Raw genomic sequence first — 144179 nt, 5'->3', positions numbered from 1 at the left:
ACTTTGAAAATAATTCTTTTCAAAAAGTTTAAAGGTATTTTTAGTTTTATCGTATTTGTTTTTTTCTACTTGTTACGGCAGGTCCCCATGTATTGTCTGAGGAAACAGGCGTAAACTCTTTCAGTTTCGGTTTTATCTGTAGTTTGACTCACCTAATATTTTCTTAGGAAAAAGAAAAGCCTTGTGTTTTAATACCTATTGTTTTCAAGGTTCGCCTCTACTTTTTTAAGTAGATAGGGCTTTCAGCTCATGAAGATTTAACAGGGAATTTTAAAAATTAATAAGAACGTATATTTAACCTATAAATACCAAAAAGAACAACCAAATAACAGCCCAAAAAAAAACAGGTTAATTTTTGGAAATCAGCATTTTAAAAAGATTGTATAAGTAAACAAGAGTACTATTTTTTGTAGTCTTGCGTCTAAATCAAACTAATCAGTTAAATACAAAAAAGCTGTCAGTGAAACTTCACATCGATTTTGATTGGCAGCCAATGGTTTTTCGTTACCATATCTTAATAATTATGCTGAAAACATTTTTTGTGTTTTGATTTTCTTTGTCAAACTGAAATTTTTGTTAAAATTTTGAATGATTATGTGTTTAAATGGTTTGAAAATACTTTCAGGGTTCATCCGGTTTAACTCCGGAACTTTATAATACATCCAATCTGGATTATAACGACTGTCCTTTTTATCAAATTTTTTTTTGACTTTTTTGGTTTTACGTTAATTTTAGACCAGAATGAATTCGAAACAAAACTCAGTTTTTGACATATACCAAATACGGTGGTGGGCAGATGATGGTTAAGGAACATTCAATACAAATTCAAGCAAGAGCTTATGTTTCTTGGCTCCAACAATGTATTTGCGTAAGTTTGTTTGTTAAATTTTTAGTTCTGCCTCTTTTCGTTGTTATTTGGTGGTTATTTGAGTAAGCCTCGCTAATAACATGTCCAAATGGCCTCTAAGCAGTTACAAACTAATCTGATTATTTGTTTAAAGCTGCAAGCCTATGGTTTTATTGCTTATAGTGAACAGATTGTGCGTTTTGACGGCTCCATTACCGTTTTCTCTTAAAATTGTATCGACATTTTTGCGCCGTTATCTGTCCCTGTTGTAGTCCTATAACATTTTGGAAAAAGTCAGGTCCCAATTCGTTTCTGGGATGTTTAAAAGATTTTGTTCGGTTCTAGTCGATAGCTAATAAATTTCATGACTTTGAAATTAATTGTTTTCGAAAAGTTTAAAGGTATTTTTAGTTTTATCTTATTTGTTTTTTGTCTTTTTGTTACGGCAGGTCCCCATGTATTGTCTGGGGAAGTAGAAGTAAACTCTTTCAGTTTCTGTTTTATCTGTAGTTTGAATCTTAGGAAAAAGATTAATTTTGAGTTTTAATACCTGTTGTTTTTATAGGTTTTTTGTTTTTCTTGCCAATTAATTTCATTAATGGCAGGCATTTTCGGTCTCCTGTTACGTTTTTTTGAAGTGTTGATTAGTTTGAGTTGCAAGCGGTTTCATAAATGGATACACTAACTTTTTTCTCTTCCTTTAAATATGAATTTTTAAAGGATTTTTATCTCTTCCTCATTCGTGAAGTCAAGTTTTTGACAATCAAGTCAAAAATGTGGATGAGCGGGGTGAGAACATTATGCGCAAATGCACATTATCGAGTTTATTTTTGCTGATTTATAGAATCAATAAATTGAAACGGCATTTTAAATTAATTTTGATTTGACAAAAGGAACATGTGGGTCCTCCCTATTATGGCTCTTCCAGGCTTAGATTCGGGGGGTGAGGGCTATAACCTTAGATAACTAAATAATGAGAAAGACAAGGGAAAAAACAGGAAAAAGGTTCGCCTCTACTTTTTTAAGTAGATAAAGCTTTCAACTCATAAAGTATTAACAGGGAATAATAAAAATAAATGAGAGAGTATATTTTACCTGTAAATACCAAAAAGAAGAACAGGTATAATTTTGGAAATCAGCAGTTTAAAAAGATCGTATAAGTAAACAAGAGTGCTATATCACATCTGAAATATCATAACAAATTTTTGTCAAAAATCTATCAAAGTTGAAAAATAAGAAAGAAACTGCCAAAAAACAAATTTTTTATCAGAAAAAGCGGTATATCAAAGTTTCGGTCTTTCAGATGTCTGACACAAGATCTAAGCAAATCAACCAATCGGAAACAATTACGAACGTTTCAAGCTACAGAACTTTAATTTCTTTAGTGGTGTTAATATGTTTACAACACACTTAATAATTTTTATTGTAGTTATCAGACACCGCTTTCATCAAAATTTTTTACTGCTTGGAACTTTCTGCGATAGACATCTCGGACCAAATGTTACGAAATGCTTCAAGCTAGCTCTAAAATTACATCTTGAGCGCAACTAATGCAATAATTTTTGTCTCTTTGCAATAAAAAAATTCTTATCAGCAAAAACATAAAAAAGATCAAAAGAAGAACAATCATATCACCTATAAAAACAAACATCAAGTACTAACTTAACGTAAAGTATGATAATGCGTTTATCAGACTTGTTATCAAGTTCCAAGTAGCCAAAAAGTTAATTATTTTAACAAGATATTACAAAAAAATAATTAAGATTGTAAAGATTAGTGCGCGTATAAAAGTAAAAAAAACAATTATCAGACATAAGTGACATGTCAAAAAAGGGCTTCCAAAGTTTAATATTCGGTTTTATTATTAATTAATTTACTTAAAACTTTTGAGGATCAACTGAGTTCATTGAAATTTTTGAGACTACTCAAATACAGATAGCATAGTCAGCATCATTTCCCCAAAAGTTGAGAAATTCGTGATGCTCAGAACAAAACACAGATAACATATTGAAGCAAAAAGTGCATTCAAAATTTGGCTAACACAGCTGAGGAAAAATAATTACTTTATGGATGCTTGTTGAAGTTGCAACCCAAGCAATGACAGTCCAAAAAACTTGTAGCTCATCAATTTTCGATGAAATTTTAAAGTGTAAATCTAGAACATTTTGATGCAACTTAAAATGAACCTTGAAACCTTTTGGTATAATTTCGAAATAAAACTACATAGTTTTAGTATATGAACTTTTGTAGGCAGAATAAAAGCGTTTTAACTAAGTTCGACAAAATAGTTATTCCAGAATGACAGAGTAACAAAATGGTTTTCACAATCAAAAGTTATAGGTTACAAGAGAGATCTTACCAAATGATCAGAAAGGTGATTTTTAATTGTGAGATGAAAAAAATGCTAAAAAACTGCCCGTACCTGTACCTATTAGCAGTTGAAGAAATCAAGATAAAAATATAATTATAGCACCCCGATTATTAGCGGGAGTTCAAGATCTGAAAACAGAATATTTAATTTCACAAGATTCCTAAAAATCATTCGAAAGGAATACCAAAAAAGGTATTCATTTGCACTTTACAAGTTTTCATGCTGAAGATTTTACTCTAAGAAGAGCTGTATAGATTAACAATTTCGAACACTTTTTGGAGATTCAATCACATTATATTATTGACCTGCTTGATTTTTCCATTACCTGATTAAACTGGTAAGTCAAACCCATTTTTGACAGTCCTAGGTCAAAAATCTGTTGGTATGTGAATTTACGCAGGCAGAGTAGGAACTTTTTAATAAGGTTGATGAAATGAGTTCTTCAAGATTCAGAAGCTTACAAAGTGATTTTTACAGTATAGTTTAGATATTAATTTGAGCTTTATTCGACGGTCAAGATGGTCGTTTTTAGGTTTTGAGGTAAAAAAGCCTCAAAATGTACCCATCATCAATAGGGAAAAATCACGGTAAGAATACAAGCATAGCAATATGATTCTTAGCAGGAGTCCTAAGTCAAAACAGTTATGGTTTGGTTTACAATCTTCCTAGAGCTCTTTTGCGTGGGATAACATAAAATGTATTCATTTGTAATTTTCTGACAATTAGTTCAAATTTATACATGCTTAGCATATTTTATATCCAATTATCTCACTCCAATAGTAGCTATATATATTCATTAATTCGAACCGAACTTTGATTCGAAGCACCACTTCCTCAAGATTCATTTATTTTAAATCAGTGACTTGAATCATTCAGACCTATTTTGTCTGAATAAACTGGTAAATCGAACTTTCTGATAATTCAAACCGACTTTTGAATCGAAACTCTAAAATGTATATCAAACAAAATAGGAACTGCTATCACCGACAGAAAACTAGGTGGCAAATTGAAAAAGCGGGCCTATCCCATTATAGCTCCCCCATGAAATTATGGCCCCCATTATGGTGTAATTACGATGATTGGAGGACTATAAGTTATCTAACCACAAAGCTGGTGGGTTCTATAATGCGAAAGACCTCTAAAACTGTGTAGATTTTATGTTTGAGGGAGCACCTGAACCCTAAATCATTGTACTAAAAAGTATGAAAATTCATGGATTTTCAGCCGTCATTAGGCAAAATTTAGCATTTTAGCCAGCAAGGAAACATTTAGCATTTTAGCTTGGGTCCTTCATATCATGTTTTAAATCGGTCATTATTCTAGGGGAATATTAAGGACTCCATTTTCAACATCACAAGCTTCCTATTTCCGGGACCGAAATCAAAGAGAGTGAATTAATGGAGCAATATATCGGCGATTTTTGGGCAAAATATGGTATCCGCTGGATATCTTTCGGGATAGTGAACTAAAGAAAGGGTGCCGAACAAATTACGCTAGCTGAAATTCTTCTCTTGAAGCACTCGGTGGCAATATTGAACCCATTATAGCACACTGAAAAGTCTAGTAATGTCGGGATTTCTAGCTCTGGCGGGGAAAGATCCAGTAGGATCGGTGAGCATTTCAACGCTTGTCTTAAATTCGCAGGAAACAGCATTGCTGTAGGTGACAGATGGAGCAGTGGAATACGAAATTGTATACATTCAGGAGGCGAGAGGTTCGAACCCATGTACGGGAGTTTTTTTGTAAGAAATCCGGAATTTTTTACCGCTAAAAACCGCGAAAGACCTCTAAAACCGTGTAGATTTTATGTTTGAGGGAGCACCTGAACCCTAAATCATTGTACTAAAAAGTATGAAAATTCATGGATTTTCAGCCGTCATTAGGCAAAATTTAGCATTTTAGCCAGCAAGGAAACATTTAGCATTTTAGCTTGGGTCCTTCATATCATGTTTTAAATCGGTCATTATTCTAGGGGAATATTAAGGACTCCATTTTCAACATCACAAGCTTCCTATTTCCGGGACCGAAATCAAAGAGAGTGAATTAATGGAGCAATATATCGGCGATTTTTGGGCAAAATATGGTATCCGCTGGATATCTTTCGGGATAGTGAACTAAAGAAAGGGTGCCGAACAAATTACGCTAGCTGAAATTCTTCTCTTGAAGCACTCGGTGGCAATATTGAACCCATTATAGCACACTGAAAAGTCTAGTAATGTCGGGATTTCTAGCTCTGGCGGGGAAAGATCCAGTAGGATCGGTGAGCATTTCAACGCTTGTCTTAAATTCGCAGGAAACAGCATTGCTGTAGGTGACAGATGGAGCAGTGGAATACGAAATTGTATACATTCAGGAGGCGAGAGGTTCGAACCCATGTACGGGAGTTTTTTTGTAAGAAATCCGGAATTTTTTACCGCTAAAAACCGCGAAAATTCATCGCATTCGACGCTAAAAGATGCGGGCGCTTTGCGGTGAAAAAAAGAGGTTATTTTGGATCTAATCTGTTTCGGCCACCCGGTGCTTTTTATGACCCCCAGTTACAAATTTTATATTGTTATATAGCACGTTACTATGTAAGAAAATAGCACGTGCGCCTGGGGTCATAAAAAATATATGCTCACTAAGCTGGGGGGGGGGGGGGCAAAACAGAATAGATACGGTTTTATTCACCGCCATTCACCGCTAACCTTACATTATTCTTTGAGCAAACCTCGACCGGGGTACCAAAATTTCAAAGCAAGCATCCCAGGCTTGTGACGTTCAAAATTGGAACACTTGGAGATTGTGTAGAAAAAAATTAATAACTTTGCTTGGTAAATTTTCGAGAGCTACTAGCTGGAACTGAAGAATTCTCGGGTTCCCGGGTCGAGGTGTCAACGCTAAAAAGAGCAAAATGTAAGAATTGCCGTGAATGCATTGAATAGATGTAAAAATTACAATTTTGAATGCGTTGAAAAAAAAAATCACCGCTAAAAAACGCAAATCTTACAAAAATTCACCGCTAACGTTACCAAATATCTTCACCGTAGAGATTATTCCAAAAAAGATATAAGAATAGCGACAATTGCGTTGAAAGCAGTGAAAAAAAAAGAATTCACAGCTTACAGAATTGCAAAGAGAATTGCAAAAAAAATTGCAAATCTTACAAAAATTCAACGCTAATGTTACCAAATATCTTCACCGAAGAAATTATTAGTAGTGGGTAAAAGGTGCTCTCAAAGCGCATTTCAATTTTTTGAGCTATTTTTACCTAGTAAAAACACCTCAAAAAATTTTCATGCACCTGTTCGAGCCCCTTCCACCCACTACTCTATATATCTACTACTTGCTTATACCCCCATTTTATCCAGTGCTCTATATTCAATAGAAAAATAACAGAAGAATCAGCTTATTTGAATATTATAATTATAAACATGCTCTCTGAATTGATTTTTAGTATGACCATATTTATATCTATGAAGATAAATACATAGTCTACATTTCCTATTTCTAAATCTATATAATGATATATGTTTATTAACATTACACATACTACATGTTAGATATTGACCAGGATCAGAATAATGATATCCCAAATGTTCTATATAATCTTTCACTTTAACCATATTTTTACATATATAACAAGAATATTCTAATTCTTAACAATTATTACAACATTCTATCCAAGACTTATTTTTACACTTATTGCATTTCATTTTCATTTTCGAAAAAGTATTTTTTCCAAAATTTTCCCTAAATAAATACATCATGTATCAATCAACTAATACTAGTATCATAAACTTCTGCGACGTCTGTAATCTATCCTTTGAATCAAAGAGGGGTTTATACAGGCATCAATCATACGATCTCAAACATAAGGAACTATTGGAGAAAATGTTTGAGTCTGAAGAAAAAGAAATCTCGGAGAAGGTTATAATTCAGATGAAGCTGATCATATTATTAAAACTAGGGCTAAAGCTGAAACAAAGACTAACACTAAAACTGATATTATTAAAACTAAGGATATTGTTAAAACTGAAACTGAAACTAGCATAGATATAGCTAAAACTGAACCATGCTGGATTTGTGGCGATAAGTTTAAAAATCAGATTGGTCTACAAACTCACATGAATAAACACATGAGAGAAAGTGTTATCTCAACTGATCCACGAAGTGGTTACACCAATCCAAGCTTCGCAGATAATTATACTATTAAATCAAGCTTTAATCAAAGACAGCTATATAAAACTAAGCTGGGTAGTTATACAAATGATAATAATGAGCCTATAAATTACATATTAGACGGGTTTAAAACCATTTATATCATATAAATATAAAGTTACGGCCAACTGCTTATATAAGAAGAGAGGAGAAGAAGAAATTAAGACAACTCTTATAAACTTTAGAACTGATGAGTATATGACTAAAGATCATCGACTGGAACTAAACCAATGGCTAGATAATACTAGAGAAACATATGAGGGTTATGGCTATGATTATGAGTTTCATAAAATAACTGAAATTCAGCTAAATATAGAAAGAACTAAAACATCATTAGGATTATATGTTGAACTACCGCCAAACCTAAGAACTAGAACAAAAGCTATTTTAAATATTAAAAGTAACAAATTTAATTGCTTAAGACTATGTATTACAGCCGCGTTATATCCTGTGGTCCAATATGCAACTAGAAAAAATAAGTATATTAATAATCTAGTCGATGACTGGGAATATAATGAACCTGCATATGATTATATAACAAAAATCCAAAATAAATAAAATATCAATGTTTGGTTTTACAGGCCTACTCAAGATAGTAACATAGCAAAAGTAGAACGCCTAGAGAAACGTTCTAACTTTGTAAAAGATAGACAAAATGTTAGGATTCTAGTCTGGAATGAACATTGTGCTCTGATTAAAAATGTAGAAGTATTACTAGAAAGACCCAATACCAAACATGCAAAGTTCTGGTCTTGTGATAATTGTACCTATTGGCTTAGCTCTCAATATAAATATGAAACTCATGAATGCCTTGTCCAAATCAAACCAATGATTGTTTGCCCTAATATAAAACAATTTAAATTCAAGAATCAACATAAACAACAAGAAGTGAATAATGTTATAATTAGTGATATTGAATGTTACATGAAAGGAACAGATGAAAAAATTGGTAGCAATACATATAAGATATCTGAACAAGCACTTATTGCTATTGGCTATAACTAAAATTGTAAACGCCAATCATACTTTGGTCCAGACTGTGTCAAAGATTATGTTAGAGATTTATTGGAAATAGAAACAAAACATAACACTAAGATAAACAAAGCAATGCTATTCACAGAAGAAGATAAATTGTATCATAATGCTAATGACACTTGCCACATTTGTAATAAAAACTGTGTTAATAACGTTAGAGATCACTGTCACCAAACAGGTAGATATAGAGGTCCAGCATGTAATATTTGTATCTTAAACTATAAACATCAAAACTTCATTCCAGTAAAATTTCATAATGGAAAAGGCTATGACTTCAGTCTATTATTTAATGAGATATTTAAACAGAATAATAGCAGGAGAAGAACTGATATCTTGCCTAGTACTAATGGTAAAGCTGGAATGCAGAGAGTGGGTGTATTAAAGTTTACAGATAGTTACGGTTTCTTGACAATGTCTCTTGATAAAATGGAAAAGGTATACAACATAAAAAAAACACTATATCCTTATGAATACTTTAAAGATGAGAATAGCTATAATAAAAAACTAGGCAATTTATCAATTCAAGACTTTATATCATCACTGACAACTAAGTTACCAACCAGAGATGAAGTAGATGATTTTAACAATTCTAATAGTAATAAAACAGGTAAAGAATGAACATTGGAACATATGGAAAATGATATACTCATATTAGGACACTAATTCAATCTATTTGTTAAGTTAAATATGAATACATATAAACTCAATCCTCTACATTTTATTAGTCTACCAGGCTACAGCTTCGATTGTTTCCTAAAACTAAGCAACGTTGACTTAGACAAAATACAAGATGAGCAAATACTAAAAGACTTCATTAGTGCAATGAGAGGTGGCATATGTGGTGTTATGGGTGATAGGTATACTACAAGTCAAAGTCAGAAGTCCATGGCAGAGCATGATCAAAGATCCATCTGTTACATCGATGCTAATAACTTATACGGTTATGCACTAATATAAAAGCTACCATAAAAAGATTTTGAGTACTTCAACGCAACTCTAGACAAAGTTTTAAATACTTCAGATGATAGTGATTACGGCTATTGGCTTATCTGTGATTTAGAATATACTAATGACTGTGAAGAGAGGACTAGCAACTTCCAACTACTACCCCATGGAAGAGAAGTAGAGAATAATGAACTGGGATACAAACAAAGACCCCTAACTTCATCAAAAAGCAAGAAACTAATATTAGATCAGAATAATAAATATGAATACCCAATACGCTATCGGATGTTAAAATTTGTTGTTAAGATGGGTATAAAGGTTACTAAAGTCCATAGGATGAATAATTTTAAACAAGATTATATAATTAGAGGCTATATTGAACTTAATACTAAAATGAAAGCAGAAGCTAAAACTGAGAAAGACATGTTTAGGTTAATGAAAAACTCATTGTTTGGTAAAAAAAAAATGTGAGAAACCATTAAAGTATCTAGAAGCCAAGATCCTAACTAATGATTATGAAATACTTAAAGCTGTTAATAAACCAACATGTAAAGATGTAATTAGATATGAAAACTGTACTCTAATAGAAATCTATAAAAAGGAAATACAATATGATAAACCCATAAATCTAGGCTCTACTGTATTGGAGTTAAGTAAACTCCATATGTATAAATTTTATTATGATGTACTGAATCTATCGTTAGAAGACATCAACCTTCACTATATGGACACGGACAGTTTTATTTTAATTTATAGTAGAGATAATGTTCACATGGACATTGACTTGTCTAATCTAGATCCGCGAAGCGGGTTCCCCGATATTCCTATAAAAACAAAAAATAAAGTCCCTGGCAAGTTTAAAAACGAGCTAGAGAGTAAGATAGTAGAAGAATTTTTTGTATTAAAACCCAAAACATAGTATAAAGAACTATGGCGCAAAAGAGAAAGGAATAAAGAAAGAAAGTAATGGAAAGCACGAGGAATATTATAATTCTCTAATAGATAATAAGGAAAGAACAGTAGAGGAAAGTAGGGGTCAAAAAGTAGGAAGTTGTATGATCACAAGTAAAATAAGTAAAAGAAGTTTAAGTATTTTTGATGATAAAAGATTTTATGTAAATAATATAAAAAGTTATCCACTAGAAGAAAACATGTATTTATTCAAAAAAGATTTCTTAAATAACATCAGCCAACAGACTTCGCCCATGGCAAATCCAGCACTGGTAAATAAAATTAAAGTAATAACAATTAATGATGATAGAAAGTTTATTGAAACCGCTATTAGATTATATAAAGAATTGTGATAATTATTTTTATAAAATGACTAAACTAGAAACACTCATAGAATTAATCAATCTAGAAAAACAACACAGAAGAAATAGATTAGAAGATAATTTTAAAAAAAAGGAATATTATGGTGAAATAGAAGAGTTATTTGATCCTCTAACTAAAATTTTAAATATAAATAGTGAAAAACAATGCAAGCTCTTCAAAACAAAACTTTAGCCGAGCTAGACAACACAAATGCATTGAAGGCTTTAGAGTTCTGCCCCTTTCAACAAAGCGGGTTCTCTATCAGAGAGCCTATCACATTACCAGGTCGAGAGGGCAAGTTGTTTAAACTAAGTAACGAGATGCTTGATATTCTAGCAGATATGAGAAAACAAACGAATATTCAATTACGACTAGTCCCATTCGATGCAAATGAAAATGAGTTTACAATGAATAATGTACCCTCTCATATAACACCGAATGGTATAAAACTAAGAAACAACAACTATGATTTCACTAAAGGTTTCCATATACTTATCATTAACAAAAATGTGACAGAAGGAGACATGAAAAGTGACGAAAACAAAACAAAACAACTTCTAAGGGATATTGGTTATAAACAAAGAAGAGATACTAAAAGTAATAGAGCGAAAGTTATAAGAAAATTATCAATTAGTATCGCATCACAGAGAAGACATTCCTTTAGTAGTGAATCCACTGTTTATGATACTAATGAAGAAGAAGAAGAAGTTAAAGCCAGCGGTCTTACTAAGACTGACCCCAACAACTTGATAGAAAGATTAGAATTATTAAAACTGGAAACAAAAACTGGTCATGATAGATTATATGATGAAATGCTAGATATATCTAAGCAACTATTATCTATGAATATTTTTATTCAAGAGAAACCAGATAATTTTGTTTTTAACTATGGTAAATAGGTGAAAACATGACTACATCCATAAAAAATGTGGAAAAACAACAACAACATCTATTGGCTAAAGAAGTATTCAGTCCTCAAATCAAAAGTTTTAGAAGAGAAAGAATAATACCATTATATAAAGATGAAATATGGTCAGCTGATTTTTTTGTTAAATTATCTCTAAGTAAATACAATAATAATTATAAGTTCATATTACCTGTTATAGATATATTCACAAAATATGCATGGGCTATTCCATTAACAAATAAATCTGGTTTATCTATAACTAATGGTTTTAAAACAATCCTATCAGAAGGTCCACAGGGTGGCTCTGAAAGTCGAAAACCAGAAAAGTTATGGGTAGATAGAGGTAGTGAGTTTTACAAAAAAAAACATTTAAATCTTTACTTAAAGAATATTAAACAAAACTATATTCTACTGTCAGCGATTTAAAGGCGGTGTTTATAGAGAGATTCAATAGAACATTATTACATATAATTAATAAACTAATGTTCATCAATGGTGATGGTAATTGGGTAAATATACAAAATGATGCTGTTGTAAAATATAACAATAACATTCACTCTACTATTAATATGACACCAGTTGATGCTTCTAATAATCTCGATAAAGTTAGACACTATGTTAAATATACCAAAGCAACACCAAAATTCAAAGTTGGTGATTATGTTAGAAATGCGGATAAACGTATTATCTTCTCTAAGGGATACACTTCTAATTGGAATGGAGAACTATTTAAAGTTAATAAAGCTTTGAACACACAACCACCAACATATAAAATAGAAGATATGAATGGAGAGATAATAGAAGTTAAATATTACGAACAGGAATTATTAAAATCCGAGTTTGACTTTGAATCTAATAATAAAGTTTTAGAATAATTAAATATAGTTCTTTCTATAAACAAAAACAAAGATGACAAGAAATAGATTTAACCAAGCAAATAGATCCGCTGGGCGCTGGTATCATCAATCTTCAAACAACTTAACACTAAGCAAGGCTCGTGGATTATTCCTAGAGGATAATGATAATATTGATATGAAGGATACCTATGAAATTACAAATGTTCATCCTCCGATAGATGAAAAAGATGTTGTTAATAAAGAGTATTGTGACAATAACTTATTATCTTCTAATAATAAAATAGACATTTTAAGTAAAAACATAACTGAGCTAAGAAAAGGTGAATTTGATAAAGTCACAACTAAAACATTACAACTAAATGAAACACAAGTTAATGATGAACTAATTAAAGAGTTTATTGAATCAGCAAATGAAGTCTCAAATACTGTTAAGTTTTGTAATAAAGTTGCTGCTGATACTATCTCTAAATATAATCAATTAAAACAAGAATTTGATAAAATTAAGCTTAATCCAATTATTACTAACATACTTTTAGATGATATGTTTACTAACGGTCTAAGAGAAATGAAAGAATACAATAAATCTCTTAGAAAAGTTATATTACAATATATAATTGCTATACTTTTACAAAGTACGTTAGTTGATAATAAAGAGAAAGAAAGACTTGAGATGCATTATAGTTTTAAACAAGAAGATATAATGAAAGAAACAGAAAGAACTTTTACTAATGAAAATAAGCAAAGCTATGACGGTGTCCATGACCAATCCAACAGCACCGAGTGAGAGATTACCTATCCAGATTTGTCATCAGTAACAGAACGATTAATAAACGAAAAGATTCAAGCTAATGATAAATTAAACAACAATATTAACATTATAAAAGGTTAGAAATTAAAAGTTTTAGAATCATTAATTATACATCTTTCTGTAAAAAATACAAAGATGACAAGCAATAGATTCAATCAGGCTAAACAAGCATCATCAAATATTAGTCTATCACCAAGTAAGGCCCGTCAATTATTCTTAGAAGATAATGATAATATTGACCTGAAAGATACCTATAAAATTACAAATGTACATCCTCCGATAGATGAAAAAGATGTTGTTAATAAAGAGTATTGTGACAATAACTTAGTATCCTCTTCTAATAAAATAGACATTTTAAGTAGGAACATAACTGAACTAAGAAAGGGTGACTTTGACAAAGTTACAAGAAAAATATTACAAGTAAATGAAACACAAGTTAATGATGAACTAATTAATGCGTTTATTGAATCAGCAAATGAAGTCACAAATACTGTTAATTTTGTAATAAGTTTGCTGCTGATACTATCTCTAAATATAATCATTTAAAACAAGAACTTGATAATAATAAGTTTGATCAAAATATTACTAACATACAATTAGATGATATGTTTACTACGGGTCTAAAAGAATTGAAAGAATTTAATAAAAAGACTAATTTTGCCGTTGATGAAGCACTTATAAAGAATAAAAGGACAATAGTACAATATATAATATCTATATTATTAGAAAGTAAGTAAGTTGATAATAAAGAGCAAGCAAGACTTGAGATGCATTATGGTTTTAACAAGAAGATATAATGAGAGAAATACATAGAATATTTCACTAATGAAAATGAGCAATCCAACAGCACCGAGTGAGAGATTACTATATCCAGATTTGTCATCAGTATCAGAACAATTAATCCGCGAAGCGGCTGAGAAACAGATCAGCAATGCTGCAACTGTCAATGAACAGTTGATAAATGAAAAGATTCAAGCTAATAAAAAATTTAACAACAAAATTAACCTTATAAAAGACATTAGAAAATTTTATGAAGCTGAAACTAATAACTACAATAGGAAGTTAAGTAGATATAAAAATTATATTAACGTAGCTGAGATAACAGAAATACTTTTATCATCAATTGCAACAACGGCAACAACAACATCAGTTGCATTAACAGGTATAGGATTACCTTATTCTATACCAGCAGCTTTTGCTACAGCAACTGTTTGTGGTTCATTATCAAAAACAGTTAATACTACAGTAAGATATAAAATTATAAAGTATTCACAAATGTATATTTTAAGTAAAGTTTAGCGACAAGTTGAATAAACTATATACTAAATCAATGAATGATAATAAAATAGATAAAGATGAATATAATGAATTAGTCAAGGTATATGAAGAATAAAAGAAAAACAAGAAAAATAAGTTAAGTGTTTCTTAGATGAAAGCTATTAGTGCTTAGTAATAACAATGTTTTTAAAAATAATAATAATAGTATTAATATATATATAGATAATATTAGAGCTAGTCTTAGTCTTAGTCTTAGTTATACCCATACCCATAGTTATATTTAAACTCTAATTTATATAATTTTCTCTTCTTAGTACCTAAACATAACCCTCTTCCTTTTTGTACTACCTTTATACCTTCACAAGTAGTTGCAAATTTAATTAAATCAGGTGTGGCTGATAAAGCAGCCCTAGGGGTTCTAGATGCAGCCGCATTTCCTATTTTAATTGCTATTTCTAATGCTCTTATTAATGCTCTCTGGGTTATTGATAACTTTCTTTCCAAAGTTAAGCGTAGCTCTACCAACAATTTTAGAGGAAATCTTTCAATCCCTCTGCTTCTATTGTTGCATCACTGACAGTCATTGACTTATTTCGCTTACATTTAACACAATTACTTTTTAACATTTTAGTACCTTTTGAAGTAATAGCTCCTCTTATATTAATAGTACCACTATAATGTCTATCACCAACACATTATGAATTAGTTTTGAACTTATTTAAAAGACTCATTTCTATATATAAAAAAATAATGGAAGTCAAAAAGTATAATCTCTTTGTTTTTATGAATAAGCCTAAGTCTAAAGCTAAGCCTAAGTCTAAACCAAAGCTTGAAGCTAAGGGTCTATGGCGTAGCATGGACGGAGTCGTATCTCTAGAGAATAAAATAAATTAGATATTATTTATGCTAAAGGTTTTGTTAAGACAAGTAAGAAATAGTTATAATTATAATTATAGCTAGAGATATATCTAAAATAATGACCAGGACTATAGTTATAATTATAACTAGGACTATAATTATAACAATGACTATCAGCAACTGCTTCGCAGATAACTATAACAATGACTATAATTAAAAGATTATATCAACCATCTTATTACCATCACTATTAACACTAATAACCTTTCTAGTTAATACTAATGCATGACATATAACATCGGCAACTGCAGCACTAAATTTAAAATTAAGATGTATTGGTTGTGGTCCTATATGATCACTTTGATATCTAGTACCGAATACATATATTCTATAACTATTTTGAATGTTCTATGACTTACATATGGTTTTATATTATGTGGTAACCCATTATAATCTTTATTAAAATTAATAATCTCTTTAAAAGCCTCATTATAATTATTGGTACCATAATTAAAATTCATTCTATCCTCGGGATAAAACTCACTACCAATCTTACAATAACATTTAGTAGCAATCATTATATCAAATGTACTTGCATCATGAGTTTGTTCATTAACATTTTTATTTTCAAAACCAACTATTATATATTCCGGTCTTTCCATACCACTTTCCATACCTAGATCAAACAAGAAGTTAGTAGCATTGGATACATTCTTATAAAACGTCTTTCTTTCATAATAGCTAAAGTCCACATTATTCTTTGTACTTAAACCCTTTTGCACAATAATTCTATTGTCCTTACTAGGATCAATACTGGGCACACACCATAATTTATCTCTGATATCTATATTAGCATCATTAGCAACTGCATCAGCACCAGCATTAACTCTAAATAGAGCTCTACCATTATTATTTCTTTTTAATATTAGTTTTAATCCTAAACCATATATAATCTTTTCTAAATCATTTACAAAACCAAATAGATCACTCATCTTAATCATCATATACATATGACCTCCCTCGTTCAACAGCAATATGGTCACCTTTAAGTTGACTATCTCTATTGCCTTGATATCTAACAAAGCCACTATCATTTTCATCACCAGTACTAGTTAATAATTTATACATCAATAGATCAGGATGACAATGATCTGCATATTCAATTGTACTACGACCACTAGTTTCAAGCTTAATTGAACTAAATAATGCCATCATACCATAATTAACTAATCTAATTATAGCATCATTAGCAAATACACCACCGCCATTATCTGATACAACAAATTCTATCTCTAGATACGAATCATGCAAATTTAAATGATTCTCTTCTCTTTTGAGAATGATATTAATATTAGTATTAACCGTATTCATTGTTGCTAGATTATTGGGTTTATATTTTAAAATCTTAATTTTGTGTATATTATTATAGCCATAAATTGTATCCAAATTAAAATCCATTTTTATATGATAAAAAATGACTGATCCACGAAGCGGCTTCTCCGATAACTTAATTTTATGGGAACTACAAAAGATACATGATGCTTTAACTAAAACTAAAGAAGAGCATACACCTAACTTTAGAATGATAAAACTAACAGAAAAGTTTAACTTTAGTGAACCTATACTTAATTCAACAAAATTAGGTTTAATTAGATTATTGGTTTATAACTCGGTGTTTAATGTGAATAGGAGAAATATTCAATTCTTATAAGCTAGTACTGTTATAGAAGGTGAAGCAATCCAGGAACTGGCTTCGCCAATCCGGGGACCGGCTTCACCGATCCACGAAGTGGCTTCGCCAATAGCAGAACCTCTTAGCTCTAACAATAACACTGACTCAAACATTACATCTGTCCTTAATTATAATTATAAAGGAATTCCATTGCTATATTCAACTATTACACCGGGAGCATTTGAATTAACCGAAATAGCAGAATTAATAAAAAGAAGAAACCGATGGTAATGTTATAATAGAACCTGATAAGAATACGATGAAATGTTTAATCGTAAAAAACAGGGGGCAATTAGCTTTGATGTGGAAAACTCAATAGCCCCATTACTAGGCTTTAGAAAAATAGAATATAAACAAGGTAAATATACATCTCAGGAAAATTGTTGATATTATGGGTTTTAGTACTATTAAAATTCATTGTAATGTGATATCTGGTGTTAAAGATAATGAGAATAACACAGACATACTATATACTTTTACTCTAACAGAACCACCAGGTTACTTGATAAATATTATACCAACTTATGTCTTGTATCAAAATGTAACTAAAGATAGAATAGAATATATAGAGTTTCATATTAAAGATGAGCATGGAAGACCTATAGATTTTAATGGTGATGTATTAAATTTTACTTTACATCTAGTGTAACCAGCTGGGCAAAGCCTTGTTTTATTATAATCATAACATATTTGAAATAGTATTTTTTCCTTAAAAAAATGTTTAGTATCAAATGTGATGAATGTAAAAATAAGTCTTGGGCTCAAAGTTGTAATTGGTGTCAGGGTAAACCATATCAATGTTTTGTATGTAATAGAGTTATAACATATAGAGATAAACATAGTCATTTACTAAAACATTTTAATAATCCCGATCAATATCTACCATGTAGAAAGTGTAAAGTATATAAACATATCTCTCAGTATAGATTTAAACAATTCTACTGTAGGTTATGTACATATTCACAGATTATTATAGTTATAAATTATAAATAAACAAAAATAAATAATTATAATTAAATAAATAAATAATTATAAACATAACTATACCATACTCACAGATTAGTATAGTTAAAAATTATAATTAAACATAAATAAATAATTATAATTAAACATCTACAGTACTCTCCGATCCCAATTAATCCTTAGTTTACCATTAATATTTTTTTTAGTTTTATCAATGACAATGTAATTATAAGGTTCTTTCCATACCTTATTACATATATTAGCAAAAATCATTATAACTAAGTTCAACATTATTAAAGAAATCTCGATATATAGATATGAGGACTTTACCTCTTTAATCAAACAAAATAAATAGATTACAATTCTCTCTAACACTCTGTCTATCTATTGTGAATAGATTTTGATTAAGATATATCATATTACAATTATTATTTCTACCCCTACAAAAGTATTCATTAAAAACTAGTTTTTTGGCTCTAACATCATCGAATATCATTAGTTTCTTTAAGTCTTTTGGTAGTTGATCGGGAGAGAGTAAATCTTTTATATCTTTAATAAACTCAATATCTGCTTTCGGGTTTTTCCTCTCTAAACCTATATATTGATCGCCAGTAGGTCCAACGATATATAGCTTATCAGAATATATAATAGATAGAATTAGTTTTTTTAAATAAGAATGACTTACTGCATTCACGAGGACCAGATATTATACATCTAAAATTCTCTGGGAGTGTAGCTTCAGTAATTTTATTATCATCATTTAGCCATGATCGTAGATCTTCATTTATGTTTATAGAGATAGTGTTAGCAGGACATTCTTTATTGTTGGGCTTAACCTTTTTATGTTTTTCATCAAATTGATATATAACATTATCATTATCTGCGGAGCAGGTTCCCTGATTAGCAAAGCTACTTCGTAGATCATCTTCGAATCAGGTGCCCTGATTATCATTATGATTATCATTATTAGCAAAGCTACTTCGTATATCATTATCATTAACATTATCATTAACATTATCATTATCATTATCATTATCATTATCATTATCATTATCATTATCATTATCATTATCATTATCATTATCATTATCATTATCATTATCATTATCATTATCATTATCATTATCATTATCATTATCATTATAATTATCATTATCATTAAACTTAACATTATCATTAACATTACATTTATCATTAACATTACAACCTAAACAAAAAAAATCATTATATATTTCAGGACATTTAACTTGATTAACTAGAATATCCAAAGCACTTTTAATTCTAAATCTTCTTTCAATAAGATAGATCATATATAAACAATAAACCCCACATAAGATTCATCATATTGTGGTATTCTCTCATCAGAGCCTAGATCAACATATTCTTCTAAAAATAATGGTGGGGTTTCTACACCAAAACTATCAAAGTAAAACACAGGACCACCTTCTCTTCTTATAACGAAAACCCAATGTGTACCATCAGTTGGATGTAGATTTACAATAATGTTGAAGTTATTATTGGCAAAGCCACTTCGTGGATCAGTAATATTATCTGGAGTCTCATCTCTCATTACAATTTCAATTGGTGTTAGACTTATATCTTTTCCTATATCTTTTGTTCCGATATCACTCATAGCATTATTAGCAATATTAAACTTATTATTGAATTCCTCAAAAGTTAGTATAAGCATTTTTCATATATAAATTTTAAATAAACATTTATTGTTTTATAAGTCTAAGTCCAAGTCTATATTTCATATATAAAAATGGAGAAAGGAAGTATACTTTTTATTTTTATTATCATAATTGGATTTTGTTTTATATTTTATAATTCGATACCGAGTAAATATACAAAACTAGAAGGAAGTTTTGGTGGATTTATGAATAGAAGTCTAGTTAGATTTGAATATGAAAAGTCACCATTACATACTATTGTTTATGGTGGAACTGGCACAGGAAAAACATAATTTATTAGACAATATTTAAAGTTATACTTGGACCAGGACCAAGATCAAACCCAAGCTAAAAATTTAATCATAGTATGTAAATATCATAGAGATTGGATAGGTCCTCAGACTGGCGAGTTTTATATTGGATTTATTAAATGTGATATAAACATGATCACATCAAAAAATAAGTCTAAATTCAAAGATAGTGTAATTGTTCTTGATGATATGGGCGATAAGTTAAATAAGGATATAGCCTATTATTTCACTGAATGAAGACATTATAGTATTCAAATGATTGTAATGTGTCATAAACCAGCTCAAATAACTAATACAGCAAGAATGAGTTGTGATACTATTTATTTCACAACTTATAATGGAGCTGATCTATTTAAAAATTTTTATTAAATATATAAATGTGAACGTAACTTCAATAAAAAAAATTAGTGAATTAAATAGTAACTATTATAATTGTACAGATGGAATGTCAGATGAACTTCGTTATGTTATAATTAAATATAATAGGAAAGAGAATACTTTTATTATTATTGATAAGAATAGAATTATGATATATGACACGAGAGTTGGTTTCCTTGATTTAAAAGCTCTTAGTTTAAAAGATGAATTAGAAAAAGAAGATATAAATAAACTTATAGCCTATATGAAACCACTCATGATCAATGCAACAGATAGAATTGTTATTAGTCACTATAACTATATATTCTATTTTAATAAACTTCTTAAATTAAATAATATTAAAATACAGAATGATGTTTTAACACAAAAAATGGTTACAGGAAAAGGTATTAAATATTTATCAACTATTGGTGGAATTATAAGCTCAGGTTTAATTATATTTAGTCATATTTATCCCGATATGATATCAAGAAATGCCGGGGGTATAGCAATGGGAGCAAGCACAATGTTGAGTAGAGTAAGTACATTGGTTAACGTTGGATATGGAGAAGAGTTGTATCATGATTCACAAAGTGGTTACACCAATAGTGAAACATGGGTAAAACCTAATCCACGAAATACAAAACAAGAAGGTTATATAAATGAAGAGGATGGGATTTTAAATAGAAAGGGGGGAAGTTTTTAAGCAATCTAAATGAAAATAATAAAGAATTTAGAGATGAGATTATAAATTTTATTAGAGATAAAAAAAGAATTAGACCTTGAAGTGATTTTAGATAGAAGATATAAAACTAATATGCTCAATATGACGGGGAAGAATTATTTAGCTGAGTATATCACATCTAAAGATAATACTAAAGATATAATTGAAATCTTGGCTAGATATTATTTATAATTTTACCCAATCGTAAATGGTTATAAAATGTTTAGAGTGTAATCATAAATGTGGAGCTCCCTTTAATCTAGTTTTTCATTATTCAATATGTCACGAAGATAAAATTGGTAAATGTGTGTGTGGTGATAAATCATTAAGCGGTATTTGCATAAAAACTGATTGCTCTTTTAAAGATGAATCTGGATATAGTCCTACTATTGACTCTAGCTCTAATCCTAGCTCCAGCCCTAATCCTAGCTCTAGCTCTAGCTCTAGCCCTAATCCTAGCATTGATCCTAGTCCTAACCTTAAGTTATAACTAGATGTTGTAATAGATGTAATTTTGTAAAACCATTAACAGATTTTGATAAAAGCAAGTATACATGTAGAAATTGTACTTCTACTAAAGTTAGTTGTCTATATTGCCCTTCTATCGTGAGATATGATGAAATGAATGCTCATGTAAAAAGACAACATACAGATGTGGATATACCTAAAGGATTTACTGGAAATCTGACCCCCAATCCTATTATTACACAAAATGAAGAAAGTTATTCATGTAAATATTATAATTTTATCTCATTTCTTAGCAATAATGGGATAAATATAGAAAAAGTAAAAGAAAATATAAATTTATTGAAGAGTATTGATAATTTAAAATAAAAAATAAAAATTCATTAAAAAATTTAGATAATTTTTAAATTTATTTAAAAAAGAGGGATATCACTCTTTAAGCGCGATAAATAGTGATTTTGTACTGGGGCATCACTCCGATAGGGGCGATTTCGCTCTTAAAGAGTGATTCGCTCTTAAAAGAGGGATTTCTCTCTTATTTCGAAATTTGCTTTACTTTTTCAACAAATTATTAATTTTTGCTATTACTTTGGGTTTTAGCTTAATTATGACTTGACCAAGTAGTAAATAAAAACAAGGATCTTAATATTGTGTAAATATTAGCAAAATTTAATATTTATAAAAGAGTTAAGCTGGTTTTTTATTCAAGTTATCCTTGAAGTGGTTACACCAATTTTCGCAAGTTGGTTTTACGTGCTTTTTACACGGTCTCACTAGTTTTATACTAGTATCTGGGATACATCCACCGGAGTCGGTGGGGATAGAACCCGAACTATCCGTCTGATAACAGTTAATTACCAGCTTAACTCGACACTAGTGGTTCGCACTAAGTGAGACAAGAAATGATAGATTTTGAGTGAATATAAAGGTAATATGTAGTAGTGGATAAAATGGGGGTATACGCAAGTAGTAGATATATAGAGTAGTGGGTGGAAGGTGCTCGAACAAGTGCATGAAAATTTTTTGAGGTGTTTTTACTATGTAAAAATAGCTCAAAAAATTGAAATGCGCTTGGAGAGCACCTTTTACCCACTACTATTATTGCAAAAAAAATGTAAGAATAGCGGTGAATCTGTTGAAAGCGGTGGACAAAATGGACCAACTAAAACCGCACTTCAGACCAGTTTCAGTGGTCCTCCTTTCGCAAGACTGGCAGGGATCCTTCCACCATTGAAGCTGCTCTGAAGTGAAGTAAGTTGATCTGGAAGACACCCAAACGGCTGATTTTGTGGGAAAAATTTCAGGTTGGCGATCCTAAAAAGACTTTTGTAGGCTCTCGGTTCCTGTGTACTGTGACTCGCTAACTACACGAGTGACGCCTCTATCTGACAACTAAAGTGATTCAAAGCCTTGAAAAAGATTCAGCAAAGCTTTATGGGACGGGCGCGACACAAATATTATTTATTGCAGTTCTTATCGGAACGAAAGATTTTATTATAAAACAAGATATCACAGCATAGATCAAAGATAAAAAAAGGCGCAAAAATATCTCAAAGATTTTAATAAAAAAAACCCAAAAATGATTTAGCTAGCAGCTACTAAATATCAAAAGATAATGTGATAATCTGTTACCACACTGATTGGCAGGTACCAAGTAGCTGATAAATTAACAATTTTGGCAACATCTTACAACAAAAATATTAGGATTATAACAGTTAGAAACAATAGAAATTTATAAGCAAACAGCAGACATCAGTGACAGGTCTGAAAAGATCTACCAAACTCTTAACTGACTGTCTGGCCACTCAAAGCTTTTGAGGATGAACTGGATTCATTACAAAACTTGAAAGACTTCTTAAAAACTTTTTAGACTTTTAAAGACTTTTCGTGGTGTAAAAAGAGAAACAGGGGGTTTTTGTCAAGTCCTCAATAATGAGGCAACTAAGAGATTGAATAAAATAATCTGCAAAATAAGCTTTCCACGTACTCTTTAACTTAAATTACAAATAAAATTCATTACTTTAGTAACCTTTGATTCTCTAAATATTTATAACAAAATCATAGATCCTCGGGCCTCGTGTCCAGCAATTGGGCGCTGGTGCTCTTTTGTCAGAGCACTAAATCCCTGGAGCGACTATGATTTAGTTCTAACGTATACTTAGTAACGTTTTCAGAACACAAAAGAGACGTTGATGCAAAAATGGAAATCACCAAATGAGCAAAAAGTTCTTCTGTTGCGCCTAAAGGAAACTGAAAATTAGCAGTGTAGAACTTGAATAGAAATTGACGCTTGACCAAAAAAAAGACGTGACAAAGAGACAGTAGAACGTTTTTATTGTCTGGTTTCATAGCAGCAATGATTTATACTTTGTGATTGATAATGTTGAAAAGATATAGGCACGATTAGTTGAGGTTATCCTTCCAACGAATTTATGATCACCAGGAGAAACCAACAGAACGAAGAAGAAGAGAAGACAATTAAAAAATTTAGACAATTAAAAAAGAAAAGTTTTACTAAAAAAAAGTTGTATAAAGGATAAAAAATTTTCATTGTACAGACTTTTCACGTTCTTGTGATAGACGTTGTATTGATTTCTTGCCTAAAAAACATAAAATAGTTGTATTAAAATCTGTGCCTAAAAAAAGTGTTTTGTTCCGACCCTTCTTGAGGGGGGAGGAATTATATACTCATATGGGTTTTATTGTTCAGTCAATTTCCACCGATCGATACATTCATCGAAGAGAGTTGTGAGTGGAATCATGAAAAAGCCCGTCCAGCGTAGAATATGGAATTAAAAATAATTTCCATTTTCCGTTTTTTATAGTAAGATATTGAGGTTTAAAGGTTTGTGAATATTAGACGTAATTCAGCTGTTTTTATTCACATTTTCGGTTTTTTTTAACTAATTTTTGTCAAATTTGCCAAAATTTGTTGAAATTGTGAACTAGTGTTATTCAGTTTATCTCTAAAGATAGAGGAGGGTTCCTGACTTGTTCCATCCGAGTTCTTTTAGCTAGAATTTATGCTAAATTTTTGCTAAAATTCAGACTTTTTTGGGACCAAATTTGGGACCAAAATTGCTTTTTTTAGCCCACTTGCTTTATCTTTGCTGGAAGTAGATACCTTAAAACTGCGGACATATTCCTTTTAAGCTGACAAACGAGCTATTTGCACTCCCACTGGCTTTGAGAGTCTTCTGGAATTACAATTTTGACAGTTTTTTGCAAATTTAAAACAGTTTTTTGAAAATATCGGTTTGCTAAAATTCAGACTTCTTTGGGACCAAATTTGAGACCAAAATTGCTTTTTTAGCCCACTTGCTTTATTTTTGCTGGAAGAAGATACTTTAAAACTGCAACCATGTTCCTTTTATGCTGATAAACGAGCTATTTGTACTCCTACTGGCTTTGAGAGTCTTCTGGAATTATAATTTTGCCAGTTTTTTGCAAATTTTAACACGATATTTATACAAAATGCGTTTTTTTTTTGACAAACGGAAAAACTGAAAAATTGATCTATTTCTCAACCACTTGAACAAATGAGTATTTTTTTAGATGCGCAGCAAAATCTGTGTTGATCTTGAATGCGCCATGGATCATTACGATAAAAAAATATTAGATTTTAATTGGGCGCGACATTTTCTTCAAAATATTTCCGCTATGTAAATGTTTATGTATATTACTGACAAGAATTTCAAATCAGCGCTCAAATAATGACAAATACTATTTAAATTGAACGAGGCCCAATGAGTTTATTTTTTGGTTTCAGAGCTATCTTCTGGTTTTTATGGATCTGACCAATTGTTCTCGTAGTATTTTTATGGATTTCTTGAGTTTTGCTCTCATTTATTAACTTTTTTGTAGAACAATGACTCAATGTCCCCAGTAAAAATGAGGAGGTATAAATGAACCTAGACAATTTTTTCAGTTGTTATCTAATGTCTGTTATGACTTTGAATTTATTTGTTATAAGGAAATTTCGGTTATTTTTTGAACTTTGGAACTTTTTTATCTTATTTCTCTCAAATTCGGGCAAAGTCTTAGTGAAAATAGGCATAAACTGACTTCTCGCGGGTTATAAATTATTGTCCGGAACTGTTTTATGTTCATTTAATGGTCTCTTCGTTTTGATACTACGCGTTTTCAATTCTTCTTTTATTTTGAGCATAATTGCACATTTTATCCATTTTTGTTTCCTTGTCGACTTCTTACATTATTGACAAGTTCAATTGAAGAAAACGATAGTAGGGGAAAATGTAGATCTATAACATTCCAAACAATTGAGTAGTCTTAGTGGACAAACAGCAGCAGCTAGACTGGTTTCGGTCCAATCATGGACTGTTACAATCCACAAATAGCTCCGATTGTAATCAGTCGGCCTTTTTTAAAAAAAACAATCTTTTTTTTAAAAAAAAGAACAGAGCAATTCAAATCGAAGCCCACTGATGATAGGTCCAATTGGCTTTGTAAGCAGTTCTAAACTATTTTCTCTAAATTCTTCACTTGAAGGATTATGGTCGTTTTGAATTCTTAAAATGTTTGATTATTCAATAAACAATGGCTTGTTGAAATTTGCCACTATTTTTTTCCTAATTAGGTTAAATTGTAGTTATTGTCAGCCAGGAAATAATGCTTCGTCTTCTTCTTTCTATTAAATTAAAATTTAATCTTTTTTGCGGTTTTACGCGTTCAGTTATGGGTTTCTGGCTCTGATACAACGTTTTTTCACGTCTTTTTCACGTCTTTTTCTCGTTTTAGCACATTATCACGTTTTTGACAGTTTGCATATTACATTATGAGCGTTCGAAATAAGCAAAATGGAACATATAAATGTCTTTAAAGGCATAGATCATGGTTTTAACGGCTTCAACACTCTTTGTCAAAGAATTTAATTGACATATCGAAGAATTTAATTGACAAATAATTCAAATGAAAAGTTCTAGATAAAGACGGGCCTCATTGGAGGTTTTTTATGGAGGAATAAATGAGGCCATATTCTGATTTGAGTAAATAGCTGACGGCTTTCATAACTTTGAAAACAATTGTTTTCGAAAAAAACAATTTTTAACTTTGCTTTTTTGTTCAGGTCTTTTTTGTCTTTTTGTAACCTACTCTTGTTAACTAAAATCACAAACGACATTATTCTTGTCGAGGGAAGGGTCAAACTTACAAAATCTAACGTTTTTAAACAATTTATTATAAACTTTTTGGCTTCGACACGGGTTTTTCGCAAAAACAAACTGATTTTTTTCTTCTGTTTTTGACCTTCTGTTTGCAGACATAAGACTTATTCTGAATAACTAAAGGTCTCACGCACTTATTTTGGACGAATAAAAGAAACTATTGAGTTTTTTCATGTTGTAGCTATTGGCTTTCATGATCTTGAAAAAAATTGTTTTCGGAAAATACAAAAGTATTACTTAGTTTTGCCCTATTTTCTCTTTTTGCCTGCTTGTTACCTATTCATATCAATGGTAGGTCGCGTAACACATTATTAGCGTTCTGGGAAGGCTCAAAAGAGCATATTTTGAGTTGCAAAATATGGCTTTACGGTTTCATCAGCGTTTTATCGCTAGTTTTACTTGATTTTTTGTTTGTTGTCTCTATTTGTTGTTGTCATTGAAACCGCATAAAAAATTCAATGATGACAGGTATTAATGCCCTACTATAAAAACGAATGTGATTATAAACAAGTTGGATCTTTTCACTTGCTATCTAATGTTTTTCATTAATTTTAAATTATTTGTTTTTAATAATGTAAGCCAATTATTTAACTTTGCTCTTTTTTGTTCTTTTTTGTTCAATTGTTACCGAGCCTCAATATGGGGTGGTCGCATAAGTTTTCTAGTGAATTTCAAGCTTTTTTGTTAAGTTTCAGTTATATCTGACGCTTTTTTGACCTTGTGATTAAGATTTTTCTAAAATGGACATAAGTTTTTGGAAATAAATAATGTTTGTTGTTATTGTTGTTTGAAAAAATTTCTTAGAATACAATATATCATAGAAGTTTGGAATTAGTGTATTTTTTTTAAAAAAAAGTTTTTTTTGTTTCACGCGAAGTTATTCTATGAACAAACACAAAACTTGCGGTACATTACAGCACATGTGATTTAAAAAAATTGTAACTTTCACTCAAAATTAACATTTACTCGATTGGAAATGAACTAGCACAAAACTTCTTTCTTATGAAATATTTCTTCTCAAACCAAAAGATATGCTTCATTTTCTTAAAAAACAATGGTATTAAAAATGTGATAAAATGTATTTTGACTGCCGAGTTTTATGTTTTTATCACAAGACTACCTTTCATACACAAATCTGCAGTTACCGGTACAGTTTAGGTGCGGAACACGTTTTTGTTTCAAGCAGAGTTATTTAGTGAACAAACAGAAAATATGCGAGATATTACATCATTTATGTTAAGAAAAACTGCAGCTTCACTTCAAAATGAATTTCGACAGGAATGGAAAAGAACTAGCTTAAAACATTTTTTAATTAAATAAATTCACTCAAACAAAAAATCTGGTTCATTTTTGCAAAATCATAATAATGTGCATGTAAAAAAATGATTTCGGACTGCTGAATGTCGAATTTTTATCGAAAGATTTAGTCGAAATTTTAAGAAAATTTAGTGGGAGAAAAAAATCCAATTCATGAAAAAGGAAACATATTGCAAATAATAGATAGTGCTTTTTTTTCTAAACTGTAAATTTGGTAATACGAAGGAACCGCTGGTCACAATATAATACAGTATATCAGAGGATTCTCAAAACACCTTCTTTAAAAAAACACGCTTTCAATCAAAGTTATATAGTGAAAAAACACAAAAAATGAAAGAGATTACATCATTTAAATTTAAAAACTGCAAACTTAGTTCAAAATGAGTTTTGACAGGATTGAAAAAGAACTAGCAAATAACTTTTTTAAATGAAATAATTTCACTCAAAACAAAAAATTGGTTCATTTTTGCAAAGTCATAATAATGTACATGTAATAAAATGTATTCTGACTGCTGGATTTTTTGTTGTTTTTATCGCAGGATTATATTTTAGGCGCAAAACTTGCAGAAACTTTAGACTGAGACAAAATTACAGTTCAAGAAGTTGGAAGTAATGGCAACCAAGAGAAATGATTTTTATTTCCAAAAAGTAAATTTGGTAATTTGAAAGAACCCCAGGCCATATTTTTTTCTAAATTAATATTTTGAAGTTGATGCAGATGTTCAACATAAAATCTCTCGGCCGATTACAGTTTTCTACGAAAGTAAAACGTGAACATCTACGAAGCGTAATTTAAAGCTGAAAATTAATCGCAAAATAATTTTTCAAAAGAGAATAAACAAGAAGTCAAAAAAGTCGGGTTTAAATGCGCGATCAAAAAATAAGCAAAAAAAACCAATCGGAAAACAACACGGATGCCCAGACTCTACAAAGTTTGATTTAAAATTTAGAAAAAAGATCTTTAATTTTCGCACAGCGGAGTTTAGTCGGACATAAAAATCCAGTTCATGAAAACGACAGTTTTTGAAATTGGCAGACCGTACTGTTTACTTCAAAATTGTAAAATCGGGAATATGGAGTATAAACGTTCATAGCAGTTTAAAAGTTTTTCTATTATGCAAACAATGATTGAATTCAAACATTGATTGAAAATTTAGAAAAAAAGATCTTTAACTTTCGCACAGCGGAGTTTAGTCGGACATAAAAATCCAGTTCATGAAAACGACAGTTATTGAAATTGGCAGACGGTACTGTTTACTTCAAAATTGTAAAATCGGGAATATGGAGTATAAACGTTCATAGCAATTGAAAAGTTTTTCTATTATGCAAACAATGGTTTGTTTGTAGAATCCACGACTCCTAAATTTCAAAAATAAAATTTTTACAATGTTACAAATGCTTTCAACAAGGTTCTAATCAAAACTCGATAGACAAGAAACAACACTCAAATGCAATTGGCTGAATTGTGACTGAAAAGCTTTGTTATAGCCAAAATATTACTGATTTAAAAAAATAAGAGAGAAATACTATTATCAAAATAACGGACAGATCGTCAAACGACAGTTGTCAATTTTATTCCCACCCACAAATGTTTTCAATGATATTCCGCCGTTATATTAGGCGTGTAAGTTTTTTCAGGCGACGGTGATAAGTTTTTTACAACTCATTTTTATTTTTCTCTATCTGTATTTTACGCTATCTGTATTCTATCTGTAAGCTAATTTTGAGCAATCTAGAAGTTATATTAATAAAATTTCAATTCATATTTTGTTTATATCATATTTTTCGGCTATACAAAAGCTGCTACTCACAATTCAGCTAATTGCATTTGAGCGTTAATTTTAGTTTATCGAGTTTAAATTAAGAACTTAAAAGCCTATGAAAACCATTTCCTAACTTTGCCGGCAGCTGCAAAATAGTTTTGCGTGCCGTAATTACAAATAGAGACAGATGCAGAATGAGTTGCAGAAAAACCTATCACCGCCGCCTAAACAAATTACAAAATTACTGTACCAGCGGTATCATTAAAAATTTTTTGGATAAAAAACGATTTGACAAATGGGAGTATCGAACCCCCAGCTAAAAATAAAAGCAAATTGTATAAAAGTAACGGAAAGCAGCGTCTGCGGAATGAAACACTTATTTCTATTAATTAAATCTTCATTTACAAACGCAGAAATCTGTCATTATTGATTTTAAGTAATAGGACAGCCACAAGTACAACAGGTAAACTAAAAATTTCGCTTAACTCGAAGCAGAACAGCGTACATAGGAAGCAAAACTATGAATTGAGACAATTATTTCGATTAGTTTTTGAATCATTAGCAACAGATGAGACTTGTCGTTAATGAGACTGGTATAAGACAACGAAATTAACGAAACATTTGACAAAATTTCTTGAAAACAATTAGTGTCAAAGCCATGAAAAGCACTAGGTTTGAACTGACACTATTAAATCGGTAGGCATAAACCCTAATAGAAAGCTATAAGATCTGTACTTAAAGAAATTTGAAAGATCCACATATAGTACAGCAAATACTCGCGAAACTTAAAAAATAATTTAAAAATATTGAGAACAAAGTGTCAAAGCCGTGAGAACATCTGGCCAAGAACTCAAACAGGAAATAAGGTTCATTCATGTCTGATTAGTAAGTGATGTGAACTGTCATTAAGAATCCTAAATGATGAGACAACAAAAAAGTTAAATAAAAACGCAAAAACCAAATATTCACTAATTTTTTATGACAACAAATAGTGTCAAAGTCTTCAAAAGCTCTAGCCCCCGGTTGATGATTACAAGCAACTGCAAACAGCGGCAGTTATAACACTAATTCAGCATATCAATAGTACTCAAGAGAAGAAACAATGAAAAAAGACGTTATATTGGCCCATTTTAAGAAAATTTCGCTTTCAAAAACGAAAAGATTGATTACATACCATTTCCTCACTCCACTTGAAAGCTATATTGGAAAAAAACTTACTCATCAAACCTACTCATGTTTTCCTTATTACTCCAGCTTGATTAAAATGAGCCCAATTTGACTTCTCACTGATTTGAAAAAGCCAAAAGTGTGAACAGATCATAAAAACGACGCCGTAAAACTCCCAAAAAAAACTCGAAAACGGAAAAAAACAACCCTTCCAAAAAACCACAACCCATTTTAGCCACTAATTATAGTTTCTAAAGTTATGTTTGAGATCAAATCTCGAAACAAAACCTGAAAAACAACTCAAACAAAAAATTACGAATTCTTTATATTAAAAGGGCACATGAAGCCAAAGAAATGTTCTGTTCAGCATATAGGCATTGAATTACTCGCAAAACAACGCGTAACTCAGAACTTACAACAAGCTAAGATACTGCTCAAAGATTAAAGATAAAAGAAAAACTTGAAAATAGCGGTTTTAAGAAAACAACTGTCTTTTCCTTCCGGCTTTAATTTTTTTCAACATTCAAACAGCTCAAATAATTTTTTCATGCGTTCTTTTCCTGATTCAAAATCCACTCCCATAAAATTGATTTAAAAACGACACGCCTCCAAAACTCTTCGAGTCGTAAAAAGTCAGCATACTAATGCAATCCAGTTACTTTGGATAACAGAAAACCAAAAGCACCGCAATATAACTATGCTAAGCTCACAGCTGCGCAACTATAATTGTAATTGTTTTTCTTAAGGAAATCAGCGAGTTGCAGGGCCGGGATTTTAAAGGTCACAAAGAATTCACAAATTTCAAACTGCCAATTTTGTGATTCTCTCGAAATTTTTGCAAATTGGGGTACTGAAAACAATTATATCCGATCAAATTAGCCACAACTCAGAAACAGAAAACGTCTATGAAAAGTTCCACTAGAGATTTAAGTGACAAGAGGAAGCAAAATCAAACTGCGAAAATATTTCATATTTGAAAAAGAAAACTAAATATTTGCCAGAATGTCCTGGGATTGTCCCTTCAACCTATTTTGTAATCTAATGTTTGCGCTGGAATCTAGCTGCAATATCACAAAAATTGTTTTTGGCCTGAACAACAAAACCCTAAGAATTAAAAAACAATTGTCATGGCAGCAATTTCCATGAAAATGTTTCTTTCTTGTCAGTACCTACGGAACAACTTTTCTGCAAGATATCTGAAACCTGTTGGAAATACAAAAGACAGAGGCATAATCGATTAAAAATTCAAAAATTTCAAAATTAGATAACAAAAATTTTTGTCTTTGAAGACCTGTCCCCCTGAAAAAGCTGAAGCTCTTATCTTCAAAACTTTTTTGTTAAATTTACGGATCTGTTCTGATTCGGCCCCCCAGCTTAACGGGCAAAAATCTTTTATGACCCCCATGCGCACGTGTTATTTTAATAACGTGCTATATAAAATATAATTTGTAACTGGGGGTAAAAAACACTGGGGGCGAAAAAGAATAGATCCAAATTTAATTATAAATACAGTGCAGGCATACAAAATTCAGTGGACCATAAAACGAAAATCTACCCGAAGTAGCAAACCCTCCACCTATTTTGCTGGCTTGCAGTTGCACTTTGTTTTTGCAGCAAATTCAGTATGCTCAGCACGTGATAGACTACAAAGCCTGCTTACGGACTATAATGCAACTGTTTCCAGCCTGTACCTGGATAACCATTGGCAGAAACAGAAAATATCTTCCAAAAACTTAAGCATGACCTTTACTGAATACAAACTTAAGAATTGGATTACAAATTTGAATATCGTCTGGCGGCCAATCAAATTGATCATTAGTAATTTCTATTTACAATCAAAAACGAAAAAAATGCGATCAGGTATGTATTAAGCTGCCTGCCATATAAAATTAGAAGCAAAAACAAGACTCCGCAAATTTACAAACTTTCAAAAGTTAACTAGACGGTATTTACAAAAAAATTCTTTCAAGTTCTGCCAACTCCGTTATGTTTAAGTCTTATATAAAAAATATAACGCGAAGGTCAAATCCATGCCGCACAACCTGACCGCAAAACTAGAAAAGATTTGTTGGTCTTTTTGGGATCCAAAAAGCAGGAAATCAGGGGGTTACTGAGTACTCAAAAATCAGGATTACAAAACACCCTGCCCAGTGATTTATTGTCTCGGTTAATGGCACACTTAGTCTAGTGAAGTGTAAAGCTCTAGAGAGATGCCCAGCCACTTCATGCCCTCCTGACTTCTACCCTTGTTTCTTGATTATGTTGGACAACTTCTTTCGATATAGAGACTCACAGTCTCGAGGACAACTAACTGATATTTAATTATAAACTTAAAAGCAAAAGCTTTCACGCGGTTTGACAGTAAGAGTTGCACAGATTTACCGAAGTTTGAATTATGCAAAAAATAACTTAGTCAACTAAGCAAAAATTCACATGCACTAATATATTTAGGATCTTGATTTTCAGTCATTTGCTACCAGCCAATTTACTTTGTTACGTCTTTTAAAATTGGGATCTTTTCCGTTTATGCCCCCCTCCCAGCTTAGTGGGCGCATATTATTTGCACCCCCCAGACGCACGTGCAATATTTTTACAAAATGATTTACTATGTAATGGCACGTGCTCTGTAACTGGGGGGCGCATAACGTACTGGGGGGCACAAACGGAAAAGATCCTAAAATTGAATGGCTGGGTATTGGTTTCAGTATTGTGTATAGCGCTCTGGATTACGGGCAGACCAATGTGCAGGGGTGGGGTGAATTGGTGGTGGGGGGGGGGGGGGGGTGAAGTGAGGGCGGTCAGACTCCAAGAACCACCGTTCACTCCACGAGTTCATTTCTCCAATTACTTTTGGTGATTCACTTACTTAGTTATTCCGAACAAATTATTCCCAAATTACAATTATTTCTGAACAAGGCTTATGTACTGTTACCACGGTCAATCAAAGATTCACAGAAACAAAAGCATAAGATTAACGTCCGGTGAATTGCTCTGGAACAGCCGGCAAGTTGGTGGCTTCGTTAGTACTCAGCTGGGGCTTAAAGCCAACTGATGGACACAAATTCACACTGGTGCGTCTTTGAACAATTTCAATTTCCGGCCGAAGTAAAACCTTCCCCTGTAGGTCGCGTTGCAATTTTAACATAGCCGGCAGATTGCCGGAAAAATAGCCGTGATAGACGCTTGTGGTCTTCCATGAATTGAAACAACTAAAGAAATAAGATAGACAAATTGACCACCAGTCCTTTAATAGACACCTAGACTTTTTGGTTAGATTCGGAGTGTCATTTTTATGAGACATATACGCTCTATAAAAAACCCTAATGGAGCTTTTTCAAAATTAATAATCAAAATAAAAAACTCAAGACTAATTCTCCAGAATTACGGCATATACGTTTGCCGCTCCTTAGATGCACACACATTTAACTAGTAAATGTTTTAAGTTCATTAAACGCGTTCAGAAGTCATTTTTAAGTGAGGTAAGTCACGCAATTGACCTAAAATCACAAGAAATGACGTCACGCACAAAAATTTTAACTACAAAGCAGTAGAGACCACAGAAGTTTAAAAATTCAATTCCAAGAAGTCAGATCGCAAGAATCATCGATGGAGACGACGAATTAAAAAACATAGCACGACAAGTGCTGACGTACAATTCAAAGAATTTTCATTGACTAAACAAAAGACTAGACCTAGAACGGACTTCGAGGTCATTGGAAAACCATTTCCAAAAAAAAATCAGATCAAAAAAATTTAAAAACAGAAACTCGAAGTCAAAATGCCGAAAGTGAACAAAAAACCACAGGCGAGAAAGGCATAATCGATTAAAAATTGTTGTCTTTGAAGACTTGTCCCCCTGAAAAAGCTGAAGCTCTTACCCTCAAAACTCTTTTGTTAAATTTACGGATCTATGCTGATTCGCCCCCCCCCCCCAGCTTAACGAGCAAAAATCTTTTATGACCCCCAGGCGCAAATGTTATTTTCTTACATAGTAACGTGCTATATAACAACATATAAGTTGTAACTGGGGGTCATAAAAAACACTGGGGGCGAAACAGAATAGATCCAAATTTAATTATTAATACAGTGCAGGCATTCAAAATTTAGTGGACCATAAAACAAAAATCTACCCGAAGTATCAAACCGTCCAACTATTGGAGGGCATTGCTACTGCACATACTTAAAAAACAGATAAAAACAAGACCACGTTGCGTATGCAAGAAGTTGAATATCAGAAAAAAAAATCAGAACAAAATCTATCACTTCAAGCTCAATTACTTGCATTTGCAATTTGATTTTGCATCAAATTGAGTATGCTCAGCATGTGATAGACTACAAAGCCTGCTTGAGGACTCTAATGCAACTGTTTCCAGCCTGTACCTGGATAACCATTGGCAAAAACAAAAAACATCTCCAAAACTTAAGCATGACCTTTACTGAATACACTAAAAAATTGGGTTACAAATTTGAATATCATCTGGCGGCTAATCAAATTGACCATTACTAATGTCACCAAATCTGTGAAAAACAATCAAATGAACCAGTCGAAATATAGCCAATAGTGTTGTTAACTTCTGGAAAACACCTATTTACTATCAAAACCGAAAAGAAATGAGATCAGGTAATTTGGTATCTATTAAGCTGCCTGCCAAAAAAATTAGAAGCAAAAACAGGACTACGCAAATTTACAAGCTTTCAAAAGTTAACTAGACGGTATTTACAAAAAAGTTTTTTAAAGTTCTGCCAACTCCGTTATGTTTAAGTCTTATATAAAAAATATAACGCGAAGGTCAAATCCATGCCACACAAACCTGACTGCAAAACTAAAAAACATTTGTTGTCTTTTTGCGATCCAAAAAACAGGAAATCAGGGTTACTGAGTACCCAAAAATCAGGATTACAAAGCACCCTTGCCACAGTGATTTATTTTCTCGGTTAATTGCATACTTAATCTAGTGAAGTGTAAAGCTCTACGAGAGATGCCCAGCCACTTCATGCCCTCCTGACTTCTACCCTTGTTTCTTGATTATGTTGGACAACTTCTTCCGATATAGAGACTCAGTCTCGAGGACAACTATGATATTTAATTATGAACTTAAAAGCAAAAGCTTTCACGCGGTCTGACAGTAAGAGTTGCACAGATTTACCGAAGTTTGAATTATGCAAAAATAACTTAGTCAACTAAGCAAAAATTCACATGCACTAATATAGCAATTGACCTAAAACCACACGAAATGACGTCAAGCACACAAATTTTAACTACAAAGCAGTAAAAACCACAGAAGTTTAAAAATTCAATTCCAAGAAGTCAGATCGCAAGAATCATCGATGGAGACGACAAATTAAAAAAAATAGCAGGACAAGTGCTGACGTACAATTAAAAGAATTTTCATTGACTAAATAAAAGACTAGACCTAGAACGGACTTCAAGGGCATTGGAGAACCATTTCCAAAAAAAAAATCAGATCAAAAAAATTTAAAAACATAGCTGGCAGATTGCCAGAAAATATCCGCAATAGATTCGTAGATCGGCAGTCTAAAAAAAACTGAAAAATACAGACAAAAAAAATTCGTCTTTCCATTGAAGGCTGATCTGTTATATTTTGATTAAAAATCTTTATAAGTTATTGCTGCCTCTATTAGTTGATCTCAAATAACGTTCATTTAGAGTGACAAACACCCATTTGACCTTATCTCTTTGAATTAAATTAAAGTAAATGAAGGTCAATTTCAAATTGAGGTCATTTTTGAGAGTGAGGTAAGTCAAGTATGACCAAAAATTTAATCACGCGCATGAACAAAAAAACTCGCTCCACTAAGAGCGAAAAATGACATCACACATGCAATTCAGTTGAAATTGCATGAACGAATGAACAAAAATGGCTGTGACGTCATATGGTCGTAACAAAAATCATGAAGACGAAATAAAAAAAACCAAGACAAGGCCAATAATAGCCCCAGCTATCGCTGTGCGGCTATTAAACAGAAACTCGGAGACAAAATGCCGAAAGTGAACAAAAAACCACTAGCGAGAAAGGGAAGTTTGGTTCAAAAAAAGTAGATTAGAGTGAACTCTGAATGGATTGGGAAAACCATTTAGAAAAAAAGTCCGAACCAAAAAACCGAAACAAAATGTAAATTGCCGCATGTGAACAAAAAACCACTAGCGAGAAAGCGAATTTTTGTTCCAACACCGTTTTCTCTCTACTTTAAATTTAGAGCAAAAAACTTTCACGCCGCAAAACCACTCGCTTTTTCGCTCCACTTCCTGTTTCGGTGTGACCAAAATCACTACTCCAATTTGACTTCAAAATCATGAAAATGTGTCAACAGATCTTAAAAAAAGACAGCGCCCCAATACAATTCAAATTCTTTGAAATGTAAAAACTTTCACGCCGCAAAACCACTCGTTTTTTCGCTCCACTTCCTGTTTCGGCGTGACCAAAATCACTACTCCAATTCGACTTCAAAAATCTTGAAAATGTGTGAACAGATTTTTAAAAAAACAGCTCCCCAATACAATTCGAATTCTTTGAATTGTAAAACCCACGATGTCCCCAATAATAGTCGCTATCGCTTCGCGGCTATTAATACTAGTCTCTAAGTTATGGTATACGAAAGTACTCAAAGCTCACGAAACTATTCACGACGCATAGAGCCACCGTCTATAGAGCCATTTCTTAAAATCTCGAAGTTCAAAAAGGTATCGGCCGGAACAAAAACTAATTGGTAAAACCGTTTATTTAATTGAATCTATGATTTCTATCGGCGGTAAATACATGAATTATCAATCGAATGAATTTATAAATACAGAAAGCACATTCATCGCCTGATGTTAGTTAATCCCTGATCGGTTAAATTTTCTACAACCTCTCCAAAAATCAATAATTACTGAAATTAGTCAAAATCTCAATTGCAACACCAGTTAGTTAATCCATACAAATATTTATACAAACCATATTTGACACATGAAGTGACTTAGGAAAAATGTCTAAATCATAAAATAGATGATAATTAAATTAGGGCTCCATTCTGAAATCAAATTACTGCAAAATAGTTTTCTTTTTATTAAGAATTTTCCACGAAAATTAAGTTATCTACTTAGTTTCATTAAGCTAATTCAGTTTTCATTGTCAGTTTTTCAACAATTCAAAGGATTCTGAAAATGTTTAAAATTTCCGCACAGCTTTTCAACGAAAGCAAATGAATTTCATAAAACACTCTCATTAATCGAGCTCTTGTTTGTTCAAAATCCCAAACTCGTTAACTCCTTAAAATGGAAATAACAAGATTAATAAAATAAAGCCAACGCGAAGATTTCCGTTTCATGGTTAATCAGAATTGGATGAATTTTAAGACAGTCAAGTTGCTCAAACCATTTCAAAAGTTTTTTGTAGGTTTCCAAATTTGTAAAGAAAGGCACAAAGAAAATACGTGTAACAAAGAAGGGGTAAATGAGAGGACACAGATGAGATAACTGAAATGTAACAGGAATCGGATCGTTTTATATCATCTGCACTTTTTATTTACATAACCAGTGCCGTAACTCGTCGAAGTTGATATTAAAATCGCCAAATTGATCAAGAATAATAAAATTTTGTATTTCCATGACGACCTAAAATGTTCGAAATATTCTTTTCCATAGGATAAATAAATTTGAATTTTAGAAATTATTTGTGCTGAAATTTACCTCAGCTCTAAAATATGACGTTTCCAGTGAAAATTTTCCATCAAGACTTGAAATAATTGTAAAAGATCGTAAAAGTTGGCAACGTTTTTGTGTTCGCCAAGTTATTATTACTATTAACTGTTACTAAATGGAGCAGCTCCATGTAACTCCCGCTAAACTTTGAGACTTGCTGCAACCGTCAGTAGACGTGCGCTCATTTCGTAATAAGGCTGGGAAAAGAAACAAATTAGGAAGCGGAATCGAAAGAGACAATTTCGAAGAATTTTCCTCAATTTGTACATAGAGGCAATGCTTAAATATTGTTTCAAATACACGGTTAGCGGGCTGCTTTTGATTCCATTCCCAAATTGAGGAATATTGTCTTCAAATGTCGAAGTTCTGCATAATCTGACGTTTTAGCTCTTCGGTGTCTGACATGTTTTCAATGAGAGCCTGGATGACAGCCATCTCACACTGTGAGTTCTGCAGGAGGGTCTGGGGGTCTCTCGACTCTGACCAGAGGCAATTGGGGGCTATGACTAGGGCGATGTTGCGACTGGTCATCTTGTTCGATTCTGACTCGTCCACGATTATCTAAAGAGAACACAAGTAGCGAGTACAACCAAATTTAAATTGCGAATCAGATAAGCGCGGAATGACTTCAACTCAAGGTCTATAGCGACGAAGAATCTATTCAACAATTGCCTCTCCTATTGCAAAGTGGGGGGGCAAAGCTTGAATCGAATTTCAACAAGCCGTTTATTGACCAATCGAAACTTATCTGACCTGAAGGCTTATGCGCAAATCTCGAGCATTATATATTATAACATCGAATATAGTTTAGAAGGGGACGCAATTCTGTACTAAATACAAGGGGGGTTGAAAAGATTCGAGACCAATCCTCGAGGAACATAAGAGATCGAGTCATAAGAGGTACCGAAGATCGATCGAGAGGTTCCAAACTGTTGACGCAAATTAATGTACAAAGTTAGGAGAAACAGGCTTGATTCTAATTTTGGCTGGAATTAATGATTAAGCTTAATGATTAACCTTTTTGTTAACGTAATTTACATTGCCTGTTGACTGACTGATAGTCCCGGAAACATCAAATCGGAATCCAGAAAACTTCTAGTTATCAAATAATGTTTGGAAATCAAAACATACCCGGCAGATTGCCGGAAAATAGCCGCCGTTGATTCCAATAAGCATGATTGGGATTGAACGAATAGAAGGTATTGAAAAAAAGATTTTTGTACAATAACATATTTAAAGTCCGATATATTTTGATGGCATTTCGTAGTTTAACATAACTTACTTCTGTTTCTTAGATAGAGGCTACAGGGGCTACTATCAATACCAATAAGCATTAGAGATGGTAACTAAGACTTATAGGAACGACGTTCAAATAGCAGGCATCTAAAATTGGGCTTTATGGGTTTATCCCGTTTCTATTTCTGACGCCAATTTTTTATACTGACTCTGTTCATTTTGAATTGCTTTGCTGAGCAATTGATGTTCAAATTCACTTTTAGCAGAATGAGAGAAGAGAGAAACTAGCCTACAGAAGTCAAAAAGATTTCACGCAAAATGTCGAAAAAGCGGCAAAATGGTAAAGCGAAAAAAAGTTCGACGAAGTAAAAAAAACATAGCAGGACAAGTCCTGACGTACAATTCAAAGAACTTTCATTGAACAAAAAAAAACTAGACCTAAAACGGTCTATGAATGGATTGGAAAAACCATTTAGAAAAAAATCCGATCCAAAAAATCGAAAAAACAGTTAAAATCAAAGTGAAATTGCGGCATGTGAACAAAAACCACTAGCGAGAAAGCGAAATTTTGTTCAAACACCGTTTTCTCACTCTACTTTAAATTTAGAGCAAAAAAATTTCACGCCGCAAAACCGCTCGCTTTTTCGCTCCACTTCCTGTTTCGGCGTGACCAAAATCACTACTCCAATTTGACTTCAAAAGTCATGAAAATGTGTGAACAGATCTTTAAAAAAAACATAGCAGGACAAGTCCTGACGTACAATTCAAAGAATTTTCATTGACTAAACAGAAAAACCAGACCTAGAATGGACTAAGAGTGAATTGAGAAAACCATCTTTAAAAAATTCTGATAAAAAAATAAGAAAAAAAAACAGAAAATCAATGTGAAAATGCCGCATGTGAACAAAAAAACCACTAACGAGAAAAGAAAATTTAATTCACACAAAAAACTAGGCCTAGAATGAGCTTTGAATGGATTGGGAAAACCATTTAGAAAAAAATCCGATCCAAAAAATCGAAAAAAAACAGTAAAATCAGAGTGAAATTGCCGCATGTGAACAAAAAACCACTACCGAGAAACCGAATTTTTGTTCAAACACCATTTTCTCACTCTACTTTAAAATTAGAGCGAAAAAAATTCACGCCGCAAAACCACTCGCTGTTTCGCTCCATTTCCTGTTTCGGCGTGACCAAAATCACTACTCCAATTTGACTTCAAAAATCATGAAAATGTGTGAACAGATCTTAAAAAAAAAAGACAGCGCCCCAATACAATTCAAATTCTTTGAATTGTAAAAATAGGAGCGCAATAATAGCCGGCTGAGAAGATGAGGGCGGCTATTAATAAAGCTGAGCTTCAACACCCTTTGTATATTTCAGACCAATCTTTGTACCCTGTTTATCTTTGTACCCTTTGTATATTTCAGTGTTATTTAAGTGATAATAAAAACAACATTTTCACCTGTAAAAAGGCGATGAGATATCTCAACACAGTCTTGTTCGGCTCAAACATCTGATGACTGTTGATCAATTTCACGACACCAATGACGTCATTGTTGGACACACATGCAATACACTGACTGTACAATTCCATCGGAATCAGCGGCTCGTCCAGTTGGCGAAGCCACTGTTTCAGAACCCCGGCTAGGACGTGGGTGTCGTAACTGAGCCAGAATTTATCCCCTTCAGGGGGATTGCAGGCTGCGTATGAGTTCAGCTCCACTTTCAGTTTCTGACTCAGATCCGAGTCACCCGAAACCCTGAAAACAATCACCTCAACAGATCAGCCACAATTTGAACATTTTTTTCGCATTAATTGGTCTTCAACAGCAAATAAATCACTAAAGTAGCCTCTAATTTCAATACCAAACGCTATTTAATTACATGTGTAAAGATCCAGGCGTTGACAATCGATCAAGACGAATTCTCGGATCTATTATGCTTACTCCCCTGTCTACTGGACATATTTCTTTTACGCCCCCAAATCGCACAAGCTGCTTTTTACATAGTAACACGCTACATAACACAAATTGTAACTGGCATTAAAACAGAAATATAGCACAGATACAGACGCATATCGTGATTAAAACAGAAAAGTAGCTGGCAAATTGCCGTAAAATAGCCGCCGTTGACGAGCTTGATGCACATTGTGATTAAAACAGAAAATAAAAACAGAGAAAAAAGTCGACAGGCTTTTCAAAGTATCAGAAAATGTTCTAATTTGGTGTGTAGTTTCAGTTAGATTCAAAAACTACACTTAAATCAGCAACTAAACTGAAGGTTATTAAGCTTATAACTAAAGCCCTAAACTAATGCTCTATACTTTGCCTTAGTGACCGGTCTTCATCGATTTATCCAGTTTCGAATTTCGCTCTTTTAACCGTGACCGTATACACTATATTGCGTAATCAGTTGGATAAAGAATTTAAAACTTGTAAAATGAGAAACGTGATCGAAAGCAAAATGAATTGAAAACGCAACAGGACAGGCCATGAATTAAAATTCAAATAATTGAACAAACTGAAAACAACATCAGCAAATTGCCAAAAAAATCGCCGTTGACCCGCTTGACGCACAATGGAATTGAAACAGATGAAAATAAGAGACAGATTTGAAAGAATTTTTCAGTGTCAGTGTTCTTATTTGTGTGCAAATTCTGCATATTCGGTTAGATTCTAAAATTACAATTAATTCCGGTTCTAAACTGAATGCTATTAGGCATAATACTAATGCAAGTTAGCAATCGCTATAATGAACTTTGATAACTTCATTTACTATGACTTAATAATGACCGGGCATTACATCTTTATCCCATTTCTTTTGATTTTGTTCTTTTGTGGAAAAAAATTAACAGTGAGTGAGGAAAGTCAAAAATCAAACGTGAAAATCGTGACTTATATAGAACAAAAAGCGTGATCAAAAAGTAAAGCGAATTAAAATTTTAACTTTGTAGAAAACCACTGAAAGGCACAGTAAAAGGACGAAACACAAAATTTTGCAAGAACTTATATTGTACGTCATTAAAAATAAATGGCATCAACGTCAATAAAACCCGCAACTCAAAATTAACACTCTTTAACAGCTATCGCACTAATCATTAAAGAAAAGCACATAAGAACTTTCAAGAAATCATTTGCAGGAGCACGTAACAATGGCGGCAAAAACTTGAAGCAACCATCAAACATCAAAAAAATTGTGAAAAATAATAGTGACAAAACTATTAGCAAAAAACCTAAAACCCTTAAATGGAGTCAGTTTCGCCTAACCAAGGAGCAAACTAGACTGACCATTAATGACTAAGTTACAAAACAACAAAAAACAATTTCAAAAACGTTTTAGTTAAAACGTCATGTCAAGCTTTGAAAGACGTGACTTGTAAAACGAGATACCTGATCGAAAATAAAAGGAATTGAAAACGTAACAGGACAGGCCATGAATTAAAATTCAAATAATTGAACAAACTGAAAACAACATCAGAAAATTGCCAAAAAAATCGCCGTTGACCCGCTTGACGCACAATGGAATTGAAACAGATGAAAATAAGAGACAGATTTGACAGAATTTTTCAGTGTCAGTGTTCTTATTTGTGTGCAAATTCTGCATATTCGGTTAGATTCTAAAATTACAATTAATTCCGGTTCTGAACTGAATGCTATTAGGCATAATACTAATGCAAGTTAGCAATCGCTATAATGAACTTTGATAACTTCATTTACTATGACTTAATAATGACCGGGCATTACATCTTTATCCCATTTCTTTTGATTTTGTTCTTTTGTGGAAAAAATTTAACAGTGAGTGAGGAAAGTCAAAAATCAAACGTGAAAATCATGACTTATATAGAACAAAAAGCGTGATCAAAAAGTAAAGCGAATTAAAATTTTAACTTTGTAGAAAACCACTGAAAGACACAGTAAAAGGACGAAACACAAAATTTTGCAAAAACTTATATTGTACGTCATTAAAAATAAATGGCATCAACGTCAATAAAACCCGCAACTCAAAATTAACACTCTTTAACAGCTATCGCACTAATCATTAAAGAAAAGCACATAAGAACTTTCAAGAAATCATTTGCAGGAGCACGTAACAATGGCGGCAAAAACTTGAAGCAACCATCAAACATCAAAAAAATTGTGAAAAATAATAGTGACAAAACTATTAGCAAAAAACCTAAAACCCTTAAATGGAGTCAGTTTCGCCTAACCAAGGAGCAAACTAGACTGACCATTAATGACTAAGTTACAAAACAACAAAAAACAATTTCAAAAACGTTTTAGTTAAAACGTCATGTCAAGCTTTGAAAGACGTGACTTGTAAAACGAGATACCTGATCGAAAGTAAAAGGAATTGAAAACGTAACAGGACAGGCCATGAATTAAAATTCAAATAATTGAACAAACTGAAAACAACATCAGAAAATTGCCAAAAAAATCGCCGTTGACCCGCTTGACGCACAATGGAATTGAAACAGATGAAAATAAGAGACAGATTTGACAGAATTTTTCAGTGTCAGTGTTCTTATTTGTGTGCAAATTCTGCATATTCGGTTAGATTCTAAAATTACAATTAATTCCGGTTCTGAACTGAATGCTATTAGGCATAATACTAATGCAAGTTAGCAATCGCTATAATGAACTTTGATAACTTCATTTACTATGACTTAATAATGACCGGGCATTACATCTTTATCCCATTTCTTTTGATTTTGTTCTTTTGTGGAAAAAATTTAACAGTGAGTGAGGAAAGTCAAAAATCAAACGTGAAAATCATGACTTATATAGAACAAAAAGCGTGATCAAAAAGTAAAGCGAATTAAAATTTTAACTTTGTAGAAAACCACTGAAAGACACAGTAAAAGGACGAAACACAAAATTTTGCAAAAACTTATATTGTACGTCATTAAAAATAAATGGCATCAACGTCAATAAAACCCGCAACTCAAAATTAACACTCTTTAACAGCTATCGCACTAATCATTAAAGAAAAGCACATAAGAACTTTCAAGAAATCATTTGCAGGAGCACGTAACAATGGCGGCAAAAACTTGAAGCAACCATCAAACATCAAAAAAATTGTGAAAAATAATAGTGACAAAACTATTAGCAAAAAACCTAAAACCCTTAAATGGAGTCAGTTTCGCCTAACCAAGGAGCAAACTAGACTGACCATTAATGACTAAGTTACAAAACAACAAAAAACAATTTCAAAAACGTTTTAGTTAAAACGTCATGTCAAGCTTTGAAAGACGTGACTTGTAAAACGAGATACCTGATCGAAAGTGAAAGGAATTGAAAACGTAACAGGACAGATCCCGAATTATAAGTCAAAGAACTGAAAAGGCTGAAAGGCTGAAAATAACATCAGCAAATTGCCAAAAAATAGTCGTCATTGACCGCAAGAAGCATATTGGGATTGATACAGAGAAAATTAACAGATATAAATGACAAAATTTTTCTCAGTGTTCTTATAGGTGTGCAAATTCTGCATAATCGGTTAGATTCTAAGATTACACTTAATTCCGCTTCTAAACTGAACACTATTAAACATAAAACTAACGCCAGCTAGCAATCGCTACAATGAATTTTTATCATTTAATTCACTATGACTTGATGGCCGTGATTTATCAGTTTATCACGTTTCTTTCAATTTTGCTCTTTTGTGTAAAATTATTAAAAATCTTTTCAGTTGAAAGAGTGAGTGAGGTAAGTCAGAAGACAAACGTGAAACTCGTGATTTATGTTGAACGGAAAACGTGGTCAAAAGGGAAACCGAATGAAAATGAGATTGGCGAAATAATAGCCATTGAGAGAACCTCAAAAAACTTTACAAATGCTTTAGAGTTTAGACAACAAAAGCCAACTTTGTAGAACAACACTGAGAGACACTAAAAAGACGAAAAAGAAAATTTGGCAAAAATTGTTCTGTACGTCATGGAATAGAAATGGCATCAGCGTCAGTGAAACCCGCAACTCAAAATTAATACCCTCTAACAGCTATCGCACTAATCATTAAAGAAAAGCACATATAAATTTTGATGAAATCAATTGCAGGAGCGCGTAACAAAAGAGGAAAAAGCTGTAAGCAACCATCAAAATATCAAAAAACTTTGACAAATATCAGTCCAAAAACTATTAGCAAAAAACATAAACCACTCAATGGATTCAATTTTGCCTGACCAACTAGCAAATTAGACTGGTCATTAATTACGCAGCGACAAAAACAAAAAAAGCAATTACAAAAAAATTTTGGTTACAACGAGTCAAGTCAACGTCGAAAACTGTTACTTATGAATAAAACGATTAAATATATTCAAAGGTGACTCACTTGGGAGCCTAGAACTCGTAAGTGAGACTATGTGAAGGTGTCCAAAGAAAACACAAGAATTCGGAAAATAAAAACAAAGTCGGCAGATTGCCGGAAAATAGCCGCCGTTGACGCGCTTGATGAACATCGAGATTGAAAAGAAAAAAAGAAAAGATAAAATTACTGAAATTGTTTCTGTTTTTTTTTCAGTGTCGAAAAGTGATCTAATTTGGCGTGCAGTTTCAGTTGGATTCTCAAACTAAACTTAATTCAGCTTCTAAACTAAAATCTAATAAGCTTAACACCAATGTCAGCTAGCAAACCCTAATTAACTTTGATAACCTAACTCCCGGTGACTTAATGGCCCGGCTTTATCGGTTTATCCCGTTCCTATGATTTTGCTCTTTGACTTTGACAGTATTCACAAAATCGTGTAATTCAATGCGTGAAAGAATTTAAATTATATTCAGTTGAAACTGTGAGTGAAGTAAGTCAGAAGTCAAACGTGAAAATCGTCTTATGTAAAGCGAAAAACGTGATCAAAAAGTAAAATTAATTAAAAGGAGAGGGCCTGAATAATAGCCGTTGAGAGGCTGACGGCGGCTGTTAAAAACCACTCATAACTTTTGAAAACAGCACGGGTCAGAAGTCGTTTAAAACCTTTAGTTTGTAATTGGAAAACTTAGAACATAACCGATTAACGTTGGGCGAATCGCTCTCAAACGACTGGCGCGCGGTTGCCTTCGGCAGCAGACAACTGGAGCTCAGTGATGCTAGCATAAAGGTGGCGGGGGAGTTGGGATGAGTGGGGGATTGAGAGGGGTCCAAATCGCCAGGTGGAGGAGGATACGTCGGGGAGGGGGTGTGAGGGGGGGGGGGGGTGATGGGGTTCAAATTTCATCTCCTCAAAACAGTTTTGGGGAATCGCATACTTGGAGACTTTTTAAGGTGTAAGGCTCTACAAGAGCTGCTGAGCCATTTAAATGCCCTACGAGCGCTACCTGTTATCCTCTTTTTGAGGACCAAAGTCAAATGGGTCAGATGAAAAATCGGTCAAGCTAAAAATCGCATACAAAAGACCACAGGACCAACATACTTGCGACAAACTTCGTTTGAGAGCAATTAATTAGCTCAAAAACGTCTTGTAAAGAGGCCAATGAGACCTATCATTACTGAGACTGGGAGATAGAACAACGAACAAAAAGGCGGCAAAATCCAAAACTAATGTTTTTTTGATGCTGCTTGAATGAGATAAATTGAAACTAATGGAAAAAGTCTCTTATTTCGGTCTCGATAAGCACTTGATGACTGGACTCACCTGAGGATTCCCTCTTGCAAGTGACCTTTAGCAGACACTATCTGTCCAATAAGAGCCTTTAGCACCCAGGGCACCTGTAAGTCCTTGATGTGCTTGAGCTCACTATCTCTCTGGGCATCCATCAAGTCACACAAACAGGAGCCAAAGAGTCCTTGCTGGTGCAAACCACTCTGAAATTAAACCAACACCTTCTATCTCTATTATTTCTAGCTCAAAAATAAATCTCTAATACGAGACAGCCTCCAAATAAAACTTCATGTTTCTCAATGGAATGACCATGTATATTTTTCAAATAATTACGTGAAATTGAACCAGCATAAGATCAGCTAGGCAACAAGGTATGATTGAAGTGATTCAATTCAATTCAATTTATTAGATCTATTCAATGTATTAGAATTGAATGGTAACTAACCCTGGCAGCCATGATCTCTTCGAGAGTGGGTCTTCGCATTTTGCAAGAGTCCTGTACACCATTCTTTGTCACTACCCGATTGAGCTGTTTCCCACAGTGCAGGGCATACTTCTTCACAGGAATAGAGCACAGCTGCAAAAAACATTATTATATCTCAGAAGCACTGCTTCTCATATATGCTAATTGACAGTTGCTCATTAAAAATTTACTTTACTCTTCAATTTTAGGAACCTCTTTTTACTGTGAAATCGACGACCAGCAATAAAACATAACCGACTAAACGTCGGAAGAATTGCTCTTGAACGACTAGTGGGAGCTCTAATCAATTGCAGCCTGCTTCAGTCGGGGGGGGGGGGGGGAGCCTAAATGGGACTAAGAAGTTCTATAGTGGGCTTCAAATAACCACATTAGAGGTTAACATATACCACTATTAAGATTTAAAGTAAAAAATGACACCTGTTTCGGCGCACTTTTTATTTGACTTTTAGTATTAAATTGCCGCCAATTGAGTTCAGCTGCTTGAAATTGTGATTGAGAGAGAATTTTAGATCACGCGAAATGCAAAAAGTCAAGGGCGTAAAAGTCACTCGAAAAGTCAAAACCGTCAAGCAAAAATTTTGCATAAAAAAAAGACACACACGTTTACAATAATTGCTATGAACTGCGTTCAAGAGCAATTAAAAAAAGCGTCTGCAATACCTTGTTAAGCCACATTTCAATTTTACATGCTCAATGCTCATCAGGAGAGAGGTGTTCTTTAAATCAGAGAGTATGAGTATAATACAAACAAAACCTAATCAGAAAATAGTCAAGGGATTTGAAGCTATGGAACTTTTGGAGCTAATTTTGATAATTCTATATAATTTTTTAAACTTATGATTTGCACAAACCTTTTCTAGCGTACTAGAAAGTCCAGGTGGCAAAATCTCATCATTTGGCAAATGGAATGACAGCTCATCACTTTGGGGTCCAATCATTCCACCTCCGCTTCCACTATTTGTTCCCTCTTCCTCCACCTCATCCTCATCTCTGGTGAAATCATTAAGAAAGTTCTCCAGATAACTCACAATTCGTTGTTCACAAGGCGCGAAAAATGTGAGGAATATTGCCAGAAGTTCCCAGCCTTGCCGGACGCTGGACCTGAAAATCAGTGCTTCTGTTACGTACTTTGTTAGACCGCTAAATGTGGACCATAATTTTTTTTGTTATGATAGATCAATAATGTCATACGCAAAATTTTGTTCATACACAAACATTATGCACTTTCAAAAAACACTGCGTTTACAAAAGGACAGTTTATTGAATGGAATTTGATTAAGCTATTCATGAACCAAGCAGAGAAGAGCTATGCTCTCACGTATACACAATTTTCCGACCAAGCGTTATTTTTGGCTGTTTCATTTTCCTCTAAATATTAAATATGTAGTAGATGTTGTTTTCACTAAAAACTTTTTGAATACCCCAGGAGAGTAACTGTCGTTCTTTTTTCATTTTAACTCACTGTTTAGAATTGTCAATGCTCTGTTTGCACACTTGCAAAATCAACTCATCTCTCAAATGAGCATTCTCCCATCCTCTTGAAGCCAGTTCCAGCGCACAATTGATCTGCGCATCGTCTTCAGACTGCGTCCTGTTGTTGGTTGTGTTCGAGTTACTTCCAAATGAACCAGAATTGATTTGATAGTTACTCTGATGAGATGTAACTTTCCTATCACCCATGTATTGTTGGACTAATTTGAAACACTCAATCGCTTCTTTCTTATAACGTTTGTCGGCGATGAGAGGTTCTCGGATAACATCCTAAAATATCCAAAAATTAAAACATGGAATTATTGCAAAGGCTACGGTATAGGCCACAAACACAAATATATCATTAAGAAAAGCTGACAAATAGACTTGAGTGCCGTACAATACATACAGAAAAAGATCGGAAATGAGTTGATAAAGTTACTGAAGCCGCTAAGGAATTTATCAGTTCCAAAAATAAAATGATTTGACATTTTCGATTTAATTCCACATTATCCTTTTTATTAGGGACCTTCATTACATTTGAGTTTCTTTGACCTCAAATTAATTAAAACTAAAGTTTTAAAGTTAAATTGATTCTTTTATTGAGGTAAGAGATGCGTGATCATAATCTAGTCACGCAAATGACTTAAAAACTTTCTAGAGAGGGAGTGAGTAATGACGTCACGGGCGAAAATGCTTTTATTGAGAGGAGGAAATCATTGTCATTTCTGTGAATGACAGTAAAACCAAAAATAAGCATCAGACGACAAAACAAAGAACATAAGAGAAGTCCCGAGATACAATCGAAAGAAGTAAAGAAAAATTTTGAAAATCCCTGACCAGAGAAGAAGACAGAATGAATATTAGTAGCAAAAAAAAACAGAAAAACCATTTTCACGAAGTTAAAAATATACCATTTAAGCTGCAGATAACTTCGGCGTGAAGTAATTGAAAATCAATATTTGCTATCCAAAACCATAAAAAGGTCGACCTTCTAAGTTTCGAAGAAAAATGTTGCTTAGCGTAGAGTCAGACAAAAACGTAGAGTCAGGGTCAGGTGTAGAGATCCTTAGCGTAAAGTCCGGCAGAAAAACTATCGAAACAACTTAACTTAGGTAAAGACAAAAGATAAGCTGATAAATCTTGGTGCCAACGTCTTCAATACAGAGATCACATCACAATGCTAAAACCTACACAAGAACCGAGTTTCAAGCTGAAAAAATAATTGGCCACTTGAATCCAGAAAACGAGATGATGAATTCAAATTAAAAATATAAACATAGCTGGCAGATTGCCAGAAAATAGCCGCAATAGATTCGTAGATCAGCAGTCTAAAAAACAGTAAAAAAGACAGATAAAATAAATTCGTCTCTTCATTGAAGGCTGATCTGTTATATTTTGATTAAAAATCTGTAAGTTAATGCTGCCTCTATTAGCTGATCTCATATAACCTTCATTTAAAGTGACACAACCATTTGAGCTTATCTCTTTGAATGAAAGTAAATAAAAAGTCAATTTCAAAGTGAGGAAGTCATTTTTGAGAGTGAGGTAAGTCAAGTGTGACCAAAAATTTAATCACGCGCATGAACAAAAAAACTCGCTCCACTAAGAGCGAAAAATGACGTCACACATGCAATTCAGTTGAAATTGCATGAACGAATGAACAAAAAGTGGCTGTGACGTCATATGGTCGTAACAAAAATCATGACGACGAAATAAAAAAAACCAAGAGAAGGCCAATAATAGCCCCAGCTATCGCTGCGCGGCTATTAAAAACTCCTTATACAAAATTCCTTACTAATCTACAAAACTGCACATAAAAGACAAACCGAAAACATGATTAAAATTGAAAAAAAAAATAGCAAGTCCACAAAAAATCGCCTTCATTCTGAAACCCAATATCTGCAAAACTGTTTTTCTGTTGCTCAAATTCTTTTGCTCAGTAAATTGCATGCTTTTTAAAAACACTTTATTGTCCCCTAAAAGAACAAAAAAATGAAAGATAAACATAAACCTACTAAAGTTGGACGAATTGTTCTCGAACGAAAGGGAGGAAGGAAGGGGGCACAGACTACAGACATTTTGATGGTGCAAAACCTTCTGAATGAAATGGGGTTCGAAACCGCGACCCGTTGTGTGACAGTCAAGGACATTAACCTCTACGCTACACAAGCTATGTAAGGTCATCGCTCACAATCAATTTTATTTTAGCAACACATTAATTCTGAATCCGTGCAGTTCAAATCATTCGAGAAATCAAAAACTCAAGTGTGAAAAAGTCACTGAGGAAGTGAAATTGAAAGAATGCTCTAGAAAACGGTCAAGGGAAAATTTTCTATTAAAAGACATACACGTTTAAAATAATTGCTTCAAATTTCGTTCGAGAGCAATTAAAAATTTCCAAAAACTTTTAATTAAAAATTTCAAGAGAATTTCAAAGAAAAATTTAAGAAATTCACCTTAACCTTTTTAGCATAACTCCATATTAACAAAATATACATCAAAAACTAGACAAAAATACGTTTCTGATAGCATAAGGCCCATATAAAATATGATTGACCTCAGTTAATACCTATGTTGACAAAAATCAAGAAAATCTCACCTTTCCACATTGCAAGCAGGACTTCCCAATCAGGGGAGAAAAAGAGGAATATGGGGTCTGAAACTCCTGCATTGCCGACGTCACAAAAGCTTCAGTGAATCGCATACTTACAGACTATTGAGGGTCTCAGGGAAACACTCAGTGACTTAATGAACCCGGGCTTCAACAGTTTATCCTATTTCTCAAGACGAAAAGTCACGACAATTCGATGGACAGAGGACCAATTGCACGTACGAAAAATCACACACGCGAATAAAAACAGACCAACAAGACACGGGACTGAAATAATTGCCACAAACTTTGTTCTAGAGGAATTAATACGAACGATCAGCTTTGACGATCAATTCCATCTGACATCGCACCATCAAATATGGAACCTTCTATTCCACACTAATGGGCGAAATAATCAGATGCAAGAATTTATGTTTAAAAATATGAGCATGGCGAATAGGAGAAAGCAATACAGCTCAAAATAGACCGCAATTAATATCAGCCAACTTCAAATCCTACTTACCACGTGCCCTAGCAAAGTCATGAGAGTAGTAATTTTTATCGCTACAAGTTCGTTTCTACCAGGATTCAGAATAAAATCTGCTTCGTAAAACAAAGTAATAGTGTGTGAAACATAAATGATTGAAGGTTTCATAAACTACTTTTATGCAACGGGGGAAGGAACTGCAGTTCATTAAGCTCAGAGCTATAAAGGGGTCTGTCCCATTATACCCCCCCCCCCATTATGGTACATTTACCATGATCGGGGGAGGGGCTATAGGTTATCTGACCCCTATGCTGGGCGGGGGGGGGGTGCTATAATGTGAAAGACCCCAATAAAGAACCGAATATTTTTGACTAGAAATGATTGGAAGTCACCAACTGAGCGGAATTTAAATTCATCATTGCTAACAAAAAGGTGCAAAAAAAGAAACTGAAATGAAACCTTTGTCCATTTCATGACGTCAGATGTTGATTGTTTCTTTTTGAAGAGACCAGCTTTCCTGGTTAGGTTGAGAGGTGAGCTTTCTAAATTGCCGGTAGCAGTTGCCACTCGTGAGCTTAGAGGGCTTCCATCCGCTGTTTGATGTGAGGAAAGGGCAACTTTGCCAGGTTCAGAAGGCACGTGAACTGAAAAAGAACATTACTGTCAAATTGGTTCTGTTTCTCATAAATTTAAACAAATTCTTTTAAAAGAGCTAAAAAAAATTCTATATCAACATCTTTATTGATTTTTTTCTATAGTTTTTTTTTCTTTTTTTCTCCTTTCATTCATGAACACCGCCAAAATCTTTGCTGTAACTAGGTTGAACAAAATCTGCGTTTGGAGATCAAACGATATCCATCAAACCATAAGATAACGAACGTAGCCGGCAGATTGCCGGAAAATAGGCGCGATAGACGCTTGTGGCCCTCCGTGAATTGAAAACATAGCTGGCAGATTGCCAGAAAATAGCCGCAATAGATTCGTAGATCGGCAGTCTAAAAAAACAGTAAAGACAGACCAAAAAAATTCGTCTTTTCATTGAAGGCTGACCTGTTATATTTTTATTAAAAATCTGTATAAGTTATTGCTGCCTCCATTAGCTGATCTCAAATAACCTTCATTTAGAGTGACACATACCCATTTCACCTTATCTCTAAAGTATATAAAAGTAAAAGTATATAAAAGTATATAAAAGTATAATTAAAGTAAATAAAAGTCAATTTCAAAGTGAGGAAGTCATTTTTGATAGTGAGGTAAGTCAAGTGTGACCAAAAACTTAATCACGCACATGAACAAAAAAACTCGCTCCACTAAGAGCGAAAAATGACGTCACACATGCAATTCAGTTGAAATTGCATGAACGAATGAACAAAAAGTGGCTGTGACGTCATATGGTCGTAACAAAAATCATGACGACGAAATAAAAAAAACCAAGAGAAGGCCAATAATAGCCCCCGCTATCGCTGTGCGGCTATTAACAAGTAAAGAAATAAGATTGATTGAATAAGACCGATTGACCACTAGTCCTTTAATAGATCACTAGACTTTTTGGTTAGATTCGGTCTATAAGGAAAACGCGCTCAGAGAGCTTTTTCAAAATTGATATTCGAAATCAAAAACTCAAGACCAATACTCAAGAATTAGGGCATGTAAGTTTGGCACTACTTAGATGCACACTATTGATCTTTAACTAAAATGCTCATAAAATTTAAAGTTCCATAAGTGAGTTCAGAAGTCATTTTTTTTAGTGAGGTAAGTCACACAATTGCCCTTAAAACACAACAAATAACGTAATGCACACAAATTTTAACTGTAAAGCAGTAGAAATCACTGAAGTTTAAAAATTCAATTCCAAGAATCGTCAAGTGGCAAGAATCGTCGATGAGGACGACGAATTAAAAAACATAGCAGGACAAGTGCTGACGTACAATTCAAAAAATTTTCATTGACTAAACAAAAGACTAGACCTAGAACGGACTTTAACGGCATTGGGAAAACCATTTCCAAAACAAATAAGATCAAATGTAAAAAAAAACAAACTCGAAGTCAAAATGCCGAATGTCAACAAAAAACCACTAGCGAGAAAAGGAAATTTGGTTTAAAAAAAGTAGGCCTAGAGTGAACTATGAATGGATTGGGAAACCCATTTAGAAAAAAAAGTCCGAACCAAAAAAACCAAACAAAAGTGAAATTGCCTTGCCGCATGTGAACAAAAAACCACTACCGAGAAAGCGAATTTTTGTTCAAACACCGTTTTCTCACTCTACTTTAAAATTACAGTTGAAAATTTTCACGCCGCAAAACCACTCGCTTTTTCGCTCCACTTCCTGTTTCGGCGTGACCAACATCACTACTCCAATTCGACTTCAAAAATCTTGAAAATGTGTGAACAGATTTAAAAAAAAACAGCGCCCCAATACAATTCAAATTCTTTGAATTGCAAAAAAAAACACGATGTCCCCAATAATAGCCGCTATCGCTTCGCGGCTATTAACAAGGATAGTAACAATGAATTTTTCTGAATGATCAAAAATAGACAAATCACTCACTCTTAAATCAAATTACGATCATTCAAGAGAGGGAGCACTAAATAGGCCATTGGCCTGGCAAGTGGTTCCTTTAAAGCAAAATCGGCTCTTACAAAGTTGGGCACAGAAACATTAATAGAAAAAGAGCAAGTGTTGCCAAAAAAAGAATACGAAAAGGCGCTTGAAAAATCCTCATTTAACAAGCTACACTTGCCAAGACATCAACAAAGGAAATCGGTGAACTACCTTGTGAGCTTGGGTACTTTGTTCCTTTGTCCTTGGACAGCACAGGAGATTGTTGTGGCTCTACGGTCGGGAGAGCAAGGCTAGCTAGGAAGTTTGTCTCATCGCTTGTGAGTGACGAGTTCTCGTAGATCTTATTACCACCCCTGCCTAAGTGCCTGGTGAGACTGTCAGAGACGTAGGGATCGTCATATTCATGAGCAGGCTGGAACAACAAAGCACAATTGTACATTTCATTGCGCGTAGAATTTCAATATTTTACTTCAATCTTCAATGTCAGCGATCGAAATATAATACCTTCTTGACCATACAATCAAACATTGCAACTGTACACCATGACCCTCCGTAATTTATAGCATTATTACTATATAGTGGTCAATTATGTAACGTCTTTACGCCGGGGAGAGGGAGACTGAGGTGTTTATTTACCCGGGAGGGGGGGGGGGGGTGGAGGCGGGAAGGACATAGTCCCAACCATTTATTTTTATGTATCAAAGGAAATTAACTCGTTTTCCTCCAATTCCAATCTTTTCCGTTAAGCCACTCCCCGCCCTTTATCCGTTGGTGCAATTTAAGCTAGACTAACGAAATAGATCCAAAATCAAACCTCGTATAAAAGGTACTCCTGTTCAACGTGAGGCTGGTCGTATATGTGCTGTCCATTACCGCTTTCCCCGTTCCCTCTCGACGAATCCCAACTTCCAAAATTGCCCTCTCTACTATTTCCAGTTCCATTATCATCATTGCACTCTATTTCTGTTTCAGTTTCAATCGTGTACAGCAAGTTCGCCTCTTTGGAATTGCTAGGGTTATTATTATTGGGTTGGGGGAATTTGTGGTATTCGAAGTTTGTATCGTGGAGATTATTAGAATGGTGGTTTCGATGATCAGATGAAGATGATATTGAGAATTGTCCAGTGAAATTGATTGAGCGTGATTGTTCGCTTGTATCCGAAGGCGTAGAAAGCATGCTTTCCTAAAATTAATTTTAAATAACACTTTCAAAAGTTTGGAAAAACATTAAATTTTCATGGACAATATTTGCAGGGATCATTTCTTGAGTATGTATTTTCGCCTTCCGAAGCCAATTTGACAAATTAAATTTTCAAACATTAAAAAATATAGTCAGTTATATTTTATTGAACATAAAAAAGCGGCATATTTTTTGCGAAAAACAAGCAACACTGAGAAAACCTTTGAACTTATCAACGCATAATTTAACGCACAACTCAAAGTTTAAAATTTTGAACTTCTGTCCGTACAATACTATCAACGGACCACATTATAAGCTATGGCAACTGCGCTCTTTCAATTTGCCAAAATAGCTTCTCGACGTTCCAGTTTCTTAATTGCTGTTCGAACTATTGCCTAATTCAGCTAAATCAGTCCCAGATTATTGGTCAAAAATTGATATTGAGCTGTGAAAATATACGTACTTTTGATGAGAAAGTAGCATTTGTGGTTCTGCTGGGACTTGTAACCAGTGAATCTTGTGAATAGATCGAAGCTCTTTTGTTGCTCGGATCATTCGACATTCCAACTCCACACGCCTGCTGATTGATAGCAGATGCTCCAACATTAGCAGCGCCTGCAATGGCTGGTGACATCTCGAGGTTCGAGGACTTGGGAGGTCTGGCGGGAGAGTTGGATGACCTGGACTGTGCCCACTTGCGGCCAAGTTTGGAATCCACGGCTGCCAGAATGTCACGCGATGAAGGAGGGGTGAATTTAGCACCTAAAAGAGAAGTATCAGCTTTAGCATGAAACCAAATATCTAGATTGTTGATTTGCTCTGGAAAAGTCTGTAAAACTCGTGAAGTCATAACACAGTAAGGTCGGTCAAAAGGCCACGGATGCTTGTTAAGAAAACTCCGCAGATTGTTTTAGATTCAGCAAAAAATATGAGAAATTTTGGCAATTTTCATATTAAAGTTATATTTGTCGAGATCTCCAAGGTCTCCTTAAATAGATATTACAGACTATTAGGCAATTATTCAAGCACTCACGTACATTGGATGAAAAACCGAACAAAATGCGCATAATTTTTTATAAAATCAATATAAACAAGTATATTGCGAAATTAAAACCCGAGTTAGCTCCAATTGTCTTCTCATCAAAAGCGACGTACTTTGGGCGAGAAGACAATAGGAGCTAATTTAGCAGTTGGGCTTCTTAGCATTAACATAGCCGGCAGATTGCCGGAATAGTTGCGAAAGAACAGACTTGCGTTCCGTATAATAGAGATAGAAACAGATAGAGTTTTAAATTGAAAAACCGACGCTGCTCAAAAAGCTGGTTAAAAAACTTTTAGCTATAAATCAATAAAGTTTGTTAAGATTCATTCCGCAGAAGTTTTTTATTAGGGACCTTTACTGCACATATAAGTTCCTTTGACGTTAAACTAATTCAAATAAAATTTAAGTTTTAAAGTGCATAACTCATTTTATTGAGTGAGGTACGTCACGTATGATCAAAATCTAATCACGCAAATGAACTAGAGAGAGAATGAGAAATGACGTCACGCGTGCAAACGCCGTTAGTGAGAGGAAGAAGTCATTCAGAAAATTTGAATTTTTCAGCTTTGCCGTGTGCACAAACGTAAAACGAAAAAAGCGTCAAACGACAAAACAAAAAACCGAGAGAACCGCAATATAGCTCCGCTAAGCTTACAGCTTCGCAGCTATAATAAATGTTAACTCTGATGAAAAGAACGCGGCTGTTAATAAAACACTAATGGCTGACGAATCACTTTCAAATTATAACTCAATTAACTTGTAGCCTAGTTCAACGTAGACTTGCTCAATGACCTCTAAATTTCAATCAGCTGAAACAGCGAGTGAAGTACGTCCGCAGCCAGCAATCAGAGACAGGTAAAGCAACAAATAGTACAAAATAGGAATTAAAAACAGTTTCCTGTTGTATGTCTTCAAACCAGAACTATAACGCTCAAGTTTACGCAAGAACGCAGCACCAATCTCTTAAAAAATTAAATGGCGACCTGGGCTCCTAAAAATTGACGAATTGAGAAATTAAAAAATGAAATTAATTGCGAAATACTTCATTCCTCTAAAACCGACAAAATTTCTTCGAAACCGATTTCGTCTTGTTGAAACAAAGAGCACCACTAGCTTACAGGCTAGAAGAAAACAAGCTGCACACATAAGAAACAAATTATAAGAACCGAAAAATTTTGAGAAAAGCCGAAACTAAATGAAGATTGCCCGAGTTGATATTCACTAAAAAGTTTCCTAAAAACCAAATTTATACAACAAACATTAAGGAATCAACCCATGTATAAACCTTGAAAAAAACTTCGTCAGCACGCAGTGATTAGCTCGGAAAAACACAAAAATATTGAAATTAAAAAATCAGATTTTATCAAAAAAAAAAGAGACGCTAAAGATGTTGACATTAATAGAAAACATTTCGCTAACATTAAAACTAGTCGACTTACGTCGAGCGAAATGCTCCAAAACGAATGGCGTGCGATTGGCTTCGTCAGTACCTGCAAAGGGGGCCAAGCTCTTAAGAACAACCCTTCACACCATTAATTTATGCAATTCGACTAACCTGTTTAGGAAACATAAATTAATGGCGTGAAGGGTTGTTCTTAAGAGCTTGGCCCCCTTTGCAGGTACTGACGAAGCCAACAGCACGCCAGTCGTTTTGGAGCATTTCGCTCGACGTAAGTCGACTAGTCTTAATGTTAGCGAAATGTTTTCTATTAATATGAACATCTTTAGCGTCTATTTTTTTGATAAAATCTGATTCTTTTCATTTCAAAATTAGCAAGATCTGCTAAACGCTGAATCAAAACCAGCGCATCAACGGCGGCTATTTTCCGGCAATCTGCCGGTTTTTTAATGTATAGGTTTAGAATCTAACTGAAATTGCGCTCCAAACTAGAACACCTTTTTTGAAACTTAGGAATGAACTCTGTCAATTTTTTATTCTTTTTCAATCGTTTTCTGTTTCAAACCCGAGGTGCATCAAGCTCGACAACGGTGGCTATTTTGCGCAATTTGCCGGCTATATTTCTTGAATTAATGTTTGTTGAAGTTAATCGAGATCTCTTGCAGGCCATAGTTTCTTATGTCCATTTTTTAAGCTCTACGCTTTAATGCAAAAATAAATAGGCGAATTATTGTATTTTTCGTAATATTTTTTTATTTTTTCAAGTTTTTTGATAATTTTTTGATTATTTCCGAATTTGTCGATTTTCAGTTGTTTCCAGTTAAATTTCTTTAGGAGTTCAAAAATGACTACTTCATAGTTTTTAATGGCAATTTTATGGTTGTCAATATATTTTTATCCTGAAGTTTCCTGACTTTTCAATAAAATTTCAATCTTCAATTTTTCAAAATTTGGCATTTTTAATTGCTCTCAAAACAAAGGTTAGAAATTATATTAGTCCTGCAGTATTTTTAATGCATTTTTGCTTGAGCAAATCCATGCCTGACTTTCAATTTTGTCTTCGAAAACGGTATAAACTGGTATGGTAGCGCCCTGAGGGCATTAATTTTTCTTAGAGCCCTACGGCTTGCTAGTCGCTAATTATGCAATTCGCCGAACCTGTTTAGGAAACATAATTGGCGACCAGCGAGCCCTCAGTGCGCTACCATACGAGTTTATACCGTTTTCGAAGACGAAATTGAAAGAGTCAGACAAAAATTGGCTCAAACAAAAATGCATTGAAAAATACCGCAGGACTAATATAATTCCTAACCTTTGTTTGAGAGCAATTAAAAATGCCAAATTTTGAAAAATTTAAAATTGAAATTTTATTGAAAAGTCAGGAAACTTCAGGATAAAAATATTTTGACAACCATAAAATTGCCATAAAAAACTATGAAGTAGTCAATTTTGAACTCCTAGAGAAATTTAACTGGAAACAACTGAAAATCGACAAAATCGGAAATAATCAAAAAATTATCAAAAAACTTGAAAAAATAAAAAAATATTACGAAAAATACAATAATTCGCCTATTTATTTTTGCATTAAAGCGTAGAGCTTAAAAAATGGACATAAGAAACTATGGCCTGCAAGAGATCTCGATTAACTTCAACAAACATTAATTCAAGAAATATAGCCGGCAAATTGCGCAAAATAGCCACCGTTGTCGAGCTTGATGCACCTCGGGTTTGAAACAGAAAACGATTGAAAAAGAATAAAAAATTGACCGAGTTCATTCCTAAGTTTCAAAAAAGTGTTCTAATTTTGAGCGCAATTCCAGTTAGATTCTAAACCTATACATTAAAAAACCGGCAGATTGTCGGAAAATAGCCGCCGTTGATGCGCTTGAGGAACATCGGGATTGAAACAGGAAAAAAGGAGATAAAATAACCTATTTTTTCTGTTTCTTCAGTGTCACAGAGGGATCTAGTTTGGCGCGTACATTCAGTCGGATTCTAAACTATACATAATTCAGCTGCTAAACTGAAAGTTAAAAATCTTAATACTAATGTCAGCTAGCATACATTCTTATGAACTTTGATAACCTAATATCACTTTATCGATTTATCCCGTCTCTTGATTTTTATCTTTTGACTTTGACAGCAACATTGCGTAATTGATTGCGTGAAAGAATTTAAAAACCATTCAAATGAAAAAGAGTCAAGTGTCAACCATTCAGAAGTCAAGCGTGAAAAAAGTGACTTAAGTAACAAAAAGATGATCAAAAGGTCAAGCAAATTTTAAAAAACGAGAGCGCCTAAATAATAGCTGTTGAGAGATTCACGGCGGCTATTAATCAACTCCTTAACTGAAAGCTCATAAGCTGAATATTATAATCGGCAAGCAATCGCTCTAATGAACTTTGAAAACCTAATGCACTAAGACAATGACCCGGCTTCATCGGTTTATCCCGTTTCGTCTGACTTTGCTCTTTTGACTTTCACCGTATTCACTCCATTGCGAAATTCAATGCTGGAAAGAAATAAAAAATCATTCAGTTGCAACAGTGAGTGAGGTAAGTCAGAAGTAAAACGTGAAAATTGTGACTTTTGTAAAACGAAAAACGCAACAAAAAGGTAAAGCGAATTAAAAGAAAAGGAGAAAGCCTAAATAATAGCCGTTGAGAGGCTGACGGCTGCTAAAAAAAGACATACGTTTACAATAATTAAGTTTTCGAACTTCGTCTGCTAAGCAAATTGCCAGACAATAGCCGCGATAGACGCTTGGGGCCTTCCACGAATTGAAAAAACTAAAGGGATTAGATAGACAGATCGACCACCAGTCCATTAATAGACCACTAGACTTTTTGGGTTAGCTTAGGACTGTCATTTTTATGAGACACATAAGCTCTATAAGGAGAAAGCCCTAATAGGGCTTTTCAAAACTAAGATCTTTTCCGTTTGTGCACCCTCAGCTTAATGGGCGCATATTATTTGCACCCCTGAGATGCACGTGCAATATTTTTTACATAATGACTTACTACGTAGTGGCACGTGCTCTGTAACTGGGGGCGCATAACGTACTGGGGGCACAAACGGAGAAGATCCCAAAAGTAATATTTGAAATCAAAAACTCAAGACTCTAATAATCAAGAATTAGGGCATATATGTTTGGCACTACTTAGATGCACACTATTGACCTTTCATAAGTAAATGTTCATAAAATTTAAAGTTCCATAAGTGAGTTCAGAAGTCATTTTCTGAGTGAGATAAGTCATTGAAAAAGTCAATTCCAAGAAGTCAGGGTAAGACAAAACGAAAATCTGTTAGACGAAGCAAAAAAAATAGGAGCGCTAAAATAGCCGCCTGAAATTGAGGACGCGGCTATTAAACATAACCGACTGACGTCAGGCGAATTGCTCCCAAACGACCCACGAGCGGTTAGCTTCGTCAATAGGTAGCCACGGTATAGTGAGGCTAGCTTTAGCTTAATTGAAGGGACGTGAGGTGAGCGCAGCTGGGGGGGGGGGGGGTGCACCGGAGGCTGATGGGGTGGCAACAATGAGGGGGGTATCAATCTCCAAGAACCGCCCTTCTCACCATAAGTACAAGTCTCCAAAAAACATTCTGTAAATCGCATACTTGAAGACTAGTGAGCTGAAAGGCTCTAAGAGAACTTAATGCCCGCTGAGCGCTACCTGTTAATCCCGTTTTTGATGACGAAAAGTCAAAAGCGTCAGACAAAAATTTGGTCAAGCGAAAAATCGCATAAATTAGACCAACAGGACTAATATAATTGCTAAAAACTTCGTTTGAAATTAATTAATCAGTAGGCATGTACTATGTATCGCCCGACCAGACCGTAATTGAATTGGAGCATGACTTCATGAATAGAGTGATTTTCAAAAAAAATTATCGAAAATCAGGAATGTCATGGTTGACTTGACACCAAAATTTTCCTTTAAATTTCACGCATAATAGAATTCAAAAGCTGTTATGATGGTCCATCACAACCCCGAACAGAAGAGAAACTGATCAGTCTTTCGAACTTTTGTCTTACCTACAGAATACACACTTTCCCTTGTATCTGATGACATAGTAGTATTTACATAATCAGGCCCACTTTCCAGACTTCCAACTACTAAATTACTTCCATTTTCTGTCGCTAATAACTCGCTTTCATTCTCGTTATATTCGTTCTCATCTTCCATATTATAATCATTATCATCTTCATTGTTATAACCTCCGTTGTTATAACTTTCAAACTCATCGTCGTCAAACATCAGATCTCGATCAATGACGTCATGATTTGGAACATCATCGTCATAATCTTCATCATCGTTATCAACCGATAGATTTTCCAGGTTTTCCATCAAATTCCTTTCTTCCTCGTCACTCGCAACTTGGTCGTAAATTCGGCCAATCAGATCAGCCTCGTCGGTACGACTGTTTGGAGGTTTTACGTCCTTTTGAACTATTTTTGGTGCTTGAAATTGATGTCTAGTATTTTCGTACAACATTGAGCTTGTATAATTGCTTAATGTCTCGTATACTTCAACTTGCTGGTTTGAGGCAAAATTTGAACCAATATTGGGTTGATTAAACATAAATTGATCTTCAATTCTCGACGCTCGATGTGAATCTAGGCCATCTTTGGAGCCGCCAATCAAATCTTGGCTACCTTGAGAGTACCTTTGGCAACAGTCCGAAATTCTAAACGGGTTTCGCGAGTTGCGATTCGAACCACAACTTTGACAATTTTCAGCAGCATTATTAGTATTTTCATACAGCGCATCGGTTGAAATACTCGACGGGTTTTTCAAGTTCTCGTAATCGTCTGTATACTTTTGAGTTTGCAAATCTGCATCAGAATTAAAATTGGGATCTGAAATTAAGTCTGTATAAGACTTGCAGTACCTAAATGGGAGCTGTTGATTTCGGTTTAACGCATTTTCGTTCACTTGATTGCGATTTTGATCATCGACAAGAGGGAAATCATCAAGAGAATCGATGACGTCATTTTTGGACCGGATTAGATTATCAGAAGATAGATTGATGTGGTTGTTTGTGTTGTTAGTAAGTTGAAAGCAAGATAGATTTGCTGTGGGGTTGCAGTCAGAAAGAGGCTGACATTTCGGGTTAGAAGAGGAAGAAGAGGGGAGGTGAATTGCGCCCACATTCGGGTTATGATGAAAGTGTCTTTGCTCTGAAACAGATTAACCACCTAATATATTAGATTTGGAGGAACACCCCCCCCCCCCACCAGCTTAGTGGGCATATATCTTTTACGCCTCAAATAACACGTGCTATTTTCTTACATAGTAATGTGCTATTTAACAACATATTATTTGTAACTGGGGTATGAAGAACACTAGCCTGGGTAAGGGGGGAGGGGGCAAATAGATCCGGAGATCATATTTTAACGTAAACTTGAAAAATATTAAAGCCGATGAAGTACAGCAAAACTGTCCCGAGAATTTGGGTTCAGCATAGTTTCTATCTAAGTCATATCAAAAGAGAATCCAAAATTTTTTACAAAATTGCTCTCAAATGAGAAGCGGCGAAAATTTTAGCAGTATACTACCACCAAATGAGTTCAGCGTATTCAAATTCTGATCGATAAAAACGTAGATCACGTAAAACTACGTAGACGTCACGAGCCAAAAAGCAACACGAAAAGTCAAATGGGTTAGTCCAGAAATGATCAGACGAAAAGGTGCATAATAAATACCCAGCAGGACTTAAATGAAAAGCCTAGTTTGACAGCAATTAATTAAACATAACCGACTAAACGTCTAGTGGGAACAACTAGTGGGAGCTCTAATCAACTGCAGCCTGCTTCAGTCGGGGGAGGGGGAGCCTAGACGGGACAAAGAAGTTCTATAGTGGGCTTCAAATAACAACATTAGAGGTTAACATATACCACTATTAGGATTTAAAGTAAAAAATGACACCAGTTTCGGCGAACTTTTCATTTGACTTTCAGTATTAAATTGCCGCCAATTGAGTTCAGCTGCTTGAAATTGTGATTGAGAGAGAATTTTAGATCACGCGAAATGCAAAAAGTCAAGGGCGTAAAAGTCACTCGAAAAGTCAAAACTGTCAAGCGAAAATTTTGCAAAAAGACACACACGTTTACAATAATTGCTATGAACTACGTTCAAGAGCAATTAATTACCTTAAGTGGAAATGGACAATTTGTAGGAACCGTTTCCAGCGTTAAAAAAACATTCGTTTCTCATTAGATTTTGCGAACAAAAGAACGTTTTTGCACTGATTATAATTTCCTTAGCCAAAACAAGTGGGACTAACAATCACAGTTAACATATACCATTGCGATGTGAAGGTGTATGATTAAGAACTACAGATTGTATTTTCTTTCAGGTGCCGTTGTGGGGGGGGGGGGGTTACCACCAAAGTATGCAGACCTTGATTCCTTAGCTGGGCTGAGGGCATGTAAGTCATTGGATCTAAGTGTGGGGTGGCACTTCTGCGAAGTAGTTGCTGGTTACGGTCGAAGGCACTGCGTGTGGGGTTGTTCTCCCCAGTCCCACTCAAGGCCACTTTGTTCACATGCTGAGTCATGCCGCCCACCTAATCATAAATGATCAGTTTGTGAACCAGGATGATGGCCAACGAATTTACCCGAAACTACCCAATATTACTTGAATTTCATTTTCTATTACTTATTATTATTTATTGATTGCATTTACTTTTTAAAAACCACCAACCAGTGACTATCCGTGTTTATCAGTCTTCGCATATCATGTAAAAAATCATGTACTTTCTAGCATGATCATTGCATGGAACCAACGAAACCATATCTAATCATTGTATGATTACAAATAATTTTTTTGAGATAGCCAACCCAGGTATACTATCAATGTGATGATAGCCTTTGAGAGTTTGAAGATGTTATTAAAAATATTTGTTCTGTATGAAAAAACTAACTTTCCGACTTGAATGAAATTACCTCGAGAAAAAGGAACAACTTACCAATCGAAATCCGGAAAGAAATTTAATGAGAGATTAATTAGAGAAGTGATCAATTTACAAGAACGTGTTTCAATAGATAGACAAGTACAAGGTTTCAGAACTCATTTCTACAACTAGTTTAAGTACCAAACTATCGTATATTTATAATGCGATTCTTAAAATGTAAATGTGCAACCAATTTTTTTGATATGGTTATAAATTCTTGAATTTACATTTCAAAGATTAAAAAATGAAATTTTTCGAAAGCAAAAATTTATTTCAGACCAGTGATTATTGCTCGCGATGCTTGACAGTTCAAGAAAAAACTAAATAGCAGCAATTATTATAAATTTGAAACAGTTGCATTCCACCTACTTTCTTCTGATTGACTTGATTGTCCAACATCGGGTTCTGGTTGAAAGTGAAGCTGTTCGACGGCTCGATATGCACTGAGTTAGCAGCTAGAAACTTAGAATTATTCTGATGCTGTTTACATCCACTCTTAAACGAGTGGCCGCTGCTATTATTTCTGCTTAATGCTCCCGTCCTTTGATTTGGAACGTTGACATGGGTCGTCGTTTGAAACGGGTTCGGGGAGCCAAACTCATGTTGCGGTATGTCCGAATTGGGTTCTGAAAGGTGAAACATGTGCTGTTTGTCTTTAGTTTGGGCAGAGGGTGATTTATTCTTGGTTTTGCCCAGACTGTTGTTGCCACTAATAGGGCTTGGGGTGCTGCCATTGATTGCGTAGTTTGAGAAGGGCGGGGATGTTGTACTCAGGACGATCTGGTTGTTCGCCAATGCTCCTGGAACCAATTGAATGAGTGCGTGAATTCGGACAATTATTTTTCATTAAAAATAGCCATAGATATCACTACAAAAACGTTAACATTTGCTCTCAAGCTTTTTTCGAGTACATTTTTGTAAACAAATAGCTGCAAACACTGTCCTGCTCGTTAAATAATTTGTAACCATTGAAAAACCCGTACCAGAATTGTCAAGCGGAACAGGTAAGGGCATCTGGGCTCTCGCTTTAGCACCACCACCACCCATCGCTCTGTTCTCAGATGCAATCACGTTCTGCGGTTTTAATACCTGAAAACAAAAAAATGCAAACTTATCAAACATCACCACTGAAGACACTGTTTTTATTGTCTTTGGGAAAATTTGAATCCAATTCTGCTAATACGATGTGAGACTGCCTGATGCGAACAGCAGAAATATCTTTGAATATTGAATTCTAAGCAATTAATTGAATTTTAGGCAGTCAAGCAAACAACGAGCTGGCAGCGAACACACTCGGGTTTACCGTAGGAAATATTTACCGTACCTAAGCTGGTTATATGTGCCTTATTTACTAACCTCTTGATTCATGCTGCTAGCGTTAACAGACATCATTGCCCCCGAATCAAGCGAGTGTTGATGAGGGAGGGGAGGCGGTGGAGGCTGATTCCTCGGAAGTGGAGGAGGGGCTTTGCGCGATATCGGGGGAGTACCATTCGCACCTGAACACACACAACTCATACATCTAACATTTTCATTGCGGACAGCATTAACCTCTCCAATCGGATCCTTAGACTTTATTATCTCTCACCGCTGAATCATTTGATTGATTTTAGATTTGAGTTCCAATCCTACTAATTAAATAGGTGGTTAACGACTACCAACCCCTTTTTGTTTAGCCAAGTATCAACATTGCCAAAGACTGTCAAAAGAAAAGAGTAGTATCCGTAGAAAAATCAGAATGGATTGTTGAAATAAATCTTGCGTACGTTTTTATGTTTCTCAAGAATCTACAGGGGTTACTGCGGTTTCCACGATCCTCGCTTTTCATGCCGTACAATATTGACTATTTCAGTATTTTTTTCTGGTGCTAAAATTAATTCACAGAACAATAAATAAACCAAGGCCTGAAATAAAATCCAATTTGAATAAAAAACTAAAATCTTGTACCTGACCAGCAAACGAATTAAACATAACAAGCGAAAGAGACGAAAATTAGTTTCACAAAAATAGATAGAATAAAAACTTAAGATCTTTGGTATGAGCGTGACAAATACTAAGTTTTTCAAATGAAAAGAGAAGAATGCGAGAAGAGAAAGCTTGCCATCTAAGCGAATTTTGAGACACGCAAAACCATCAAATATTGTAAAACAAAAATCAGCAGAAAACATTAAAGATTCGCTGAGGATTCCTGGTGTTCATATATTCGAAATCAACATTGTACAACTAAAACCAACATGAGAACTCAACTTCAAGCTTAAAAGAAGCTGATGTGACCACTTCAACAGAAAAACACAAAAATGTCAAAATTTCAACAAAATTTGAAAAAATGCAAAATTTATTGCTAATTTGTCTAATTTTTTGGTACAATTAAGACTACAAAACCAACTCATTCATAGCAAACCAAAAAGAGTAAGTTGCAATTTATCAGAAACCTGGTTTGATAAATAATAGACAAACAGGCAAAAACGACAAATTTTGAACAAATTGGCAAAATTCATATAAAGTTGGAAAGACTAGCTGTCAGATGCCAATTTTGCGCCGTCAGACTCTACCCAATAACGATGAGTAAGCCATAGAAAGGTTCAATTGCTAACTAAGAGTTGAAAAAAATCAAAAACCTGAAGAATATTGCAAAATTTACTATTGTTTTGTTCGTGTTTAAAAGTGTATTACCAATACACATACACAAGAAACAAAAAATCTGGTTTTCGCAAGACCTTAAGAACTGTTACTAACGGAAAAGAAAAACGGCCTCAAACAAGAAAAACGCGCGCATTTTGAAGCTCAAAAATTTCAATAAGTGACCTTTTCATCATGAATATAGGCCCTCCCAGACACTTAGAAATTGAAAGACTAGTAAGGCCAACTGAGGGACTCCAATCGAACCTAATGCCTACTGGGCTTTACCTGCTTACCGTTTTAAAAGGCCATCAAAAATGTGATCCAATCTTGGATCGTAAAATAACGATCTGAATTACACCTAGCGAAGCAATAAGTTTCTACAAAAGAAATCTGTCCCAATTGAACCTCATTTATACCTTTTTTTAAAAAAAAATCTGTTACGTTTTGTTGATCGCAATACATTTCAAAACAAAAAATGTATTATCTATTTATTTTATTTTTCACGAAAATTTGTCGATGTTCGCAATTTGTTATTTCAGATTTATTTCAAATTTGTCCTTTTGGAGCTGACTGCTTCAAAAATAATAATGAATTGTTCTCGAGTAGGATGTACACTTGTTTGCAACACATATGGTATAAATTATGTACCAAAATAGCAAATCTACTGGACAGGTCATCAATAGGTCCAAAAGTTCCTAGTCTAGCGATGACCAGTACCATTACTATGAGCAAGGTGTGAATGCGTGGCGTATCATGTTAAGAGAAAACAGGGGGAAACCTCAAAACCTTATGCTGAATTTTATGAGATCTATAGAGTTTTTGTTAATAAAACAAAGCAAACAGTTCTAAGTTGTCTACGAAAAAATTGTCCCTGAAACTAGATAAGAATTGCTTAAGTTCTCTCGCACTCAGATGTTGCACTTCTAAAACAAAATTAGGATAAAATTTTAAAATGAAGTTAAGCAATTTTCGTATTTTTACTCCTAATCTTTTAGGGCTTAGGCCGCTGCTTTTGTTTGCAGTTTTAAGTTGCTTTGATTGGATTCTTTTTGCTTGCAGTGTTTCAATTTCTTTTCTAGTAATTACGTTTTTAAGACACTCAATATGGCATTCTGCTGTTAAAATTTCATCTAATAGTTTCAACAGTTCAAAAAAGTGCATGACTCTAATCAAATAAATGTGATTTGATTCGCGTTCCAGGCCAGTGGAGGATGATTTGGGTTTATTAAAAATAATTCCTGCAATTTGTTTTATTTTCGACTCAATTGGCAAAATTAATGTTTTGTTACTTGTTCCGTAGACTAGTACGCCATAGCTCACAACAGGCTGGACATAAACTTTGTATGTTAATAACATTTGTTTAACAGTTAAAATCGATCTGAGCCGGTAAAAAAGTCCTGAGAATTTGTTCAGTTTTGAGCAAAGTTTTTAATATGTTTGCCGAAATTCAGATTGTCATCCAATTCTATACCTAAGTATTTCAGTGATGATCTCTGTGTTAGGTTTATTTATTTCATCTTTAAATGTTGCTTTGAATTTTTCCGTCTGGCTTTCATGCTCATAAAACAAGTTTTTTCGTAGTTCATAGTCAGTTTGTTTTTTATGAGGTAATCACTAACCAGGTTCAAAGATTGGCTGAAAATTTCAGGTGTTCATTCCCCTTTTTGTTTAACAACAGTATCGTCAGCGTATAAGGTCAAACAGTTCTGACTACAGTAATCATCTATGTCGTTTATATACACAAGAAAAAGAAGTGGTCCAAGTACTGACCCTTGTGGTACCCATAATCGACTTCCGCAAAATTGGAGTATACATTTCCTGAATTTACACATTGCTGCCTTTTGCTCAGATAAAATTTCAAAAAACTTTGCATGTGACCCCCCAATCCCAAGTTGTTTAGCTTGTCCAAAAGAATACTATGTTTAACTGTATCAAATGCTTTTTTGAGATCAATGAACCATCCTCCCATCCTCCCAATCTTGGACCATCCTCCCAATCTTGCCTGACGCTCTCAATAAAAGATACCAAGGCTTCAACAGTGCACTTTTTTGGCCTAAACCCAAATTGATTTTTGTTTAGAAGTTTGAATTTTTCCAAAAAATTTAGCATTCTTTTCGGAACCAATTTCTCAATCAGTTTTCCTATTGTTGGCAGCAAACTGATTGGTCTGTAATTTTCAGCAACTTTAGGATCTCCTTTTTTATACTGTGGAATAATTACGGCTTTCTTTAAGCAGTTCGGGAAAACGCTGTTTTCAAAACATTTGTTGATCAAATATGTAAGAGTCGGGACAATAGCGAACTGTATTTTCTTGAGTATAAAATTGTTGAGTCCATCAAAATCTGAGCTGTATTTATATTTCAAGTTTCTGATTGTCATGGATAGCTCTTTTTTGCTGATTTTGTGTAGAAACATGCTATTGACGCTTCTGTTTTTTGTGTTGTTTTTTCCTTCTGTAACCAGTTTATCAGCTAACGTTTTTCCGATGGTGGTGAAAAATTTGTTGAAATTTTGTCTCTTCCTGCGTTAAAGTAGCTTGTTGTTTTTTCTGTGAGTCTACTCCTAAACTTTTGATAGTATTGAAGAATGTTTTGTTAGTACGCTTGGCGTTCCTGACTAAAAACGTTTGATAAAAGTTTCTCCTTTTTTCGAGCACTCTTTTGTAGCAAACTCCTAATTTTATTAAATCTCTTTTTATTATCATTTGTTTTCTGTTGCATGTATCTTTGATAAAAAAACTTTGCTTTTTTGCTGCAAGGTTTTTAATTGAGTTATCAATCCATGACTTGTCTGAGAGCCTTTGATTTCTTCTCTGGCACATAATGTTTTATTTCATCAATAAAAGTTTGTTGAAATTTTTCAAATAATGAGTCGCAGTCCAAGAGACCAAAATTAAAATTATCTTGAAAACCTTGTAATTTGTGTTTCAGTTTGAACACTACTTTTCTAACACAGAATTGTTTTCTAGTATAGCCCAATGTCTGTAGTACTGTTGCATTCATAAACCTGTTTCCTTCGTTTCCTCGTCTAGTTCAGTTTTAACAGAGTAGTGATCGGTTATTGTAGATTTTAGAACTTCAACTTTCACTTCCTGTGAGCAATATACTATATCAATTCTTGTTTGAGAAATAATGGTCTCCCTGGTGAATCCTGTCCGAGACATATTGTTGAGATCATACTCTCCGAGAACATTTTCTAAAGACAAAATTTTGCATTTGTTTTTGAGTGATTAATATTTAAACCTCCACACATTAGATGCATCTGTTTTGGCTTGAGTGTTATTTTTTCAAAATATTCCTGGAAAGTTTTTGACAACTCTGATAAACTTGTATTAGGTTTGAGGTATATAACAGTCAAAACGAGATCGTTTTTGTAATTTTTGCGTTCAATTTTGATTGTTAGCAATTGACAGTTAGTACTTGAAAATTTCTGTAGAACCGTTTTCACCACGCCTTCCCTCACAAATAATGCAACTCCTCCTTTTCCTATTTGCCGGTTGCTTGTGTCAAGCAGCTGGTAACTACTAAGCGATAAACATTTGATGTTGCTGTCATCTTTGAGCCACGTTTCGGTTAGGCATATAGCCAAAGGCTGTGTTTCTTGTTGCGCCAAAAAAACCTCGAAATGATTTAAATTTTTATAGATTGATCTGATGTTCTGCAACAAAAAATTAATTTTCATCGTTTAAATTTTTGCAAGCTCTTAACTGAATTAGAACAATTTTAATACTCGGTTATTGTAAAATGAAACTCCCAGTGCATTCTTTTTTTACACGGTTATCAAATCAAAACGAAAGAACACCGACTGGTTGACACGTTTTTCGCGAATATCACAAAAAACATGTTTGCAGTCGGTATTTGCTAAACTTTTCTGGTTTTCTCGAGGATTCATTATCAGTTGTCATTCGTTATTTGCGAATATCACAAATTCCAAACGACTGGAAATGAATCTCGAGCTGTAAACAACTAATCTACGTATATCGCAAGACTTTTGTTCCTCCTGATGTTCTATTCACTGTTAAAAAAAAACTAAAAAATTATGTCCCGCCTTAGGCTGCGGATATCGCGAGCACTAAGGCGGAACATTCTAAAGTTTAATAAAAAAGAACCTCAATTAAAAAAAAACCCTAGCCGAAAAAAGACAGGCTGCGTTTATTGCAGCTAGTAGCTAGTGGAAGGCACTAAATGTCACATTTAAATTATGCATGAGCCACTTTTCTACAATAAAGTGAAGTACTGGATAGAAATCAAAGTTACAGCCTCAAATTTTCAGATTATAAACAAAAATTATTGAATTTTAGAAATGTGGCAGGTTTTTTCCAGTTTAGTATTTCCTCTGCTTTTTCATTTCAGGAGAATATTTTTCTTGTTCGTCTGATGTTACCGTTCGATAGTAATTAGTGCCAAACTTTGGTTTTTCTCTGCCCGGGTCTCTCAACACTCTGGCCGGGTCTCAATAAACTTACGATTGCTTCAGATTTGAGATCTTTAGAAAGTTTCATCAGAGAAGCTTGAAAATCAGAAACTTAACCGACTACCTTTGGACGAACTGCCCTCGAACAAGTGAGGGGTGTCCAATTGTCCCTAATTCTGATTCTGTTTCTTCATTGTCTCTTGCTAATTGTATATGTCAAACCAAATTTACTATTATTCTGTAAGGTGACTTTGATGCTGAAAGATGGGGAGGTGTTACCTGTGGTGGCCTTAAGAGTGGAGTCGTGGTGACACGTCTGTTGTTGCTGTCTAGATGTAATCTGCTGTTGTTGAAGATGGTGCTGATGGTTGTGACTGTTGTAGTGTCCTTGGTGTTGATGCGACACATCTTGTTCTACTGAAGGCTGTTGGGGCAAATGCCGATGACAACTCTAAAATAATGGTGATACTGAACCTTAAAAGTAAAAGGTACGAGCTCGCGCCTCGTAGTTTTATCACAATTACCCATTAATGACAGATTATCACCCAACTACCATATATGCAATGCATCTAGAGTCAACATTATTGAAAGCTAGAAGAATTTGAGGCTTCCAAATTTTCTTGCTCCGAATAACTTGGTGTCTCGTTTCAACCTTAAACTGACCCCCCCCCCCCCCCCCCCCCCCCCCCACGTACTATCAGTAACCTAATTTCACCAAGGCATCTTCATGGTTATGCAGATTAGAAATTGGTAACAAAATGGCGGGCATCAAGAGCTTCAAATGGAAGAACTTAGGATACCTGATTTTGAACTGCTTGATGATTGACTGCACTTGAATTGGCCGAATTTCCCGAAGAAACTCCATGTCCACAAGGACTCGGCGTCATAGACATCTCTCTGGTACCCACAACACTGGATCCAGTCATTGCACTGGCACTGTTGTTCATGTTGTTTGCCTGGAGACTGCGATTGATAATTTCTCGGGTGGCCTCGTCCATTTGGTGATTTGGTGTGTGAGTCTGTGTGTGATGCGAGTGTTGAGGGTGGTGTCTTCGGTGTTTGTTGCATCTGTGATGGTGGTGGTTGTGGGACGACCGCCTTATAGCAAAATTTCTAGGTTAAAAAAACCCATGGCGAAATATAAGCCGACTAACATAAGCCAAATTGCTCTTGAAAGACAGGCAGGGCAATTTAATTCAGAGAGGCTGCAGCCCAGATAAACTTTTGCTTTATGGGAGCAAAAAAAAAACCGACTAGTGAGGGACTCGAAACCCCAACCTCCGGCGTGCTATATTCAAGCATAAATTACTTGGCTGTCAAGCTCTTGAGGAAACCTATCTTACAATCACTTTTAATTTAGCAACAGGCTTAACTTCAGAATTAGAGCTATTTAGATCGCTTTAAAATTAAGAATTCAAATGAAAATTTTGCAGAAAAGACACAGATGTCTGCATTAATTGCTTCAAACTTCGTATTTAATCAAAAATAGCTGGCAGATTGCCAGAAAACAGCCGCAGTAGATTCGTAGACCCGCAGTCGAAACGATAGTAACAGAAAAAGACCAAAAGTTCTTTTTTATTAAATGCTGAGATATCATATTTTGATTAAGAGTCTGTTTCACTTATTGCTGCTTCTATTAGCTGCTCTCAAATAACCTTCTTTTAGAGTGACACACGCTCAATTGACTCATTATCTCTAAATTAAATTAAACATAGCCCACTAACGTCGGGCGAACTGCTCTCAAACGATCGGCGAGCGGTTGGCTTCGTCAGTAGCTAGCCACGGTTTAGTGAGGCTAGCTTTAGATTAATTGAAGGGCGTAGGGAGAGCGCAGCAGAAATACACCGCAGCGGGGATGCAAAAGTGGATTGGGGGACTGATTTGGGGGCGGTGGGTGGGTGGGGGTGTCGGATCAATTTTTAAGAAGCGCACTTCACAACATAAGTATAAGTCTCCAATACAGTTTCTGTTAATCGCATACTAGTGGAAAGAAGGGCTATAAGAGAACTTTATGCAAACTGGGCGCTACCTCTTTATCCCGTTTGTGAAGAAAAAAGTCAAATAGGTCAGACCAAAAATCTGCCAAGCGAAAAATTGCATAAAAGAGACAAACACGATTAATATATTTGATACAAATTGCGTTTGAGAGCAACTAACAATGATTTCCCAAAAAGTGCCTGTTGAGTCAGTTATGATAAAAACATTTCTAATATAACTTGTTAATGAAGATCAGAGATAAAGACATTGCGCCACATAACAGCAGCTGAAGTTCGGCATCAACAAAAAGAGAGACAGAGAGGGGGAGAGAAAAAAAACTTGAACGAGAAAGAGAGAAAGAAACCCCAACCGACAGAGACAAAAAGAAATAGGAAAAAAGTTCAAAACCATTTTTGTCTCGAAAGATCTGTCAAGTGATCCATCGCAAGACTTAAAAAGTTTCGTTGGCCAGTAGTGGTCGTTTAACTCAGAAAAGGCCAAATAATATTGAAAACTTTTTGGAACAATTGCAAATTTTCCGAACAGTTGAAGAAAATTTTAAATTTTATCCAAAAATTAGTACAACTGAAATCAAAAAAATTGATCACCATTTTATTAACTCAAGAAGCTATACAGCAGCTTATTATCAAACCTTGGAGGAGGTCCCAGGGCCCCTGGTGCCGCAAAAAAATTCAAAAACATTCAAAAATTGCAAATATTTTTTAAAAATTCGTGATATTAAATTTCTTAAACTCGTGATATTAAAATCTTGAAAAACATTCTAATACATCTATAAACTATACAGTAACATATTATCAAACCCATGAAGAACTTCCTTGGCCCTTGAGGCTATAGAAACCTAAAAAATGACAAAAAAATCAAAAACTTGAAAAATTGCAAGTTTTATTTAAAAAAATTGCTAAAACTTGTGATTTTAAAAAGTTGAAATTTAATTTATGACCCACAAAACTTTTCCAGTAACCTATTATCAAACCCTTACTGAGGTTATCTGGCCCTTGAGGCTCAAAACAGCTGAAAAAATGACTGTCCAAAAATTGAAAAAAATTAAAACTAAAGAAAAAGCTAAAATTCCTGCTGTGTAAATCTTGCAAGACATTTCATTAGATCTAGAAATCATACAGTAGCCTATTTTCAAACACTATGGGAGGTTCCTTGGATCTGGAGGCTTAAAAATCCAAAAAAACACAACCAAAATTTTAAAAAAATTCAAAAAACATGAAATGCAGGTTTTATCAAAAAATTGCTAAAATTTGTGACATTAAAAAAAATTTGTCAGTATTTTTTGATCATGCCCCTAAAGAAGTTTTCTCGCCCCTTGGTCAGAAAAGACCTGAATAAGGGAAAAAAATGTCAAAAATCTTAAAAAAAAGTGCACGTTTTCTCAAAAAAAAATGCGAAAATTCGTGATGTTCAAATGTTGAAACCATTCCATTATCACAAGAAATTATGCAATCACCTATTATTTAAACCTATAGGAGGTTCCTTGGCAACTAGGGCAAAGAAAAATTGTCAAAAATTTTCAAGAGGCTTGAAAACATTTGTGCAAAATAGTATAAATTTGCGTTTTTAGCGAGCGGTTGTACGTCAGCTAGAACCGGTGGTGGAGGGGAGGGGGGTGCACCGAGGGCTGATGAGGAGGGGAGGGTGGGTGGAGCAACAGTGGGGTGCGGGGGGGGAACAGCACGCGGGAGTAGGGACAATAAGGGGGGTCAACTGGAGGGGTCTTCAACTTCTAAGAACCGCCCTTCACACCATAAGTATAAATCTCCAAAACAGTTTGAGCTGAACGGCTCTAAGAGCACTTAATGCCCACTGGTATCAAGTTATCCTGTTTTTGAGGACGAAAAGTCAAAAAGCGTCAGATGAAAATCGGTCAAGCGCAAAAATCGCATAAAAAAGACGACAGGACTGATACAATTGCTACGAGCTTCGTTTGAGAGCAATTAAAGAGTCAAATTCAGAGTGACTAAAGTCGTTTTTGAGTGCGAGGTCAAAGTCATATCATGAGTGACCAAAAAACTTATCAAGCGAATGAACAAAAAATCTTGCTGTACTAAGAGTGAAAAATGACGTCACACACGCAATTCAGTTGAAATGGCATGTATAAATGAACAAAAAGCAGATTTGAAGAAACTGTAACGTCGTAAAAGAAATCATGACGAAATAAAAAAACCAAAAACCAATAGCAGGCCAATTTTAGCCCAGCTATCGCTGTGCGGCAATTAAAAAAAACTACCTAAAAAACTAATTTTAGAGCAAAACTAATTTTGTAAAACAATCGACTTACTTCGGCATATTACTCTCAAACAAATTGAATGTGGCTGGCTTTTTTGTTCCAGCTACCTTAAGCGTAGGCATGCTTTCATTGCATGAGGGGGAGTGGGGGAGGGAGCAGAGGGGTGTGGGGGTGTGTCGAGAATTGCCAATCGAGCCGTTCTGAATTTAAATCACCTCAGCAGTTTCAGTGAATCACATATTTAGAAACCAGAACGGCGCTCTTACAAACGACCTGCAACTCAATGCTCTCGTCCCTCGTCAATTTATACCATTTGTCAAGACGATAAGTCGCGAAAGCGGTCAGACGGAAAAAACAGCCGCTAAAATACCGGAAACGGACTGAAGAGTCGTGCAATATGAATAGTAACTGAATACCTTAAAAAAGAAATATCCATAGGAAAAAAGACAAAACAAAAACCATATCATACTTTGCAGTAGAAGGTAAGCTACGGCTAAAGTCCAATGTTCGGGAAAAAAATCAATGTTCAAAAATAAAAAGCCAAAAGTTCACGCCATGAACAAACTTGCTACGGCTAAAAAACCTGTATAATACCAATATTCCTCTTCGAGTCTTAAAAACGATAAGGACTAATATAATTGCTACAAACTTCGTTTGAGGACAAATAATGACTAAACTGACCTGGTCAATAAATCACTTATAAAACGTTTTGAATTATTGAAAATCACTTAAAATCTCGTTATTGTGGTTTCCTGTAATCTTGAGATTGCCTGAAAAATTTCTCCCTTTAATGTTTTTTTCTTTAAAAAATGTCTTGAATTTTGAACAATTGGTCAAATTTATTTCTGTCTGCCGAAACACGAAGTCTGGCATATCATCGTCCTTAATTTTTCTGTCGGCCAAAATGTTTAGTGCGGCAATTATAGTTCTCTGTTTGTCACGCGAACAGTATGCTGTGCTTTCGTTGCTAATTCTTATTGGTAGTAGCTTAATTTCCTCGATTGTTTACTGTAGCTAGCTACTCTTAATACTTTACAAGGGACCAAGTTTAACAGTAAAACTTTCTTTAAAAATGTTTTAATCGAGTTTTTGCTCGATCAACACAAGAAAGTACCCGTTAATAGACAAATAGGAGCCTTCAAATCCTATTTTTACCTATGAGAACGAACAGCCACAAGTTTAAGATTATTATATTAATAACAATGCTGATTACTTCATTTAACATTTGAAAGCATGTAGATATCTCACCTTAGGGTTACATTCTGAGTAATTTACATGTCTATTCTGAGTAATTTACATGTCTATTCTGAGTAATTTACATTTTTTATCCTGTTTTTGAGGACGAAAAGTCAAAAAACGTCAGATGAAAATAAGTCAAGCGCAAAAATCGCATACAAAAGACGACAGGACTGATACAATTGCCACGAACTTCGTTTGAGAGCAATTAAAAAGTCAAATTCAGAGTGACTTAAGTCGTTTTTGAGTGTTAGGCCAAATTCATATCATGCGTGACCAAAAAACTTATGACGCGAATGAACAAAAAATCTTGCTGTACTAAGAGTGAAAAATGACGTCACACACGCAATTCAGTTGAAATGGCATGTATAAATGAACAAAAAGCAGATTTGAAGAAACTGTAACGTCGTAAAAGAAATCATGACGAAATAAAAAAAAACCAAAAACCAATAGCAGGCCAATTTTAGCCCAGCTATCGCTCTGCGGCAATTAAAAAAAACTACCTAAAAAACTAATTTTAGGTGCAAAATTAATTTTGTAAAACAATCGACTTACTTCGGCAACTTACTCTCAAACAAATTGAATGTGGCTGGCTTTTTTTGTTCCAGCTACCTTAAGCGTAGGCATGTTAGCTTCATTGCATGAGGGGGAGTGGGGGAGGGAACAGAGGGGTGTGGGGGTGTGCTGAGAACTGCCAATCGAGCCGTTCTGAATTTAAATCACCTCAGCAGTTTCAGTGAATCACATATTTAGAAATCAGAAAGGCGCTCTTACAAACGACCTGCAACTCAATGCTCTCGTCCCTCGTCAATTTATACCATTTGTCAAGACGATAAGTCACGAAAGCGGTCAGACGGAAAAAACAGCAGGTAAAATACCGGAAACGGACTGAAGAGTCGTGCAATATGAATAGTAACTGAATACCTTAAAAAGAAATATCCATAGGAAAAAAGACAAAACAAAAACCATATCACACTTTATAGTAGAAGGTAAGCTACGGCTAAAGTCCAATGTTCGGGAACAAAAATCAATGTTCAAAAAGAAAAAGCCAAAAGTTCACGCCATGAACAAACTTGCTACGGCTAAAAAACCTGTATAATACCAATATTCCTCTTCGAGTCTTAAAAACGATAAGGACTAATATAATTGCTACAAACTTCGTTTGAGGACAAATAATGACTAAACTGACCTGGTCAATAAATCACTTAAAAAACGTTTTGAATTATTGAAAATCACTTAAAATCTCGTTATTGTGGTTTCCTGTAATCTTGAGATTGCCTGAAAAATTTCTCCCTTTAATGTTTTTTTCTTTAATTAATGTCTTGAATTTTGAAAATTTGGTCAAATTTCTTTCCGTCTGGCGAAACACGAAGGGTCTGGCATATCATCGTCCTTAATTTTTCTGTCGGCCAAAATGTTTAGTGCGGCAATTATAGTTCTCTGTCTGTCACGCGAACAGTATGCCATGCTTTCGTTGCTAATTCTTGTGGGTAGTAGCTTAATTTCCTCGATTGTTTACTGTAGCTAGCTACTCTTAATACTTTACAAGGGACCAAATTTAACAGTAAAACTTTCTTTAAAAATGTTTTAATCGAGTTTTTGCTCGATCAACACAAGAAAGTACCCGTTAATAGACAAACAGGAGCCTTCAAATCCTATTTTTACCTATGAGAACGAACAACCACAATTTTAAGTTTATTATATTGATAACAATGCTGATTAATTTATTTAACATTTGAAAGCATGTAGATATCTAACCTTTGCAAGTACCTTTGAGCAAACCTCTCCGGGAATGAAAAAAAATATCGAACGAAGCCCCTCTGAACAATATATAGTACCTGCATTGCATGAAACAGACAGCAGTTGTATCTCACAGCAGAGTGGAAAATGTCAGAGCGCATTTAATATCTCAATGCCCCACAATCAAATAGGCGGTTTCACATGATCATACTTTATGCTTGGTTGCATATACTGTTAATATTTGTGTTTATACTAATAGTTTCTTCGCTACTACCGTAAATCTTACGACACACTTGTCATTTCCGCTTTACACATACTCCATGTATCAAAAGAATGGCCGACTAGACGGTCAACTAGGTTTCCTCAGCCCTTTACTAATTTACTTCATTTGATGCTAATTAGCATAGATAACATTATGCATAAAGAAAATTTGTTTTTTATATAGTTAAAATACAAGCACGTTGCTTATTAGCGAAGAAATAGGACGTAATATTCGCATTGCTCAACTATTTCATTTCTCGGCTTCGCAGAAACAATAACATGAAAAGTTTTTTTGAAACATTACCTTGATAAAAAAGAAAACTACCTTGATTGAGTAGAAGTACTGCCAATGGTTCCACTTGCAACAGCCTGACTCTCTTGACCTCGGGCTGGAACGGGCGGAACAGAGTTATTGCAATCATGGGCACAACCTTAAACGTACGACACATTATTAATTTCTCCTAAACAATAAATACCTTTTGAACCGTTAAAATAGGAGCGCTATAATAGCCGGCTGAGAAGATGAGGGCGGCTAATAAAAGAACTTAAATGGCAACCATCGCAGGAATTGCTTTAAAAGGACTGGCGAGGTGTTGGTTCTCGTAGTCACTAAAAGACAAGCAGGATTAAATTAATAGTTACAAACTATGTTTGTTAGAAATTGAACGTATTAAATATTTTGCCTCTTAGAATAGAAAATAGTTGCTCAGTAACTCCTCGAAAACAAGAATCCTGTAACTCCGCATTTCCACTTTCTAAACCCTGGAACTAATTCACACAGTAAATATGTACGGAAAAAGTCCATATCATCTTGTAGTTATGAAAGCTGTTAGACCTGAATCAAAAACATATAAAACATCGTAAGAATCTAAAGGAAAATGAATTTCTTAAGAAGGACAGCTTGCTGTCTGTTTTCGTGCCCTATAAACGTGCTCACCGTCAATTCTTTATTGTTCAATATCACCTCAAAAGATTCAGTAGAAAATGATTCGTTTATTAATTGGTACAACCTAGTCTGCAAAACAATAGCCAAGAAGATAGCAAAAATTTTTCCATTTAAGAAATTAGTTTTAACCGTTTTTAGGGTTACCAAGAATGCCAACTGCGTTTTTTGTTCAACGCTCATTCAAAGCAAACTTTAAGAAGTCAGAAGGGCTTACAACATTAAATTAAACTAAAACTGAAAAGTCACGCTAGACACTTATCTTAAATGTCATTTACCAATTAGCATAATGTCACAGCTTAGCAAATGCAATTTCAGAGTTAAACAATTGGAACAAACAAAGTAGAAGGCTTGGCTTTATTTCTACTTGAAACTGACTTCAGAGAAAAAGATCGACCTGATACTTTTCACAGGTAACACTCGCATTTAAATAGTTAAAATTCTCTCCTTCGAATCATTCGCATATTCTGATCCTTTAACTCTACTGAAACCGTATTATTCAAGGCAGTTTAAAATTTCCAAAAACTAAAGATGGGGAGTTTGCAAATTGCTATAAAAACTAGGAAATCCAAACAAGATGCAAAGTTGACTTGACATCTTTGTTGCTGTCATCTGCCTCTATTCGTGAACTCATGATTTTAGTTAGATTTTCACCAATAGACAATATAAGCAAACTCACGTCAAAAACAAGAACATGAAAAACTAAATTTAGGCAAATTGCTTTCGAACGACAGGCAAATCATCTTTACATCTTGTTTGGATTTCTTGGTTTTTATAGCAATTTGCAACCTCATCTTCAATTTTTGGAAGTTTTAAATTGCCTTGAATAATACGGTTTCAGTTGATAAATTTTTATTAAAAAATTCTGACTGGGGCGTTCTCGACAGCAGCATTTTCTACTCGGCTATCAAGCCCTTATGAATTTCCATCTTTCAACTGCTATTAATTTAAAAACAAACTTCATTTCAGCGTGAGGGCAATTGAGATTACTCAAAAATGAAAGAGTCAAGCGTGAAAAAGTCACTTGAGAAGTCAAAAAATGTTCTAGAACAAAAGGTCAAAAATTGTCAAGCAAAAAATTTGCATAAAAAAGAAACACACAATTATAAAAATTGCTGCAAACTTCTTTCGATAGCAATTAAAAAATACTTTTGTCCAGATAATATCTGCGTTTCAGGAAGAAAAAGGAAGTTTGATAACTTTTAATAATTTTTAGTTATTCAAAAAATTGAACGTTTTCTTTTGATGAATCCAATGATGTGATATCAAGGCCGTTTCAAATTCTCAGACACTGCAGAAGGACAATTTGAAGAACACCAAGTTGTTTTGAAAACAAAAAAAAACACTAAAATGCAACTAAAAATTTGACATTTTTACGTTAAAGATTCTTCACCTGTTTCACATTTTGTGAGTTGCATATTGCTTAAATAGGTGTCCTTTTAGTCAAATCAAACTCTATTGAAACACCTTTGTCGAAAGAAAATAATCACCAAAATTGTACCTTGCAAATGATTTCAGATTTACCTTGGTTTACAATAACGCTACAAAAGTTCTTTTTACAAAAATCACGTTCTTTGTCAATCTATCCCGTCGCGACTTGCCCTTTCGTCAAATTTTCCTCGGAAGAAATAAAATTTATTCCCATTATCCAAAGTATTGCAATTAAAATTCCTCATACAAATTAACTAGATTCCACGATGAGTGAACGAAAAGCAAAAATTTGATTGCAGAAAAATCCAGCCCAACATGCATCTTCCCTACTGTTAAAACATACACAGATTTCCGGAACATAGCCTCCATTGATTCGCATTATATCGATTGGGATTGAAGGAAGAGAAAAAATGAAAAAAGTTGAATGTTGTACAAAAACAATTTTAAAGTGCGAACTATTTTGATTGGATTTTGTAGTTATGCATTCTCCTGTTTCTTAATGAGAGGATGCAGGGGCTAGCATTAATGCCAAAACGCATTAGGTATGACAACAAAGACTTATAAGAAAAATAAGACTTATAAGGACTTCAAGTAGCGGGCATTTAGAATTGGGCTTTATGTGCTTATCCCGTTTTCATTTTCATAAAGTTTTCCGATACTGATTCTGTTTAAAAGCACTTTGAGCAGAATGAGCGAAGAACGAAACTAGCTTAGAGAAGTCAAAAAAATTTCCTGCAAAATGTGAAGCGAAGGTAGTGCGAAAAAAAAATTTTGTCCGACGAAGTGAAAAAACAGCAGTCATGACAGAATCAAATAATGTTCAATGACTAAACAAACAATTAGACTTAGAACGGACAAGAAATGGATTGCGAAAACCACTTAGAAAATCCGATAAAAAATTGAAAATAAAAGCAAAAGACAAATTGCGCATGTGAGACAAAAAAACCACAGCCGTGAAAGTGAATTTTTGCTAAACACCATTTTCTCACTCAACTTTGAAGTTGGAGTGAAAAAAATCAAGCCAGAAAACCATTATTTTTCGGTCCGCTTCCTGTTTCGGCGTGAGCAAAATAACTTCTCCAATTTGACTTCAAAAATCATGGAACTGAGTGAACAGATCTGAAAAACAGCCGGCAGATTGCCGGAATAGCTGCGAGAGAATAGACTTGCGTGCCGTATGATAGAGATAGAAAAAGATACAGATATAAGTTGAAAAAGTTACCGACGCCGCTCAAAAAGCTATGAAAAAATTAAACGATAAATTAATAAAGCTTGTTAATATCCATTGCGCAGAAGCCTTTTCATTAGGAACCCTTATTACACATATGAGTTCCTTTGACCTTAAACTAATTCAAAATAAACTTAAATTTTAAAGTGCAGAAGTCATTTTATTGAGTGAGGTAAGTCACTTGTGATCAAAATTTAATCACAAAAAAACTTTTGCTAGAGAGGGAGAAATGACGTCATGCGCGCAAAAGCAGTTAGTAAGAGGAAGAAATCATTCAGAAAATGTGACTTTTCAGCTTTGAGGTGTGAACAAATGTAAATCAAAAAAAGAGCGTCAGACGAAGAAACAAAAAAACATAGCAGGACAAGTCCTGAAATACAATTCAAAGAATTGAATGAAAAACTCAGACGTACTCTACCTGACCAGCAAATCAATTGAACAATGCCAGCCAGAACACAAACAAAATCTCAAAAAATTGAGAAACTAAAAGAATCAGAACTAAACAAAAATATACACATTGCTAAATACTCTTGAAGCCTTTAAACCTTAGGCAAAATTTTTTCCTTTAAAAATATCTATTTCAAAAATATGTTCAAAACCAATTTTTCTGAAATCGGTCCAGTATTATATCTGCAAGACCTGAAAAATATTTATTGGCCCTTTAAGATCGATTAACTCGAAAATGAACAACAAATTAAGAAAAAAAGAAATCAATAGCAAATTATAAGGAAATGTTGCTAAATTGTGATAAAAATATCTTCAAAACCATTTTTGTGTCTCTAGAGGCTATCCACTAACCCAATTCTAAGCTCTAAAAAACTCATTGGCTCATAGATCGATTGGCAAAAATTTATAGAAAAAACTTCAAATTTCAAAAAAAGAAATTCGTTCTATTAAAATGGTCAAAGCCATTCAATTGCCCCTAGGAACTTTTTAATAACAAACTATCAAACCCTGGATGAGGTTATCTGGCTACTGAGGCAAGAAAAAAATAAATAAATAAACAAATGTTTTCAAAAAGCTTGAGAATAATTGCAAATTTCATCAAAAAACTTCTAAAAGTCGAACGGATAAATTCTTGAAAACAAATCCATTGAAACTAAAAACCATGCAGTAACCTTTTATCAGAACGTGGAATATGTTTTTTTGCATTTGATAATGGACGAATATCAAAAACTGACAAAAACTTTAGGAAGCCTTAAAAAAATTGCAGATTTTATCCAAAAAATGCTAAAATTCGAGACATTAAAATGTTGAAAACCAATCCATTGTCACTAGATACTATTCAATTCTTACTAGAAACTATGCAGTGTCCTATTAACAAAACTCAAAAGGAGATTTCCTGGTCCCTGAAGTTGGAAAGACTGAAAAAATGACGAAAATTTTCAAAAACCTGAAAAAAATGCGAATTTCGTCCAAAAAAATGCTAAAATTTGTGTTATTCAAAAGTTGAAACCTATTCCATGGAAACTAAAAAAATTTTTCATTAACTTATTATCCAAACCCTGATGAGGTCTTCTGGCCCCTGAGACTCAAACAATTTGAATAATGACAATAAATGTCAAAAAATGCTAAAATTCATGATAACAAAAAGTTGAAAACCATTCCATTACCACTGGAAACTATGCAGTAATCTATCATCAAACCCTAGAGGAGGTTTCTCGACACCTAGGGCTAAAATACTCAAAAAATGACAAAATTTAAAAAAAACACCTGAAAAAAATTGCAATTAGTATCATTTTGCGTGTGTGCTTGTAGTACCAAAACATATAGCTCATAAAATGGTCATAACAAGCAATTTTGTCTCGCAAAAAGCCTTCATCAATTTTTAAAAACTTCAACCTAAGACTAATCAGAACAAAAAATCACATAAAACATGAAAAATTGCACCATTTTGAGCCCAAAAACTCCTAAAAATGACCTTTTAACCTTAAATTAGGGCTATCCCAGCAGCAGCACCATCTAAGCACTTGAAGGACTACTAAAGTCCACTTTGGGCCTCTAATGAAACTTAATGCCCGCTGGGCTTTACCCGTTTATCCCGTTTTGAAAAGATCAAAATCATTGAAAAATGTGTGAACACAGCTTAAAAAAAACACAGCGCACCAATACAATTCAATTTCTTTGAATTGTAAAAACCCAAGAGCACCGCAATATAGCTCCACTCAGCTTACAGCTTCGCAGCTATAAAAAAAGACATCGCCCCAATAAAATTCAATTTCTTTGAATTGTAAAAAGACAGCGCCTTATTACAATTCAAAGTCTTGAATTGTCAAAAACAGACGCGCTATACTAGTCGACTGAGAAGATGAGGGCGGCTATTAAAAATGTTGAACAATTTGTAACCTTTAGCATTCTGCATGTTGCACCCGAAACATCCACTTCTTAAGAATCGCCCACCATTTACTCCAACAGGTGGTACTGACGTTTTCATAGCATTAGCTGAACCGGGTGATATCTCATACTGATTTGGATTTACGTTAGATGCAGCGCTACTCTGATTATGACCTAACGTTCTCTGGCCAGCGTTACCAGATCGAGAAGACCTCCCGTGGTGCCGACGATGTTCGGAACTTGCTCTCGACAGACCCGAATTCTTTTGCCTTGTGCTAGTTCTGTTAATACTGCCCGAATTATTGCCACTGGGTTGTATTACATTATTAGCAGCAGCTATTAAAGAATCATTTGAGTCGATTGTTTGCATTCCGGTAGCAAAACTTGCGACACTATCACCTGTTCCGACGTTAGTAGCTTGATTAACCAGTCCATTATTGTTTCGATGGCGATGTTTGTGGGTTCCGTGGTGATTGTCGTGACGATGTCGCGAGTGATTATGTCTGTGACATGTCGCTTTACTAGCTGTCGAAGTTGATGACATCTGTTTATGACAGTTGGGTTTTGAGCAACTATTTTGGGCTAAATTTGGTGCATGATGCGACGATGATGCTTGCGGTGCTGACTCGTGGTTGCAATTTTGCTGCACATTCGATATCAAAGAGCTCAGAGCGGTATTGTTGGCATCATTAATAGCTGATTCATTGGTAACAGTTCTTGTTGCGTTGTTATTCGATGGAACTTTGCTAACTGCCGTTTGTTGATGGTGAAATTGCTGGTGGTTGTGAAAGTGCGTTGAGCTTTTGTTGCCGTTATGTGATAAATTTGGGTCAACCTTTGAAGTGTCCGCAATATTTGATGTGGCAGTAGTAATATTCGCATTATTACTGCTGCTATTGTTTTGGTTTGCAAGCTGCAAGGCCTGTAACACGCAAACACAACTAAATCTATTCATGTCTCAATCAACGATGCAGAATTTCAGTCAAATTAGACAGTCTGTTCAGAGAACACAAATTAAAGCAACCTGTACAATATAAAAAGGTCTTTAATTGAGTAGAATTAAAATTTCGTTCAATGGGACATTAAAAATAGACCATCGATTGTGGTTAAAACTAGAAAAAGGTTGGAAAACGTTTTTCACATTTTTTCAAGCATTTGCTCTGCAAACGTCACAAGGAGGTATTTAAACACAGGAGTGAAATTATGAATATTTAACATCAAAACGTCATTTTTGAAAAATTATTTCTTTGTCTGTTAATGAAAGCCGTTTTATTGAAGTAGAAAAATAAGACATAAGCAAGTGCTTTAGAGCGAAATACTCAACATTTTTGGCAATTCCTAACAACAAAAGCTCAATACACGAATTCAATATTATATTCCTTTTGGTTTAGTCATAGATTGCTAGTCTTTTCTCTACTAGTGTATAAGAAACCTTGATAGCTTTGTCGTTTTTGAGGAATGAATTTTTGATTAAATCAATACAAAATACGGTTTCATTTCTATTCTGGTAGCTGCCGCAGCTTAGTTTAATTTCTTTTTATTAAAAACAACTTTGATCCTAGAAGCCTCATTTTCTCTAGATCCCCCCACAACTGTAATCCTACACCCACTGTTAAAACCCAAAACCAGGTTTCCATTTTAATTCCTGGATTTATACCAAGACAATGTTCATATTAATTGCCAAACAAATTGGATTCGATCGTAAATTTAAAGGCGACTTAAAATCTCCCCATGTAAACCTTCCGGACTTATGTTTCCCTGAAAACTAAGACCTAGTGCACAAATATTTCATCAGGTTTCAGTGTTGTCAAAAACAAGACGTCAAATATTTGTTTGCAGAGACTGGAAATAAGCATTAACTTTGACAACCAAAACTCAAAAAGGATCTCACGTTAAAACTCACGCAGATTTTAAGCACGTTTTCTAAACGACCTCAATCTTCAAAGGAAAAGGTTTCCATTTGAAATCAAATGTGATCCTCGATCTCTTCAGGAGATAAATGACGAAAAGATTTACTTTTATTTAACAAAACTAAAAAATCTCAAAATCTTTGAACTTCTGTATGTGCAAGCATCGATGCCTTCATTTCGTTCACAAATAGCAAATATTTTGCCGCTGGATTTATATTCATGCACTTCAGGTTCAAATTTCTATCCATATTCAGACAAATGTACGAAAAACCCCTTCAAACGCGTAGAAAAAATTACCCAAGAAATTCAACTAAGAATTAATGAAAATTGATGTTTTGGGACAGCAAAAAGAAGGCCTAAAAATGAGCAACGACCAAGCTGATATCATAATGGAACTTAATTAGTGACATTTTGGCTACAAAAATTTTTAGCTGTAAAATTTTTTTGCTGTAATTTTTTTTGCGTCAGAAAAACTTCAGCACATTCATATTTTATATGGTTTCATATAATTAGAATTTCTTCTATGTTTTCAATAATTTAGTTTAAAAAAATTAAAAACATAAATCGACTAACGTTGGACGAGCTGCCCCCGGAAGACTGGCGGGGCAATTTAAATTAGAGAAGCTCTAGCTTAGTTTTTATAGGTGCGGAAAAATTGAACCCCGACCTCCGGATGTACGTCAGATACCTTAATCGCTAAGCTATACCTGCCTTAAAACTTCCTGGCTTACTATTGCCTCTATCTTAGCAACAGACTTAATTTCGAAATCAGAGCAATTTATATCACGCAAAATTAAGTAGTCAAATAATCACTGGAGAGCAAAGAATGTTCTAGGACAAAAGTGCAAAAGCTAAGCAAAAATTTTGTATAAAAAGACAAACCTATTTACAACAATTGCTTCAAACATCGTAGTTGCTTCGGAAATTAGAAATATATTATTTTAATTACCCAAATATTCTGCTCATTTAGGTGTTTTACAAATTCTTTTTGATAAATTTTGTGTGATAGGACAAATGACTCAAACAGAAGCAGAAGTTGCTTCAAAGGAAAATTTTGTCTTATTAGGCAACCCGAACGTATTCCACAATCCATTTTCATTATAGTTTGGTTCAGTTGAGAGTCAAAAACAAGATTTCTATCAATTTGTATTCTTGGATATCTACAAGAGACCTGAGGTTTGAAGTTGCTGCCTTCAAGTGGAAACAAACTCGATTCAAAAATTTTGCTGAAACAAGATAGATTTTGTATATACAGAGTTGACTTTTTCATGTCTACGTTTTTTTTCTGTTTCTCCTAAGATCTTTCGAACATTTTCATTTAGACATTTTTTGTTGATCTCACAGCATTTTCGTTCTGGCAATATCGATGTTTTTCTTAAAAGCATTGACATAAAGGATAAAAATAGGTGGTCCGCAAACTGTCCCTTGAGGTACACAATGGTTAATGATTAGGTAGTCAGAAAACATTTCTTTGAATTTAACATTCAATTAGCACAAATGAACCATAGTTATTGTTTTTTCAGAAAAACCATTATTCAATCTTCTTTACAAATATGATATGTGATATAAATTAATGCCTTTGCAAGACCTAGGAAAACAGCAACCGGGACTTTGTTTTGTTCAAGTTTTGAAGAAATCGTTAACTAAGCTTAGTACCGCATCCGTAGGTGTCTTTTTCTGAAAACCAAACTGCTGTTTATTAATTATTTGATACTTTTAAATGTATTCTGTCATTTGATGCAACAAATTCATTAGTTGACATTAAAGGTGAGTGAGGAGGCATCAAAACCTGCTATCTATATTTTTATTTAGTCTGAGAGACCTTATACGAATGCACTGATTCAACCCAACTCAACTAGTTCAAACTCAAGAATTCAAATATTTGCAGCAATTCAAATTTGGTTCCTAGAACCGAAGGCGAGTTTAGCTGTCAGAGCGAAACAATCAGAAGGCATTATTTGTGACCATAAGCAGAAAACTGTCAGAAAGCAGGCAACATTTATGGCATATTTGAATCATTACACCCAAAATGCCCCCCAGTTAACACGGCTGGCTCGATTTCTCACAGTTTATCATTATCTTCCTACAAATTTTTGGAGACGTTTTAAGAGTTTAATGCTCCCTACTTAGCGCGATTTTAAAGTCGTTGGTTAAACTTCGAAATTCGAGACCATACAGTGGTTTCAGTCACAATAAAAATAGCATAATAATAAAACTACCCTATAAATTTAACAACATAGGTTTAAGCAACACAATCTCGCGCATTTAACACGCACTGTAAAGCTTGCTTAACATGCATTAACACATGTAAATTATGGCCAGCAGTTTGATCGCTCAAATCGAGGGGAGATTAAATTTCACGAAAGAGGGAGAAAGAGAAGGGAGGCAATAGTAACACAAAACAAGAGCCGTATTCCCTTCTAAAGTGTCTCAAAGCTTCAGTTGTAAGACCGACGAGGGATTTGATTACATTTAATTCACCAAGGAACAAATAAAAGAGATAGCCGCGACAGATTACATACAAAGTAGGGGCTATAAAAGTCGAGAACGTTACACCAACAATGATAGGCTATACAATATCAACAAACTAGAACAGCGCAGCAACTGCTACCTGGTCAGAAGGGTAGAAATAGAAATAAAGAATGAAAGCAAGGTCACTGTTACCTCTACTGTTAAAACTGAATTCGCGTATGCTAGCCGAACATTTCATTATTATCAAACAGGGTAGTTTGCATTTCACGCATTGTTAGATAGACTAGGACAACACTAGTTCGAGGTAGGGGAGATAGATATCAACGATATTTTACAGCACAACAATCTTGAGATAAATCTAAATTAGTCACAATAAGAAAAGCGACGGTGCCCAGTCAATTGACACAATTGCGTCAAACAAAATAGATCATAGTCTGATAGCAAAAGCTTCAACCTCGCTTATTTAAGACAAGCCGACAAACGCATACCATAGCTGTGATATATAATTCATTGACATGAGTTTTCAGATATTTAATTTTGGAACACAGGGGAATTAGAAGTACCAGTAGCTTGTTTTTGAGCACCAGAGCATCAATGTTCAAAAAATATTCATCAAACATTTCAAGTCGGAAGTTAAAAAAGCTGAAGATTGTAAACGTTTTTGAAAATGGCAACTAGTTTTATCTGTTTTCTTAATGAAATGCTTCAAATAAGCATTTGATATATCTAGATGCACAATTCCTTCCACGTTCATTCTCACTGGTTCTGAAAAATATAGAGCTCAATCTTTAATTTCTGTAGAATATCTTTAAAGTATGCATCAGAAACAAACAAAGATTTGATTGACGTCACAGCGAAAACAATTTTGATCAAAAATACTTTGTTTTAACACTACAACTTTGTTTAAAGATCTACAGTTCCTTAATTGATATTCAGTTTTGGTGATCAAAATCATTTAGATCAGGACTAAGTCGTGCATGATAAAAACAACTAAGAATAATAAAATTGAGTGAAAACATTGCTTTAATGATAGCAAAAAAGACCTCGCAATGACAACAAAACTGAGTTCTTGTGTGAATCTGATCGCAGACACACAAAGTGCAAACATTGGCTAAGACAAATAAAAAACACGTACAAATTATTAAGAAACAAAACTCAAGGCCACTTAACAGCAATTTCCAAATTACGCCTAACCCCAATCTAAGAATTCAAAAGAAAAAAGAGCTAATTAATTAGGAATATCAGCCAATAAAAAGCCACAGAAGCAGAAAAACGCAATCAATCATATTTGATTGAGATTCCATGAAAACAAGTGAAAAAAAATTATTATTGTTCCATTTGCTGAAAAAAAATGGGAACTTTAAGCCAGCCCAAATTTTTGACCTTTTCGGGGAAATAACAAACTAGCAAAACAAGTATCAAAATAAAGCTCTCTGCAACAAAATTTTCACAACAAGAAGAAACTCCAAGAATTTTGCTTTTTTAAGCACTAGTTTTGGCCAAAATTTTAGGTAAATTGAGCAAAATTTGATCAAAGTTTTAGTTAAAATCTTCGATCAGTTTAGTAGTAAAAATCGGCAATCGTTTATTTCAATCATTTTTAATAGCTGGCTACTTCTTGGAGGGTTCATACGAACAACAAGTGTGTCAGTTTTCCTCTGACAGTTTCGATATCTAGAATTTAAATATAATAAAAAACGGTTTGAGAAATTAATAGCCAAAATTTCAGTTCATTTTTAGCCAATTTGATTTGAACCATTCGAATCTTTATTCAGTTTCTCATTCGATCCTTCAGTTATCTTGAGAGACAAAGACAAGACAAAAAACATTTGAGATCTGTCAAAAATGGTTACCTGTTCATTAACTTTTGAGAAAAAAAAACATACCCGGCAGATTGCCGGAAAATAGCCGCCGTTGATTCCCATAACTCTATTGGGATTGAAAGAAAAGAAAATATCAACAAAAATTGATTTTTGTAAAAAAAAACATTTTAAGTGCGATTTATTTTGACGTCAATTCGTAATTGAACATACTCCTGTCTCTCAGTGAGAGGCTACATGGTCTAGTATCAATACCAATGAGCATTATAGATAGTAACTAAAACTTATGAGAACAAAGTTCATGTACCGGGCATCTAAAAATGGCTTTATTGGTTTATCCCGTTTCTATTTCTGACTTTGATTTTTTATACTGACTCTCTTCATTTTGAATTGCTTTGCTGAGCAGCTGCTGTTTAAAAGGACTGAGCAGAATGACAGAAGAGTGAAACTAGCCTAGAGAAGTCAAAAAGACTTCACGCAAAATGTGGAAAAAGCGGCAAAATGGATAAAGCGAAAAAAAAGTTCGACGAAGTAAAAAAAATAGGATCGCTATAATAGCCGGCTGAGAAGATAACAAAAATCCTGCCGAATTTTAAATAGATATTAAACATTTAAGAACAGTCTGGTGTCTTAGACATAGCTTAGACAAAAACTAAAATAAAATTTTTATGTAGGCTTAAGCAGGGAAAAGTTGAATGAGTGCATCGAGTAACTACTTTTGCTGGTTCTAAAAACTGCGAAATGAAAAAAAAAATCAGATATTGACCAAGACGCAAGCTCACATTTTAATGAGAATTATTTTCTATCTAAATGTGTTAAACTTTGCAAATGAGTTAGATGCGATGAAGGCAATAGAAACTACGCGGGCAAATAGAAGCCTTGGAAATTCATAATAAAACGAAACCAGATCACCACAAAAAAACAGCATCACTTCATAACTAAATTTTGGACAAACCCTGACCATGCAAATATGCATCCCAGACCATAATTGAAAAACTAGTCTGAATGTTTTCAGTGTTATTTGATCAAATAGCAGTAAGTCACGAGTAAAAATTCGCTCAAAAAGTTGCATAGTAAAAAATTTCCAATTTGGTCTGTAGAAAAAAGCATGCATCGCAGAAATATTTGCGCATTTATAGAAACGGTGGAACAATAAATGATTTGATCTATTTCCACTCAGATGAAGGATCCCAAAACATACCGAGCAGATTGCCGGAAAATATCCGCCATTGAATCCCATAATCAAGATTGGGATTGAAAGAAAAGAACAAACTAACGACAAAAATTATTTTTGTTCACAAACAATTTTAATTTTAAAGTGCGAAATATTTTGGTGTAATTTTGGAGCTCAACATACTACTGTTTTGTACTGAGACAACACACGGGCTAGTATCAATACCAATAATCATCAGAGATGAAAACTAAGAACAAAGTTCGAGTAATGGGCATCTAAAATTGGGCTTTATAGGTTTATCCCGTTTCTATTTCGATTTCCATTTTGATACTGATTCTGTTCAGCTTGAATTGCTTTGCTAAGCAACTGCTGTCTAAAAACAATATAAACAGAATGGGAGAAGAGTGAAACTAGCCTAGAGAGGTCAAAACGATTTCACGCAAAATGTTGAATAAGCTGTGAACTAAGTTCAAGTGAAAAAATTTTAGTACGACGAGGTAAAAAAATAGAATAAAATAGCCGGAAGACTTCCGGCAAAGACTCGAAGGTTCTCCCGCCAAAAAGCAGCCAGACAAATTTCCAGTTGCTGATCGCAGTGAGCTTCAAAAAAGAGAGCAGACTATTTTAATTGAACAAAATTTAACAAAAAAGTTATTTGTTGTAAAAATTAAAATACCAAAAACAAAACTAAAATTCAATTAATTTTCCAATTTGTACAAATACAAATTACAAAAAGCAAGCAATATTTCAAGTATTCAAGACAATTTAATTGCTCATACAAATTCGGACAAGCCAAAAAAGCGCAAAAACATCTCTAACTTGCGTTAAAAAAACAAGGAAAATTAGAAAATAAACAACTATTTGCAATTTTTTTAAATTCAAAGAAATAAATTGCTTGGTACAAAATAACCTGTATTTAATTTGTAATGAAACCTGCCAATGAGCATTAAGCATACATTCAGTGACAATTAATAGAAAAAGAAAACAATACAAAATTAGGCCAGAAATCACTAAAATAGCCTTAAAAGCGGAGAATTAGTTGAAAAACCTTCAAATTAGCGTAAAACTCCCTTTAATTACCAAAAAAATTCAACACACTATCAAAATAAGCTTAAAACTATAACTTCAATCTGAAATAACCTCTGAGACAACCTAGAAGTTTCAAAAATAGCCGATTGCCAGAAAATAGTCGCCATTGACATGCTAGACTCACATTGGGTTGAAACAGAAAACGAAATAAAGAAGAGCTAGAAATTGAAAGAATTTTTTTCCCAAGTTTCAAAAAGTTTTCTAATTTGATGTGCAGTTTCAGTTAGATTCTAAAAAATACTTAATTCAGCTTTTACTCTGAAGACTATTAAACTTAATACTGATGTCAGCTAGCAATAGCTTTAATGAACTTTGATAACCTAACAAACTATGAACTAACGTCCGGGCTTTATCAGTTTATCCCGTTACTTTTGATTGTGCTCCTTTGACATCGACCGTATTCACTACATTGCATAATTCAATGCGTGAACCCATTCAGTTGAAATAGTGAGAGAGGTAAGTCAGAAGTCAAACGTGAAAATCGTGACTTATACAAAAACGAAAAACATGATCAAAAGCTAAAGCGAAACTTTAAAAAGGAGGGTGCCTAAACAATAGCCGTTGAGAGGCTGACGGCGGCTTTTAAAAAAATAAACACAAAAAAAGTTTGAAAAAGACGCATGTGAACAAAAAATTTTGCTCGCATAGCGAAAATTTTTTCGCATCTACATTTCTCGCTCTGTTTCAAAAGAAGGCATGAGCAAAAAAACACTCTTTTCTCTGCTCCTCGACTTTTTTCACTGAAACAACGTTTACAAACTTTATTCACTCCCTGAATTTCCAGTTTTCTTGATCGCTCAGTTATCAAAAAAAACATAACCGACTAACGTCGGGCGAATTGCTCTCAAACGACCAGCGAGGCGTTGACTTCGTGAGTAGCTAGCCACGAGGGGGGTCTGATGGACAACAGTGGGGGGACTAGTGAGCTGAAATGTTCTACGACCACTTAATGCCCGCTGGGCGCTACCTGTTTATCCCACTTTTGAGGACGAAAAGTCAAATGGGTCAGACAAAAAATCGGTCAAGCGAAAAATCGCATAAAAAAGACCAACGGGACTAATATAATTGCTAGAAACTTCGTTTGAGAGCAATTAAAACACATAGAACCATTTTTATTAAGACTCTTAGAGTCTTAATAAAAATAGGAGCGCTATAATAGCAGGCTGAGACGCTCAGGCGGCTATTAATAAAAAATTAAATCTCCATTTCTCTTCGACCGCGGAACTGTGACTGCGCCAGTCCGTCCACCTTTACTTCATTTTGACAGTGTGATGGGTATGCGGCAATCACTTTTCATAGAAGCAATCAGCTTTCACTGAATTTATTTTTAGTACCTTTTTCAACCTAATTAATCGATCTTTACATATTGATAGATAGAAACTGAATAGATCCACGAATCGAAGGCAAGAAGTCAACATAAAGTCACAAATGTAAAATTTGCGAAAATTAATGTTAATGATGAGTAAGTAAGCAGAGCTCTTACCTGTATTTTGGCGAGTGGGATGATGTCTGCTGAGGGTGAGGTGGGTCGGTGCCAGACAGTCTGTCGAGTGAAGGTGTTGAAGTAGTAGTACCTCTGTGTGTTACTGTCCCACAACTCCCACCATTGGTCAGAGGAGGCTGATCTGCTGTAACACACACATTACAACAATAATGTAAGAAATGCCAAATCTCTGTTTTCAGCAGATTATTGCCAAAAACTTTTCCCGAATTTCTCAGCAACAATTTCTCTTTCAGTCCATGACGCCTCTCGATGGAGAAAATTCAAATTTAATGGTGAACTGATTTGTATTGCACCTTAAAAAGTGCGGATCCAGTGATAAAATTACTTTTTTATCATTGCCCTCTGCTTACTGCTGTTCCCTTTGTTCGAACAGAAGGTGGCTAGGAACGTCTCAGGAGCAAGCAAGAGCAAAACAACGGATCCTTAACCATTTTCAAGTTCACTAGAATTAGAAGGGCTTATGTAGTTGGCCTTCTAAAAATGTGCGGGTCCAGTAATTCTTCCTGGGTTCATACCAAAACGAGCAGAGATTAGTCAGTATAAGTCAAGTCAAGGGTGAGTGTTAAAAGGTTGCCAGTTCAAATGAAAAGCTGCACAACGCACAAAAATACGATTGCAATATCTTGGCAGGAACAATCTGAGAATATATAAGCAAAAAGAGCAAACCAACTACATAGCTTACCTATATTGATATTCAAATCAAATATAAAAAATTAAGCAAAAAAATAATTTTCAAACGACGTTTTATTATTGGTTATTTTGTTATACGATACAATTCACTTCAAATCAAGCTTATCAAACAGTTGTCAATTAATATTTTAAATATTATCCGTTGGGTATTTTAAAGTTCACACAACTTAGATAAGTTTGGGCGTGAAAATTATCCGAAAAAATTTTTTGAAAGATATTTTGATTTCAAAGATCCCGTTGCCTTTAACCTGCATCTATTTTATTTATACAGATTTTATTTTGAAGAGAGAGCAGCTCATATTTCTCAAAACTTAAGAAGCTAAGTATGAAAAGGTCGCTAGAGAGCAACAATGTTCTAGCACAAAAGCGAAAAAACAGTGAAGCAAAAAGTTATATTTAAAACAAACGTTTACAATAATCGCTTCAAACTTCGTTAGAGAGCCATTCAGCAACCTTGTGCCTTTATATCCGGACAACTTTTAAGACTAAATTGGGAATCATTGGATTATGCCAGCCCTCGTTCGGATAACGCTCCAACGTGATCCCATAGCATAACGCACAAAAACTTTCATAATATTAACTTTATTTGGCGAGCGTGCAAACAAAAAAAATATGAAACTGCAACCGAGAAGCTAGTTCTAAGTATTCAAACAATGTAGGAATGATTTTTCAAGAAAACACGTATAGGTTACGTGCTCCTTTTGAATTCACTGAGAAATTCTGACCTTAATTGAGAACTGCGTAGCGCTCGAGAAATGACTCCAGAATTTTGAATGACTTCTGCAGAGGCACGTAACCTTGATGAGAATAAGCAGTCTGCCGAGATAGTTCATGGAAGTTATTCTCTTCCGTCTATGTACGTATATAAAGGCAGTTCTCGCACTGCAGACTTACGGATGGTGCGAGTGTTTTTAACTTGCTTAATCAAGGTTTATATTGTGATCAGCAAGTGACATAGCGCATATGAAATACACGCAAACTACAAGTGATGTTCCAAATATCAAACCTCCCAATATAATAGACAAAAACTTGCAAACGACTAGGAGTGCTGAATTGATAAGCATATTAAACATCTTTTTGAACATTGACGTAGATGCTCTATGGGCTTAAACAGCGTTGAGTTCAACTGACTCTTCGAAATTATGAAAACCAATTGTGCGATTAATGCACTCTTAATGTCAAATCCTTAGACAAAAAATAACAAACCAAATACGTGACTGGAAAAGATGCTTTCTTTTCACTTCTCATCAAGAAAACGCTAGTTTGATCGTTAAATTCTTTCGTTATTTACCTTATTGAGACTATGTGTTTTTATTAACTTGTCCATTGGAACAAAAAGATGTACGTTAGGAACGTTGTATACTGAATGGCAAAAGTAAGTTAGCACCAGCTAGTTTTACGAAATAAAAATTCAATTTTTGAGGCAATAATACTTAAACTTGAAATCAAATTTCTTTTTACCTTTAAACTTGGATAGAGTTCATTAACTTCAAATCAAGACTCTGAAAGTTGCGTTTTATCTGAATTTCACAGGTAGACGAGAGGACTAGAGTAGGGGATCAATGATGTAAAAAGTTTTCTCCAAATCAAGTTGAGTAATATTGCCTCACGAATTTTTATTTCGTAAAACTAGGGGGTGCTAACTTACTTCCGCCGTTCAGTATAATAGTTCTTCTAAACATATTTGTACCATTTCTTAACAACTTCAAATGAAAAGACAAATTTTAAAAGTAGCAAAATAGGTATCTTCTCGGTTTGTGTAAACAAACGCGGACGCAACGTTCTTGGTCGCCCATTTCTGGCTATTCAATTTATCGGCTACTGAAGGGCGATTCTCGCTTTTCATGGACACGCTTCAAAACAAATCTGTACCGCCAAATACATCTATAAAAATTAGATCTTAAATGCAATCAAGCACATTAGTAACGAATAGCATGTTCCAAAATTCAAACACAAGTCAAAACAAAAATTTGGTTAAATCAAGTGTATATATGTGGTGTTCTTCAATCTAGACTTTAACAGACAAAAAAGGGTAAAATACGTACAGAGGTAATTACAGCTCGCAAAGTAAAAAAAAAGAATTATAAGATTTAAAAAAGTTACTGCGTAAAAATAACGTCTTACCTAGTAACATCCAATAAGAAGTTCATTAAATCAAAAGCGAACAAATTTTCATTTTCTGCTGTAACATTAATTCCGTCTCCGCCACAGCATTCAGTACAAAACATGTCGCCACAAGGGGTGGTACTTCGACCGTCAACATTATTACCACCACCAATTGCATTGTTTGTATTTACACTGGTAGGTAAAAGTAAACAATTCTGCTCATTTTGTTGATGTTGCTCTACTTCACCGTGGTCAAATAAATCGCAATCTTCGCAGCTACACAGAGATGAATTTTCAGTATCAAAACTGGGCTCAAAATTGGCTGCTGAAGAAACAGACACAGCGCTGTTGTTTGATGAATAATTTGTAGCAAAAGAATCCCGGCTCGTGTTTGATAATATTGTGGAAAAGTTGGCAAATATATCGTCAAAATGGACAAAAGGCCCAGGTCCTACTGGCACGTTGCTAGCCGGATGGTTACTGTTTGAACTGAAAAACGGGTTATTTTGCCCGATTTGGGGCGTATTTGCCACTATTTGGGCAACATCGGGTAAAAACTGTGGAAAATTGTTGTAAGTAAGGGGACTGTTTGTATATGAAAGGTCATAATTTGAATCCGGATGATGCGTGGGTGGTATTACATTATACGCACTAGTAATAACTGAAGTATTAACAGGCGTATTATTATTATTATTCAAGTTTTGACTACCACTTTTAGTTGTATTGAACAAATTTCCTGAAGCGGCACTGTAATCAACGCCAGGTAAATTTGGGCTACTCGGCTCTTGATTGCGGGAGGCGGAATTTGATCTCGAGAGAGTTTTGCTCAACAGGTGTTTTGGTGATTGCTGTGGTTTATTTGGGTTACCTTTGGGCGGAGCATACGGGCAACAAGCCGTAACTAACGGACCAAGGGGGTGCAAATTGGCAAATCTTGACGCTCGAAATGGGACAATAGATGTCGGCTCAGATGAATTATCAGACTTAGATTTTTGTTTTGAACTTTTTGAAGATGGCGATTCTGGTTCAAGCGGCTCTTTGAAAGATACTTTTCTTGAGGTAACTTCAGCGCCACCTCCACCAGCGCTTATATAGTTGCCATGGTTAGTAGTACTAACCGAATTGGCATTACTATTATTGTTCGACTGAAAATGACCCACATCAGTTGCATTTTGTGGTGTTTGAACTTGAACGTGTGGTTGATTAAGATTAAGAAAGGGCGTTAAGTTCATTAGATTGTGTTGGTTGATAGTTTCGATATTATAAATCCGGTTAAGATTGGATAATAATTCTTCACTTTCAGAGGCAGAAACAGCATTACCCATTACAAGTTACACCATATTTCACTCCGTATTGCATAACAATTCAACAATTGTTCAACGCTGTACAAACTCATGCACGCCATAATGCAAATTTTCACATCTAATTCGGCAAATAAGTTCAACTTTTCATGAAAATTTAGCATCAAAGAGACGCAAAAATTTGAACTAGGAGAAAGTAAGTCACGCCTCTTTCCTTTTCACCACATGCAGGAAAATTAAATTTCCGCAGTAAAACCGAGTAATTTGCTTTAAAGTGTGATAGCTTTCCAAAAAATGATGATTAAATTATCGCAACAACGTTACAACTTTGATCAAAATAAAACAGTAATTGAAAGTATAAGGAATGACCGCCAAATGGAATACGAAAAAAAAAATCAGGTGATGAAATTCGTGATGAATAACAAGTTAAAAGGGCACGGATTGAATTTGTAAGGGTCCTTAACCCTAAAATGCTCCAAGCAACTGTGATGCGATGTATAAGAGAACTAAAATCGAACAAAGGGATCAAAGAGTAATTCAATAAAAAAGGCCTAAAGGTCAAACTCAAATTTACTACCGGTTCAAGTTTTGAGCGCAACTTGCCCGTGTTATCAATGCCTTATTTGAAAGGAATTTACCTGTAATTAAACTATGAAACCTATTATTTCCACAAATTCGATCAGTTTGAACGGACCAGACTGCAAAACGATAACTAAAATTTGTGAAAAAGACAACACTAGAATAATTGAATGAAGACAAGCTTTTGCTGGTTTGAACAACAAGCCGCTAAAATCTTATATTCGGGATTTCAAAGATAGCAACGAAACTTGATAATTGAGTTCGAATTGTTATTTAAAAGCTTTTATCAACACTATACCGGATTCGCTTCAAGCTGCAGTAATTCAATCGCTTTAAAAACCACTTAAAGTTGACTTTTGAAGTCTTTCAAATTACTCAAAGCGTCAAAAATGACAGAACCAAAAGCAGATAAATTATGAACCATCGCAAAAATCACAAAATTTGGTGATGTTAATTCGGTTACTCAACACAAACCAACAATACTTCGAGTATTGGTCACTTTAAGAATTGTAATAATCACTTATAAGTTTTAAAATAGCACTAGTACCAAAAATATATTCAAATTTGGTGCAGCTAAAACCCACCCTAAATAGTTGTGTAAAAAGTGAAAAACAGTGACGTATTTCTACAATTACAAGATATAATTGAAACGGATATAAATGAAACTGATTTCCTGTGAAATGAACGAACGTATCCTCTTGCTAACTGACAAGCAAAATTACCAGGGATAATAAGGTCTCAACACGAGGAATTACATTCTCTAATACGGTCAAGGCCTGTAAAAAATGGGAAAGAATTGTCCAATTTTCTCATTTCACGTCTCAACAAAAATCCAAAATAAATCTCTCAAAATAACACTAGCATGGAATTTCTATTCATAACGTGACAATAACAGTATTGTACGGTTTAAAGATAAAACAGATTGAATTTCTTTTAAGCTCGGCTATAAAACCTAAACCTAAATATGTCTGAAATGGCTAGCAATTCTAGCACGGTGTACAAATTTTGACCTAGATCGAAAATTCAAAGCCCACTAAAACAGCTTGAAACTCATTAACACAAAAATTTTCAAGCAAGATAAAAATTTTCTCTCTAAAAGTATTGCGATTATCACAACAACCTACTGGTATTTCACCAAAAGATTAACAAAATGCTGATAAACCCAAAAAACAGAGGCGAAAAAGGATTTAAAACACGACGAAAAAGTGCAAAATATAACAATCTGGATTTCAATTACTACCAAAATCGATTTTTCAGATAACTCAACGAACTCAATTATCAATGTTCGCTACTGGAGAAAAATCAATCAAAACAATCTGGCTAAAATCTCCATTTTCGATATATATTGACAAGTTGGAACTTCAGAGAAAATAGCGATGAAATGTGATATTTGTGATCAAAATTTCGAGAAATTAAAATAGTAAACAAATGTTTAAACTGTCTTCTAAGTGTAAACACGTGTGACACTGGGAGGAACAGTGTTCAATCAGAGAGTATGATTTATAACTAACTCTGGTTATAAACACACTTAGTAATATTATAACTCACAATATTTGGGGTGTAATAGGCGAAAGTTAGCTGCAAATTTAGTGATATATCAACTCTAATATACGTCACGTCAAAAATCGGATCAAGTTAACCAAAACAATTGGACCAGACTTTACTCCTGGATTTGTTGGGAAGATAAAATGCGGTTTCAGTTATTACACTCCTAATACTATTGGGCAATTTACCCAGCTAGTTCAATATAGTTCTCTTTGATAACGCCTGTTCGCATAGCTAGGTACGAAATGGGCTTCTTGAGAACTGCAATGTAGGTCTCCCAAACAAAATTGAAGCTCTATTTTCATTTGGAGAGAAAAGATTCTGAAACCTGTAAATTACAGACACCAATAAATGGGTTTTGAGATACTCGAATAGCTTGCGAATAATTAAAGCGGGCATTAAAAGTTGCATTATCAACGTGTGACCAAGATTATCGCCACCACTTCTCGCGACCTACATTCAATCGAAACCTCAGTTTGTACTGATATTATCACTGTAGTAACTTTACAGTAGATTCTAGGCGCAAACGATAGAACTGGGTCCAAAATTACAGTAGCTTGAAACTCGGCGAACCGTTGACAATTCGATTATGAAAAAATACATGGAAATTGTCCAGGTTAAAACTACGCGTTCGTTTCACACGTGTAAAAAGAATACACAAAACCATGTATAAAATGATGAGACTAAAATCGAAAGGAAAGTCTTCAAAACCACAAAGAGGGAACTTTTAGACCTCTCCATGTGAGGTAAAGAGCTAATTTGAACTAAGCTGAAATAAAAACAATCGACTAACTTTGGAAGAATTGCTCTACAATGCCTGATGAGAGCTCGAATCTATTGCAGCCTGTTTCAGTCGGGACGGGGGAGTAACTAAATTCACTAAGGGGGCTTCGAACGACGTCATTAGAGGTTATAATATACAGCGATTACCACTAAGAAAATCTAAAGTAAAAAAAATTACACCAATTTTGGCGCACTTTTCAATTAACTTTTATCAATGACCTGCTGCCACTTGAGTTCAGCTGCTGACACTTGCACTTGTGAATGAGAGAGAAAATTAAATCACGCAAAACGAAGAGTCCAGGGCCTCAATCTGGCATAAAAAGACCAATACGTTTACAATAGTTACTTCAAACTTCGTCCGACAGCAATTAAACAGCATTACAGCCCTCTTAGTTACGTCACTCAAAATTTATTTTATTGATTACAAATGGCCAATAAAAGGGCAAAAAGACCTTCAAGAATTCACGCGTAACAAAAAAACATTGTCTGAAAAACAATATTGACAAAAAAAAAATGCTAAAAGGATGAAAACGCAAAAACGGTCACTCTTTGTTTGTGAAAAAAAAATCACAGAACAGAAACTAAAAACAGGTTTTTATAACAGAAACTAAATAACAAGTTTTTTGAAATCTCCGTTACAATGGCTTAAAAAAGCAATTGATCCCCACGGAACTGAAATCTGAAACGAAAAAATTATGAAGCAAAAAAAACTTTTACAACAACGAACCATGCCAGAAAGATTTTCTATTTCAATAAGTTCACGTTTTTATTATAAGTAACGTCTCCCAGTTTTTGAGCAACTCAATATTTTAGCCCTGCTTACTTCAGCAAGATGGCAATCCGACGCTAATATAATTAGAGAACCCAGGCAACGATTTGATCGGCCACTTAAACTTTGAAGCAGAGAGCTTAATTTGAATGATCGAACTTATACCTTAAGTGGAAGTCTAATTTTTGTAATAAACTTGTCCTAAAGGTTTTAAGTTCAATCTTTCAAACTAAGAAATCCAACTTTTGAATCAAATCACCATTGAAAAAGCTAACAGTACACAACTTATTAGTGCTGGAAATATGGAACTATCTGGCGACATTGCTGTCTCTGACCTTAAAGTTGCACCAAAAAGATCTAGGGTAAAGATTTCAACAGTGATGATGAAGTTGAGAAAACGATTATTGAAATTGCTGAAAAATATGAAATTAGAAAAATAGAAAACTTTTTTTTACTATTGTGCAAAATATGTACAAACAAAATCTTAGCCCCCTCGTACCCAGAACTCGGAAACAAGCACGCCAGCTTCAGGGCACTTAGCACCGAGGGCGACTAAGATTTTGATCTAACATATACTTAGTTTCACTATGAAAAATAAACAAATAAAAATAGCCGACAGATTGCGGAAAGAGCTGTGAAATATTCTTACCAGATGTCGAAAATAGAACCAGATACAGAATTATGTTGATCTAGTTTCAATGCAACGCACAATACCCATTTAAAACGGTCTTTATTTTTACCAACGGCCTTCATAATATAGGATTCCTTTATTGATTTGAGTGACCACAATATTAGCGTTAAAAGTCATTTAGAGAGTGCGCTAAATCATTAATTATGTCCAAAAATTGTCACGCAATTTAGTTTAAAACAATTAGTTTACGATGATGTCGTCACGCAACTGAGAGCATCAAAATAGCAGTTAAGGAGCAGCATTAACCGTTGTTTTAAGCTCTACGGCGTGAAAAAACAAAAAAGAGTCAGACAAAAAAACAACAGAAGTCGAATTGCCGTACGTGAACAGAAAGTCCATCGCAAAGACCAAGATTTGTTCACATGCCGTATTGTCACTCAAATTCAAGATCAATATGCAAAATTGCACGCTTTTTAACATCTCCCTCTTTCGATTATCTTTACTACTTCATCGTGAATAAAGTCACTACTGTAAATTGCTTGGCTATTGACAACAATAAGTCGAGAAAAGTTTGTACGGATCTTAAAAAAACAACATCCCTATACAATTCAAATTCTTTAAATCGTAAATTCCAATTCTTTGAATTCTATGAATCGTAAAAAGCTTGCCTAAGTTTACAGCAATAAAAACTTCTTATGCTCAACAAATATTGTAGGACAAAGCGTTTATTGAACCCCCGTCGTCAACAGTGACGAGAACTCTCAAAATACACAATCGAGCTTCAGAGCAATGTATAAACGGATATTTTTTTGATAATTTTTTTTTTAAAAAAAGAGGTTAAATTAAAAAGCTGCTCAAACCTCTTCATCAAATCTTTACACTCAATTACGCGTTTATGATACAATAATTATGAAGCAATTACAGAACGAAAACAATTGTCGGAGGTTCCCTCGATATTAATTACATAATTCACTTCAGGGGGAAATTGATCGTTGAAAAACGATTACATGCGCTTAAAAAGAATTGCATCAAATATATTGTCTCCACAAAACCAAAATTTCCAAACAACAGTCTATAGGTCTCGTCTTCTCGACATAATTAGCAGTGTAAGACAAGAAACCTACAGTAAATCGGGACAAAACGGATTTGTAACAAATGCTCCGAACTTTGATCAGAAACTGCTTATTATAAATAACATTGAATATATCAGTCCAAAAAATATTGATTAAAACAGTCCAAGAAATTTCAAATTAATATGGAAACGAAGAGGTTTATTGCAACACTTCTCTTTGATTAAAATGAACAGATGGAAATATGGTTTGATTGAACTAAATTTATTCTTTCTGTTTAAAGTCTGAGAATAAGATGCTCTCGAGACATTTTTATCTGAAAATTCCTTTGTCCTCTGTCCCCTGAAGCAAGATAATACAACAATGCTGAAGAAAAACCAGCAAACTTAGACAAAACCTAAGAGAAATCGAAATAGGAAAAAACCGCCATAAGATGCTGCCATTCCAACACTAATTCATCCAAAATTGTTATAAAATTTAGGAACGCGGTAACAAAGTTTTCTTTAAGCCAAAAAGAACATTTCAATTTTGAAATAGAAACGTGTGTAACGAATGCAAAACCATTATCGATTTATTTACCTTTCAAGACACCAAATCCAAAAACTAAAAAGTTAATCAGCAAGATAAGATTTCGAAAACAACCATTAAATTAGTTGTCACACGACAATTTTGAAAGAAAAAGGGGGCAAAGTAAATAAAATTTTACATTACAGCACATGCTCGCAATCTAGTGCATTAAATTAGCATCGCCAACACGTGGAACTTCTCTCATAATTTCTCCACTATGAACAAAATATGGAAACATTTTGAGTCAAATTGTTTCTAGTAAAAAACGAATTTGAAGCAAATCTTCTTTTTTTAGAACAAAAACTTTTTCAAAACGGATACTCGCAACCCTTCTTCACCAGTCATGACAAAATTTGTACAACGCAATCGAAAAACAGTAAATTCAGACACATAAATCGGAAAAACGAGGCATATTAAGCAGCTGCTTGATATTAAGAGATGTTTTTTTTGCCGAAAAAAATAGATAAAAAATTCACTAAAACAACAATTAAGGTACCCCGAAATTGCAAAACAAGTTTAAGGAAGATAGAAATAATAAAATATGTTTAAATTTTCTGTGTCTCAAAACAGCGTTTCTAATGCCTTCTTTAGCAATTAACGAACGTTATGTTGATTTTGAACTCCACGCCGCTTTATACAGGTTGATAGATAAACAAAACAGATATACAAAATTTTGGAGTTCTCTTGCATCCAAAAATTGTTGGAGTTTAAGGATAAAAACCAACAAGTCCGTTTAAGGATAAAAACCAACAACTCCTCCTCAAGGTAATGTCCGTTCGCACATGATGAACCGACCCCGCCCATCCCAGATTTGATTTAATTCTCTACCAAATGAGAAAGAGAAAAAAGTTCAAAAAACACACATCTTTCAGCAAACAATTAAGTGAAAAATGCTGGATTAAAGAGCCGATGAGACTTGCTATCAACGAGAGTACTGGACAAGACACACACAACAAAAAAACAATAGCAAACATTAATTACGACCAAATCTAGATGACTATATTTAAAAAAACTTAAAAACAGACTGAAAAAGGAAGCAGAAAAAATCTGATCAATACAAATCAAACTGTACTTCATAAGATCTTGATTGGATAAGATAAGATCTCCCAAAAATATGACAGGGTGACAGGCCGACAAAGAAGAGCAAAAAGGACAAAGTTCAAAAACACGTCTCTTTTTTTAAAAAAACAAATTCAAATTGATCGAAACCACTTCGTATCAACTAGGCCCATTAAAAAGGCTGAATTATACGTCACAGGGAGCAACGAAGACTTGTCGTTATCTATAATATGACGGAAGACTGCAAAATAACGGCAAAAACGCAACAAAAAAACAGTTAAATTCAATAAGAACGCGGAGCAGCAGCCATTGAAACCATAAACTATTCATGCACTTTTTAACATCGTTATATTTGCACTTTTTCAACGCCAACTGGGCCACCCTATTAGTGTGATAATGTGGAAAAGAAACAAAACATTGAGAATGGGCAAATATCCAAAAATCACACTTTTCATATGAAAATGCGTAGTACCAAAGCCAAGAAACGATTAGTTGAAAAAAAAAACTATTATAAAGAATGGACCATGGTTTACTGGAAAGAGGATGCGACCTGTCGTTACAGCCACCAAGCTACAAAATTGAAACAAATAACATAAAAGAGACAAAGCTCGAAAATCCACAGATTTTTAAATTTCAAACAAACCATAAGCTTTCAACTTAAAACAAAAAGAAATCAAATTGCAACTGCTCAGGAAGCCAGTTGCTCTTGTTATTTTGAGAGCAAATCATAAAGCGACAAAAAACAGCAAATACGGACAGCACTCGAAATTTCAGTAACAATATATCGAAGCCACAGTGTTGAAGCCATTATATCTACAATACATTAAAAATCATTAATAACTTTAAAATGACAAAAAGAACTGAATGATTTGCTTGGTTTTATTTTGATTTTAACTGGGTCTTTTAGGTAGAGGGTCTCTGTGGAAAGTACAACAAAAAACACAAATATTGACAAGTATCGAAAACTTAAGAAATGCTTATGAAAAAACATTTCTAAACTCTATATACATCTGCAAAAACATAATCAACATCAAAAATATTGTTTACAGCAACAGAAAATTGATGAGCTCTGTCAATAATAAGACTTAGTTACTTGTTGACGACAAAGACAACAAAAACGGGAATAGAAATATTATCTTTAAAAAAACTAATTGAAAGTCTTTTAAAACAGTTAGCTATAAACGGAAATCACAAAAACAGATTCAGTTAAGCTTCCGTGGAAGCATTCAAGACCCCTGATTGTCACGAATATGACGAAGGACGACAAAAAGAACAATTAGATGCAGAAACAAAAAAACCTAATACATTTTGGGGGAGCACGGATGCGCAGCCGTTTAAACTAAAGGCTATTCACCGAAATCGTTTTACACGCTCCTTCGCGCATTCTTCCATTGCCAGTTGTATTCAGTGTGATAAGTTGAAAATGGAACAAATAACAACCCGAGGTACAGGAAAATATGAAAATTGTGACCAAGAATTTTGATTGACAGGAATCTGCCATACGAAAACAAATCTTTGAGAGAACGGCTTTACAGTCGTTAAAACAATCGGCTATTCACGGACGTCTTTAAAAATGTTTATTTTGCGCATTCTTTCAATGCCAACTGGAGCTATCCTTAATTTTGATAAGTTGAAAAGGGAATAAATAACAACCTCAAATATAGCCAAATATGCAAAAATTCACAAAACTTAAAATGAAATTTCTTAGTAAGAAAGCCGAAAAGCCACTTTAAGAAAACCACCATAAAGATTATTTTTTCTTCACTTGGAATAAGTTTTCCCCTGATAAATTGCGATTAAGCTACATGTGGACAGAAGTAAGATTAAAAACGACAATTTTAAAAAAGCACTGACATTCTATTTAAACGAAAATATTCAAAGAAATAAGAGCAATTACATAACAACTAAGGCATTGTATAGGCTCAAGTGCAGCTCTTTAAGAAGTCAATTGAATCTTTAATTACAAAGACGCAATCATGAGGCTGCAAAAAATTGACAAATGAATGTAAAACAAAAAGAAATTAAAACAAAAAGAAATAAAAGACCGCGCCCTAATATAATCCCAATAATTATTGATTGTAAGAATGCATGAGTCCAAACTTAGCACTGATTTTTCGGGGCGTCCAACAAAAACACATAATTATTCCATATTTTTGCAAAATAGATTAATTAACAACTGAAATATTTCAATAAACCACAAATAAATCATTCATTTTGTATAATTATTAGGTTTGTTTTTTCCGAAAAACCGGCAAACATTTAATTCCAGAAAACTCCTATAGGAAGCGAATTTTTTGGAGCTATTATTTTTTGCAGTTCTCAAAGATTGCGGCAGCAGATGTTAGTTCTATTTCCTGCGAAATTAAACGAAGCAGGATACAAAAGCGTATTTGGAGCCTTTTTTGATTTAGAAAAAGTCTCATTTTCGAAGAGTTTAGCAAAATTATTAACCAAAAAAAATCGGATAAAACAAATTGGCGAGCCTTCTCTATCCTCGAACGTAAAAACAATAACAATGCTTATAACAACATTAACAAGTTTTAGCAAAATAGACAAAAAAAATTGTCAAAAATAAAGGAAATTGTGAATAAAAACAAAGGAATTCACTCTACTTTTCCCAAAAGTTTAAACCTCGATAACTCCCGGTAAAAACGAAAATCCAAAAAATCTTTTTTTATTCCATATTCTACGCTAGACTGGCTTTCTAATCATACCAGTCTCGACTCTACGATGAATATATCGATCGGCCAAAATTCACTGAAGAAAAAAACATTTGAGTATATAGTTCCTCCACCACAAGTGCGTCGGGAACAAATAGTTAAATTTGTTGATTGCCAGATTAAAATATAACCTCAGTTTCTATTTTAATATCTTGCAAATTTCATATTGGACGACTCATGCTTTTACATATTAAAGGTATACAGTTTGCTTTGGCTCCAATAAATCTGAAAAAATTTAAAAAGTTTAAACTATGTCAGATATATTGAAATGTTACTAACAACAAAGAACTCCAACCAAACCACATTTTTTCGTATTTGACATTACAGCTTTCTGGTGGTAAAGACCAATTATTTGAATGTCCGTAGTTGATGGGAAATAGTTGCCACATTTTGATGTTAGAGTTTCAAATATGCACAACACAAAAAATTAAAAGCAAGAAAAACAGGAAACGCAATTGAGTTAAATATAGTAAAAAATCTACGATTTTGAAAATTTATCTGCCCACGAATATAAAAGAAACACAGAGCAAAAACTTATTTGTATTTTTACAATTTAATAAAAATTTTGAAATGCTCAAAAAATTCAAAATTTATCTATGAAAGGTGCAGGATAGAATGGAATTTGATATTTCATGCGTGCGAAAATATTGTATTATCTGTTTATCTAGCTCTTCAATTGTGGTTGACGACCATGTAACAAAACGAATAGCGTAATCATTCCAAAATTTATGAATAACGAAAACTTAATGCAGAGAGCTGGATTAGTTAACTATCAATCTTAAGAACTTTTTCTCAATTGCATTCTTTTAATCTCAAAAACAGATTTTATTCACTAAGGGCACATACACTATTGAACAAAGAGCTCCTAGGTTGAAATCTAACAGGAGAACTCCAGATCCGATCTAAAGTCAATTTTTCAAACATCGGCAAACAATTATGCTGAAATAAATATTTCGTAAATGTAAAAGCATAAATATTCTTGACAATTCCGAAAAAAGTCACATGAAGAACCAGTTTAGCAAGTTGAAACACAGCCGGGACACTGACGGAAAATAGCCCCGGCTGACCCGCTGGACGTACACCGAGATTGAAATAGAAAAGGAAAAGTAGAGCCAGCTAGCAATAGCTTTGATGAACTTTAATAATCTAATGCACTGACTTAATGACTGGGCTCTATCGGATTATCTCTTTTCTTCTAAATTTGCTATTTGACCTTGACCCTATTCGCTTCATACGTAATTTAATGAGTGAAAAAATTTAAAATTTATTCTGTTGAAACTGTGAGTGCGAACGCCCAAATAATTTCCGTTGAGAGACAGACTAACGGCGGCTATTAATAAGCATATAATACCTCGGCCCTCAAAGTGAGGTCAAACAGAAAAGCAAATCAGACCGCGTGACAAAACGATCCGGATCCAGTAATTCCCACTGATTTTATGTGAGCATAAAAGGAGATAGAATAAAGTTCTTTGCTCCAAGTACATCTTCAGCATGTGTTATAGTTCTGACAAGCCTATGACAATGAGCACACGTCGCTTGCTCCTGAGGCTGAGCTTGCAATGCCGTATGATAACTAAAATAGGCGTTTTTTGAAGAATTTGCCCAAAAAGGATGCATATTGAGTAATTCGACCATAACCGACTACCCTCTGAAAAATGGCTCTCGAAGGACAGGCGAGCACTTGTCTTCGGTTTTAACTAGCTTAAGCATAAGGAGGTGAGGTTAGTCTCAGAGTGGAAAGATATAAGCCGGGGTGGGGGTTGATTGGCTTAAAAAAAAATGGGGTTCCAAAATCGGCCTTCAAGGCATGAAAATATGCCCCCTTAATCGCTCCGCAGTAGCTTCAATGAACCGTACACTTAGAGGTTAGTAAATCTCTAAGCTAGCTACTCAGACTTAATTCACTCAGGCTTTACCAGTTTACACGGTTTCATCCAACGAAAAAACATAACCAGCAGCTAACGTCGAGCGAAATGCTCTCAAACGAGTGGCAAACGACTGGTTTGCTTCGTCAGTAGCTAGCTACGGTTTAGTGAGGCTAGCATAAAATTGTATACCTATTTTAGGGTTTCTGTAATTTAGTTATACGCTCAATTAATAGTACGAAGTAGCATAAAGTTTCGAAAACGGTAAGTCATTGACAATCAGTAGAAACGAGCCTCACAATTTGAAATCTAGAGCCGCGGCTCCTTAAAATAGTAACCTCTCGAGAGTAGCGGTCTAGATCAACGCTCTCTGCTTTTTGTTAACAGCAAAATTAGTGTCTACTACGAGATCGGAGGCAAAGAATTATAATCTTGCAAATCTCAATTTTCTCACATTTAAAACTTTTTACATCTTTTAAATTTCATTCTCTCATATCAACAAACAAACAAATTTACATAAACGAAGATATTGCCTTACCTTTTCATTATCATCCTTGAGGCAGTGATTCCTTCAGCTGTAAATGTTCAATCGGAAAGAATAAATAAAATAGTACTTGATCGAAATTGAGGAAAACTCTAAAATGCTAAGGGTTCTCTAGAAAGAATAAATCGTTTCAGTTTGCTGCTTTTTTTTACTCTAGATGAGGAAATATTCAATTTTCCCCTCGATCAATCAGTCAATCAAGCCCTCAATCAAACAACTTGAATGATAATACATGGATATCACAGTCACAGCAACAAAAAATCAATTTTTGAAGTGTACATTTTCCATCTCCTTTTGAAGGAAAAAGAAAAGTAGATTGAATTTTTAGCATTCATAGCAATAGTCAAATATTCTATAGCAGTAACCCCGTGCAAAACACAGCAGACAAATTGCAGGCAAAAATTTAGGACTGCTAAATTTTTCCTCGGCGAAAAATGCAAAATCAATCATAAGCTCAAAGCATTTTTGCAAGAAGTAATCTGCAATTCTTTCTTCACTTGACAATAATTAGCTTCAGAAAAAGTAAATTCTAATCTAGGCCAGAAAAGTAAATTTGCCAATTATTCATTTTTTGATGGAGATATACAACTTAATGACAACAGATTAAGCTCACATCAAAATACTTTTCTCTTTCAAGTACTGCACATGTACATGGCTGATGTCAGCACGGCAATACCAGGTAAAATAAATGGTAAAAGAAAGACAAAAAATTTCTTTGAAAGGCATTCAATAATTCCTGGCGAATTCCCACAGAGGCTTATAGCTCTAGATGTATGTGTAAATCTGCTTACTCGTACTGGAGGTAATTTTTCAACCATTTCTGACTTGAAAAATGTGTGAATAGATAAATTGGGCAACAGATTTTGGGTTAAATGGGACATGACAAATTATATCCTGCTTCCAATTTTTTTCCCATTTTCAATACAAAAGTTTTCAGCCATTTACACACGCGTAAATAAATACGTGTTCGCTTTTAAGTCAGAAAAAATTACACACCAACATGCTATTCAACGGTAGCAAAACTTGTTAAATCAACGTGAAAAGCTTAGTTACTAGCTCGGTAAACATAAATTAGAGTTGAGCGTTTTCGTGTGGTCACAAAATTATCTACATCCACATCAGAAGCTTTATTCTCCAACATCACTTGGTATAAAATGGGAAAATAGGAAAACCCAAAGTTGTGTTGCTATGACTCATCTAATTACAAAATGGAGTAATTGCCTGGATGCTTCAATGAAGAATGGCGGCAGGGTTCTTTTCCGGACAGGGGAGAATGCCGGGAAACGACTTAAAAGCATCAATATTAGGACATGAAGGGATAATGAGATCAGAAATGGGTATTTCTACTAACTCTGTAGAGCTTCTACTGTATTGGCCTGACGCACGAGGTTATTTTTTTGTACAAATATAAGAATACGACACGATTCGATCTGGGAATGCAAAATCTTTTAGTTTCAAATACATTGGGGGGAGGGGGTAAAAAAAATCCCAAAAAATTATTCCTCCTAAACAGCAGGTAATTTTTGCTATTGATTCTGGGTACGAATTACTTTAAATTGAATCTCTGTGCTACGCTTCGATTAGTAGGACTCGCAGTCAAATTTACGGCAAATCAATCAACGTTTCCAAAACAGACAGAATTTTGTAGCACCGGTACAAAGAGCAACGTGCTATTATTTGTAAATAATCAGAAAACAACGCATCTGTAAAGAATAGAAAAAGCCCTTCGAAAAGTTATTCACAGACAAAAATTGACTCTTAACGTCAAGTTTCTCCTTAGAAGCACCCTATTTAGCTCCATAGAACTAACAAAGCGAAACAAAAACAAACTCAAACAGTAAAAATTACGGATTCTTTCATAAATTACGCATTAGGAATGAAAAATCAGATTTTAGATACAATTTATAATATACAAATCTCCAGTGAATAGAGCAGAGGTGAAGTAATCAAGAACGAAATGGTAGGATTTGAAATTAGCATTAGTTGGCCGACGTTTACAGGTCACCGCACATTCTGAATATTTTTGACGTCAAACTTGAAAATCTATTGCCTCCAATTAGAGTGTGATTGAGATCTCAAGATAAAGAAGTGAGAAACAGAGCTAATCAAGTCAAGTTTGCGGGGGAGGGGGTTTAACTTGCGGTGGGCAATAAATTCCCTAAGTGGCTTCAATTGACGTCCTTGGAGATTATAATAGACCACATTTAAGATTGTAAGTGAAAAAATGAAACCGATTTTGTCGAACTTGTAGTAGTAAAATGCCGCCAATCGAGTTCAGGTGCTTAAAATTGCGAATGAGATAACAAAAATCTCGCAATACTCAAAAAGTCAAAACGGTCAAGCGACAATTTTGCGTTTAAAAAGGCACACATGACAACAATAACTGCTTCAAAATTCGGTCAAGAGCAATTAATAAATGGTCTCCAGCAATTACTCGATTGCTTTTTAGCACATGTCCTAATTGGGAATACTTTTTAGCAAGTGATTTCGCGCCCAGAAAATAACAAGCAAGCAATCTTATAGGAAGGTTTCCCATATGAATTCGTTGTAAGTCTTGAACAGCTTACTCTCATCGGTCAATTCGAAGATTTTTTCTTTATTCTGGGAAGACGTTAAAATCGAATATAGATGTTGTTCAGTTGATAAAAACTTCAAAACCTTGGCAAAAATTGCGAGACACAAAATACTAGGTCCAACAAACGAGAAGCAACACAAAAAGCTTCAGCATAATCAGTGATGAAAACTTAGCTGGATGAAATTGGCTTTACGGTCCTCGATGCCTTTTGCAACGTGAAAAAACTAGAAGACAATGAAACTTCCTGCATTTTAACTAACCGATGTAGCAACCCTCTTCGCTTTAAGCATATCAAAGTATATTGTCCGGAAAGTCATTAAAACTTAATTTTGTTAAACTAAATGTACTCTTATTCAATAACACCAATCAGACATTCAGGGTGTGAAAATAATCCTCTGACTGGGAAAATTTTCAGAGTTTTCGAATCACTGCTTATTAATTCAATTCAAAGGTTGTGCCCGCTGTTTTTTTCACTTTTTTGTCTTAGCACTGAGGTAGTTCAACTCAAATACATAACTGGTTAATAATAAAGTGAATTTTTAGGCCTATTTTACTTGATTGAGCACACAGTGAAACAGTCTTTTCAATCGTATTCCAAAAATGTCATCCCTTTGAGAATATGATCAAGAGATCCACAATTGTGCTTGAGGGTGGGGGTAACCAAGGGGGGGGGGTGCGACAGAGGGGGTCAAACTTCTAAGAACCGCCCTTCAGACCCTGAAAATGTCTCCTCAAAATAGTTTCGGTGAATCACATACTTAGAGACTAGTAAGGGTAAGGCTCTAAGAGAGCTCCTCGGCCACTTAATGCCCACTGGCCGCTACTTGTTATCCCATTTTTGTGGACGAAAAGTCAAATGGGTGAGATGAAACAACAATCAAGCCAAAAATCGCATAAAAAGACAACAGGACTAATATAATAGCTACTCCGATTATTGGAATTGAAATCAGTATATACTTCTGTTTTCTGAGCGTGGTTTCCTTGTTTGTGTTTGTTTAGGTGCGTGGGTAGGTTCGCATGTGTCTTTGCAAATGTTTATAAAATTAAGAGCACGGCTTACATACATTAATAAACACAGTATGTACCATTTTTTATGTACTTTACTAGGTAGCTACTCGTATGTTCCCTGGGTGGAGAGACGGCCTCCGTCAAAATGCCAATTTTTTTCAAACTTTAGAAATAAAATAAACATAGCTGGCAGATTACCAGAAAATAGCCGCAATAGCTTCGTAGATCTGCAGTCTAAAAAAAGGAAAAAAGACAGAACAAAAAAAATCGTCTTTTCATTGAAGGCTGATATGTTATATTTTGATTAAAAAGCTGTATAAGTTTTTGCTGCCTCTATTAGCTGCTCTCAAATAACCTTGATTTGGAGTGATACACACCCATTTGACCTTATCTCTTTGAGTTAAAGTAAAAAAAAGTCAATTTCAAAGTGACGAAGTCATTTTTGAGAGTGAGGTAAGTCACGTGTGACCAAAAATTTAATCACGCGAATGAACAAAAAAACTCGCTCCACTAAGAGCGAAAAATGACGTCACACACGCACTTTAAATGAAATTGCATGAAGGAATGAACAAAAAGCAGATTTGAAGTGGTTGTGACGTCATATGGTCGTAACAAAAATCGTGACGACGAAATAAAAAGAACCAAGAGAAGGCCAATAATAGCCCCAGCTATCGCTGTGCGGCTATTAAAAAATGAAAATAAAATAAAATAAAACTTTTGAAGAGTATTATTATGGTACATTATCTACTCCTCTCCTTATATTCCAAATTTTGCATAGAATTTTGGTGAAGCAAGTAAAACCAATTCAGTTTCAACATGACCACATTAAATTAAAAAAGTTTTCTAATCTAAAAGTGAAACTACGGGAAAAAAATGATATTAAATACGGTTGAACAAATTACCTTAAATAAAAATGGTTTAATTAAATAAAATTGTTCCAGTCTGACTAGCGGCAGAACGAAGCCTGCCTTGAGATATAAGTGAGTTCTTTATATTGAAACTGATTATATTGAAAACCACAATTTCAGCCGGTAGTACAATCTGCAGATAATAGTTCGGTCAATAAAAATAAGTCAAGTTGGGCTTCAATATAAAGAACTCATTTTTTTCTTATGTCGGGATTTTTGCTCCCGTTTTTGAGTTAAATTTCTCACATTTAACGAACGATTTTTCTTAAATTTTGTTCTGTTTATACAATGCATCAGAACTGTATTACATGCGGATGATGCTTCAGTTATGAAATGCGATGAAAACACTGTCCTGGTGACTTTTGAGTCCTTTGTCCAGGAACTTTGTTAACAATCAAGATAGCTGTTTTTAAGAGAGTTCCGCCCATTAAAAGTTGATACGAAACCCTTCTTTGGAAAATTATTCAGGCCGTTATTCGCTTCTAATGGTACAGAATTCAAATTTTTTAAAACTCAGAGGGAGCTAAGCTTACATTTGCATAGAGCGCAGCTATTTTTAAAAAAATCCTAAAAGGGTAAGCTTCAATACTGTTTGGTACCAGTTACGGATACTGCTGCAAAATGATATGCATTAACATAGAAATGATACACCGTCGGCTAAATTCGTGAAATTTACATGGTTCAATTGAAAAAAAAACAAAAGCACTCCTGACGCGAGAAGAGAGCGAGAGATTAAATTTTTTTGTTTTTAGTACATATACAAAACCAATTAATGAAAATACAACAACTGTTTATGACTCGAAGAAGAAAACAGAGAGGACAACGTACGGACCCACTCGGATCACCACGCGTTGCCCTGTTGAAAACATAATAATCATCTTTAATTGAGTTTGAAGGCCCTCAAAAAATTGTCAATTTTGTCGAAAAATTTATCTGCTTTAAATACTGATGCTGTAAGAAATTTGCAATTTTGACCTCACAAATGAGATCTCGTTTCAAATGTTTGTTGCGTTTTTGTTTAAAAATTTTGTTGAAAAATGATCACATAAATTTTTGAAAAACTGAATTAATCGAAAAGCGATGACAGGCAGAGCAGATATAGTATTTCTCCTTAGGTCTTCCTGTTTTTTTCTAATCTATTACAATATATTACTATAATTACAGCATAGTCAGCCCTTTGTAAAGTTTGATAAAAAGCAGAAAAGGAAAATCAATACTTACTTATTCGAGGTCGGGTAAAACTTCATCATGTCCACTCGTATAAAATAACCAATTGTAATTCGCAAAAAAATCAAAAACCTTTTTCTGAATCGTAAGACTTGACTGAGCAAACAATTGTTAGAGCAGTTAAAACAATCTCTAAGTCAGAAAAACAATCGTAAAATCATAACTCACATGAATGGACAAAGTTATAAACAGATTATAACAAGTAATGTCTGTTACTGACTAATCAGATTTAAAAATTAACTTTTATTGAAGAGTCTCAATTTAACAATAGAAGTCACACTTCAAAGTACTCAAATCTCAATTTCTTATCGAATTAAACAATGCAAAGTCTGCTTTTAGAACTCTTTGGTGCTTTTGTAAATCTCAGACAAAACAAAAACTCTTTGAAAATAAGATTAACATTGTTTTTGATAAAGTGCATGGCGTAAAACATAAATTGAACATGTCAATACAAAAACAACAGATCAAGATATAATAATGTGTCAAGCGTGTCGGCATCAATAATCGTTAATAGCAATTTTCGATTTTCAAATGTCATTCAAGATTAATCGTGCTTTCAAAATCGACACCAATTCAAACCACAAAACTCAAAAACTCATTAAATCGAAAGTTTCTAGTCCGTAAACCATATGTCATAATGAGCGAGAATTTAGTACAGAAACAGAGCTAAACTTGAAGTTATACTTGCAAAACCTGTGCAGAAGTTAGTAAGCACTGGCGACATTTCAAAAAGGCTTAAAAGGCTCAATAAACGCTTACATGAAATGCATATTATTGGTATTATTATTATTATTTACATTAATACATGAATAGCTAATTTGACCCTATATAATGGCCAATGACACCGCAAGATTTGGTCAAAACACTGTCGTGAAGAGTGACAACAATCCCGAGAATTCCTTCGTAACTGATTAAAACCAGGCGGATATAATTAAGGAGTGCTTTGATTTAGGTTTTATAACTTGATATTTGGATAGCTTTGTTTACAGCCCCGAATGTGCGTCATTAGTCTTTCAACCCCCCCCCCCCCCCGAAAGATTTCAATAACCAAAGGCGAGTGGTTTTAAGTTTGTCTACGATTTCTTAGTTCTTCTTTACCTTTTATTTAATAAATGGGGTTGGAATAAAGAAATGGCAGTTCTGATCCGAAAGCCCAGACCCTGATTGCTTCCGATTGTTTTAGTCTGGTGCGCCAAACTTATAGGGTAATAAAGTTTAAGCGTTCTTTTTTTTACTGAGGCTTTGCAAGAACGTTGTTTTTATTGTTAATAAGATCATAGAAAGAGTTTCTGCGTGTTATCTGGCCTACTCTTTTTAATACAAAGAAAAAGACAAACGACAATCTCTATCACAAGATTATACCAGAACGCTTCAGATGCTTTAGTTATCGAAAAATGAACCCCGAAATCAGATATATCGATTTCTAGATTTCACCATTCATTTTTTGCTAAGACACAAGGAAAAGCAGAACTCGGAAATTGTATCAACGACTCTTCTATGGTTCAAGTCGCCGAAACAAACAGAGAACAGCTAGCAGTATATGATGTTGCTGTATTTGCTTTCATTGATCTACTCGACAATCGCAACGTTACGCACCTGTGCTCAATCGACACCAGATAAACTCAATTAACACGAAGTGCTTTCGATTAAAAGTTACTAAAATGTGATTATCACAAAACAAAAACAAGTATACAAAACCAAAATTCTCATCTGTTCCCATGTTGAAACTCAGTGTTTTTCATTAGGATTCGCTCCGAATATGCTCGTGTTTTTCATTAGGATTCGCTCCGAATATGCTCAACAAATTTGGTAAGAATAAAATCATCCTCCCGAATTGAAAAACGTTTTCAACAAATACAATCAACTCTCATTTCGCGAACAGACCCCAGAACTATTTTTGATGGACACGGTGAGCTATTGACAGTTATCGTGTGAGGTGGCTTTAGCCATTTCAGTTAATCTATACTATTATTAACAAGGAGGCTCGGTAATGTGCTATCGCACATAATGTTCCGACCCAGCTCATCCACATTTTTGGCGTAATTGTCTACCAAATGAGGAACAGATAGAAAACTCCCAAAATTTGAAGTATTTTTCAAAAAAATGGCGTATGAACAAAAAATCGCCTCCACAGCAAACAACAGTGGAGTAAAAAATGCCGCATTAGAATGATGAGGTCTGCCATTGATAAGAAAGCGAGTCACGTAGACCAGCAACATCAAACAAAAACAGCAACAAACATTAATTACATCCGAAACTTTATGACCATTTTAAAAAAACTTAATAACAAAGTCAAACGAGCGAAACTAAAACTGAAACTAAACAAAATAACTTGTAATTCACTAGAAGATATGGACCAGTCTATAATAAGGCTCGGAAACAATTAGACAATAAAGAACAAAAACAGCAAAATTAAAAAACACTTATTTTTTTTTAAAACAATTCATTTCAAAGTAATGAAAACCAATAGATATCAACTGAAAACATCCAACAGATTTATGATTAATTATGCTTCTATAGGAGGGCATTTAGACCTGTCATTTCTCAATTTTATGCGGTAACAAAAAGAACATCAAATAGAAACAAACAAAAATTCAAAAAACTTGCGAGAAAACGCTGTCGAAGCAGTATAGCCATATTTTGCGCTTCGAAATATGTCGAAGTGAACCTACTTTGAACGCGGATAATGTGGTATGTGACCCCTCATTAATGAGACTAGGTAACATATAGACAAAAGAAAAAAGGGCAAAATTAGGTAACACTTTTATTTTTCAAAAATTATTTTCAAAGTCATGAATGAAAATCATTAGCTACAAAATTAACAAATTAAACATATTCGGTTATTCGTCTAAAGGAAGCCCCTGAAGCCTGTAATTACTCAAAATATGTCTTACGTCAACAAAAAGAACGTCAAATATGACCAAAATAAAAACTACTTTTTTGCAAAAAAAACCGTGTCAAAGCTAGTAAAGTCGCAACTAATTCTTTTAAGACGTTTGATTTTGTAATTTGAGCCTTGCCCTGACACCAATAACTTCATGTCTAACATGTAATTAACGACATTAGGTAACAAATATACAAAAAGAACAAAAATGGGAAGATAAAATTTGTTTTTTTTTAATTTTCGGAAACAATCGTTTTCAAAGTCATGAAAACCATCAGCTACCGACTAAACTCAGAAAATCGGCTCATCTATTCCTCCATCTAGTCCAATGAGACTAGTCATTATCCACGGAAAAGCATACGCCTAAAAAGATAAAACAGAAACGACAGTTAAAGACAAAAAATTGAAATAAATTTTTCGAGAAAGTGGTGTAGAAGCCCTTAAAACCAAAATCAATACCTTTGAAGACTTAGATATGTTCAATTGTGCATTATTTTGAACGCCAATAATGTGATAATTGGCAAATTCCTAAAAATCAAAAAACAATTGTGAAATCTGATTGTATCAAAGCCGGAAAACCATAATTTAACGCGTAAAACTGCGCGTAAAACGCGTAATTTAACACGTAAGATTAAATTTTAATTCATTAGAAAGAAGAAGCATTCTTTCTTTGCTGACACTAAAATCAATGAGCCATTGTTTATACCAAAATTAATTTTTTTGACCATGTAACGACCAGTCAAAACGACTATGTAAAAACTAGATAAATTAGTTTGGAGCTGCTTAGGAAGCCAATTGGACCTATCACCAGAGAGCTTTGATTTGAATTGTTCTGTTCCTTAATTAATAGAAGACCAATTTTTTTTAAAAAAAAGACCGATTGATTACAATCCGAATTATTTTTGGATTGTAACAGTCCAAGATTGGTCCAAAACTAGCCTTGCTAATGGTGTTTGTCCATTAGGAACATTCAATTTTTGCTATGTTATAGATATAGATAATTTGTTAGTTGAAAAGTTAAAAATAAATGCTGCATTTTTGATAATCATCGAGTAAAGTTAGCAAAAAACGGCAAAATTTTAATTAAAGAGCACTCCATGGAAGTGGAGGTAGGAACAGCCCCCTTTGGAGTTTACAAAGATTGTGTTAGTGGTTATGGGTGTGTAATAACGGCAAATTTAATCAAGTGGACTAAAGAACCTTACTTTGCGCTATTTTTGATGACAAAAGGCTGAATTTTAAGCCAAAATCTTTGGAAAAAAAACTAAATTAAAATAGCCAACAAAACTTTTTTGCCTGAAAAAATAAAGTCAAAAACACATATTTTCAAGCAAAACTGACGTTATTTTAGGCAAAAATTCCGGAAAATGTGAATAAAAATAACGCAAATCGGTCTAATATTCACAAAAATTTAAAAATCGATTACTCTCTAGAAAACGAACTTCAAGAAATCTTTTAAATTCCATATTCTACAATGGACGGGCTTTCTAATGATACCACTCACAACTCTCTACGATGAATATATCTATCGGTCAAAATTTACTGAACAAAAAACCAATTTGAGTATATAGTCCACCCCCCCCCCCCCCCCTCAAGAGGGGTCGGAACAATTAATGTGCGGGGAGAGGAGGGTGGCATTTCGCAGAAAAATCACTCAGATATGGTACATCGAACTCACTAATTTGAGTTTGAAGGTGGTGATTTGCTGGACTGTCCTGTAACCAAGTTGACGAAGAATCGAGATGTGTCTGAAGTTGGATCGTTCAATTCCACCCAAATGTCTTTCGGATCAGCAGCCGTTCCTGTGGGCGAAATGTCAGCCAGGATTCGCACGACGTTTTGTGTTTCAATGATTTGGTGTATAAAAAAGTTACTACTTGCATCAAATAACTGGATAATCTTTTAAATTTATCAATTTTGGTTATTCTTTGCTGTTTTCCGAATTATAAAATAAGTAATAGAATCTAATTCCTCCAAATTACGCTGAGAGATTATAGCAAAGGCTCTTTTTTGGGTTCTACCAAAAAATTAAATGATATAGGGGTTAAAAAAATCGGGGTTAAAATATAGGGGGTTAAAAGAATACGGGTAAAAATCAAAATAAAAATTTTTTGTAAACGATCTATAATGGACTAGAGCTCATTTGTGAAATGAGAAGCTAAAGAGTTTTTGTCGTTTTTAATTAAAATTTTGTAAATAATAAAAAAAATAATGATGGTTTGTGAATATGATATAGTAACTCATTGTCTCAACGATCTTGCATGAGCAGACACTACTAATTTAAAACTAGTCAAAACACCATTATGTAAAATATCACCTTCTTATAATTTATAACAGAGCCTGTAATATATTTTGTCATTTGTAATATATTATTCACATATTTAATATAATTTATGTCTTGAAAAACATAACAAATGACAGGCAGCCACTATTTGCAATGAAGCGTGTCTATAGTTGTGAAGTTGATTAATGTTTTCATGATTTACTAGGTCTATGTGACGAAAAGGTGTTCATTGAACTTATCATAATGGAGCTTTTAGAATCTGTTTGAATTTTTTGCATCAGCGAAATGGCCTGGCTTTAAATAAAGCTTCTGGTGTTCAAAACTGATGAAAATTAATGTACATCCACAATGAAGTTTGTTTTTTTTGTATACACTTTTGGTTGGGGTTGTGCGTTCAGCAGTTTGGTTGGGGGGGGGGGGGGGGGGGGTTGTTCATTATCACATCACATTTAAATTCCATAAAGCCGATTGTTTCCTTTACATCGGCAAAATATTTTAATGTAACCTATTGTATATAATACACAACGTGGATGCCTTATTGGCCCACAGGGTGTTTAAGCCCACAACAAAAAAATGAGAAATTTAGCCGACAAGTTATGCTAAATGAGCAAATAGATTAATTTTGAAGCGGTGGTTGGCGTATTTAAATGGTGTTTTCATACATAGACAACTATAGCGCCACCGACCACAGACCTAAGATAATGCTCGAACTAACCAGGGATTTACCGACGAATAATTTTTTTGGCTAATTAGAATTGCAATGTCGGCTAAGTTTCTCATTTTACCTCTGTCGGCTAAAGGCCCTGTTGATCACTATTCCTATCACCAATACAACCATTCCCAGTAGCCGTTAAATATCTGTTGACATGGAATTCAAGTGATTGACTTTTCCTGTTTTCCCAAAGTTTCGTTACATTTTGAAGTAAATACACTTCAACCTCACTGCTTCTAGATTCACCTGCCATGTGGATTCTTCTTGAATGGCTGATTACGTCATCCATGACTTATAAAGCTGATTTGTGACGTAACCTTATCCTTGATTGTATAGTGTAATGCCATTATCTGGGGGAGGGACTATTGTCATTTTTGTAGGAGTCTATAATGGTGAGAGTTCAAGACTTTACAAGCATTACTGTTGAAACCAATTGAAATAAAGTTGCGCGCCACAAAGATAATCAGTCAACATTGACAATTTTTGAACTTCAATCGCATCCGACAATGTCTATTCTATAAGCTGTCTCGTCCGCTTTGAAGGGAAATACAGTAGTTCTTCATATTGCGCATGGTGTAATAAACACCCTGGTCTAGGAAATACACCCCACGGGAAATAACCCCCCGACTGAGTTTAATAGAAAATAGACCACCATGTTGACACTGAACTTCGGTGGCGATAATTTGTTCTGTTGTAATAGTTTCCTATCGATTTGATGAGCCCCTAAGGCATGGCCATGTCCCACGAGTCTCATCTCTTTAACAGTGAAATGGGTTTATTTTCTTGGGGAAAGGTTTTTTCTTTGCGTTTTTTGTTTGAAATTGTAATTTTTTCCGTAACATTTATCCGAAATTGATTACGCATGTATCTAGCAAAAAAGTTATTTAAACTACACAAAAGCAGTCCTTGATCAAATTTTTTCACGGCTTGTATTGTTTTGATTCAGGCCTTTAGGCGGTTTTTAACATTATAGTCGAAAATAGTCATTAATCTAGCCAGATTTATTTAAAAAAGCAATTTTGTAAAAACTAAGATCAATCACACATTTAAATCTTGAGAGAAAAAGTTATATTGGCAAGATAAGCATTATGTAAAGTCACACAGGACTAACACTTTTATACTAAATCCATCAGAAATCGTAATATAGGAAAATTATAGGATATTATATAGGAAAGTCTTCCGTGCGAACCCTGGTCGGAACTGGGCAAACTCTCTTCGCCAGATTGCACAGTCGAGTTTCTCTTGGATCCTGCCGGTGTTCTGTTACTACTACTGGTTTCTACTGCCATTGATAGAATTGCAAATTAATGAAGAAATTTAAATTACAGAATTAAATATTCAATTTACTATGTACAGGAGAAGACATTTACTATCTGAAAATTTCAATCCCATTAAATCAGAGAAAATTGCATATTTCGCAAAAGTCACGTACACTGTGATTCTGTGATTGAGTGCTGATGAATTTTCATCTCACTCAACTGCGAACTTATCTCATTCAACGTTTTCGGATGGCGATTTTAGCAAAAATAAGAATATGTAGTATCATAATGTTTATTGCTTTGAAATACATCAATTTGTACCTACAAATAACCATCCAACTAAATCTAAGTTTATTTCATAATTTTATGTTCGTTTCCTTGAAACCGTGACCAGACTAACCAAAAATAATTTAAATAATATTACCAGCAAAGCGATAACGGAGGCTATCACAGTTCTGATCATGGATTTTTACGACTGGAGAACGAGTAATAGTGACCTTCGGTTTTTTGGTCGGGATTCGGTGGATCAGGAAATAATCAACTTGAAGAAAAAATATTTTTCAGTAAATCAGAAGAACAGAACTCAAACATAGAAGGCCATTTCAAAGAATACAAAAAACTAAGACCATCTAAAGCAGCATTAGAAGAAAATCCAATGATAGTCACTATATACGAATACGAACAATAAAATATAAAGATCTTATTTATACCAGATTTTAGATAACCCGTGTTGTCACAGTCTTTGAAGCCAAAACAGGATCTGAATCAAAAGTCTAGACAGTAAAAACCAACATGGTAAATCAAAATAATACAGACAAAATAAATGGACAAGTGACAAAATGGGCAAAATTTGAATTTCACGAATGAACTAGACAATAAAAAAGGAGTCAATTTCGTTAAATTATTAGCTCCTTAAAACATGGACTTAACGATCAATAGAACGAATTAAAATTAAACCGAGGGGTTCGCTAAAAAAACTTCAACGAATGGTGTCAAAAACAAATTACCTAACACTGAGTCATCAAATACATAAAAAGATTAGAGAAAAGACGCAGAAAGGAACTGAGCATTGTTATCACATAAATCCCGAGTCTAGGGTCAAAATATACTAACAAGCGCCGTCAAAATCAAAAAATGCCTTTTCTGAAAACAAATAGTCACAAAGTAAATAAAACCAAGAGGTATTTTTAAAAAAACAGCTTTAACTTCGTTTATCTCGAGTATATATGACTCCTATCATTACTGGCACTAAGTATCAAGCACACAAGAACAAGCACGCAAAACTAAAACAAACACCACACTGAAATTTTCGAGAAAAAATAATGACAAAGTCGATAACACCGTTTTATATGAAATGAAAAACTAAATACCAGAAATGATGCGCAATAAGAGAGCCAGTTACACGTGCTATTAGTGAAGTAAACAAGACCTGTCAGGATTGAGACTATTGTGTAGGACACCAAAAGAACTACAAGACATCGCCAAACTAATAAAAATGACGTACATTTTTTTCAAAACAAGCATTGTCAAAGTAGTTGCAAAGGTTAGATCTGAATTGAAACTAAAAAAAACTTTTCAAACTTGGACTCATCAGACAAAGATGGCCCCTGCTGTCACAGTCAAAACAAGATCTGAATCAAAAGTCTAGACAGTGAAAACCATCGTTGTAAATCAAAAAAAGACAAAATAAATGGACAAGTGAAGAAATTAGTTCAATCAAATTTCACCAATGACCTAGACAATAAAAAGGAGTGAATTTCGTTATATTATTAACTCCTTAAAACATGGAATTAATGATCAATAGAGCGAATCCTAGTTAATTTTAAAAACAACCAAGATTTCGCTTAAATAATTTCAACGAATGGTGTCAAAAACGAATTACCTATCACTGTTAGATTAGCGTAGAAAGGAAAGAAGCATTATTATTATAGATATCCCGAGCCTAGGGTCAAAAGACAATAACAAGCTCCGTCAGAACTCAAAAACAAAATACCTTTTCTGAAAACAAATAGTTACAAAATAAAATCACTAACTATATTTGAAAAAAAAAACAGCTTTAATTTCATTCATCTAGAGTACATTTATATAAGACTCCTATCATTACTGGGATGATGGAGACTATTTTGTAGGACACCAAAAGAACAACACGATCTCGCAAAACTAAAATATAGCCGGCAGATTGCCGGAAAATAGCGGCGATAGACGGTTGTGGCCTTCCATGAATTGAAACAACTAAAGAAATAAGATAGACAGATCGATAATGCTTTAATAGACCACTAGACTTTTTGGGTTAGATTCGGACTGTCATACGGTCTATAAGGAAAAAGCCCTAAAACAGCTTTTTCAAAATTGATATTCGAAATCAAAAACTGAAGACTAATACATATGAATTAGGGCATATAAATTTGGCACTACTTAGATGCATACTAATGATCTTGAACTAGTAAATGTTCATAAAATTTAAAGTTCCATAAGTGAGTTCATTCATTTCTTTGAGTGAGGTAAGTCACGCAATTGACCTAAAAGCAGAAATCACGTCACGCACAAATTTTAACTGCAAAGCAGTAGAAGTCACGGAAGTCATTGAAAAAGTCAAATTCCAAGAAGTCAGGTCGAAAGAATCACCGATGGACACGACGAATAAAAAACATAGCCGGTAGAATACCGGAAACGACCCGAATCGTCGTGCATTATAATCTCTAACCTACCCTTACTGAAATCAGAAGATCAAAATTGACAAGAGAAAAACAAAAGTAGCCCAACAAACCACATTAAAGTGTTTTAAAAATGCCGACAATTTTTAAGGTGCGGGGGGAGCTAGATGGGGTGGGTGGGTAGATAGGTTGGGGAGGTGGGTAGTGCTAGGGTAGTTGGGGGGGTAGGTGGGGGTAGTTAGGTGAAGGGAGGGGGTAGTTGGGGGGGGGGGGGGGGGTAGGGGTAGGTGGGAGAGTTGGGGCGGGGGGAGGGGGTAAGTTGGGGCGGGGGGGGGGGGTGTAGGTAGGTAGGTGGTTGGGGGTAGGGGGTAGTTAGGTGGGTAGATAGGTTGGGGAGGTGGGTAGTGTTGGGGTAGTTGGGGGGGGGGGGTTAGTTAGGTGGCTGGGTAGCTAGGTGAAGGGAGGGGGTAGGGGTAGGTGGGGGTAAGTTGGTGGGGGGGGGGGGGAGTTGGTTTGGGGTAGGTAGGTGTTGGGGGGTAGATAGGTTGTGGGGAGTTGTGCGGTGTAGTTTAAATAATTAGGGGTGACCTCTATAGGAACAAAAAATCTCAAAATGACCTCTTCACCTTGAACATTACCAGCAGCTCCTAATTACTATATATTACAAACGAAGCTACTGTTAAAGTCCAATGTTCGTAAACAGAAGTCAACAATCAAAAACGGAGGTAAATGCTCGAACAGAAAGAAGTCGAAATTCAAGTCATGAACAAACTTGCTTTCTGCTAAAAAAAACCTGTAGAATCTCAATACTCCTCTTCTAGTCGTAAAACTACGATGTCCCCAATAACAGCCGCTATCGCTTCTCGGCTATTAAAAACGACGTATATTTTTTTGAAAAACAAGTATTGTCAAACTAGTTACAAAGGTTAGAGGTGAATTGAAATCAAAAAATTTTTTCAACTACGACACATCAGAGAAAGATGGCCAAAAACAGTCGATTTATTTGCTTTATAGGTCTCTAAATTGTAGCCTGTTGAGAATGAAATTAACACCAAATAGCATAAACAGACAATGTAAAACAAATTCTCTAAAAATTTGAAGTGTGAAATGCGGGTGCTGTAAGGGATCCAAATAAAAATTCACGTTTTTCTACGCTTACAAACTTGTGATCCGTTAAAAGATAAATTTGTTACCTTTCAAATAAATGCAAAAGAAACGTTGTCAGCTTTGCTAAAAAAGATACTCTGGCATGTACATCTTAGCAAGAACAAAATTTTTTACTTTAAAAATTGAATTTTTTCGATAGTTCTCAATGGATAAGAGAATAACCAGATTCGGTTAAAAAAAGAAGCGTCAATTCATTGCTGTTTGCCAATTTTGAGTTACGATAATCCCATTTTTCCCCACAAAACTTTCATTTCAAGGTATCTTGGCCCAAGCAAAAAGATGCATTAAGATAGTTTCTTTTTGACAATGTTGATTTTCACAACTTGCACTCATTAAGCCAAACAACCACTACTAAAATCAAGTGCTTTTTGGTTCGAGAAACTTCTGGGGCTAAATTTGCAAGACAATGACCATTTTGAATGCGGTAAACCGATGGACCTTAATTTCTCGGCTCTGCAAAACTTAAAGACCATTCTCCAGGGCCATTTTTGTATGGCAGCGAAGTAAAATTGTGCACCATTAATGTGGCATTACCTTAAAAAAATTGCATAATGCTCCAAAAGGTCAGTGGTAAAAATTAGTGGTATGAATAAGGTGAGTATTAAACATTGTGGTATGATCTTGGAAAACATAGCTGATTGATTACAAACGCTCCGATGCAAATATTTGCACACAAATCGTGACTTAGCCCTAAAAATCGTCCATCAAAAATTATGAACTGCAAAACAAATATTCTCGAAGAACCACTCTAGGCACTCCTATAACTCATTAGAGGGAAGTTAGCAATTTTTCAAATTTTCAGCGAAACAATTTCAGTATCTACAAACAGGATAAGAAAAACGTTTTTCAATTGAAAAACAAATAAAATTAGGAAAATTAGGCAGTTTTGGCATTTTTTTACTCGGAACGATTGGTAATTGATATCGTGACCTTCAAATATTCAGTTTTCTGTGTATTTCTCCCAAACGACTACAGAGACCACATTTCAAACACCGACTTTTCAAAATTAAAACTTCTATTTAGCAACAAAACTAAATAAAAAACCCACAATTAATTGATTTGGCAGGAAATTACAAAAAGTTGAAAAATTTGAGACTTCAATAACTGTTATGTTATTTCTTAGCAACTACCTTATGGCATTGAAGCAAAAAAATTAGTCCAAGCATTGAAAATCAAAAGAAAATCTGAACAGTTTTTTATTTAGTTTAGCGTCCCTTAAATTTTTATGTCGCAAACCAGGGAACAACGAAAATCAACAATAATTAAAATATACGACTTACAGACATCCCATTCCGTTAACAGCGTTTTATTCACGCTTCGTTTGATTGCAAAACTATAAATAGTTTATGCAAGTTTAAAATGCCTAATTTGCCGATTAATCGATTATGATGCTCTTACAAAACGTCGATATTATACAAGGGCTCCAAAAAGATCAATTTGAACAAAGTTAGATAGAACTTTCTGTCTAGCTATGTGAACAAAAAATCAACTCTTTCGTCAACCCATTAGACAGACAACTGATGTTTCACGTCACGTAAGCATTTCTGGTACTAGCGATCAGTTAAAGTTCAAAAGAAACCGCTATAAGCAAATTCCAAAAATAGAAATCTTCGGGGAAGGATAGAATCTAGATAGTAACCAAAGTTTAATAACTATCGTTACCAGTTAGTACTTGGTATTGTAGCCGAACAAGCCACTAAACATGTCATTAAACAAGCACCAGACGGTCGTACAAAAGAATGCAAATCAAAGATAATAATTTTTATAAGACTAAATTTAATTTCTTCGTTAGGTATCTATTTAAAAACACTTCAACTCCAAATTCAGCTATAGAATTCTGGGATTCTATATAAATGGGATTCTATACACAATGAACAAAAAATATTTAATAAAAAATAGGTTAATTCATCACACAGTTACATACTTTAAATCAAAATGTAAAATTGAGGTAATTACTTAATTAAACCTAAAATCTCTACATGATAGGGTTCAAAAAGATATCTCATGATGCTAGAAATTTCTTATAGTAGGCAGTGGAGTATTAATTTTCGTAAATGATAAAAAAATCTTCAAACTCTTAACACTGACAAAAATGTTTGATTCCATAAGATCATTACATGATTGTGCAGCGGTTGCAAAAATGAAGTTTTTTAGGTAATTGGAATGGCAAACAAAGTAGAGAAAGTTACTGCAAATGCTTTTTTGCATTGCAGAGCCGGCTTCGTTAGAATTTGAATTACTTCTGTTAGTTGTTTGCTTGACGTATTTGAAAGTAAGTGTATGATGCTGTAACTTTTAATCGTAATACTGTTTCTGGTGGAGACAAGATTTTATAGACCAGTTACTTGTGTCTCAATAGGACTAAGAAGTCATCGATTGACGCCGTTTATCAGGACAGCGCTGTCGCGAAATGACTCAATATCATTGCTTTGATTATTCTTGCATGGCCCGTTAAGTTTTTAATTGAATAGAGGTGCTCTAGTTGGGCAGGCCCTTTATCACAGTATTTTTTTATAACTAACTTTTTGTTAATTCGGTTTTCCATCCAAATAAACAAACTCCCAAGAATTTGAAATTCTTCGTAATATCGCGAGGATATTTTCAGCTCAAAAACTTAAACAAAATAACAAAAAAATTATTGAACACTTGTCCCTACAGTTTTGAAACCATTACACTTATTTCAAAAAAATTATTTCCAGCTCTAAAAATCTTCTATTTTAGCTTTTTATTTAAACACAGAACAACAATTTTTCAACGGTTGTTAGCATATTTTCAGCTCTAAATGTTATAGGTCAAGATTGTTCTTACGTTTTTCGAGTTAAGCTATTTAAACAATCTTTGTAAATCGCAAAGCTCAATATATATCATAAACAATTCAAATCTTCACTTGGGAACCTTCAACCTACACAATATGTCATTAAATTGAGCTTACCAATCGGCAACAGTGAAAAGTGTTTTGCAATCATAGGCACAGTAAAAACCGCTGAAGAAGCAAAAAGCTAAAAATAGAACAAAACATAAAATGTGAGAAGTTTTGTAGCAGTTCTAGAAGTTTCACCATTTTATCTACAATTAGGCTAGAATTCATTCAATCAAAGAAAAAAATTATTGAATCAGATTTCATTCTATCGCAGATTTCGTTCAACCAAAGAAAAAATTCAGTGGAAATGACTCACCGGTACTTACAAAACAATGAAACACTGTAGTACGTCTTGCATCGAAAAAGCCAGAGAAGTAAATTAAAAGTCATTAACAGATCACATATCAACAGTTCACTATTTACAGTAGATTTCATTCCCTGCAAATTTATTCAAAAGTATATTAAAGGTCAAGAACAGTATTTACAAAAATGGTGGCAAAAATTATTTCTATCAGTACCAGTTAATAACAAGAACGAATTTAAAAAGGAGATGAGAGAAGGTTAGATACAGCGAAGGGTTTGCTAGAAACCAGCAATCAACTTAAAAGAGATAAAAATTATCAAAAAGTCAAGCGAATTTCAATTTCAGAAAACTTAAAAGGCAAAAACACGAGACAGACGTCAAAAAAAATTGATTTTAATTGTTTCAGATCTCAGATTTATTTGGGTGTTACAACTTTTACGCTTCCTAGCTTCTTTGTTACGTCCATTCTAGCAGATAAATATCCTTTCTGGGTAAAATGGTGAAATGTTCCAAAATTCAAAAGTCATTCCAAAGCTGAATAATTCACTCTGTAGTCCTTTGTATATTCTCCTACAAAATAGGGTCGGAAAATCTACTTCGTAACTAATTGACCAAAAAATTAATAGACCAATATTTCAGTAAATCAGATGGGACACTTTCCAAAAAAAATCAGCTAGAACAATATTTTCGTTAAAAATTATATTTGGGATCAAATAAGAAACTAATTGAAACGTGAGTCGAGGTCAATCCACAAAAATTTCCAGAAACAAAAAATCATTTATTTCAGGTCCATTCGAAAACATTAACTTCAACTTGACTGAGTTTTGACTGTATACTGATACTTTGACATAAAACTTTTTCATAAATTACTTTTGGTATTTAAAATTGGTTTTAATTTTATGAGACATTTCAGTAATATACCATGGCTACAAGGTGATCCTTGTCCATTCAATACGAAAACTGTGCAGCAACAAAACGGAGCATATTCTTCGGAAGAAAACAGTTCTGTAGCACTGATTCAGTTTAATCTAATACGATATTTTCTACTTTTCGATAAAACTATTAGAGGAAAAAACTTAGGTTGACTCAATGAAAAACTCTCAGCAGTCTTTGTGCTCCAAATCAAACATTTGCAAACCCAAATGCTAAGTGAAACACAAATTTTCGGTTTATCCATCGTCTTCAAGACAGTGTTGCTATGCAATCTCCGCACGTGACAACTTCTCTAAAAAGGTTTTAACAAAACATTTACAAATTAAACAAAACAATAATTTAGGCCGGGAAAAGCTAAATACCAGTTAACATTAATAATGCTTCATCTTAAAGTACAATTCTGAGCAGTAGTTTTGAGAGGTGTCGATAAAAGATTGTTAGAGAGTAGAATATGAAATTAAAAAGGTGTTTTGAGTTACATTTTTCATAACAGTTTTATATATGATAAAATCGTTAACGATATGTTACTGGCGTTACGTTTGATCAAAGTAGCTGAATTGTCTGAACCGGCTCTTTTGGTTAAAACTTTGGCCAACTACTTCAAAATTCAGCAGTTTTTTGTCTCTAATTGAAAAATGGCACCAAATATGCTTCTTTAGCCTACTGTCCAAATTGACCGGTACTGCACACATTAAAACTGCTGACCAATGTTCGTTTACTCTGGTGAGAACTACTTTTACTTTTTACTCGGGTTCCAAACAATGAGTTCTGGAATCAACGATTGGACGGCCTTAGGCAAACAAAACAACTTCAAAACTTTCCATTTGACAAAGTTTTTCCATTTTATTGTTAATTATAATTCGTTTAAATTATATCCGATCTTCTAGTGATTTTTCGTGGCTATCAGTTCATGTAGATCCATTGAGAACACAGTAGAGCTGCAATCACAAAACGGTGCATATTTATGAGAAAAAAGGAAATTTCGGCTATACTAAATTGAAGTCCTAGCAAATGGAGTTCAATCTCTAAAATAACAAGTTGTTTTATCGCAAGAAAAAAACAATGCAGTAACAGTTACCGTTTGCCACTCGACATCACAAGTACCTTTGATTTCAAATAAAATATAGGCATTTCAAATGAACAGTTTTCAAATGAACTATTGTAAACTTTGAAAATGTAGAACTAAGAGCAAGAATATGTATTTTTCTAAATTCTAGAGTTGTTTTTGCACACAATTCTTTATTTCAACATAAGGAACCAATTCAGTATTTTCCAAACAAACGAGACGTAAAAAAAACCATGTCCATGAAATGAAAATAAAATCAACCAAAGTCATTACTAAAAAGTATTTTGTATTTTCATATTGTCAAAGCAAATCGTTCAAACGTATAACTTAGTATAAAAAAATACAGAAGAATCAGAGTGAGAAAGTTTATGGATCGCCAGGCTGATAAATTTAAAACAAATTTACATGAATTTCTGAAAAATTAAAGAAAATTATTCACTTCTCTTCATTTCGAAATAGTTCTTCGAACTGATCATTTCCAGATTTGAGCGTTTTTGTAAATTTAAAAACCAAATAGTTTTTTGTAAAACTCATATGAAGAAAGAAGACTTTTTAAGAAAAATTCTTGTTTATCAGTTCACAAAATAAATAAGTAAATATTTTCGATAACCAATGTTCCTCAACGCTACTAAATGAGAGCCTTGAACAGCTTTCAAAGTTCCTTTACATGTTAGACCCAGTTAGAGGCAGAGTATAAAAACTGTCAGAAACATTTAAAACTTGAAAAATTTGTCACAAACTGCGGTTTACACATTCAAACTCATAAATGTGTTTAAAAAATCTGGCTGAAAAAAAAATTTGCGAGATAATTAAAAGCGATTGGCCGATTATGCTCAAGAAACATCAAAAACGACAAATAATTTCGAAAAACTTCAAAAGTTCATTTCAAATTTTAGCGTCAATTTTACGATTATTGATATAATTGCCTCAAAAATTCCACAGCTATTTTTCCGGGAAAAACATTCAAGACCTAAATGAGCGGCGATGAACCTTGAGTAAAGATCAGATACCAAAAAAAAATGTTTCTTTTTGGTGTCGAGGTTTGTGTGTGTGCTCGGGCGCTCGTGTGGATGTACTGAGAAGAACTATATGGATAGTGACGAGATTTTTCATGCTGGGGTTTGTATTTGTGTGTTGCATGTTTGTCTAATATGTGTGGTATGTTTGTATGGTTTTTGTGTGTTTCAAACTGTACTACACTCATCTTTCGAGGATGTGGTCACGAGTTCTTTTTTGTCCGCCGAAAAAAGACGGCATATTTTTTGGTTCAAACAGTGCTACTATTTTTGTCGAATGCATACAAGCAGCTGTCGGATACTCCCAACAGTTTCGCTGACAGAATTTAAAATTTTTTTGTAACCTTTAGAGGCATGTTGGAACATTCTGTGCTACGCACAGACTCGCAGGAGCTGCCTTGCTTCAGTTTAAGAGGCGTTCTTAATCGAAGATTAATTTAATAAACAAAAGATAAACCTTAAAACATAAAATTATAAACCTGAAAATATAGATACCTTGAGACAAGCAATTACTCTAAGGTGAATTTTCAATGTTCGAAAATAAAATTTAATGTTGGAACAGCAATATTCAGCTAAAGAATAAGATACTCTTCTCAATCAAAACTTACCTTTGGTTCGTAAATGTAATATAATACTATTATTGGTATAGCTGATACTAATATAATGGATGCTAACTTCATGTGAGCATAAAATCACAGCAACACTAATAATCACAACAAAAAGATCAAATCAGCTGCCCAAAAACAACATCAAATGCCCTCAAAACAATCAAGGTTTGCCTAACCCGCAATTCCTACGCAGTTGCAACAATTCAGACACAAAATTGTCAGCTATTAAAAGCTTTTTAACAGATATCAAACTGAAATACCATCAATGAGAGAAAAACAATAATTCCATAATTTTTAATTGTCAACAAAAAGCGCAGCTAAGCTATTTTAACCTACTTTGTACAAATTTACAATTATAAACCACGTCAACAATTTTGTGAAATGTAAGCAACAATTTCATTCATTAAATATCAGCCCTCATTTGTGGATATCGAAATCTTTGAAGGATTTATGCGTTACTTGCGACTCTTTGAAATCGGCCTTGTCAATTCGTGATTTAGGGCTGCCGGTGTTTCGCAGCCACTTCTTAAAATCGGTTATTTGGTGTTTGTGACCTGAAACATGGAAACAGGAAAACTCACTGAAAAAAAATGCATTACAATCAACATCAAATCAATGGAAGAATGCTTCTTTTCCTGAAAACAATTTGCAAAATTAAATTGTCTTTTAATATCTTTCACACACGATGACCCGAATGAAAATTTGAGATGTCATTATACAAAGTGTAACCTTAAAGAAGCGTCCCGTAGTTAAATATCGTAATCCATGCATGTATAATTTTAATTAGTTATTGTTCAGCAATCTTTAACTACATTTTACATGTTTTTCAAACAAAAGCTTAACATAATTAAAGAAAATACCATTGTCCAACAGAAGTGGCGACAGCCAATTAATTTCTTGTCAGTCAATTAATCTGCGATTTTCATTTTAAAGAAAGCTATTTTTGAAAAAAAAACTTATAAACATCTCAAACGCTTAGTCATATCTCACAGAAATCAAGGATAGCAAAAGTGTGGACTTGAGCAGGCGAAATTTTGAAAAAGGCGATATTTTTACATGACGAAAAATCTACATGACGAAAAATCTACATGATAAATTTTCGAAACAATATGTTGCCATTTAATTGATTCCATTGTTCTTCACTGCTAATAGTCGGATAACATTCTTTAAAACCAAATTTCATGTCATGTCATATTTTTGTGTTATAATCTTGGAATATATTGAATGAATAGCACACTAGTTCAACTTACCCTCTGCAACACCAACTACAGTCCCGTGTGAAGTATTTTTCACCCATCCCACCAAATGGAGCTTCTTGGCTTGTGCGAGGGTGTATTTGCGGAAAAAGACACCTTGCACTTTTCCATGTATTTCGAAGTTCAACTTCAGAAGCATTTCTAGTCCTTCCATTAGCAACTCATACAAAATACTCACAACAATTAGTTACATCTGAAAAAAAAGAATGAACTAATTATTTTTTCCAACATTTATTCTTCCAAGTTTCCAGATAATTAATTGAATGAAACCCCTAGGCATAAGTACATCAAAACAAACAACCACTCAAATCCTTCAGAAAACAGTTTTTTTATCGGAACGGAGTCTACGATCTATCAAGGTAGTTACCGCAAACAATTACAACTCACTTTACGATATTGCTCAGTGGTGTGAAAAAAATCTATGCCAACGAATCTATCAAACTAAATTTGTTTCTCTTAAAGGCATCCGCAATGTGTCTGCATAATCAATAGTTTGAGAATACGTCCAATGTGAAAGATCTCAGTCTAATTATCACGAATAACGTCACATGGTCAGATCACATAAGAACAGTCCAAAAGGCGTTCAAAAAAGTTTCATTCAATCAAAAGAAATCTAGCAAACACTACCTTGAGAAGCAAAACAAACACTCGTACGTTATTCAAATTGTATTATTATTATTGGTTTAAGCACCATTTAAAATCTCGGTGCAGGAAAATTAAAACAGATACGTTTTTTGAGTTTTCGTCTGAAAAAAATTTCAGATGGTATAAGTTTCAGCTCAAAAAAGAGTTTATTCCACTCAACAGCGACGGCATGCGAGAAGGAACGTCTTCCAAAATTAGAGCGAAATTTGGGAACATGTAAACTGTAAAAATATTGAGACCTTGTAACCATCGTGTTTCGTTTCATTGAATCCGATAAACATAGTGGCAGTTTGCCAGGCTGATGTACAAAGCGATGCGCATACAATAGGATTTTGAAGATAATGCGTTGCCTAATTGGCAACCAGTGTAGCTGCTGCAGGTATGACGAGGCTGGTGTTGAAGGTCACAATCGAAAAATCAGAGTTCATTATTCACTGAATTTTTGGTAATAAAAGTTGCGCAGACCATAATAAAGCGAATTACAGTAGTCAACACGTGATAACACAAACTATTAATTAACTCAATTATGACTGATTTTTTATCTTGATCTCGAATTGACCATACTTTACGGAGATAATAAAACGAATTGAAAGTTAATCTGTCGTTGCAGAGTAAGTTGACAATCAATATAACAACCTAAAACTTTTACCTTTTCAGTGTAGTTACCATCTTCTGGCAGACGTAATAGACCATGTTTAACAATTTCACATTTCCGAAAAACCATATACTCACTCTTATCCGCATTCAATTCCTATTTTGCATGGCTGAACCAACGTTGAATCGAGGTCAAAATATTATCAAACATGCATTGACTGAGGGTCGAACCGAATACAAAAGAAAGAACGGTATCATCTGCGTAAAAATGGTAGTTTATTTCTAATTTTTTAAGCTTATCTTCTAAAAGCAACATGTAACAAGAAAAAAGTAAAGGACCAAGAACTGACCCTTGTGGCACACCCGTCTTAACTTTAACATTACCAGAAAGACATCCATTTATGATAACTTGTTGCGAGCGATTCGAAAGATAATTTAAAGATAATTTTTAATAAACAGTAACACAACAGATTGCAAACCAATCCTTTTCGCTAATTTCTCTGAAAAAAACTGATGGTCAATTATATCAAACGCTGCGGACAAGTCAAACCCAATATACATCACGGAACGCGAGTCGTTCAAATAACAAAGAAGATCATTAAATACTTTCAGTAAAGCCGTTTCCGTTGAATGCGAGCAACGAAAAGCACTCTGATACTTGCTCTGAGATTATTAGATTCCAGATACAAATTAATTTGCTCAAAAACAAATCTTTCATTAGCTTTTGACATGAATCTTAGATTTGTCACAGGGCGATAACTCGACAACAATTCAGTACCGAACATCAGTTACTAACCATTATAATAACCAAGTTGAAAAGATCTCATTTCGATATGAAACATTCAAAGAAAAGCGGTTTCTGAAATATTGCTAAAAAAAGTATCGTCAAACCTACAAGGAAGACCTTGCACAACATTTTACTTACCATGCCCCACACTTTCCTGCCACGATTAATCATATATGCGCACGCCATGCTTGCGCTTTCTTTAACAAATTTTAAATTCGTATATTGCTGTGCGTCAAATGAATCGCAACAGTAAACGGTGTTGTCACACTGTGTAATATTCTGACTTTTACAACAATTATGTGCTTTAGGTAAAATTGATGAAAAAAATCCTAAGCTCGTTATTTTACACCTAGACTTTACTTATTGTACTTTCGGCTATATGGGTTCTACTGTAACTGCACTGTGATTAAATTTATCAATTTTTTTCTCATTTCATTCCCTGGTTGAACAAAAAGGCAGTAAAATCTCATACCGCACATCACTCAGCTAATTTTTTGTCGAACTTCAATCCACTGAACCGGACCTTTTCTGCTTCCATTTGCGCCCAGCAGATGGAGCATTCCATGTCATCTGAACAGTCAATATCCGGGATATCAATGACAGCGAGTACAGCGCGCCCAACCATCTCGACCAGATAGTGTCATCATGCCACCTGAATCACCAATCTCAATCTGATACTGAGATAGTCCGCACTATTCTCCCATGCTGTCAGCATTCACACACACACACAAAAAACAATAAAAACAGGTCACTTCTAAACGTGATTACTTTTAGGATGCTGCACATCATCAAACCCTGCCCTATAAAACCGATAAGTCAGCTTTCACAACTGGTCTCACAATACAGCGCTTCACGTCAGAGGAAAACGGCCAGCTCTGCCATGGCGACTGAACATACGGGCCCCTGTATGTAAATGGATTCCCAACCAGAAGACTGTGATCATATAGACGAAAGTTGAAAGATCAACATCAGAAAGTTGTTATAGCCTAATTGCTTTTCAATTTGATGAGGTCTCGATTGGTAGCTAATGATGTCGCCCCGAGGATAGCCAACCTAGCACACTCACAACTGAAATGCTCAATCGGGCATGATCCTTTCGTCGGTCGCGAACCGTCCCTTGAAGTCCAATTGGTTTCTGATGTTTGTCGCCAACTGCTGTGAATCATGCAGTGAACAACGACAACAATATCAAAACTACACCTACAAGTACTTTCACGCGGGCTGCTGAACTTCATAAATGGGTCACTGCGAAGAATTACAAGACCAATATCTTGGCCCTCAATTTCATCACAGGTTTCCTCTGGGAAAGATATCTTATTGCGAGTGGAGACAAATTTCCATCGCCTGATAAAATTCGCTAGTGTTTTCCTTCAGATGCTGGTTGGCACACCAATCTAACAGCCTGTGCCTGGCTAGAATCAGAATTCATGGGGATCATATGCAGTTCTGAGATTTCTCGAAACTGAAGAAAACTCGACTGCAATTTTTTTGATGAAAAGGGAGTGCCATACACCTTATGTATTCCGGTATTAGTTAATGATATTTGTAAACGACATGCTTGTGCTTCAACAAAATTGCTAGTAAGATTGACTAACTAACATCCACATAAACATCCATTATCACAACGATAAATACTAAAATTCTTCTCAAAATTCCTCAGAAATATAGAACATCACATCTCAGCTGCAATACAGAACATCACATGGATAGGTCACCGCTGATACTACCGTCACCTTCCTATTGTTAACAAAAATTTTGAATGGTAAGTTAATATAAATTGGCGCAAATATCAAAATCTCCAAAACTCGCAGAAAACGCACACGAGCAACAAAAAAATTTAGGCTTCAAATTATTTGACCGAAAAAACATGAATCACCGCATCTGTACGACTTAAGCGAATTAGTGCCACAAATATTTCGAATAGCGAATTAGTGCCACAAATTTCTAATAGCGAATATAAGCGGATTAGTGCCACAAAGTAGCCTAATTGTTGTGATAAACTTATCAAATAGAACAAATTTACCTCGGCTTTATCTTCAAATACGTATGCGCGCTGGGCTGAATCAAACCTACACCTTTTCAAGCCTCGCCACTCCAGCCGTAGACGAGTGAACCAATCTCCCACCCCGACTCATCACATCAGGTCGTATCATTCGAACTGATTTCATTTTTAGAACAATTTCTTGTGTTTTTGAATGTTAGCAGGCTCCGTGAATGGGCCATTTTGATGCCAACCCTCTTCCCTCTAGATGCTCGGACATGGCCTTGGGTACTTCTCGCACCAAATATAAAGACGAGGGGACGAGGGTCAAGTACAGGGTTGTGTTCACTCATATCGACGTGCTAAACTGCTAGATCTCTGATGTTATCAATCAATACCCAAATCAGAAGCTGAACACTGTTGTAGTCATTGCTGGCTTCAATGATCACCGTAGTAGTATTGAAACTTCCATAGAGCAATGGAAATTCCTCATTCAGCTCACTATTGTTAAATTTAACCCAAACAATTTGATTGTTCCCAAAGTTATACCCACCAGCTGTAATCGCCTCATAAATAAGAAAATCAGCGGCCTTAACTACGCTTTGTATAATTATATTGATCCTGATGCCTTGAAGTTGTTAATTGTTTCACGCTCATTTAAAAAATTTTCTTTAACCTAACCTGTTCCATAAAGACACCGTGCACATCTTTCAAGAAAACCATGTTTTCGCTATTATTCTGTTTAACATCACTCAATACTTGAAATATCGTTGCTGCTATTACGCTCCTGTAATTAACTTAATCTAGTCCCCCTCAGTGCAGCCTTCCCCACTTCTAGCCCGTAGCCTGATGGCTGATCAAACCCATTGTCCAACGTAGGGGAGGCGTCTGGTGTCATACATGTTAATATTTTCACGTGAAATGCAGTGTTCTAGCCACAGCGAAAGATTGGGCCAATAACTTCAGCTGCTAAAGCTGCTCTGAGGTCATCGCAGCCACCGAAACAGGAATCGCAGCGCAACCACCACACAATGCTTTGACCGTTCTCGACACTGCACTCATATATTCTGCAACATCGCACGCCCCCGAACGTTCCGTCGCTGCACCAGCGGATAATTTTGGGACAACTTCCAGCCTCATCACGCGGTAACAGTGCGCGAAAAATAACGCGAGGTCACATGGAAGCCCTCGTTCTTCACGCTCAGTAAGAACAAGACAAGGGAACATTTCGCCGAAGCCCTTCACAGTGTCCTCTCTCCGATTGCCGTAAATACGGAGAGATCCGATATATCTCTGAGCCTCTATGATACTTCCACACCTAACCCTCAGTCGAACAAAGAACACGGACGATGGATCGAACAATAAGACCATCAAGCGTAAAATGCGTGCATGGCACAGCTGCAACCTCTCAGAACTGTTCTGTGAAGCGAAGGCAATCCAAATGAGAATGAATTCAAGGAACAAAAAGCAGCACTCTGACCTCAAGATGTTCAACGATTTCATGTCTCGTGGTAAAAGCAGTAATGCTATTCGCGTTCTTTCGGATAAGCATAAAGGCGAAGTGCTCGCACCTACCGATCTCAGACGGTAGACTGGCCCTCAACATTTTACGCGACAAACATCCTGAATGGCAACCCTTGGAGCCCAACTGCATTCGGAACAAAAACCCACAAACGCTTCCCCACCACCCCGCTGTTTTCGACAAAATCAGTGCCAGGCTCTTCCGAAAGCATGCAATGAAGTCTCATGGCTGTGCTGGGCCTTCAGGTCTCGATGCCGATGACTGGCGTAGACTACTTTCTGCTTTCGGGCAAACCTTCACGAATCTGTGCAAGCTTGTTGCCAAGTTTGCTAGGAGGCTGTCCACGTCCATAATACCACCCGATGATTTGATTGCATACAATCGTTGTCGACTAGTGGCTCTGGATAAATGTCCAGGTGTGAGACCTATTGGTATTGGTGAAGTAATGCGTCGTATCACCGGACGCATAATCGTCAACTGCATCAGGTAAGATCTAACACCTCTCGGTGCAAACATGCAGCTGTGCTTGGGCTAGAACTGCGGCATAGAACATGCCATACATTCGCTTCGCCACAGTTTAGATGATCCCAAAAACGAAGCAATTCTACTAATTGATGCCAAAAGCGCATTTAACGCGCTCAATAGACGAACCGCATTAGAGAACGTGAAATCCTTATGTCCATCTTTGCATGTTGCCTTACAGAATTCCTATAGCCACCCATCTTATCTCTAAATCGGAAAGTCGACCATTCTGTCTCAGGAAGGTACGACACAAGGCGATCCCCTTGCGATGGGAATGTATGGAATGGCAATCCTACCCCTAATAACAAGACTTCACAATGCTCCTTGACACAAAAATGGTATGCTGATGATGGAAGCGTCGTCGGTAAGTTGAAAGATATCAGGGCACTCTTCGACAAGCTCACTCAGCTTGATCCCAGGTACGGATATCTTGTCAATCCTTCGAAGTTTTAGTTGCTAATTCAGCCAGGAGGCGAGCGCCAAGCGTCAACTGTGTTTGCAGGCACATATGTGGAAATCACGCAGGGCGCTCGAGTCCTGGGATCAGTTATCGGAAGCTCTGATGCCAGAAAAAATTTCCTGAAAGATGCAGAAATTAAATTCACAAAAAGTTTCGAGAGACTATGCATGTTTGACGAAGGGGGTTTAACAGAAGTTGAGCTTCCTCTAGCGTACTACACCTTCCATGGACGGAGTTTTGGACAAGGTGGAGGAGCAGCTTAGCCGAGTCATACCGAACATTGTCCGCAAGGAAATAATCCAAGAGGAAAGAACTTTTCTCTCCCTCTGAAGGGTTGGGCTTAACATCGCCATCCCACAGGATCTTCATAAAAATCTTGAGCAACCAATTGAACCTTCAAGTCCATTGGCGTCATTCAATAATGGTTCATTCGAAATTCAACAACGTGAATTAGAACAAACCAAGATCAGTCTCAGACAGAAAGCAGACATGCAACGTGAACTCATCTCGAAAACATCCAGAAT

At 34.5% G+C, this 144179-nt stretch overlaps 2 protein-coding genes across 6 annotated transcripts; both read right to left on the bottom strand.

The window, feature by feature from the left end:
* Window positions 1-37798: 37798 nt before the first annotated feature.
* On the bottom strand, window positions 37799-125419 carry LOC142348215 (uncharacterized). 5 transcript variants are annotated; one of them, XM_075399482.1, is made up of 22 exons: window positions 125211-125419; window positions 122704-122827; window positions 96174-96318; window positions 86238-87147; window positions 80615-80720; window positions 73619-73916; window positions 73098-73269; window positions 67140-67282; window positions 66767-66872; window positions 66153-66583; window positions 65231-65396; window positions 62863-64008; window positions 56846-57144; window positions 56017-56385; window positions 55413-55614; window positions 53098-53282; window positions 49551-49849; window positions 48940-49189; window positions 48050-48181; window positions 47638-47807; window positions 41476-41773; window positions 37799-39338 (listed from the first exon to the last, which is right to left on the bottom strand). In XM_075399482.1, the coding sequence occupies exons 1-22, from the start codon at window positions 125308-125310 to the stop codon at window positions 39129-39131; spliced, it is 6261 nt and encodes a 2086-aa protein (XP_075255597.1). In that variant the 5' UTR covers window positions 125311-125419; the 3' UTR covers window positions 37799-39128. The 5 variants fall into 5 exon arrangements, with proteins under 5 accessions (XP_075255597.1, XP_075255599.1, XP_075255600.1 ...); XM_075399484.1 differs by lacking the exons at window positions 122704-122827; window positions 125211-125419 and adding an exon at window positions 118136-118330; XM_075399485.1 differs by lacking the exons at window positions 122704-122827; window positions 125211-125419 and adding an exon at window positions 112418-112773.
* A 10749-nt stretch (window positions 125420-136168) lies between these two features.
* LOC142348727 (acylphosphatase-1-like) lies at window positions 136169-137389 on the bottom strand. The gene is made up of 2 exons (XM_075400196.1): window positions 137139-137389; window positions 136169-136442 (listed from the first exon to the last, which is right to left on the bottom strand). The coding sequence occupies exons 1-2, from the start codon at window positions 137296-137298 to the stop codon at window positions 136306-136308; spliced, it is 297 nt and encodes a 98-aa protein (XP_075256311.1). The 5' UTR covers window positions 137299-137389; the 3' UTR covers window positions 136169-136305.
* Between the last annotated feature and the right edge of the window lie 6790 nt (window positions 137390-144179).

The sequence above is a fragment of the Convolutriloba macropyga genome, chromosome 10 (genome assembly GCF_964194025.1).
Source record: "Convolutriloba macropyga chromosome 10, txConMacr16.3, whole genome shotgun sequence".
NCBI lineage: Eukaryota > Metazoa > Xenacoelomorpha > Acoela > Convolutidae > Convolutriloba > Convolutriloba macropyga.
This window is presented reverse-complemented; position numbering and strand designations above follow the sequence as displayed.

What these genes read in the sequence shown, in the direction of transcription:
- LOC142348215 (XM_075399481.1), bottom strand. Translation starts at nt 100,315, where the DNA reads ATGGGTAATGCTGTTTCTGCCTCTGAAAGTGAAGAATTATTATCCAAT. An exon ending in CACTCTTAAGGCCACCACAG is followed by an intron (nt 67,283 to 73,097) that starts GTAACACCTCCC and finishes GTGTGTGTTCAG; the next exon opens with GTGCGAATGGTACTCCCCCG. An exon ending in AGCATTGACAATTCTAAACA is followed by an intron (nt 49,190 to 49,550) that starts GTGAGTTAAAAT and finishes ACTGATTTTCAG; the next exon opens with GTCCAGCGTCCGGCAAGGCT.
- LOC142348727 (XM_075400196.1), bottom strand. Translation starts at nt 137,298, where the DNA reads ATGGAAGGACTAGAAATGCTTCTGAAGTTGAACTTCGAAATACATGGA. An exon ending in TGTAGTTGGTGTTGCAGAGG is followed by an intron (nt 136,443 to 137,138) that starts GTAAGTTGAACT and finishes TCCATGTTTCAG; the next exon opens with GTCACAAACACCAAATAACC.